The sequence below is a fragment of the Carassius gibelio genome, chromosome B1, assembly GCF_023724105.1.
Source record: "Carassius gibelio isolate Cgi1373 ecotype wild population from Czech Republic chromosome B1, carGib1.2-hapl.c, whole genome shotgun sequence".
Taxonomy (NCBI): Eukaryota; Metazoa; Chordata; class Actinopteri; order Cypriniformes; family Cyprinidae; genus Carassius; species Carassius gibelio.
This window is the reverse complement of record NC_068396.1, coordinates 12,701,252-12,845,430: the sequence shown is the minus strand read 5'-3', so window position 1 is coordinate 12,845,430 and position 144,179 is coordinate 12,701,252. Positions and strand designations below refer to the sequence as shown.

Sequence of the window (144,179 nt, the reverse complement as noted above, 5' to 3'; positions counted from 1 at the left end):
TATATATATATATATATATATGTTAATCATATTTCTGATAATAAGAATAAGATTTTTTTTTTGTTTGTTACATTTTGTAAATAAAGATTTCCTTGACAAGAATGAGATGCCTTTGAAAAAAAAAAAAAAAAAAAAAAAAAAAAAAATATATATATATATATATATATATATATATATATATATATATATATATATATATATATATATATATATATATATATATAATCATTTTGAAGGCTGAAATGTAAAAAAACTTGTAAGATTATCTTGTAAGAAATGTATTCCAGTCATTGCATGCATGAATTGCTTGGAATTTGAATAAATTAATAGATAGGATTAAATGTCATTGACCCAAGTGCAAAAAAGGATAATCTTTTGAATAATTGGTTTTCAGATGCCAACTTGGTTGAATATTTTATCTATCTACAGAAATTCATATGTTGTATCCAAAAGTGTCCAAATGTATTTTGGGACATCTATATACAGGCTAAAGAACAAACATCTAGAATATATAGTATACACATCTGCATGCATAATTATGTTTGCTTGTCTGTATGTATGCATAAATGCATGAGGTGCATGTGTGTGGGAGTAGAGAAGTGTTCAGAGTTCACTCTATTAAACAGCTGAACCGACATGCAATGAGTTTATTTTAACTTATCTCTAAGTGTGTGAGGAAGAGATTTGGCAAGGCCTGTCACATAGATCATGTCAGTTTGACTGAATGGTGAGTGACTGCTGCTTTGAACTTTCTCTTCATCCCAGACCAGCCAAAACCCTAAATTATTATTAATATTACTCTCTCTCTCTCTCTCTCTCTCTCTCGTCGTTCCCTCTCTCACCCTCTCATCGACGGAAACATTAAATAAGCCTGACGCTTATTTAGTTGCATGTAGTAGTTTTGCGCACTATGAAGCTAAAGAGCTTGTTTTGAACTCCCACAGAAATTTCACCCACACTCCAACTCTGACCAAAGCAAAAGTCATTCAGTGTTTACTTTCATTTTTGTACATTAATAATGTAGCAGTTCTTGTATCTTGTTTTGCTATGTTGTTGGATAATTTTGATGAAGGGAAGTAGTTTGACTAGATATCTAAATGGGGACACACATCTATTGTTTTAAGATCATCTTTAAATAATGATAAGCTGGTACAAATATATGGAAGCTTTTTCGGACGTTCCCTGCAAAGTTTTATCTCAGTTCTGAATGTATATTTCTCAATTCTGAGATTAAATCTTACAATTCTGAGAAAAAAAAGTCTGATTTATGAAATATAATAAACTCTTAACTCTTATAAAAGTGTTGACTTTTGAACTTTTTGTCACAGAATTGCATGTTTATATCTTACAAAGTGTAATTTTTATCTGAGCTTACATATAAACAATTTTGAGGAAGAAAAAAGTCAGAAGTAAATAGGAAAGTCAGAATTTTTCATATGTCTGATTTGTGAGATAAAAAAAAATCACAACTACCATTTTTATTTTTTAGCTTCTATATTACTATTATTATTATTATTAATAATAATTTTATTTCCATAATATTATTATTAACATGAATTTTATTTTTATTTTTATTTTTTATTTTCTGAAATGAAGCCTTTTCAGGATTTCCCTAAATTAAGGTTTTGTCAGTTTTAGCTAACTTCTGGGGATAAATTTGTCCCTGAAGTAAAGCTAAGTATGTACACCCACACACACATCAATGTATTTAATTTCTAGATAAGGTGAACATATTCTCTAGCCTTGGGGTTTGTGGAAGAGATTTGTCATGTTCTTTGCAAGCGAATATGTTTTTAGAATGCAATTCAAAGCACCCATTCGCTCGTCTGGTTTAGAGGGGGCGACTTTCACACACATACATATGCACCTCTGTTGTCTCTGATCTTCTGATGTGGAGGAACAGGAAAGGAAGTGCAGTGCGTTATCTGAGAAGACGCTATCGAGTTTAACACATGAACACTGCCGTCACATCTCTTCGCTCCCTGTCTCTATTTACACTTCAGCCTCATCAGTGACACAATGAGCGACAGCGAGGCGAGAGGCCAAGCACAGAGAGAGAAAAAGAGCGAGAGATTTACCTGAGAAGCTTTATCTGAGATGATTTGAACTGTGACATAATTCTTTATTTATTCTGCTGTGAAGAAGGCAGAGAATAGAGTTTACCTGAGGACCCCAATCAGTTTAAACACTGAAATTTAAATGCCAGCATGAGGAAAGAAAAGAACACGCACACACAAGTACAGACCTACAAAATTAATTTTAATAATTATTTTGACATGCTTTCCAGAAGAAATGTCCCTTTTTTATTTGCAAGCATAAATATAAGATAATAAAAAAAGATTAATTTTATTGAAAATAATAATTGTAGTAAAAAAGTGTTAAAAATTTTATTAAAAGACTATAATCTGAGATTAATTTAAATGTTTCATATAATGTCTGTTAAAATGGTTTATTTAAAATAACATGTTGCTATTTAAAATGTTTTATCTAGTATCAGTTGTCAAGTAATTTTACTTAATTTTAATAAATATTTCGATATTATTACTTGAAAATATGCTTTTACACATTAACCACATCTAAACATGAAACTTACCTAAAGTAACATGATAAAAAGAGCAATGTAAATTCCATGATGCTGAAAACGCAAATGAAAATGCAATTGCCAGGAATTCATCACAATCACAGCCACCTCCATCATCACAGTCACCATTCCCACTCACACCAGATCCCTGTCACCTGACTACTGATCACCCGCACCTGCACTGACCAATCAAGTCAGCTACATAACCACTCTCACCACAGTTTGTCAGCATCCGGTCTACTGTTCACCATCCCGAACTGTTCCCAGACTCTGTGTGGATTTACCTGTATAAACTAACCTATTGGAATCTCGACAATCCTCCTTTTATTCTCCTATGTTGTGCTCCTTAGTTCCTGGTTCCTGGTTCTTAATCTCAGATGATCCTGCAATGAAAACCATCATCAACCTTCAACTAAGACCCATTGAACTCTTTTGAGTCCTAGATACTCATCTGCCATTTTCTCCTAACAATCTGCCTCCCATCCTGTCAATAATTCACTCTGTCATTTTATTTACTTGTTTTTGGCTCGATTTGTGACAGCAATGAACATGTGAAAATGTTATTATTAAAAACATGAAATTGTTAAATTGCATAAATTTCATGATTTAAATTAATTAGACATGCTTTTCAATGATTAAAACAGATTAAAGAAAATGCTAACAAAATAGACATAATTTAGGGTAAAATATATTTGTTAATTAGTTCACATTTTATTAGGAATAGGATTGGTATTAAGGACCAATTCTCGCTATTAACAAACCATTAACTATGAATTTTGCATGAATAAACTAGTTTGCTGCTTATTAATAGTTAATAAGGTAGTTGTTCAGTTTAAGTATTAGCTTAGGGGTGTAGAATGTGGTCATGCAGAATGTGCTTTATAAGTACTTATTAACAACCAATATGTTAATAATAGGGATGCTAATAAGCAACTAGTTATTAATGAGAATTGGTCCCTTTACTAAAGTTACCTTTAATTATATTTAAATAATGACATGTTTGTGTATGCATTAATGTCTGTTTACATGCACACAATTCCCACTGAATTCTTTTTATACAGAGCTTATGCTATTTTCTATCCCCAAACCTTTGTTTTTACATTTTTAGTAAGACATTATTTAGTATGTTTATTAAGCCTTGTGGGAATCGCTGGCTGATCCACACAATGAATGTAATTTTCAGGTCACACACAACCATGCCTGATTAGCTGGCACAGGTGACCTTGACGTGATGTCTCTATACTGAGGTGTTTATATGAGACACACATCAGCTGCCAGGTGTGTGTGTGTGTGTGGGACAGGCATCCCTCCTTCTTAGCAGTGCAATTTATCACTCACCTGGTGGCCAGACACTCCGTCTGGACAGAGGTATCGTTGACATTGGGCATGCAAACACATGGCATCTTTTTCAGTTTCTGATTTTTGAGTAAAGGGTTAGTTCTGGATTAGTCTGTTCAACATGTTCAGAGGTATATTCATCTATGTTCGGGTGCAGCCTCCTGCTTATTTCATTTTCTTTACAAGTTATTTTTACTTGTGTATTACTCTATATGGATCCATTTATAAATGCTGACAAATCTACAATCCACTTAAATGTATAAAATTAATAAATGAATTGAGTCTTTTTCCATGTACCCAGAGGAATTTTTATAAATGTTTTCATATACAATATGTCTCTGGGTATTGACAAAAATTTGGATCACATAAACTGTAGGGGAAAACTGTAATTATATTGAAATTAATTTAAATGCGTTTGTTTAAAAAACATTTTATATTTCTGTTTTTGTACATTTAATCTAGATGAAATATTCAGCCTAAGGGTGTTGATTTATTACTGGTGAGTCATATCATAATTTTGATCAAATTAGGTGAAAATAAAATAAAATTGTAAATTGTATTAGATTTTAAAGTGAAAGTTTTGCCATTTAAAAAACTAACAACATCACTGATAAATATTGTATTTTTGTGGCTATACTGTATACGACAAAACAGAAGTGTACATCTCTGTATATATGCGTTTTCCTTTTGGATATCATTTCAAAGAAATAAGATAAAAATCATGATTTGTCTACTTCACGGTTCAGCCATCAATACTGTTTATCCCTCTCTCCCCATTCTCTCTCCTTTATGAACCCTGGTCTGTAGCAGTCTCTCTCTCCTCATTGAGTGAGTGAGGGGTAATTACTGTTAGATAAATGCCTGTGACCTGTTTTAATTAGATGCCCATGGGAGTTCTGGATCTACACCGAGTCCAGACAGTCACTGCAGCTAAAATGAACAGACAAATAGGACACGTGTACCAATGAACTCCTCGACAGAGACCTTTAGCACTACGGTGTTAAAATAGACCTTTTCTACTGCTTCCTGGTAGCCATGTTTGATTTGTTGTATTTATGAGATTACACACATTTACAGCAATACAAATGCCTACCTCATGATTTGAGGCCACGGGAGCAGGAAGTGGGTCTGCTGCAGTACCCGTTTTTTTTTTTTTTTTTTTTTTTTTTGTGGGAAACCGTTTAACTGTTGGGAATAATAATAAAAAACTGAGTAAACACAAAGTGCAAAGAGGTCGCCTTGTTGGGAGAGATACCAATGTGTGTGATTGGACTAGTCAACATTACAAAAGACTGTCATCTGTCAGCCACCTCCATTATCACAGTCACCATTCCCACTTACACCAGATCCCTGTCACCTGATTACTGATCACCCGCACCTGCACTCACCAATCAAGTCAGCTACATAACCACACTCACCACAGTTTGTCAGCATCCGGTCTACTGTTCACCACCCCGAAACTGGTCCCAGACCCTGTGTGGATTTACCTGTGTAAACTAACCTATTGGACTCCTGACAATCCTCCTGCGATTCTCCTATGTTGTGCTCCTTAGTTCCTAGTTCCTAATCTCAGACGATCTTGCAACAAATACCATTATCAAACTTCAACTAAGACCCATTGAACTGTTTCTAAGTCCTAGATACTCACCTGCCATTTGCTCCTAACAATCTGCCTCCAATACTGTCAATAATTTACAGTTATTTCATTTACTTGTTTCTGGCTCGATTTGTGAAAGCAATGAACATGTGAAAAATAAGAAAATACATGTAGGTATTTACTGAAAAACAAGACAAATTCTTCCATCCATCCATCCATCCATCTTCTTCCACTTATTTGGGGCCGGGTCGTGGGTGCAGCAGTCTAAGCAGAGACTCCCATACTTCCCTCTCCCTAGACAGTTCCTCCAGCTCTTCCAGGGGGATACCGAGACGTTCCCAGGCCAGCCGAGAGACATAGTCCCACCAGGGTGGGACGTGCCCGGAACACCTCCCAAGGAAGGTGACCAGGAGGCATCCGAAAGAGATGCCTTAGCCACCTCAGCTGACTCCTCTCGATGTGGTGGTGCAGCGGCTCTACTCTGAGCTCTTCCCGAGTGGCCACCTCCTCACCTTATCTCTAGGGGGGGGGTTGGGTCCGGCCACCCTACGGAGAAAGCTCATTTAGACCACCTGTACCCAGGATCTTGTCTTTTTGGTCATGACCCTCAGCTCATAGCCATAGGTGAGAGTAGGAACATAGATTGACTGGTAAATTGAGAGCTTCACCTTGCAGCTCAGCTCCTTCTTTACCACGACAGATAGGTACATCACATCACTGCAGAAGCTGGTTTAGTTTGCAGTCACGTTACTTTGTATATAGCATCAATATATTAATCTCAGTAGCATGTTTTTAAATGAGATTTTTGATTCAAAATACAGCAGAGTTAAATTACTAAGTGTGCTTTGAGTCAGAATTTTACATGAATTCATGAAATTCATGAAACATGAATTTACACAAAATATAAATGAAATATCAATTTTGTAAAATTGATGTATATCAATGTTAAAACAATTGTAAAAAATGAAGAACCTAAAAAGTCTTGAATTGTCTCTTGAAAAGTCTCTTGAATTATACAGTATATTGATTCACTTCCTTAAGGTGAATTAGCTCATTATCAGGTAAGTTAAAGTTGGAATCAGCGTATGGAGTCACTAAATTACTGCCAATATTTTAAAAGTTGTTGAGAGGCAAGACACAAGAATGATTCAAGAATGTTTATTTATATAGATATATACATACATACATATATATATATATATATATATATATATATATATATATATATTATAGTTCAGACCAAAAGTTTGGACACACCTTCTCATTCAAAGAGTTTTCTTTATGTTCATGACTATGAAAATTGGTCTGTACAGTATACACATCACTGCAGAAGCTGCACCTATCCATCTATCAATCTCTCGCTCCATCCTTCCCTCACTTGTGAACAAGACCCCAAGACACTTGAACTCCTCCACTTGAGGCAGGAGTTCTCCACCAACCTGAAGGGGACAAGTCGCCCTTATCCGGCTGAGAACCATGGCCTCGGACTTGGAGGTGCTGATTCTCATCCCAGCTGCTTCGAACTCTGCTGCAAACCATCCCAGTACATGCTAAAGGTCCTGGCCTGATGAAGCCAACATGACAACATCATCTGCAAAAAGCAGAGACGAAATCATGTATTCCCCAAACCAGGCACCCTCCAGCCCCTGGCTGCGCCTAGAAATCTTGTCCATAAAAATAATGAACAGGACTGGTGATAAAGGGCAGCCCTGCCAGAGTCATACATTTACCGGGAACAAGTCGGACTTACTGCCTGCAAAGAAAAACCAAGCTCCTGCTCCATTCATACAGGTATCAAACAGCCCTTAACAGTGGGCTCCGGACCCCATACTCCCACAGCACCCCTCACAGGATGCCATGAGGGACATGGTCAAATGCCTTCTCCAAATCCACAAAACACATGTAAATTGGTTGGGCAAACTCCCATGAACCCTCCAGCACCCCAGTGAGGGTATAAAGCTGGTCCAGTGTACCACAACCGGTACACATTTTTCCTCCTGAACCCATGGTTCGACTATCGACCAAATTCTCCTCTCCAGTACCCTGACATAGACTCTTCAAGGAATGCTGAGGAGTGTGATCCCCCTGTAGTTGGAACACACCCTCCGGTCCCCATTCTTCAAAAGAGGGACTACCACCCTGTTCTGCCATTCCAAAGGTACTGTCCCCAACCACCACATGATGCTGCAGAGGTGTGTCAGCCAAGATAGCCCCACAAAATCCAGGGACTTGAGGTATTCAGGCAGATCTCATCCACTGCTGGTGCCTTGCCACTGAGAAGCTTCTTAACTACCTCAGTGACTTCAGCTTGGGTGATGGATGATTCCACCTTTGAGCCCTCTGTCTCTGCTTCCTCAAAGGATGACATGTCGGTGGGGTTGAGGAGATCCTCTAAGTATTCTTTCCAACGTCCATTGATATCCCCAGTTGAGGTCAACAGCTGCCCACCTCCACTGTAAACAGCTCCAAGTGGTCACATTGACAATGGATGCAGATAGCATTGTCCACCCGGGCTCAATGTCTCCAGCCTCCTTTGGAATCTGGTTGAAGCTCTTTTGGAGGTGGGAGTTAAAAATCTCTCTGACAGGGGGCTCAGCCAAACGTTCCCAACAGACCCTCACAATACGATTGGGTCCGCCGAGTCTGTCCAGCTTCCTCCCCCACCATTGGATTCAACTCACCACCAGGTGGTGATTAGTTGACAGCTCCAACACTCTCTTTACCAGAGTGTCCAAGACATACGGCCGAAGTTCAGACGGAAAAAACACAAATTCGATCATCAACCTCCGGCCTAGGGTGTCCTGGTGCCACGTGTATTGATGGACACCCTTATGCAGTCCCCGGTCTGAGCACTTTCCAGCACCCCTCCCAGAGACCCTAAGAAGGCCGGGTACTCCAAAAGTATGTTCCTGCACAACCGGAGGCTGCAGATTCAGGACCGCAGATCTGGGCCGCAGTTCTAGGATCCTAGTTCCTCTTCAGGAACTCGAGCTGCGTCAAAAGCGCTTTGGGGAACGCGCCCAGCGTGCGCGACTCTGAATATCGTGTGAAATCAGACCAATGGAAGAGCGTGACGTCACCGGCGGAGTGACGTAAGCGACCAGGAAGCTATAAAAGCACGTGCCACGCAGCTGGCGTCAGCTTCGCGTCTCTCAGCAAGCGCTCTGTGTGTGATTGTCAAACTGTTTGTCTGTGAGTCTTATTTACTGTTGTCTGTCCAGTTTAAGAGCTCCTAGACAATGCCCAAAAGCAAGGCGAAAGTTAAGCATTCTGGCGATTCCAAATCGCGTTTTAGGCTGTGTGTTCCTCCCTGCCCGAGATATATAACGGGTGGGGATACACACAACCTTTGCGTGGTTTGCCTGGGTTCGAAGCACGCCGAGTCGGCTCTCGAGGGGGCCGACTGCCCGCACTGTTTGCGGATGTCGGTGCGTATGCTTCGTTCCCGGAGGGCCCTCTTCGAGGAGGGGGCCTTCGCCAGCGTTCCCCGCGGTGCTGGTCCCGCTTCTGCTGAGGCAGAACGGCGGCTGCACTCGTGGGGTTCGCAAGTGGATCTGGTGGAGGGAATGGAGACGGGCCAGTCCCTATCTCCTTCCACTTCTGCCAGATCCGGCACCCAATCCCTAGAGTCGGAAGCACGCTCAGCGGTTCCTTCCACTCAGGGAGAGGGGTCGACGCTTCGCCTCTCTTCCTCCGAGGAGGAAGTTGATGTGGAGTCGCTCGACAGGGATTCGCCACCCCACTCGCCGCAGTATGAGGAGCTCTTGGAGGTGGTTACTCGCGCGGTGGCCAAGCTAAACATCGATTGGCCCACCGAGAAAGCAGCTGAACCGCAGAGAAGCAAGCTTGATGAACGCTTCCTGCGCGCGAGTCAGCCACCTCCCAGCCGGGGCCTGCCATTCTTTCCCGACCTGCACGATGAGATCTCCAGGTCGTGGAAACGCCCATTCTCGGCCCGCCTCTACATCCCCTCGTCAGACTACTATGGGAACGTAGTGGGGATGGGAGAGCGCGGTTATAGAGCGATGCCCCGGGTGGAACAGACGCTCGCGAGCTATCTGTCCCCCGGTGCGGCGTCGTCTCTAAAGGCCCCGGCATTGCCCTCAAAGCCACTAAGAACAACTTCGGCTTTGGTGGGCAAAGGGTATGCGGCAGCAGGTCAGGCTGGTGCGTGTCTGCACACCATGGCGGTGTTACAGGCGTACCAAGCCGATCTGCTCAAGGAGCTAGATGAGGGAGAGGAGATCAAGTCCCATGATATCTCTGAGCTAAGAAGGACCGCTGATCTCTCCCTCCGCGCCACCAAGGAGACCGCTCGAGCGATTGGGCGGTCCATGGCAGCTATGGTGGCCGCGGAGAGGCACTTATGGTTGACCCTGTCTGATATGAAAGAGCGGGACAGGGTCTGCCTCATGGACGCCCCGATCCAGCCGACTGGCCTGTTCGGCGACGCAGTCAATTCTGTCGTCGACAGGTTTCAGGAGGCCCGCAAACAAGCGGCGGCGTTCCATAAGTTCCTCCCTCGTCGCTCCCTCGGGGCATCTGGGCGGGAGATGCCCCAGCCGCTCCCTAGCTCCTCGTACCGCGAGGCTCAGAAGCAGAGCGTCGCCTCTCGTGCTCCTCCGCGTCGGGAACGAGAGTCTCGACGACGCTCTCGGCCGAGGACTTCCCAGCCCAAACCAGATCTCAGGGCGGTTATTGAAGCTAAGAAGTCCTCGGCCAAGAAACCCTGACGCCAACAACCCAGGGTTTCAGAGGGCAGCCTCTGCTGGGGTAGAGCGGTACACACCGCAGTACACGGTGCCCGTCTCCCCTCAGCGCCCTCTGGGGGCCGGTCTGCTAACCCTGCCAGTGATCCAGGGCGCAGCAGGTCCCAGCGAGTATCGCTCTCAGTATCTTCCGCCCGTGCGCGTAGCGGGGCTGAGACGCTCGCCGCCCCTGCGGGGGCCTCTTACACCAGAGATCAGTCTCGAGAGACTGATTCCCTTAGTAGATTATTTAGCAGCGTGGAAACTACTGCCAAATGTATCTCGATGGGTCCTGCACACAGTAGAAAAAGGCTACCGCATTCAGTTCGGCTCCGCGCCGCCAGTATTCAACGGGGTCGTTCAGACAGTAGTCGGCCTCAGGCAGGGTCTGGTTATGGAACAGGAGGTGAAAACCCTATTAGAGAAGGAGGCCATCGAGGTGGTCCCTCCTCAAGACAGGGAGTCCGGATTTTACAGCCGGTATTTCATAGTTCCCAAGAAGGATGGGGGGCTGCGTCCGATTATAGACTTGAGGGTCTTAAATCGTTCAGTTATGAGACTAAAATTCAGAATGCTTACAATCAAGCAAGTTGTAGCACAGATCAGGTCCCAGGACTGGTTTGTCACGATAGATCTCAAAGACGCATATTTCCATATATCCATCCTTCCGCATCACAGGAAGTTTCTGAGGTTCGCTTTCGGGGGCGAAGCTTACCAATATCGAGTACTTCCCTTCGGCCTTGCACTCTCACCCCGCACGTTCACAAAATGTGTAGACGCGGCTCTGGTCCCCCTGCGCATGCAGGGCATCCGCATTCTCAACTATATCGACGATTGGTTGATCTTAGCTCAGTCAGAGCAGGCTGCGGTTCGGCATCGAGATGTCGTCCTCGCACATATGGGGGAGCTGGGTTTGAGACTGAACGCCAAGAAGAGTGTACTTTCTCCGGTTCAGAGAACCACCTATCTAGGCGTAGTATGGGATTCGACCACGATGCAGGCACGATTGTCCCCTGCTCGTATCGAGTCGATCCGCATCTCAGTCGAGAGAGTCAAACAAGGCCAGTCACTCACTGTCAAACAATTTCAGAGATTGTTGGGTCTGATGGCAGCTGCGTCCAACGTGATACCTCTTGGCCTGCTGTACATGAGGCCCCTGCAGTGGTGGCTCAAGACCAAGGGTTTTTCCCCGAGGGGCAATCTACTCCGCACTATCAAGGTCACGCGGCGCTGCCTACGTGCCTTAGATGTATGGAAGAAACCTTGGTTCTTGAAACAGGGCCCGGTGCTGGGAGCTCTTTGTCGCCGTGTAACGCTAGCGACAGATGCATCCCTCACTGGTTGGGGTGCAGTCATGAGTGGCCACCCTGCCCGTGGTCTGTGGAGCGATCGCCATCGAACATGGCATATCAATTGTCTAGAAATGCTAGCAGTTTTTCGTGCACTGAAGCACTTCCTCCCAGACCTAAGGGGTCACCATGTGTTGGTGCGCACCGACAACACATCGGTGGTCTCCTATATCAACCACCAGGGAGGTCTGCGTTCGCGCCCTTTGTACAAGCTGGCGCACCAGATCCTGGTGTGGTCCCAGAGCAAACTCCTCTCACTAAGAGCAGTATATATTCCTGGGAAACAAAATGTGGGAGCAGACATACTGTCGAGGCAGGGGCCGAGGCCCGGGGAGTGGAAACTTCACCCACAAGTAGTGAAGCAGATATGGAGAATATTTGGCAGGGCTCAAGTAGACCTATTTGCGTCTCAAGAGACGTCTCAATGCCCCCTTTGGTTCTCTCTAGTTCATCCAGCTCCTCTGGGACTGGACGCTATGGTACAGACCTGGCCGAGGCTTCATCTGTACGCATTTCCCCCTATTGCTCTGCTCCCGGGAGTTCTGGCGAGAGTACGCCGGGACGGGGTCCGTCTGTTGTTAGTAGCCCCGTTCTGGCCGGGCCGAGTATGGTTCTCAGATCTAGTCTCGCTCCTCGACGGCTCTCCGTGGGAGATACCGATCAGGACAGACCTCCTCTCGCAGGCGCAGGGTACGATAATTCACCCTCGCCCGGAGTTGTGGAAGCTGTGGGTGTGGCCCCTGAGGGGGCACAACTGTTAGCAGCCGGTCTCTCAACCGAGGTTGTTGAGACCCTTCTCCAATCCAGAGCTCCCTCAACGAGGAAACTGTACGCCCTGAGGTGGAAACTCTTCACCTCATGGTGCAGAGACCGCCAGCTAGACCCAGCAAACTGCCCGATTGGTACAGTTCTGGAGTTTCTACAGGCTAGGCTCTCTGCAGGGTTGACCCACTCCACGCTGAAGGTTTACGTGGCGGCTATTGCGGCCTACCACGCCCTTCTCGATGGCCAGTCTTTGGGAAGACACCCCTTAGTTACACGTTTCCTCCGCGGTGCGCTGAGGCTGAAACCTCCAGTACGGTCCCGTATTCCCCCGTGGGACCTGGTGGTGGTGTTAGAGGCAATGTGCAGACCCCCATTTGAACCTATTCAAGATATCTCAGACAGACACCTTACACTTAAAACCTCCTTTCTGTTGGCTATCACCTCTCTGCGGAGAGTAGGAGACCTTCAGGCCCTCTCTGTGGCCCCTACTTATCTTGAATTTGCACCAGGCATGACTAAAGCGTTCATATACCCTCGAGCGGGATATGTTCCTAAGGTTCCCTCTGTTACACCACAACCTGTCGTACTGCAGGCCTTCTGTCCTCCTCCCTTTCGGGAGCCCGACCAGGCGAAGCTAAATTGTATGTGTCCAGTTAGAGCGCTGGACGCATACGTCCACAGAGCTGCCCTGTGGAGAAAGACCGATCAATTGCTTGTATGCTACGGTCCCCCCAAGAGGGGTTTTCCTGCTTCTAAGCAGACTATCAGTCGTTGGATAGTCGAGGCTATCAACGCTTCCTATGAGTCCTCTGGTCGTCCCCCGCTGTCGGGAGCCAAGGCTCACTCTACCCGGGGTATGGCGGCCTCCAAGGCCTTCTTAGCAGGTGTATCCATGCTGGACATCTGCAACGCTGCGGGATGGTCCACGCCCTCCACGTTTGTCAGATTCTATGGCCTAGACATGCCAGTCACTCCAGGCGCTTCAGTCCTCCTGACCTAAGCTGTGCTCTTCGGATACACACTAGGCAGGGGTTTGGTAGTCTGGCGGCGTTGGTACTCGTTCCCCAAAGCGCTTTTGACGCAGCTCGAGTTCCTGAAGAGGAACGTCTCTAGGTTACGTATGTAACCCTAGTTCCTCGAGGGAACGAGACGCTGCGTCTCGGAGCCATACCCCCCGGCACCCCTGCCGGCGCTTGCTGGTACTCGAAGCTGACGCCAGCTGCGTGGCACGTGCTTTTATAGCTTCCTGGTCGCTTACGTCACTCCGCCGGTGACGTCACGCTCTTCCATTGGTCTGATTTCACACGATATTCAGAGTCGCGCACGCTGGGCGCGTTCCCCAAAGCGCTTTTGACGCAGCGTCTCGTTCCCTCGAGGAACTAGGGTTACATACGTAACCTAGAGACGTTTTTCCTGACAGTGCCACCTACCGTACTGGCCAATATAGCAATGGCTGCAGTTTCAGGAACGCAGTTCTAGTATCCTGTTGGTTTAGTTTGCAGTCACGTTACTTTGTATATAGCATCAATATATTAATCTCAGTAGCATGTTTTTAAATGTGATTTTTGATTCAAAATGCAGCAGAGTTAAATTACTAAGAGTGCTTTGAGTCACAATTTTACATGAATTCATGAAATCCATGAAACATGAATTTACACAAAATATAAATGAAATATCAATTTTGTAAAATTGATGTATATCAATGTTAAAACAATTGTAAAAAATGAAGAACCTTAAAAGTCTTGAATTGTCTCTTGAAATGTCTCAGTATATTGATTCACTTCCTTTAGGTGAATTAGCTCATTATCAGGTAAGTTAAAGTTGGAATCAGCGTATGGAGTCACTAAATTACTGCCAATATTTTAAAAGTTGTTGAGAGGCAAGACACAAGAATGATTCAAGAATGTTTATTTATATACATATATACATACATACATATATATATATATATATATATATATATATATATATATATATATATATATATATATATATATATACATATTATAGTTCAGACAAAAAGTTTGGACACACCTTCTCATTCAGAGAGTTTTCTTTATGTTCATGACTATGAAAATTGTAGAGTCACACTGAAGGCATCAAGAGCTATTTGACCAAGAAGGAGAGTGATGGGGTGCTGCACCAGATGACCTGGCCTCCACAGTCACCAGACCTGAACCCAATCAAGATGGTTTAGGGGTGACCTGGACCGCAGACAGAAGGCAAAAGGGCCAACAAGTGCTAAGCATCTCTCGGGGAACTCCTTCAAGACTGCTGGAAGACCATTTCAGGTGACTACCTCTTGAAGCTCATCAAGAGAATGCCAAGAGTGTGCAAAGCAGTCATCAAAGCAAAAGGTGGCTACCTTGAAGAACCTAGAATATGACATATTTTCAGTTGTTTCACACTTTTTTATGTTTATAATTCCATATATAATACCACATTTGTTAATTCATAGCCTTCGGTGTGAATCTACAATTTTCATAGTCATGAAAATAAAGAAAACTCTTTGAATGAGAAGGTGTGTCCAAACTCTTGGTCTGTACAGTATATACATGTCATTTTTGTGACAACATCACAACAGCACCAAAGTGAACCCCTTTTCCATCAGTTGCTGCATGGATAGAATGGCTGTAGGCTTCAACTTTAGAGAAAGAGAGAGCGAGAGACAGAGACAGAGAGAGATAAATAAGAAACATTTGTTTAACATATTCAACTGGAATATATATATATATATATATATATATAAAGTGAAAGTCCTTGCAGCATGTGGTGCATCTCTTCAATTCGGGCAGGGATCTCCCTTTTTGGATTGTTATATGTATCTTGGAAAAGAGAGAGTGAGAGATCATGAAAATATCCCTAGTGCCTTTTTTAATCATCTGTCCTACAATGAGCCTAATCGAATCCATAAAATCACTTCATATTGGCCATGCAGAACATGACAGAAACTAACACATGATAGCAATGTATAACTGTATGTGGAGTAGACCTGCAGATTAGGCCAAATTGTAACAAACTATTAAAATTGCCAAATGCCTCATTTATCATTGCAAAACAATGCCAAAACAACAGGCTAACACATACTGCAACTAGGCAGTCAGTTCAGTTTAATTATGAAATATATTTTATACATAAATATGGTAAAACAACGACTATTAAGCCAGTATTCACACTAATACATTAAGCTGCAGGTAAATCTTACAAACCTTACATCAACCATGCTCTTGTCATCTGATAAGTTTAATTAATGTGCAGGCTAGATTCACTTATAATACTTTGTCATTAAAACACAATTAAGATTTATGAAATAATAGCCACGAATTAACGTTGTAGTAATTAATAAAACTAGCTCACAAATTCTTAATTTGGTGGGAATTAATTATTAATTCATAGGTAGCAGTTCTCACTATGTAAATTTTGCACTGTTTAAACGTTATAAAATAAAACTTAATTAAATATCGATACTCACCGTCTGGTTGCTGTCCACGTCGTCCATCTTTAATTAGTGTTGATTCAGTACAGTAGGTGGCGCTGTCACCAAAATACTAGGGTCCTAAAGCTGCGGTCACAGAATTGTGGTCCTGTAACTGCAGCCTCCGGTTGTGCAGGAATACCCTTCTCGGGTACTCTAAGCATAAATGACAGTGAGAGACCATTTAAGAATAGCATTTTATAGAAAAGCTGTACTGTTGAGTGAGTTTTATGAAGCAAAATCTAAATGTTGACATTTACAGCAGGAAAGAAATTATAAAAATAGAGAAAGTCTCTGTTTTAATGCTGATATGGTAAACTCATGGTCTTGTGTACAGAGTCAAAGTGAGAGAGACTGCAGTATAATGTTTCTGTTGTTTTATTTAGGAGATCACTAATGGGCTTTAATGATTAGCAGTCAAGAGTAATGCTTTCATAGCCTCATTAACATGTCAGTTAGCCTAGCAATAGCTAACTGCTGTCCTGAGGCTGGTCACTTCTGGAATCAAATTCTTAGTTCCCATTATGAATGGGAATCATTTCCACTCACACAGACAGACATTTCACAGCGGGGTCAAAAGCTAACCTTTCTAAAATAGTGTTTTCCTCTCAAAGTATTAGTCTAAATGATGTGAAATGATATGTTGCTTATTTTGCAGTCAGCACATGAAACATATTGTTCAAACCAAATTCATCATGTATGTACACACACACTGGCTCTGGAATGAACTTTAATTTATTTCTGTGTCAATTGTTCCCTACAGCTTAGAACATCTCTAGTGTTTTATAAGATGGTGGTGACTTACTACTGACATCTTTTGTTATTAGGGTCAGTGACAAATAAAAGAGTCCCTGATAAAGTAAAAGGAAATATTCAAAAGTTTTAGAACTATAAATATTTTAAAACATCCAACAAGTTCTTAGCGAAATGTACTCTTTGTATCAATGTTGGTTTTATATGTGGTTATACACATTGGGTGTGCACATTTTAATCAAATTATGATTATCAAATTATCCGATCTTATTAAGAGACTTAATGACCTTTGACCTCTCTATATGATATTTTATGTTTTAATTTTATCTTTTGTTTCTACCTGTTGGTTGCACCACATGACTTTTGGTGCACAAATATTTTCAAATATATTTATAATATTTGAACAAAACTTCCCTGCTTTGTAAAAGATTATGCCAGACTACCTGAGATTTTAATTTTTTATTTTAATTTTTTATTAAAATATTTATTTTATTTAGTTATTGCTGTTTTTGGAGGCGAGATGACACACAATGATTTAACAAAGTGTGCTTTCCACTGAGAATTTTTTTTTTTAATGGGCTGTCACTGGTGGCAGCCGCATTTAAAAAGTCTAAAGGTTAAAGTGACAATTAAGTACTGGATGTTTCATCCCATTAAGATGGAGAGTTGTTTGGGTTGCTTGCACAAGAGGAATCACGCATGCACACACACTCACCTGACTTCACTCAAATATCACCATCTCATCATACACCAAGCCCATGTACAAGCAACCGGCCTCCACACAGCAGGTTACATACTGTAACCCATCCCCTTGCATATTGAAACTTTGCAACCCTGGCATTCAGCGAAACCCATTACAGTCATTAGTTTTCTGTTTGTCTCTGTGCATTACACACAACAGTGACGTGCCATTTATTGAATGGCTTTTGCTGCTGGGTGAAAAAAGAGCACCAGGGAAAGAAAGCCATTACAAACAAGCGCGTGATTTATGAAATCAATCTCCCACGTGGCGCAGTCAGTGCCCCTCATTGTGTATGCGTGCTGTGAGACAGACACAAACTAAACACCTTATGCAAAAGAAAAATAGCCTTCAAGTTAAACAATGAGTAAGAAATAAGGAAAAGAGCTGTGCTAGATCAGCTTCTAAAATTAAACATCAAAAGTACCCAAATTATTGTGTGTGGCAAAGCGATTTGTCTGCAATTAGGTGACTTGCACATCAGTCAGAGTGCAGAGAAGGGGAACAGAACGTTAATGGAATGGCAGAGGCCATTAAGACGTTTTAAAATACGGCCCCGACCCGATGTTTTTAAAAAAACACGCAGAATTAATAAGCAGGACAGAGTTAACAAGAGCCGCGGTAATTTGTCCCCTGCGACTTCATTTGCTAGTGAGCCATATTGAGGGTTTTTAAAGAGGTCGTTGTTTTTGTTTATTGTCTCTACGGAGGCATTTATTGAGGCGAGAGGGAAATAGAGAGAGCGGGAAGGGAAAGATAATGAAACGCCGAGAGAAAGGGGTGATCAAAGTGCCAAATTGAAAGACGCAGAGTGATTGAGGGTGGATAAAGGGATGCATGAGAAAAAGCTGCTTCTCAATTCGGCCAGTAAAGGTGCGATGCAAGCATGTGACGTGACATTTATAAACAGAGAAGTAATGAGTCGGCTAAACATCACGCTCTCTTTTAGGAGGTGATAGCATTTTGTATGTATGTGTGTGTGAGGAAGGCTGGCCCTTTGCTTTGGCCTACAGGTCTTATTGGCACTGTAATTTAGTGTGACGGACCTCAGCTCGGGTGATAAAGTGTGACACACAAAGTGTGTGCGCACACCCGTATGTGCTCTGGATTGCCAACGCTGCATAATTGCACAGCAGTGTGGATAATGAATTAGGCAGTGCTGTGAATGATATGTGCTGTATATTATAAAGATGGACTCAAATGTCTCTATCTATCTGCAACGTCTCAACTCTCTGCCAAACTTCCATTCTCACCTTTTTCAACCTCTCTCTCTTTTTTCTTCTCTCCCCGGTTTTTGTCTCCTCAAAAATCCCAAGAAAAGTTCATTTAAAATGTCAGAATAAAAAGTCCCTTGGGTTCCATTAATTTATTGTCATGAAAGAATACCACTGCCATTACTCTTGTATTTATAGGCATAGGTCTCCTCAAACACATCACAGGTTTGCTGGACTTATCACATCCCTGAACTTTTGAAAGTTAATTTAACATGCCCTTTAATGTCTTCTTGTAGACTGTTGTACCTCTATATACTTTGCATGTTACCGTGATGCATTTGTTGCCAAGTCTCTACTCCTCTTCATTTACTGCAGTACTGTTCGAATGTCTTCCATGTAGTTCCAGAAAAGAGAGGGCAGCACTGAAGAATATAACAGGAAGTTAAAGGAATGCTCTAAAGCCTGATCTGCTATGTTGCTGTAATATAATATATAATAATTTAAATTGAGACTAAAGAGACTTAAAGTAGTTAGCTTAGTAGTTATACTTTTAAACTGTCTATTAATTAAAGAATCCTATATATATATATATATATATATATATATATATATATATATATATATATATATATATATATATATATATATATATATATATATATATATATATATATATCAAAATTTCCATAAACAATTAAACAAATGATGCAGTGCAACTGTTTTCAACACTGATAATAATAATTTTTTTATTGACCACTAAATAAGCATATTAGATTAATTTATGAAGGATTGCATGCATGGAAGACTAGAAAATTGTATACATGTAAATAATTAAAAAAATATAACTTCTATTATATTACATTACATTTAATTATTTAGTTATTATTTTAGTTCATCCACAAACTAACTGACCAGCATTCACATGCATTAAATATTCTTTCAAATAAAAAAAGTATTATGGACTCTTAACAATAAATATTCTGTACTGGCATTGGTACCATGAAGAACATCTAACATCCTTGAGCCTTTCTATTACCCTTATTTTTTATTTGTTTTTTTATAGAGGAAAAATGTTCTTAAAATTTTTTAAATGCTCTGTTACACAAAGAAAATAAAATTGTTCTCCGAAATAATTTTATTAGTAAAAGACACAATTGGAAGGTTTTTTTTTTTCTTTTTTTTTTCTTTTTTTGTAGGTAAAGCAGTCTCCTAGCAGTGATGCAAGTATTGCTAGGAAATAATGATATACTCTCCATTTAAACAGTATAATATGAAAGAAAATTTTTTCTTGTAATATGTAGATATTCATAAAAGAAACAGCCTGCAGGGTGCTCAGGCTGAAGCCAAGATCCATCTGTATTTTTAAACTTTGTTCAATATGATGTGCTGATAAATTTTTCATGTAGCAATGTATTTTGAGTCAATTTTATGAGCTCTGAGGATATTTTTAAAATTGCCAGATAGCTACATTTCAGCATCAAGTACAGCAGGATGGAATCAAATTCCGGCACACCTTTTTTTTTCTTTTTTTTTTCTATGAGGAGAGAGAAGTGCAAAACTGCAAAATCAGCTCCAAGTCATACCAAGTAAAGAGTAAACTGAGCTTACTGGTTTATTGAAAGAGTGACTAAAACCTTCCCCTGACTCAGTGTGTTATTCAGCTTTAGTTTGATTCGGGGTCCACCATCTTCTTCTTTTTTTTTTTTTTTTTTTTTGTAATTTTAAAAACTATTAACAATATACATCATTGCAACAGATATTGTGTAAAACACACCAATATTTCTGAAAACTACCCCATGCAGAGATCATATCATGCGTCTTCTTAATATATCATCTTAATGTGTGAGTGTGTGTGCATGTATGTGTGTATTTGTGTTTTTGTTCATCTATCAGTTATTTTCCCTAAACCCTTAAATGCTTAACATCATCCACTACCTTTCCCCTTTGCCCTTTGATTTTTTTTTTAATATAAAAGTATTTATTTATTTTGATCTGATGACACCACTGCTAGCAAATTATATTTTTAAAATATATTTAAAAATGTGAATTTGCAAATGATCAATCTCTCAATGGCCATTTACTTTACATAAACTTAGCTCTTTATTTCGATCCTGTTCAACAGTTAATAATCAAGTTAATTATGCTGTTTTAATTAAGTAAATTACTAATCAACTAAATCATCAAGTTAATTACAAACATTTAGGTGTCTAAACCAGAGCATATTTCTATGAATATTTCATAAGTCTAGTGCACCCTTTTATAGAAATGATGATGTCATCGCAACTACCCTCCACTCAGAACTCACATCTAGAGAAAAAAAGATTAATACGTCAGAATGTTGTTCATAGATTTCAGTTCAGCATTCAACACAATCATCCCTCAACAGTTCATTAACAAACTGGACCAGGATGTGTGCTGAGCCCCCATGTCTTCACTCTGCTGACCCATGACTGCACACCGTCATACAACTGCAACCTCTTTATTAAGTTTGCAGATGACTTGTGGAACTGTAGTGAGTCTCATTAGCAACAAAGATGAGACAAATTACAGGAGCGAGGTAAGCCGCTTTGGTCGGGTGGTGCAGTGACAACAATCTCTGAACGTGGAGAAGATGAAGGAGATAGTTTTTGACTTCAGGAGAGTGTACACTCATGCTCACGCATGCTCCTCTGACCATCAACGGTGCGATTTTGGAGAGGGTGAGCAGCACCAAGTTCCTGGGTGTGCACATCACAGAGGAACTCTCCTGGACTCGACAACACAGCAGCACTGGCCAAGAAATCACAACAGCGTCTCTACTTCCTCCACAAACTAATGAGAGCCAGAGCCCCGGCCCCCATTATGTGCACCTTCTACAGAGGCACCATCGATAGCATCTTGACTAGCTGCATCACTGTGTTATTGTGCCTGCAACATGTCCTGAAGGCTCTACAACGCATAGTGAGAGCAGCTGAGAAGATTGTAGGTGTCTCTCTTTCCCTCCAGGACACTTATGGACACGTCTCACCTGTAAAGCCCTGTGCGTCACAGAGCTTTTTCAGTCTGCTGCCATCAGGGCAGGACCAGTAGACTGAAGGACAGCTTCATTTATCAGGTTGTGAGGAAGCTGAACTCCCTCCAGATCTTGCACCCCCCCCCCCCCCTCTTTTTTCCTCATGCACCACTGAACACTGAACCTCAGCCCCACCCCCCACCCCCCCTCCAGCACCCACTAACACACTGGGACCTGCACCAGACACTTTGTGCAGCATTGGTGTGCTCACTACCTCATTCAACTACCTGCACTGTTTACTTGATTAGTTTGCACTCTATCTGCCAAGTGCCTTTACTTGGGGGGGAAGTCGTGGCCTAAAGGTTAGAGGGTTGGACTACCAATCGAAGGGTTGTGAGTTCTAGTCTCGGGCCGGATGGAATTGTGGGTGGGGGTAGTGCATGAACAGCTTTCTCTCCACCTTCAATACCATGACTTAGGTGCCCTTGAGCAAGGCATCGAACCCCCAACTGCTCCCCGGGCGCCGCAGCATAAATGGCTGCCCACTGCTCCGGGTGTGTGCATCTCAAAGTGTGTGTGTGTGTGTGTGTTCACTGCTCTGTGTGTGTGCATTTCGGATGGGTTAAATGCAGAGCACAAATTCTGAGTATGGGTCACCATACTTGGCTGAATGTCACTTCACTTCACTTCACTTATATCTGCCAAGTGCTGCTTTATTTATATTTATTTTTATATGACCTATTTGTGTATTTGTATAGTAATTTAAATTCTCTGTATGTATGTACGGTACATGTGAAGGTAAAATGACAATAAAGCAGACTTGACTTGACTTGAAATGCATACTAAATTAAAACACATTTTTAAATGTTGGAGTTCAAAACATACTGCATAACAAGTTTGGGACATCTTCATATGGATTTTTTTAATGTATGTATATATTGTTAAATATTTTATTTACATTTAATTTTTGTTTACCAAAAAATTTAAACAGATCGACCTTAATTGAAAATGTAAAGTTCTGGACGACTGGTCTTGACACTTTTAACACACATTCTGTCTCCTCCCAACAATCCTTACAGCGGGATGTTCGACCTATTTATTATATACATTTATGGTAAAAAAAAAAATAATAATAATAATAATTAAACATACTGGCAGCTGCGATTACAGATTTTTACTGAAAAAATATGGTAGCAACATTTTAGGTTTTACGGATTCAACTTCTATATTTAAAAACTGTATTTTATTAACTGATATAATGTTAATATTTAAATATTTAAATCAGTTTAGTACCTTTCTAATATATAACCACTAAAGATGGTGATGAGAAAGTCACACAGTGAACCAAAGCTCATCACAAACAGCTTGTCCACAAGTTGAAAAGGAAAATATTAGCATATCTAGAAGGTGCACACTGTCATTGACACAAACACTAAACAGCATGAAAATTAACTAATGCATGACATCTCTCAAAACTCTTTAAAGGAGGTGACTATGAGATTTTACCCATCATACCATGGGGTGGGAGGCAGTGTTGTGATTGGTCTCTAAATGGAAGTTGTTTCAAGGCCAATTAAGCAGCTACTGAAATTAATCTTTCTACAGCTGTTATAAATTAAAGTCCTTCATTGCTGGCCAAACACTGCTGCAGGGAATGAAAAAGAACTGGTGAAATGAGGGGTCTGGAAATGGAGGAAATAAAGGCAAACTTATTATAAAGATGGGTTTGATGGAAGAAGTAAGGCAGAACATGCAAACTGAAATATGGAGAAAGTGTATGATCATTTTCACAGAGATTCAAAAGGTTTTAGTGTGATGGTGAGACAACTGTGTACCTACTTCACCGTTTTATTTTAGGGACAAATTTGTACCCAAAAGTAAGGTACAAAACTTGACAAAACCTCCTTTTTTGGAAGCCCTATACAGTATAAAAATTTAATAAATAATCTCAAAAATTATAATAATAAAATTATATTAGGGTTGGGCTGTAGTATGCATAACTATAACTGTAATAAACAATAGTAAGTGGAATCTTACCATTTATATATTTTAGATTTATAGACCTGAATTGCAACTTTATGTGGTGCCACACACCATCAACTGAGAAGTTTGACACCAACACCTTTGGTTTTCACATGTCCCTTAACTGATTGCAACATCCAAATTTCAAAATGCAAATGAGGCTTAAGAGCTACTGTGCAGGGCAAAAATATCAAAAATCTTAGAGGGTTTAATTGGGATATTATGGAAGTCATTTCCCATGTTTAATTTTGAGATGAAGTAAATGCAGAAATGTTTCTCTTTTTCAGCTCTACACTCATAAGCTGTAGACAGTGGTCAAACCTTTTTTACAATATGTCCTTTCTCTCATGTTGAGAAGTTCAAATCGTTATAGTGAATCAATTCAGACAGGTTATTTATGTGGTTCAAACATATGATTCAGTGTTTTACTTTAGTCTTGGCAGATACGTTGCCACTGAAAAATTTGGTGTTGGTAAAAAAATAAAATAAAATAAAAATAATTATGGAATAGTTCACTTAAAATTGAATATTTTCTGAAAATGTTCTCACATTCAGGCTATCCAAGATGCAGGTCCGTTTGTTTCTTCATTGGAATAGATTTTAAGAAATTTAGCATTTCAGCACTTGCTCACTAACTGATCCTCTGCATTAAATGGGTGCCATCAGAATGAGAGTTCAAAGAGCTTTTTTATTTTATTTTTTTTATTTTTTATTTTTTATAATTCACTATGCATTCATTATAATGCCTTCATAATACCCTTATAATGTATTATAAATACGGGCATCTTAGAATGTGTTACCGTGTTTTTTTTTTTTTTTTTTTTTTTTTTTTTTTTTTTTTCTCCTTAGTATTTTATCTCACCTAGAAAGCCACTAAAGCCCTTAAAATTGAAAAAAGAAAATATGCAGAATTAGCCAATCCAATCAGCCACAGTACTACTCCAGCATGTGTGTGTTTCCTTGTGCTTCACATCTGACTTTTTCCACTTAAAATGAGTGTGGTAGTTTTATGTGTGTGGGCTTTGTTATAGCGGCAGGTGCTATGGGAAAGTTTTGGCCTCTGAGGAAAATAAAAAACTCTGCAGGGATCCTAGTGAGAGCCGTGTGTGTGTGCGTCTATCAGGAGAGTGTGAAGGAGACTATTGTCTATTAATTTTCAGCGGAGTGAATCTAATCTATGTGGCTGATTTTCTTTAAGATCCAGACACACTCCCGCAGTCACACAGCATGAGACAGGAGTGTAAACAACGCACATATGCTAATGTATGATAGTTAGTCGAAAAAGTGCGGATGTCTTCCTGTGCATGACTTCAACATGTATGTGTGTGAGTGTTGTGTAGCCATTTTTTCCTGAAAGGCTTTGCAAGCCTCTGAGCTGAATGCTAACTGCCTTGCCTGGGGCACTACAGGCTACTACAACCTACACACACAGACACACTCTTGCAGGGTTAAGCACTGGTGAAGCTCTAGAGCCCCACTTTCATATGTTTTTCCGAGGTTAGCTTCGGAGACACTGTGTGTGCGTGTGTATTTTTGTCTGTTGGAAAGAGATTTGTTTCTGTGATCACTTTGTACACATTTGTTTAATAATGGAAAACATAGTAATAAGGGATTATTTGAAAATATTGTTTACAACTGCAAAGTTCTATTTAACCTGAAACCATGCTGTACCAGATTTGAAACCAACTGTTCTGATTTGTCCTGAAACAGATAAGAACCAACCAGGTTTGAATAAGTGAAGTTGAGTGCAAATAAGACTTGAGAGCTATGTGAAAGGAAGGCAATAATTATTCATTTCTTCATTTAGAATATTATGGAAGTCTTATTCCATCTTTAATTGTGAGATGAAGTTAAGGCAGAAACAGGCCTTTTTAGAATATAATGGATCACATGGGTGGTGTACAATTTTAGTGAATCTGTTTGATCATGATAAAATGGTTCATTTGTTCAGTTGAGTTTCAGCAGATACATTACCATTCAAAAGTTTGGGAACAGTAAAATTTTATAATGTTTTTTTCACATTGCACTCATGTTGGTACACCTGTCATTACAATGAGTTTAATAGTTTTTATACTGAGATAATGCTATTTTCTATACACATGCACAAGCACACACACAAACACACACAAACACACACACACACATAAAATAATAAAATAAGAAAAATAATAAAATTAAATGAAATAAAAAAATACATAAAGAAAGAAAACCAAGGGAAACACAGATTATATTAAACTTTATTTTTTAAACAAAAATACAGTTTGTGTGTGTGCTTGTGTGCGTGCTTGTGCATGTCGTAGAAAATAGCATTATCTCAGTATAAAAACTATTAAACTCCTTGTAATGACAGGTGTACCAACATGAGTGCATTTGTGTGTAAATTAATGTTTAATTTAATTATTTAATTACATTTAAATTTAACTAAATGTATTAAATAACAACTTCCCTGATGCTGCTGTAAGTTTTCATAATATGAAAAAAGCAGCCTGGACTTTCTGCTTAATTTCACCTTAAGAAAGAGAATCACATGGGTTTAGGGCATTATAGGGGTAAGTAAATTCTGGGGAAAATTTCTTTCATTTATGACTGATACAAAAGAGAAAGCAAAAGTGGGAGAGTGGGTGAAGAAGGGATTCTCAAGACTTACAAGAAAAAGCTGTGTGTGTTGAACAGGTTGTGTGTGTTGGCAGTTATACGCCTACGTCCTTCTCACAAACATGGAGGAGGGGAGAGAGGGATGTGGTTCACCAGAACAGCAACCGAGGTGACGATCTACCTAACACATAGAAATACTCACATGTACGCATACACGTACACACACACACACCATGTCAAACTCCCACACAACTCCACAACACCCACAGACCCACGTGCTTTCTTAAACATGTTTACAGTTTAGGCCACAAGAACACTTGTGACTGACACACACTTTAACCATACACTAATAACACAATAACCCCCTACACACACTGGTACACAGCCACAAGGCAATTTATAAAGTGGTATGTCTGTGTTATATCAGTGTTACTCCTCAGAGTTTTCAAACAGCAGTTCATGATTAGATAAAAAAAAAAAAAAATTGAGCACATCTCCCACACATAAGTTTAAATTCTCTGCTATTTTTGCCCAGATTTCGTAATTTCTTTTGACTTGATATAATAACATTCTGCACTCTCAATGGAAAGCATTTAAAAAAGATACAGCTCATCAAACTGTCTTAGCAGTCATGCCAGATTATTGTTCTCAGTACAGTATAAGGTGAATATTATGTCCACTGTCTCAGATAATGATTACATTATGGATTTTAATGTCTAAATGTCTCTTTAAAAGATGTAACTTCAATGAAGTGCTTGACAGTTTTGGAACTTTGGTGTTGTTTATGTATGACATCAATTATTAGCATCATTGTGAGTGATTATTTCAGTTTGGGAAAAGCTGTTTGGGTTTTTGAAAGGTTGTTACTTGGGAGATGAGGCCCTTTGGTACAGCACTAGTGATAACAAAACACTCTCACGAGACCAGTGTTAATGTCATTGACGTAATTACTGACAAAAATTCTTGTTTTTAGATTTCAATAACAAAGAGAAAGTTTAAAAAAGTGTCATTGTGATAAAGCAATTTAATAATCTTGACCAAAATATGACAGTAAAAAAACTATGTGTGTGTGTGTGTGTGAGAGAGAGAGAGAGAGAGAGAGGGAGGGAAGTAGTAATGTTTATATATATATATATATATATATATATATATATATATATATATATATATATATATATATATATATATATATATATATATATATATATATATATATAAAAATTAATACTTGTATTCTGACAGAATTGCTGTTCTTCTATTCAATTTGCTGTTTTCTAGAATAATAAAAAGAAATGTTTCTTGAGCGCCAAATCAGCAAATTAAAATGATTTCTGAAGAATCGTGTGACACTGAAGTATGAAGTAATGGCTGCTGAAATGTAAAATATATTAAAATAGAAATCAGTTAATTTAAATAGTAATAATATTTCACAGTATTAAACAGTTTAATATAATTTGGTTAAATAAATGTGCAATGGAGAACATAAGATAATTATTTTGAATAATTATATTTGTGACCCTGGACCACAAAACCAGTCATAAGTAGCACGGATATATTTGTAGCAAAGGCCAAAGATACATTGTATGGGACTATGGGTCAAAATTATTGATTTTTCTTATACGTCAAAAATCATTAGGATAATAAGTAAAGATCACATTCCATGAAGATATTTTGTACATGTCCTACCGTACATATATCAAAATGTAATTTTTGTTTAGTAATATGCAAACTACAATGTTTACAAATTCATTTGAACAACTTTAAAGACGGTTTTAATTTATTTATTTTTATTTTTTTATTTATTTATTTTTTTGCACCCTCAGATTACAGATGTTTAAATAGTCATATATCTCACCCAAATAGTGTCCTATCCTAGCAAACCATACATCAATAGAAAGCATATTTTCTGTATGTGGAAAATGAAAGCATAAAAAATGATTTAGATTTAAACATCATCTGAATATAAAATGTAAGGTTCTAATATAAAATATTTTCCTCACATATATATATGTGTGTGTGTGTGTGTGTGTATTTTATATTAGAACATTACATTTTATATTAAGCATTATTTTTATAATAAAGATCCAGTCATTTGTCAAGATCAAATAATTTGAATTTTGAGTAAAAACATATATAAACTGCATAAACAACTGTAACAAATTTACCACTAAACAATCATGGATTAAAAATACAAGCTCCAGAAACTATAACATCACTGGTCGATTCTGATTTAACTGCTGTGAGATGAAACGTTTACTTTATGCTGAGAAAACATTTCGCTGTCACGGGCGCTTAATAAATCAGTTATCAGATCCCAAATATGCGATTACTGCCTGAGCCCTCCGTGTCATCATATTCATATTACTGCACTCAGCAAAAGAGCAGTTGCCAAAAGTAAAGTGGTTTGGCCAGAGTGATGGAGAGAGAGAGAGACAAGGAGGGAGTTGGAAGGTAGAAAGATGGAGGGGGAAAAAAAGAAGTAAAACAAGAGAGACAATGTGAGGTGGGAGAGACGGAGAGGGAGAGAGGAAGGAAGAGAGAGAAAGAGAGATGACTTGTATTGGCAGTGAAAAACGTGTCCAGAATGATCATATCTCAGTGACAGGGAAGCTACTCAGCAGAAGTGGGGAGTGTGTAAATGATCTGCCCCTGGACACACACACATACACATGCACACACACTGACCTTGCTCAGTCATGGGGAAAAAATGAAAAAAAAAATAAAAAAAACTTGAGTTACGGTGTGAAATTAAAGGCGATCTACTGCACCTCTCAGTCATAAATCACCATGTAATTACTAGAGTCCATCGATCCCTATCTCTCTCTCTCCTCTCTCTGCCTCCTCTCTACGTCTCTCTCACCCTCATTCCTTCCATCATTCTCTCATTTTTCCCTCCCCTTTGTCTCATCTCTTTCATTTAACCTTTTACAGTCAGCCCATCTCTCTCTCTAGATGTATCTATCAGTGGGGCAGAAGTGAAGAGGTGGGTGTAGGCTGAGGGAAGATGAGCACTTCTCCTCCTTAAGCGGTGAAGCTCTGCTTTGGTTGTCGAATAATGAATAAGGCCCTGAAGTTGCCGGAGGAAACCACTCTGTTATTATCGACAGCCTAGGCCACCACCTTTAACTTTGTTAACGTGACTCTATCAAAAGCAAAGGCAGCAAGTTACATTCAACACTTCAAACACAAAATAATCATTAGAGTTTCTAATAATCACACATAAAGATAGCACAAGGATCATACTTAAAAGTGATAGTAAAAAAAATGAGTCTGTGTTTACTTACTGTCAAGATGTTCTTTCTATATGGCATTCCCTATATGGTCTACACTGTATAACCTATATGACATTCATTCTTCTGTTGAACACAAGACATTTTTGTGAAAACAACTTTTACTCCTCTTCACAGATATAAATATTACAATGGCAGATTATTGATTCAAAAGGCAGATTTTTGCACAGTTCCATGAACATTATGACCTCAAAATGAGGTATTTTTTGATGTGGTAAACTTGCTCTGCAGGTCACCCAGTACAATACTGCACTTGCGATACAAAGTATTCAAGTACATGTCATAATAAAAGAAAAATGGCATGGTTGCTTCAGCAAATATGTTTTTATCTCACATTTGTTTCATTTAATACTGTCTATAGGCTTATGGTAGTGTTTGATGTAGGTGGTATGTAATTTTCAAATACAATACAGCATTAACCTTTTAGCTCCACTCAACTGCTGCTATACAACAACCAACATAATACAAAGGATGCCAGATTCATAATTTTATTTATTTTTTCAGATAAAACTTAATTTAGCTGAAATGTCACCATAGGAAAATTCATTCAACTTTATACACAAACCTGGGTGGGTAGGCTACATAAAGTACAGTAGTAGCATCATATTTTACATCTATAAGATGATCTGGACAATGTTCAAGAGCAACAAAGATTTCTCCTCCATTCTGATGTAAAACATCTGTACAGCTCAGTCATGTAAGTAAAGCTCCTGTAACTGAATAGAAAATTCACATTTCAACATATTTCAACTCAGCAAAACATTTTTGCCCATAAAAAGACACTAAAAACCTGTTTATGTTTCATGATTTCAACCACCATCAAACAGCAAGAACTAAATGTTTGATTTTTTCATTTGGTAACTGGCTCTTTTATTTGGAAAGCAGGGCTTCCTTTTCTAGAGCCACCATATTAGCATTCTCCCATTTATTCTAAGTGACTTGTCTCAGATATATATTGTCTCTGTAGGAACACTGTCTCTAAGCAATCCTGAAACGAGAGAAAACAGTCGCTTCCACACACACACACACACACACACACACACACACACACACACACAAAAACCCCACACCATTTACATACTTTTGCATGGTACGCATCAACAAAGACCAAAAGGAGCGATACAATCAGTGAAACTTACCAGTGCTGTTGGACTAAATATCTTAGAATACCGCTTGTCCAAACAGACTAACAAAAAAAGTAATGCTGTGAATTGAGGTTTCTGTTGCACAATGACAGCAACATTTATCGTACACAAAAACTTTGCTCAAAAACAAAAATGTAAAACTGGATGAATGAGTCAGTGAGTGAGAACAAATCTGTGTGAGTGTGTTTGTGTGTGTGTGTGTGTAGCTGTCTGTGTGCAAGGCTCCTGACACAATGACAAGTGCAACTACTAAAAACATGCACACGTTCAGACCAACTGAAAAGAAGTATGACAAATATGGAAAGAATCTGCATTGTTTTCGTAATACTGAAACTCATGGTGCAGCATTGAAATGTAAGACTTAATTCATTGATAAATACTTTAATATTTTTTCAGGATAGATAAAACTCTGCAGTTCCAATCAAATCTTCCTGACACAAAAGCATTTCTTTCAGGTGTCAATAGGTCAACCTAATGTGCTTAGCTCATTCTCATCTGTTACTGGGTGGATATACGCAGTTGTGGTTACTTTGATTCAGTTAGACTGAAACTGATCAACAAAGAAAGTCATTTCAGGAGTCATTTAGGCATTGATCAACTGAAAATATGTGTGTGCCCATTGCTCTGGCCTTAGAATGGATTGCAAGTGTTCTATAAGAAGGATACACCATTTTCTGTATTGCTGTTCAGCATAATTTGTGTACTGTAGATGAAAGCACTATTGTTTCCTTGGAATTTATTTGTCTTGTAATATTTATGCTATTTTACCTGACCAAACTGCTGAAAAATAATGATTTTAATATAAGAACATTGCATATATTATCAGTTTAGTCAACACTAAACTCCATCAGAATTATTTAGAAATGGAGGCAGCATAAATTTGTAACGATACAAAGTATATTGTTTTTTAAGAAAAAAAAGTGACTTCCTGTGTGACTCAGGCAGAAAGGGGAAAAAATGCACCCTCTTGTTTGTCACAACTGAAATGGAAATGCACTTTCTCTTGATTGTTTCAAACTGTTTATATATATATATATATATATATATATGTTTTCAAAAACTCTATTTGTGTAGTCTTGCCTAACTTTGGATGCTGCCATTTTTGTGTATTATTTATTATTTTATTTTGCTTTATAATATAAAGCAAATTATATATTTTTTTATATTATTGCTTTAAGGCTAACTTATTACTAAATATTTACTTATTACTAAATTATTACTAAACAGTAAAAATAAACAAGCATATTTACAAAAATATTTACAAATAAAAATGTTCAATGGACAACCATTTTTTTATTCATTTAGGTCATTATTTTATTTTATTTTATTTTAATCTATGCTACATCTAAATGCTACTTATGTGTAAGTGTAACAGAAATAAAAAAAAATAATAATAATGTTTTGAAAATGCAACTACAAATGACTTATTCGTCTCTGCACATTAAACAGGGATTAGATATAGATAAGTACTTTTTATAATACTTAGATAAGTATTTTTATAATTAAAAAGATTTCAGTTTTATTGTAAACTTTCCACCAACAAAAAAGACCATCTGATGTTTTCATTTTTTATTATTTTTTTCCTAGGTTAATCTACATCTATTATAGACCCATTTAATGTGCTTGTCAGGGATGCCTGAAGAACACTCAAAAATGTTAAGAGAACGTTTACCAGATAAGCCTGGCTGATTTGCTGATGGAAAATGATGTGTGTCTGCTGACAGGCTGCTTGAAGTATAGTTGTTGGCTGTCATAGTGATGCTATCTCTTCACCTATCAAAGCGCAGGTAGGGGATGACAGGGAATTTATCTCTGTGTTAGAGAGCTCTATATCTCATGGCCTCAATTACAGCATAGAGTGTTAAGCCTTCATTCAGAGGAGTGTGTATGTATGTGCGTGTGTTTTTGATGGTGTAAAAGAGGAAGAAAGACATGAATCAACAGCAATACCCTGACAGCAAGCAGGGGGTTTTGAAGCCTTGATAGCGAGATCACACAGTAGCGACGTGCTTGAGTGTGTATGTTTGTGTGTGGCAGTGAAACAGAGACTGGGAAAGAATGCTATAACATGCTGAAAATGTGAGACAAAAATTTGGCACTTTAAATGTATTGTTAGTATGAATAAATATATGCTGTATCTAATATGCACCATTTCAAATGGAGATTGCCAAGTGGGGGAAAAATATTTTCTTAACAGAATTATTTTTATTTAAATTTTTTACATAATTAAGGGATAATAATAAAGGGGTCATATGATGCGATTTCAAGTTTTCCTTTCTCTTTGGAGTGTTACAAGCTCTTGGTGCATGAAGAAAATCTGTACAGTTTCAAAGACTAAAGTCTCAAATCCAAAGAGATATTATTTATCAAAGTTAAGACTTGTCTACGCCCCCTAAAACGTTTAAATAACCCCCCACATGTCTACGTCACGATGTGGGAAGATTTGCATAATGCCACCCAAATGTTCACACAAAGAAAGAAGGCATAACCTTTGAATCTTGCTGTTGCCGCCGGCAAAATGTTGTGGAGATTCTGATGTTTTGATGGCTTCAGATGTTTGTTCTATTATTTATTTACAGAGGTATGTGATGTCACACTTGTCCAAGTTGCGCAGCACTATTCATGAATGATTGTTCCGAGGTGAAGTAACTTCAACAGATTTCCCCTGCTCAGGGAGTAGGGAGCAATGAACACTTTGTAGGGACCTTGTCAATGGGAACACAGTTCATGCATGGAACTCACTTCTAACAAGCTGATTATCTGAATCAGGTGTGTTAACAAAGAGAGACATGAAAAATATGCTGAGCTGGGTGGCACGAAGACTAGAATTAAGAACGGCTGGTGTGGAGTAGAGCTTGTTGTTTGACTTTGTTTGACATCATATGACCAGATACATTTACATAAAATACTAAATTGTGAAATAATTTTAGAAAATATAATGTCAGTAAATAATCATGTTTTGTACCAACTTGGAAAATAGTTTTTAAATAGGTTTTTAAATAGGTTTTAAGAATAACCTAACTAAATTTTCTTTAAAAAATGCCAATGTGGTCAAAAATGTATTCAATATATATCTATCTAAAAGCAAGTCTTAATATTTACACATTCTTTCTTAAGTGAGACATTTTTATTAATGGGTCACCTCTGCATAGGGCTTAATTAGTATAGAGCCCATCTCACATGAGTCAACAAAACGTTCATGGTTTTTCCCTGACTTTGATGCCAGCTCACAAGTGAAATATTACAGAGACATTTTGCTGTTGAAAAACAGCTGACGACAGTATGAATTTCCATGCTGGTTTATGCTGTTTAATTCTGGTTTAGTGCTGGTCAAGCTGGTTCACCAGCACAGCCTGTCTGCTTTTCTTTCTTTTTTTGCTGATTTAGCCATTGAGGCAGCCTTTTATGGGACAAACATCATATCATCATTCAGGGCTTGAGGACAAGAATTCACAACTGGTGGCCAGCTATGCTATCTTTTTAGTATTATTATTAAAATCCCTTCATTTCAAACAACGTTTTTTAAATAAATAATACATATAATTTGTATACATTTCTTTTTCAAATAGAATCAACCACCTTTTATTTATTTATTTTTTGATGCTTAAAAAGTACTTTTAGATATTTTGTTTTACAAATGTGTTAGAACTTTTGTGCATGAAGTTTTTCTATATCTGCTTTGAATATTTGTGATTTTAAATTATTTTAGCACACTATATAGAACCATTCAAAATATTGAAATATTTGATAAAATGTTAAATTCAATTACATTCTATATTTTAGAATTGCAATGCATTAATCACATATTTATTGCCAGTGTGTGAAGAGCTTGCAACAAAACTAAAAAGTCTACATGAATTCTAATCTCCAATATTTATTTTGTTAGTGCACATTGCTAATCTTGAGGTGAACAATTAATCTGTGCAAGTGAACCCACGGTAAAAAAAAAAAAAAAAAAATAGTTTTCTTGGTGATCTTTAATCAAAATCTGAAAATTTGCTTCCACTCTGGAATGGCATTTCTTCTCTGATGACATCAGTTTGATGGCTTTGGGCGAACTACCTTAACCAGTCCCTTCTAACCCATTAGTTTAGCTATTTAGTTTTGCACCATGTCGTAATTACCGTATTTTGAGATTTTTTGGCTGGTAGGGACACATCTATGACCAGAAGTGACACAAACTCTTGCCACAAAATAACAATAAATTAAATTTGCTATATCACATTGTATTTTATAACGTCTACACCTACCCCAACCCTAAACGTACCCTTACAATAATGCAAATACAGTAATTGTTCTTCAGCATGACAAAAATGTCTGCACAGGCACACTGGCCAGTCTAGCCTGAAAAATAGTTTTTTTAAACGCTATTTTAGCAAAAACAGCATTCATGGGGCAGCCCATTTCAGATTTTGTTGCTGATTTTGAAATAGGACTTGTTTGAGCTGCCTGGAGGCGTTGCAAATATGGCAACTAAGTAAAATGACTTTCCATGAAATTTTGGTAATTACGACATGGTGCAAATGCAGCCATTGCTGTGAAAAAGAAAGGGTGAAGAGGAGTACTAAAATAAAACTTTGCAATCTATTCATTATTCTGTTTCTGTTGGAAATACATAAATAAATAAAAAACTTTTTAAATGTAATACAAAAATATGTTTGAAAAGACTTCAACCTTCTAATTTGTTAACTTATCATATGTATAGGCTTTCAGAATCAGAATCAGAATCAGAAAGAGCTTTATTGCCAAGTATGCTTACGCATACAAGGAATTTGTTTTAGTGACATAAGCTTCCAGTACACAGAGACAACAACACACAGAAAAAAAAAAAAAAAAAAAAGAGATTTACAAATTGACAAATAAATAAGTGTATAAACAATTGTGCTATAAATGATAATGGAATAGGATTGAGTGAGATGCAGGAATGTTCTAGGATGGAGGGTTAACAAATAAATATAAGGATATTGCACGTTTATAAGCATAAGTAGGGAACATTTAACTGTTCATGAGGTAGATTGCCTGGGGGAAGAAACTGTTCTTGTGCCTTGCTGTTCTGGTGTTTGCGGCTCTGAGACGCCGGCCAGATGGCAAAAGTTCAAAGATGGGGTGACTTGGATGTGAGGGATCCAGAGTGATTTTCTGAGCCCTTTTCCTCACTCTGGATGTATACAGTTCTTGAAGGGTGGGCAGGGGAGCACCAATAATCCTTTCAGCAGTCCGAACAGTTCTCTGTAGTCTTCTGATGTCTGATTTTGTTGCTGAACCAAACCAGACAGTTATTGAAGTACAGAGGACAGACTCAATGACGGCCGAGTAGAACTGTTTCAGCAGCTCCTGTGACAGGTTAAACTTCCTCAGCTGGCGAAGGAAATACAACCTTTGCTGGGCCTTTTTAACAATGGAGTCAATGTGATTGTCCCACTTCAGGTCCTGAGAGATGGTGGTTCCCAGGAATCTGAATGACTCCACTGCAGTCACAGGGCTGTTCATGATGGTGAGTGGGGGGAGTGCAGGGGGGTTTCTCCTAAAGTCCACGATCATCTCCACTGTTTTGAGCGTGTTCAGCTCCAGGTTGTTAAGACTGCACCAGACAGCCAGCTGCTCAACCTCTTGTCTGTAAGCAGACTCATCACCATCCTGGATGAGGCCGAGGACTGTAGTGTCGTCTGCAAACTTTAGGAGCTTGACAGAGGGGTCTTTAGAGGTGCAGTCGTTGGTGTACAGGGAGAAGAGCAGAGGGGAGAGAACACATCCCTGAGGGGCACCAGTGTTGGTGGAGCAGCTGTTTGATGTGAATTTCCCCAGTCTCACTAACTGTTGCCTATCTGTCAGAAAGCTGGTGATCCACTGACAGATAGAGCTAGGAACAAAGTTATAGTTCACCGAACCAAAAATGACAATTCTGTCATTATTTACTCACATGGTCCAAAAGAGTAAATGTCATAAATTTTATCAAACAATGTGCGATTAATTAGAATAATTAATCACCTCATCATGTAATTAATTATATTAAAATATATATATATATTAGGGGTGTAACGATACGCGTATTCGTATTGAACCGTTCGGTACGACGCTTTCGGTTCGGTACGCGGTACGCATTATGTATACCGAACGGTTCGTTGGAGTAATTAATTATATTTGAAAAAAAAAAAAAAGAGAGAGAAAGAAATATAATGATATGCGTTCAACAAGGTAGCCCAATAACCCAAACAACGTAACAGGCAACGCCCCTGACACTCCCGAAGAAGAAAAAAACACCATCTTATATGTTTATGTTAGGCTACTCAGCAGGCGCTCGCTCACTCAGTACGCGCTGAAGGCTCGTTGCAAAATAGCCAATGCGTTTAACAGACTAGAAATGAGAAGATCCTCCAATAACCAACAGGTCTGGTGTTTGGGTGCACTTTGGATTCCCTTTAAGCTATAATGGTGATGGCAAGAGAGTGGTGGATAAAAAAACAACGGTATGTCGCATCTGCAACATGACAGGGTACACCAGCGGGATTACAAAAAAACAAACAAAAAAAAAACAGCGGGAATATCTGGGATATATGCGTCAGTACTATCTGGGAAAAGACGAAAAAAAGGAGAAACATGCACGCAGCAAACTATCCCTGCAGCATTTAGACACTATAGCTTACAGGGAATCCAACCCAAACACCAGACCTGTTGGTTATTTTAGGATCTTATATTTCTGGTCTGTTAAATGCATTAGACATTTTGCAACGAGCCTTCAGCACGTGCTGAGTGAGCGAGCGCCTTAGGGGCCGTTCACATATCGTGCCTAAAAACGCATGGAAAACGCTAAGCGCGTCTTTCTCCTGAGGCGTCTGTCTTTGCTAAGCAACAATGACGTGCTCTCTCCATGAGACGCGGAAATTTCAGCGAAGGATAAATGGATTTGCAGCTCTAAAAATCGCTTGCAGTAGCTCTGCTACTGAATTTATTTCAAAATTGCAATCCATATACAACTATGATCAGCTGTTCCTTCATCTTGGCTGAGCTCTCAACGTTGTTACGGGAAAGGATGAAGCTGATTGGTTGGTTCTTGTCACATGACCCGCGGTGCGCTTGCGGCATTCTGAAAAGTTGAGATGTTTTTACATTTTGCTGTATCTAAAACGTATCGAACCGAACCGAACCGAACCGTGACATCAGTGTATCGTATCGAACCGAACCGTGAATTTTGTGAACCGTTACACCCCTAATATATATATTTTTTTTTTTTCCCTAATTATATTTTAACACTTAAAATGGTAACAACTTTATAGTTAACTGGTTTTTTCCAAGTTGAAAACCTTATTTAATATCACTGATTCAACCTTAATGCATGAATTTACAAAACTTGTGCACTTGCTTATGTAAAGCTGTTTATAAAGACTTACAACGTATAATGTATGCAATTCATAATGAAACAGCAAATAACATGATAAATACATACTAGAAAAATTCTGCTTGAGATGTGAAAATTTCTTAGTTTAGAGTTTAACAGGAAGTATATGTTAATGTTTGAGGAGGGAGTCTGGCAGTTCATAATTTGCTATAATTTTCTTTTCTTCATGTGGGGGATGGTTTTGAAAAGTTAAAGTGTTGGTCCTGGGTTTAAATCTGAACGGTTGACTTGAGTGTAGCACAATGGATCCATAGACAACTAAGGAGCCTCAATTAGAATAACAAATACTAGCTGGGCTTCCCCTGTCACACACACACAATTACCCTCTTACACACTACACACACACATAGACATTCAGAGTTTTCTCTCCGTCTCGCTCACTTGCGATTTTCACACACATATTCCCCTCAGTCTTTCTCTCACAAACATACACCTTCTCTCTCTTTTTCACTTTCTTCAGACTCTATAGGGCAGAAAACAATAGGTAGTAAATAATCAAATTAAACGCATGTTTTAGCAGAGAACTGCTGGAGGCTTTCAGCCCCATTAGCTCCAGAAAGGAAGGAGGGAGAGGCGAGAAAGGGGAGGAATGGACAGGGAGGAAAACAGGGATGGAGAGGAGTGGTTGGAGAGCAAGAGGAAGGAACGCTTGCCAGACCATCACATTTGGCCCAAATGAGGCGTACACTAATGCTGCCTCTTCAGAGTATCTAAGAACTGTGTATGTGTGTGTGTGTTAGAGAGAGAGATTCTTTGGCTCCTGTCTGTATCAACTCATCAGACTTGCAGGCCACCCAACAGAAGCTCTCATCCTGCTTTAAATAGCTGTTTAACTTTGAACGTGTGTATGTGTTTGCATGCCCATAGTGAGTGCTGGTTTGTTCTAATCAAATCACACAGGGTCTTAAATTGTGGAGTGCACTCATGTTTGTTGTACTGCATTGTTAACATGTCTCTAATGACCTCCTAGGTTGTGTATGAGTACAATAGTTTTTGCTTCCTCCTATATTATCAGTTTAAATAATCTCTAATCATCAACCAAAACTGCACCTCCCTTCATCCTGTATAAAATCACATCAATCTCTTTATCCCAGTTGTTGTTAATTCTGCAGAACAGTTTGGTCCATGCTGCCTTTAGCATTTCCACAGTAGTCAGCACAGTCCTGATTCATTTTGATTTAAATCCTCAAACCGTTTTGATTTACGAAAAACGAAGAACAGAAGTGAGTGCTTCTAAAGGCCATTGGAATTAAATGCTAAGATAGGTTTTAAGAATCTCATTCTGGAGTTTTTTTTTTTCCTTCTTAAAAAACTAAAATAAAATCACATGTGTCTGTTTAACAAATACATTCTAGTTTTTTAGTCTCGTCTGTCCCATAGTCCTCCTTGCTGTGGCAATTTTTAATCTTGGAATTTTATTATGTGTAATGTTCTTAGAGTCTGAAATAACAGGAATTTAAAACAAGCATGCTTGTTGAGGAAAATATAATTGTCTAATTATACACCACCACACTGCCCAGCAGGGGCAATGTGTTTGTCTAAGAAATATTATGGATCATACACATTTTTGGTTTAAAAAAAAAAGAAAAGAAAAAGAAAACTGGCAGCTGTTTATAAGCATTGCAGGATTGCTTTTTCTTCTTTTTCTTCTTCTTCTTCTTCTTCTTCTTTTTTTTTTTTTTTTTTTTTTTTTTTGTTATTGTCATTAAATTATATGATGTCAATAAATCAACATATTTGAGATATTAAAAAATACATGTAGGTTATAACAGATCAATTATATTTAAGATTAAAGATATCAAAATAAAATAATGACTGATCACATGATGATAAACATAAACAATAGGCAAAATGCATGCATTCAACATTAAAAAAAATATATATATATTTTAAAAAATCCAAACAAATGTGATATTCATGCAGGGAAATCTGGGAATTTGACCATTAATGTATTTCCTGAAATATAAGAAATTACACACCCTTCATATATTCTTAATTTTTAAATAATATATAAATTATAAATAAATATAAGACATTTGAACAATCTTTGAAGAAAAAATACACGTGTTGTCTTTTAAAATGCAGTATGATTTATGGTATAAGGTGACAGTTTTAAGTCTGACAAAATAATTAATATAGCCCTTTTTTTTTTTTTTTACGTTAGTAAAGCTAATTTTATGAATTAGTATACAAAGGCTTAATGTGGTATTATTTTGCTGCTTGCTCATTATAATTTTAACAATACTACCTTATTGTTATAATTATCATTATTAAACTAAAATTTTGTAACTAGGAATTCTGTATTTAAAAAAAAAAGTATTAGCATTTGTCACACCTTCCATATTATACCATACAGCTTACATTACATTACATGTCATAACATAAAGTGCCAAACTCTCAGCATCTATCTCTCTCTCTCTCCTCCACTCTCTTTCTCTCTCTGTTTGTAGGTGAGCTAAAGCGCAGAGAGCGGCAGCGGCACTGTTCAGTCACTGGTGACAGTGGAAGGGAGTACTATGTCTCAGCGCTCCTCTCGGGATATTCTCTTTAGTTCGTCTTTTGAGCGCTCCTCCTGTCTCCAGTCCTGTCTCTCCTCCCGTCTCCAGTCCTGTCTCCCCCTCGCGCTCCTTTAATCCGTGTCGCAGTGAGAGAAAGGGGAAGAGGGCGCGGAGAGAATAGCGAACCGGTCCCCGCATCATTCCAGATGGCTGCCTCTGAATCAGCGGATGAGATTGGGCTCTTGGGTTCAGAGCTTTAAGGAGCTGGTGTTCCGGAGAGAGAGGCGGCTCTGGTGTGACAGCTTCCCGTTCAGCAGTGCTTCGGGTTCGGTTTAAGGTAAGGTCTCGTCGGCTGGGGATAGCGAAAGTGCGGATTAATGTGAGTTACGTTTAGTGTTGTAACTTTGTGCTGAATGGGGTGCTGATTGCTGAACGTCTTTGTGTGAGAGATTTAGAGATGCGCTGTGTTGGAATGTCACGTTACCGGTATCTTACCGGACCTGTGCGTTTGACTCGCGTTGTTTTTAACCGCTTCATTGGTCTTTACTAAATTATAATTTATTTTACGCGAAATCAGATCTTTAAGCGCGACTGATAACGGTCTCGGGTTTAGTTTTGGAAGAGCAACCGTTAATGCACAAGCACATGTGTAGCTATGTTTATCGCCATCAGGTTCTTGGACTCAATTAAAGTAGGCTTTTGAAAAGAAAAATAATAGGCTATTATTTTGGATAACAGAAAATTGTAAACATTTCAAGATATACTGGTCTTTTTAGAAACCTTGTTTTAGACTGGCTAATCCGCTTTTGTTTTCTTTTTTATTTTCTTTTTTTTATTTTATTTTATTTTTTTAGATATCACCTCAGGTTATTATTTGCGTAAAAAAATTATATGTTAAAATGTTTTTAATACAAACGTATTGATGCATTAAGTCTGTAGAAGATGAGAAGACCGAGCCAAGAAATGTATAAGACGTTACAATATTATTAGTATTAATGAAAGTTAAAGCAGGCAAAAAGATATCTCATCTTTGCAATGTTTCCCAGTTCAAAGAATGCGCCGCCTCGCGGGGAAACACGCGTGCACGTTGCAGGTTATATATATATATATATATATATATATATATATATATATATATATATATATATATATAGTGGTGCTGCTATTTATTAAACCTAACCCTTACACAAACTTGATGACGTTAGTTCTAAAACTAAATATGACTTGGCTGATTGTTGAGCTTTATAAATTTTGAAGGCCACTTCAAATATTTAAATATGTTAAATATGTAAATATGTATTTTCAAAAGTATTAGCAAGTTATAGCCATATCAGAACAACCTGCAGAGTGCATTAAACTCGATGATTATTCTGTTATTAATAAACATGGTTGAAGAGTAAAGTAATAATACGCACATCCAAAAATCACTTGTGATTTGATAGCGTTATGTAAATGAACATTTACTATAATGTCACAATCTCTAAAATTCCACTCTTTAAGTAAAGCCTGTGTCTCAGTTATAAAGTGTTACATTTTTCTTTTGGTAATCTCAGTTTTTCTCCCGCTATGAAATTAATCCTGTGCCTCGATCTCACATTCCCACCTTCTTGAATTCCCCTGTGAAGTTCTTGCACAACGCTGTAATCTGTTATATCAATCTTGTGTAATTCATGTCCCTTTAATTACGTACTCCGATATCACACAGACCGTGACGTGCACATTGTCGCACACACACACACATATAAACAGAGAGTGAACAAGATGGTATACTTGTTGGATGTTCTAGATTTAATGTGCTAATGCATTTAATGCATGTACTAGTCAATGCATTGAATGAGTAATCAGCCTTATTGTATTTGCCCCTGCCTGTTTTAGTGTGTCTACAAGGGGAAAACGAAAGTGTACACTTTAGCCTCCATCTCTTTTTTTATGCGGAAGCAACTTTAAAGATAAAATGCAGCCGTGTGGATTACCTGATGTACACAAAGTATATGTGTGACACAGTTGATTCCCATTAGACAAATGATGAATTTCTCCCTCAGAGCCACCCTGAGGCTCCCATTGGCTCATCCTCCAACTTCCTATTTATATACAGCCAATCACACACTCCTCCCGGGAAGTGTTGGCCACAGCTGGTGAAGTGCTGATTGAAAACAACCTGAAGGCTGACGGCTGTATTGCCCCTCAAGAGCATCCATACACACCCTTGATGAACACTTCTGTGACAGAAAAACACACACATCTCAGGGAGGCTTAAAGTTAGGCCTAAACTTAAATATGAATTTGCTTGTCTTTTGTCATCTGTATTCTCTGCAGGTTTGTTGGGGGTCAGGAGAAATCTCAGGACATGGAGGGTTGATAGTTGGATGAGGATTCATTTCGGGAGTAGCTGAAAGTTTTGTGTCACATTTTCAACCAAAATCTCTTTCAGTGGCTTGGAAGCAAATTTGCCAGTTTTGTGAGATGGTCACATGACTGCAGCATGCTTACCAAAAAAGCCAATTTGCAGCTTTAGTACGCCTCAGCGAGCAATCAGAGACTCCCACCCACACACACTCCCACACATGTGTGCCGTTTGCCATGAATCTGGCCACCAAGCTGCGGAGGAATCTGAGGAGGCTGGTCATCCTCCTCGCCACCTTCTGTGTGGTCAGCATTCTAGTCTCCGCCTACTACCTTTACACAGGCTCCACCCAAGAACTGGACCTCGCGGACCGTGCCGCAGGTCCAGACTGTGCAGACCTCCGGGCGCTCCCTTTCCGACAGTCAGAGCCTCGGACACCTAAACCGATCGATCCTTCACGTAAGGATCCGGTGGTGTTGGTATTTGTAGAGAGTCAGTATTCTCAACTCGGACAGGACATCATCGCCATTCTAGAATCCAACCAATTCCGTTACCATGCCGAAATTGCGCCAGGAAAGGGTGACATCCCACCTCTAACGCACAAAGACCGTGGACGCTATGCACTGGTCATCTATGAGAACCTTCTCAAGTATGTCGGGATGGACGCGTGGAACCGTGACCTTTTGGATAAATACTGTGCCGAATACAGCGTTGGAGTCATCGCATTTCATCGTGCAAGTGAAAACTCCCAGCCTGCACTGCAGCTTAGGGGTTTCCCTCTGACATTGCGAACAAATGTTGCTCTTCGAGACTGCTGTGTAAACCCCCGCTCACCTCTGCTATACATAACCCGGGCGGAAGTGGATCGTGGCCACTTACCCGAAGAGAACTGGACTGTGTTTCAGTTCAACCATTCCACGTATGAACCAGTCCTATTAGCTAAAACTCGTCACATTGAGGGTGGAGGGTCCCAGATCATACCAAGTCCCCAGGGTCTCCATGCTACCGTCGTGCAGGACTTGGGCCTGTACGATGGGGTGCAGCGTGTGCTGTTTGGACATGGGCTGAGCTACTGGTTACACAGACTTATACTGGTGGATGCCATCTCTTATCTCACAGGCAGGAAGCTGTCACGATCTCTGGAACGCTACATCCTGGTTGACATTGATGATATTTTCGTTGGGAAGAAAGGGACAAGAATGAATGTGAATGACGTAAAGGTAAGAGAAAACTATTCAAAAAAATAGTCTTTTAATTATTATTTTATATATATATATATATATATATATATATATATATATATATATATATATATATATATATATATATATATATATATATATATGATTTTTTTTTTTTTAAATCAAAATAAGATGTTCAGTCACACTTCATTTAAAGGTCCGGTTCTCACTATTAACTATTAGTTACTAAATATGACTTCTACCTCAATAAACTCCTAATTACTGTTTATTAAAAGTTAATAAGGTTGTTTAGCTTAGGTATTGGGTAGCATTAAGGGTGTACTGTAGAATATGGTCAAGCAGAATATGTGCTTTTTAGGTACTAATAAATAGTCAATATGCTAGTAATATACATATTTATATGCAACTAGTGAGAATTGGTCCCCTACAATTTTCTTAATAAACAAATTATTAATTAGCACATTTAAATGGTGTCATGATGGAATGCGTCAACAGAGATGTTCTGCATTAAACACACACACACTAGCATAAAATTATTTCCAGTCTGTTTCAACTAAATCACCAAAGACAAAACAAAGATTAGTACCCAAGCTCTAATTAGCTGTGTGGGATTTTGGAAGAAGAATTTGGTTGATATATAGTTCCCTTTCACAGGTGTTCGCGTCTGAATTACTGAATGTGAATGTTTTTGTGGACAAGAAGAGGATGTTGTGTGTTGTGTGTGTGTGTGGGCCAGTGATGTGCGGGTCAATGTATTAATAACCCGCACCCGACCGACATTTTCAACTAACCCGCCCGCAACTCGGACAGCAAAAAAAGGAAAAGAAAATATTGTACCCGACCCGCTTCCTGACCCGCATTTTTAATATGTAGTAAATGCTCATCCTATCGTCATTGGGCCATAGACGTAGGAACTAGGCAAAAAAAAAAAAACTAAAACAAAATCCTTAATATATTCTAATTTTGTCAAGAATTATTTAAAAAAATCTTCAATAAGGTCATAATTTGTTCTAAAATAGTCTAGTCTGGCTATGTCTATTTTTATGTTTCTGTTCAGCAGACATGAGCTTCGGGTTTGCGCATTTCTCCATATATTACGCTCCGTTCGCTCATTCCGTGGGGTCTCGCTCAACCCAGAATGGCCTGCTGGTTCCAAAATATTCAAGGAGACATTTAATTGTTTAGTAATAATAAACTGGTGTTTTCTGTGTCGCTGCAAAGATTAAGTTTACAACACCAGAAAGAAATGCACATTATGGATTAGCCTACACAATCAGAGAGTAGCCTATTTATTTTGGTTTTAATATTTTCGTTTAAAAGTAGACATTTCAAGCTTTCTGTAATAGATAGCCTTATATTTCTCAAATCTGTGAGGCACACGCTGAGTTTCGGCGCCCTCCAGGTCACATGCAAGTGATCCTGCCGGCGCCTCATTACATTGTCTGTAATATATTTGCTTCTTATTTATACAATTACGGGCAACTGATTGATAAAACATTGATCAAAATTAAGATACAATTTATAGAAAACGAAAATCTTTATCTTAAAAATCAGATTTTCTACAAAAAAAATAAATAAAAAAACATTTATTGTTGTTATTATCATCATTATCATTATTATTATTATAATTAATGTTGAAAAGAGCTGAAAATATTTTTTTCAGGTTTATTAGGGGGGATAAATTGAAAGAACAGCATTATTAAATTTGTTACAGTCACATTTATTTGTTACATTTATATTATTTACATCAAGCTTTTGAATGGTATAGTATTATATATTGTTACTGAAACTTCATAATGTTTCACTTGATTATACATTTAGTCAGGAATTATATTTTGGAAAAAGTCTAACTAGTAAAATGTTTACAGGTTATGTGAAAACTGGTACTACAAGTATATACATAAATAAAAAGAGACTTACTCATGTTTATGATCTCTGCTGAATAAAGCACTTCATCCTTTTTTTCTGAGGAAATCCATTTCTCAAATCCTCAACCACATCACATCTTTTCGGGGTTCATTATGTCTTATTGCTCTCATCGCGAAGCAAACAGTAAAATAAAAAAACTTGAACAGTCTCGCAGGCACCCGCTTATTTTGGATCAACCCGCGCATCACTGGTGTGGGCATGTTTTTGTGACATAACAGGACACAACTTTGTATAAAGACATGGGTATGACACAGGTTACAAGGAGAGGGTGACTTATGAGGACATAACCCATGTCCCCATTTTTCTTAACACTTATAAACCATAGAAGAATTAGGGTTTTTTTGAGAAAGTAAAAATGCGATAGAATATACAGTTTGTAAAGTATAAAAACCATTACACCTATGGGATGTCCCCACTTTTCACAAAAAAAGTGTGTGTGTGTGTGTGTGTGTGTCATGGAATTGAAGTGGGTGTTTGAGTTGGCGTCAGTCACTATAAAGAGGCTATTTAGAGGGACAAGAGCATTAAAATTGTGTTCATTCTCTCTTTCACACACTCATTCATAATCTCGTTCCCACGTCTGGCCCCTCTCTGAGGCTGTTCAACAGATTGAAGGGCTGCTCACACTCCATTGTGAGATGACTTCATGACTTCCAGAGCTTTCAGATTCAAGTGCATGCACATGAGTGTATATAAATTAATGCCGGCATTATGCAACAATTAGAAATGGATACACTGATTGGAGAGAGTCAAATATTTAAAATAGCAGTTCTGTCAAATTCTGTCAAAATTGACTGATTTTGTTCCAAACCTGTTTTCTTATTTCTTTTCTTTTTTTTAAGGAATGGCTACACAGCTCTTTCCAAAGTTTGTAGTGGGCTGTTAAAAGGACAGAAAACCCCTTAAATGTAATCCATACAACTTCTTAAAGTCTTCTCAAGCTTTTGTGAGGAACAGATTAAAATAAAATAAAATGAATGCAATTTTAATGAATATCCACTTGGGGAAATTCAGTACAATGGCAGTACATTGTGACTCACTTTAATGATTAACAGAGCATTTAAAGACCGTCACCAAAAAAAGGTTCCAGATCTGAAAATGGCAAAGCTCAGAGCCCTAAACGCACACTAAATCTAAGTCTAAATGGATTCCATAATTTTTGGGTTAAACTCTGTTAACGCATTTGTTAAGCAGTTTTACAACATTTAAATAGACATGTTGGTAAGTACAAATTGAGTATACGCATGTCTCTCTTCATATGTCTGTGACGCTCCCATAAATATTTAATAAGGGCAATTATAAATGAGGTACCTAACATTCACACATCTTTGTCACATTTTAAAATATTAAACCCACTCGACACAGGAATTGCACATTCTTTATACTTTCTCCTTATGGGTCATTTCCATGTTAACTATCCCTCTGATTTCAAACAAAAAGACTCTATAAACAGTGTGATACCTTTATACCTAGCATGGGTACACATTTAATTTCTGAATCTTAAATTCTCTGAGAAAGGTTGGTGTCTAAACACGTGACACTTTCCCAGATGTTGCTAGCTAAGAATGTGCACTGTCAAATTCTTCCCGATTGGTCAGAGCTAATTTAGACCTGGCAAATAAGCCAGTGGTAATCTGGAGGTTCTGGAGGGGGTGCTCAGGGAGAGAATTAGAGCTAGTCGCTCTGGTGCACGACTGGAAATGTCAGCGGAAAATTCCCAGAGGATACTGGGGAAAAACAAGGCGTGTAGTGATGGGGGAGAGAAGTGGGAAGGTTTTGATCCACCAGCCATTGTTTTTAGCCACTGTTAGCCTCTAACTGTCTATTGTGGGCTGTTCCAGAAATCTAGAACAGGTGCATGTGTTTGTGCATGTGTGTGGAAAGGCCGATACTAAGCCTGGTGAATGAAATCGCAGATAACAGATAATCAATGGAAACCCATGGTTCTTAACTGGTGGGTCGTAAACCAACATTGGGATATGAGGGTGTTCTGATAGATTCAGGATGGAATAAACAATGCTAAATACCAAAAATACTGTATAATGCAACTAATCATATAATCACACACTAGTAGAGTAATGACCTTTTAAGGGGGAAGAAAACATTGCCTATTTTGCTGTGTATTAGTAGAAGCTGCTTTGTGGAAGAAAACAACTTAATTCTCTAAAACTAAGTAAAACAGCTTAAAACAAAACACACCCAAACCATGTCAAATATGAGTTCACTTAAATTAAATCTATTTTGGGTTCTAAAGCAAAACCAGTTGAGAACCACTGGTTTGTGAAATATCACAAAATACTTTTACTTTTCTCTGTTAGACTAGTGTAACAATCATACAACAGATACTTCTTGACTTTTGTTGGAATAGGCTCATCTCATGTATTTGTAGAGGGTGTAACGATGAGAGAGAAAAAACAAGAGCCAGAGTGAAAGAGAAAGGAACCATGTGAGCTCTAGATGTAGGTGTTGTAGATTAGAATGTCACTCTCAGTGACTGCTTGCCATATCTCCCATCAGCCCATGGGGCAGGCTGAAAAAACAGGGGACACCAGTGATAAATGACTTGATGCACATTTGCACACACTCACAAACACAAAAGGGATTTACCCTCACTTTATGTGTGTGTGTGTGTGAGTGTGTGGATTCCCCAAGCAGAGATTCTGCTGAAATTGCAGTTAAAGTGACCTTGTGTTTGATGATTGTATAACATGGCATTTCAGTTGTGTGTGTAAGGCAGTTGTGTAAGTGACAGCATGTGTACTGAACTTAAACTATATGAGTATTTATGAATTGTATTACGTTATTACAGTTTATTGCTATGCTTACAGTTGTGGAAAACCATGGAATGAATTCATTGTTGTTTAACTAGATTTTGATTGTATTTGACATCTTGCATGAATTCTAATTGGCAATGGCTAATTGGTATAGTTGGTCAAAATAATGGTTTCTCTTAATCAAATCGCTCTTTTAATTTCAAAGCAAATGCATAAATATCGAGACTGCTAGCTACACTGTATCTTGTGGTCCTAGCTCACTTAAAGCAGGTCATTGTGTGTGTATGTGTGTGTGTGTGTGTGTGTGTGTGTGTGTGCCTGCATGGTGAGTCTGATTCTTGGCTTTGAAGCAGCATATACTGTAGCTGAGGATTAAAGTCAAAGCTGCCACTTCTTCAACTCCACACTGACTTCAGCATGTACAGTAAGACAGAATCACAGTGAACAGAATCACAATATCAAAGCTATACCTGCACACATTCAGACAGAGACAGAGAGCAGAATCAAAGTGTCTCCTGAAGCCTTCCTTTCACACACCAGCTCAAACATACACACAAATGGGTTAGAAAACAAGGGAAATGAGAGAGAAGAACAGAACAGCCACTCATTTCCGTTACAGAAACTTCTGAAGAGAGAAAAAGTGATTTAAAGGGAGTTAAAGAAATAGTTCACCAAAAAAAAAAAAATCCTGAAAATGTAATCAATCTCAGACCATTCAAGACATAGATGAATTTGTTTCTTCATGGGAGCAGATTTGGAGAAATTTAGAAACACATAATTTGCTCAACAATGGATCCTCTTCGGTGAATGGGTACCATCAGAATGGCAGAACAAAAGACTTAGAAAAACATCAAAATACTCCGCATGCAATTCACACCACTCCAGTCCATCTGTTAAGGTAAAGTGTGTGTGAAGTGAATAATAGTGTTTGTATAAGAAACAAATCCATCACAAAGGCATTTTAACTTTAAACCATTTAAAGTTTTCAAATTCCATAATCCATAATGATGCATCCTTCAGAAAAAAGTAAATCCCCTGTTGTCCTCATATTGAAGTCTACAGTTTTGGACTGTGTTCACTTCTAAACAGTGTAAATGTCTCTCCTTATTTAGATTAGATATCCTTTTCACTGGAGAATGCAATAAAACAGATAACTTTATTGTTTTGAGTATCGAGGAATAGTCTAGCCTGAAGCAATGGTGTGAAGTTACAACAGTTTATTGATGAATGTTTATTACAAACAGCTTTTTGCTTCACAAGATGTTAACTGATGGACTGAATGGAGTTGTGTGGATTTCTCGTGTACTTGGATTATTGTGATGTTTGCCAGATTGAGCAAGTGCTTTTCCAGTTTTCTTTCCACTGTGGGTGGTTCATGCCATCTGTGAATGTAGAACTAACAGTTTTTAGTAATAGTTATGCTACAAATTTATTTGCATTTGTTCAGTGATTAATTCTGGTATTTTTGACACATATCAAAATCCTAATGTTTAGTATTATTGGTGCATAAACTTGTAGTGAGAAAACAAATTACAGAAATGTACTGTAGCAACAATGACTACAGCCAATGATGAAGCGGAAAATGAGGAATTGCTTTCTTTTTTTCTCACAGAGCGTGTGAGAAATGTACTTTAAGTGACCTGGTTCGAGTACCAGATTATGTTTTCTTCCAGTCCCATCCCCCATTTTCCACTTTGCTTCCTGTCCAATCCAATCTAAGTCTAAATAAAGGCAAAAAAAAAAGTAAAAAATGAGTGCACACACGAACTTGGACAGCCACCTGTTTCTTAGACTACATTTGTGGCAAAGTCCCAATTTCAGTGGCAATTCCTTTTTTCTTGTGTATAAACAGACTCTGCTGAACAGAGATTTCGTAAATTGTGCTTGATTGTGTAGTTTGTGCTGCATTATGCTAACAAGTCGACAGACTTAAAGAATGTTGTAAAATGGTAGTTTGAAACTCATGTGAACCTGACACTTTTAAAGCAGATTGAAACTGAAGCATCAGTCTGATGTTAAATCTGAGCTTCAGGAGGTCAAATACAGACCAACCAGAGAAAAACTCAAACACCAGACCTATTTTCAGAAAGTATTGATCCAATGATATTTCTGCTTTGAGTAAGATGGAGCTGGTGTATGTGTGTTTCCGTTAAAGGGCTACGGAGGTTGCTAAGCAGCTGTCTTCATTTTCAGCCGCACACTTACGTCAGCAACACACTCACACATGTGTGTCCTCTCACACTTGACACATTATGAGCCGTGTTCGGGAAGCTATTTGCCAAGCTACATAAAACTTAAAATACAGACAAGCTACCCTTAAGAAATGTTTTTGCAAATAACAAAAAGTAGCTTCTTTTTTCAAAGCAACTACATTGAAGATAAGGGGGTTATCTGTAAATGTAAAAAAAAAAAAAAAACAAGATCAATTAGGGCACCAACCTCAGTATATTGATACTCATCGATTTACACTAAACCTATAAAACTGAAAATTATGCAATATTGGAGTTGAAAACATAATGAGAAATAGCAGTGTTTAACAAAATGTATTTTTTCATTTCACTATATAAAAGAAGGCATACATTCCAATTGAATAAATGAATGTATTTCTGTACCAGTTCTTCAGAATGAACTGTCTGAAAGAAACTGTCTCACTAAAATGAATCATTTACATTTAGTCATTTGGCAGATGCTTTCATCCAAAGTGACTCAGAATCAGACTTACAATTTGTTTGATAAACCGATATTTTAGTAGAGGGCATTGTGGGCTTTATATTCCAAGACTATAAAAATCTTTCTTGCAGTTTCAGCCGGTTGACATATTTAAAAATGTTAAATTTATTGCAAAAAAAAAAGTAAAAGAAAATATTTGAAGGCTCTGGCCCAGTAGAGTAGGTTATATTTGTTTTTTTTTTTGTTTTTTAATAAAGTTTTGCTAAGATAAGATGCCAGTATAAATATTCATGGATAGATAAACAGAGATAAACAGAAAAAGGGTGGTAAGAGGGAGGGGAAACAGAAAGCTGTGTTGCTGAGAAAAGAGTGTTGCTGTGACAACAATATGTTTGGCATTTGTGTGGGATTATTTCTTTTTGCCAGCATTACTTCTCTTCCACCTTTATTTTTGTCTTCTTATTCTTCATATCCCCCCTTTTTTATACTAATATAAATGTACAAGCTTTAGCAATTGCCTGCTAAAAAATGCATTATCTCGTTGACACTCGTCCTCTCTGCATCTGTGTCAGGGTTCATGCCCCTTCTAATCCAGATCTTACCCCAAAAAGAGCCTGCAGTGCTTTGTGCATTTAGGGCAGATGTGTTAAAGTCCTGTTGTAGAGATGCCCCTGTGTAAGCAAGAAAGATACACATTATTCAAAGCTGTCGTTTCCACTGCATCACAGGTCAGATGGAGTGTTTTCTGTTGCAGCTATAACTCTCTGAAGGAAAGTTCTGTTAAAAACATTCAACCACCTACAGTACATCTGTGAACACAATATAATCGTAACAGCGTCAGAAGAATCATGTCCATTCAAACTGAGTGGGCACGTGCCTCCTCAGATTTCTAAGCCAAGTGAATTTTGAATGCAACTTCAGAGGCAAAAAAAACAATGTTTGCATCTTTGATAAGTAATTTGATTGTTTATTGGAGTTTGATTTTTTTTTTGTCTAAAGCACTGTAGTCAGTCCAGTTGAGTCCTTCTGCAGAGTAGTTGATTTATCACCTATCCACCCAATACGGTATGTACCTAGTAACACATTATTAAATTTATTTCATACTAAGTTCAAATCTATTAATATATTTACTGACATATAGCTTGAGACTTACTTACTTTGATATAAAAAATATACTGCACATTTCTTAATATTAAGCATACAATGTGATTTAATGTCAATACTGATGAGGATTGTGTGATATTTGAATAATCTCAGTATTTAAAGTTTACCTGGAGAATACTTGATATAGTTCCACTTTAGCACATTCAAATATACTTCTAGCACTAGCACTACATCTGCACAATTAGAGTGCATTAAGTACAAAATTAGTTGTTTCAATTTAGCAGGCTTTAAGTATACCAGTTTAGTTTACAAAAAAGTAACATTGCATGGTATTTTTATTAAGTACATACATATGTAAATGTATTTGTAGGATAATTAGCATGAAATAAATGTATTTCAAATACATATTTATTTTTCACTAGGGGCTGCATGAATATCACATGTCAGGTCTGCTGTTTTCCATAAGAACATGTAATCACTGGCTGTAATAGTACACAAAAATTATGGTTCAGTGTATGCTTTGGTTTTGATGTCACAGTCCAGTATGCTTTAACAGAAGAAAGAAAATATATATATATATATATATATATATATATATATATATATATATATATATATATATATATATATACATATAAAATATATAATAAAAAAAAGAAAGAAAAGAAGAAGAATTACTTTTTAGTAAGGTACCTTTAAGTAAGGTAATTCTTTAGTAAGATGAGACTCCATAGCTCAGTGTTTAGAGTACTGGTCTTGTAAATCAGGGATCGTGAGTTTGATCTTGGATGGGGCCTGTGAATTATTTGGGGTATTGATGGCACAGTGGATAAGACACATGCCTTTGGTGTGAAAGACTTGGGTTTGAATCCACTGTGAGACACCAATGTGTCCCTGAGCAAGACACTTAACCCCTTAGTTGCTCCAGAGGCGTGCAAACTCTGACATATAGCAATTGTAAGTTAGCTAAATGAATAATGTAATGTTTTGTGACATGATCATGAAATGGTTATCTTATGGACGTGTTTTATATATATATTAGGGCTGTCAAAAATAGCGCGTTAACGACGTTAATTAGTTGTTTGTCGTTAATTACGTCAAATTTTTTAACGCATTTCACGCATGCGCAGTGTGACACATTATTTAGGTCAGGAAAGTCTCGTCGATCTCTGAATTCTCAAGATAGTAAAAAACAGCGGCGAGCGCTGTGACGAAAACACAGATGAAGCTTAAGGTTTTACCCCAGTTACTCTCAAATACATTCGTGCCAAGCTGATACGCTGGAGCTTCTTCCTGTTATAGCGTCCTGTGTTTCACACTGCCCATGCGCAGAACACCTACATGCAATGCAGCGAAAATTACAGCTGTTTGAAAAAGCATTTGCATTTTTACTTGGTTTTACTGGCACTTGAAGCCTTCAGAACGTGAAAATATCGATCCTAAAGTATTGTGGCAGAGCAAATTAACATATCCCAAAAACAAGAGTGCCCAGAGTGCAGAGGGCGCATGTTTGTGTTTCTGAGTTCATTCTTTCGAGTTTCTCTATGCATAATTTCATAGATATGTGGCTATATTTAACCACTGGTTCACCTAAAACTCTTACACTATCTGTAGTTAAATGGCATGGTTTGATATAGTGCTCAGGTAAATTTGATCTAAGTAAATGTTAAACTTTTGAAATTCAGAAAAAAAAAGAACCACATATTGATGAATCAATACATGAAAATTCTGTATCTGTGTCCTGTTATTTATCTTTTGGTATTCATTTCAGAAAAAAAAAATGGTTTGGATTCAGGTGTAATTGCAAATAGTGATTAATCATGATTAATCCACTGAAAATTCTGATTAATTTGATTAAAAAATTTAATCATTTGACAGCCCTAATATATATATATATATATATTAGAACCAGTCACTGCAATTTAAATACTTATACCTTTTAGTTGCAGGGAAAATATGCAACTTACAAAACTATTCAGCTTTCTTGAGGAAGACCACTTTTGGTTCTACAGGAAGCAGTCCAATATCACACACAATCCTACATCAATGGCTTCATCTTCCTGCTGTATTCTTCTGCTCCTCATGACATCAATAGGATTTAACATGCTTTGTATACTGTATATGCATAACGAATGAACCGTGTTGCCAAAAATAAAGGGCCCTATGATACACCTGGTGTTTTTGCTAGTTTCAGCCCAACACAATTCCCATTTTCCCGCCCTGCGCTGCGTTGTTTAAATAGCAAATGCATTTGCGTCCATTTGTGGGCTCATGGGAATTCTGGTCTGAAAACGAGGTGTGTTCAGGTGCATTGCTGGTGCGTTGCTATTTTGAGTAACTGAAAGTAGACTGTGCCATGGACCAACTCAAACCTGGTCTAAAGTCTGTCTTTTTCTTTGTTATTTAAAGAGCTTGTTAGTATATGAAGGTCCACAATGTGCATACATGCTGCTTATTAAAGCAGGGATGCACAGCAGCACACAAATATGCCAAATATTACAAATCAAAGAATTACAATGCAAAAGAATATTATTGTGTAGGCTACATAAATATAAAAATGCCTACATGTCATAATGGATAGACATCGCATGTATCTGAATCAAGCCCAATGTATACTTCTGCATCGAACCTACACCATACGCTATGTGTAGTATGCCGTAGCCTGACGTGCACCTCTCAAAAAAAGTAACAGTGCGTCAATTCTATGCGGATTGCAAGCACTGTGATTGGTCTCCGTATGTACTTGAGTTTTGTGCGTGTTTATGTCTACTTTAATATATTTTAGCATTTGTTTAATGTAAAATAAAACAAAGCAAAGAAAAAACATATCAATTCTTATCATTTATTATACTACATAGCATTATACATCAATAGTTGTCCGCGACCAACAATGTTGATCTGCCATGATACAAGTCCTCGTGGAGACTGAAAGAATGCCATCTTCTCTTGTTTCGTTGTTGTCTCCTTTTAGTATTTTTAAATAATGATTTAATGATTTGATATTCATTTGCTACCGTCACGGCTATAATGCTTCTCCGACGAGCCGCTTCTTCTTCGGCTTTTGTTGTGATCTGCGAGTTACACCAGCAACATGCCCATGGACACTACAGACTAGCGGTTTGTATGTGTACTGCATGTCAACCAGGACAACGATGCAGAAGTATAAATGAAAACTGATGCATAGCCTATGGCGTAAAGGCTACATCGTAGGACTGACGCAGAAGTATAAATCAGCCTTTAGGCTTCCTATTTCCTTGTGCACGAGCACCTCCATTTCCTCTCTGGAGACGCGCTCTGTACTTACCAGTTCTGCCATGTAAATAGCAAATCCGTCATGGCATGAGCGCAACTGTCTCTTAAAGGGAATGGAAGATGAGACTCTGACTGGTTTATTGCACGTTACGCCCAAAAAACACACATTACTCATTAAGAGAATATTGACAACCCGTTCAGACAATTTCCCGTCATTAAACTAGCAAAAGTGGATTCGAACACACCCTGAGTGCACCTGCCATGTGCACTTTAGACCATGCACTTAGATCTTTATAGTTTTTCTCAGTTGCTTTGGCACATTTCTCGAATCATCCTTGAGATTTGCAAAACAGTAAGTGCATTTCTCAAAACAACTCGTACAAATAGCAAAACACAATGGATTACCTGCAAAAGCGAGTCTCTTGCTCAAAAATCCTTAGTTCATCTCTTAAAAATAAATATCTGTGGCAATGAACATGTCATTGCCATCAGAATGACAAGTCCTTGTGTCATAGTTTACGGATAAGACCGTCAAATTGCTTAGCCTTGTTGTCAATATAACAGTGTACTCTAAAGGTATGTTCTGATAAAGGTAAAATACTGTATTGAACAATGTGCCATATGCTTATGTATGCCATATATCCATTTCAAAAGTACAAATTTAAACATTACGGTATGTGGGCTATTGATTGAAAGAGACTGGATAGGATTCCCAGTTACACTTTTACTAGTGGTCTGACCAAAAAAAAATAATACAAAAAAACCTTTACAATGTCATTTTGTTATAGAAAAGGAAAAAGAAATATGGGCACAAAGATGAATGTAAGTCCATTTTCAGAATTTGTAACTCTTGTGTTGTCCTCTGTCTTTACAGTATAAGCTTTCCAACTGAAGATCCATGAGATGAACCTTTGAGCTATTTCAGAGAAATGGTTTATCATCTACATTCTCTTCATTAGTCGAGATTCACTTGCACAATTCATGCCAAATTGACAAAAAAGTCTAATAATAATGTGTAAAAAAAAAAAAATGCAGTTTATGACAACTAGATTAACCATTTTGCATTTAATGACTTATACGATGAACTAGCGACTAGATATTTTGAGGGGTAAGACTATTGCACAGAAAACTGTATAATACATTTTGAGCGACATGACATTAGCAACTAATAATGTAGGAAACCACAGATAAATGTGCGTAATCAATTGCATGAATGTACAAAAGCAATCGCAACTTGTTCAAAAGAATGAGAGACTGGTTTTATGATGTGTATAAATGACTAGATGATGTAGAGGTTGTACAAGTAGTTTTGTGACTGAAAAAACTGTAAAATAGGACACAAAGAATGCACACATAAACACACAGTCAAACATAAAAAAATGAAATAATAATTGACAGATATAAAAGTACCATTTTTCCTCCAGTAATCTGAGAATGTGACTTCACTGAGGTAGATTAATAGGCATGTACTATATATGCGCATGCTCCTTTTTCTCATGGTCTCAGGAATAAGCAATGATTTCATGTCCAAAAATATTACATGTGGAGTCTTTCCCAGATCCTCTGGTGTATGCACACTTATGTATACGTATGCACATAGTCTGCCTTTGAAAAGCATATTTGATCCACAACAGACCATGTTGAGCTTTATGGATTTAGAAAGTCACTAAACACAGACCTAACATAAACTGGCTGAGGTAAACTAGATATAATGTTGGATGGATGGACGGACAGACGGACAGATAGATAGATAGATAGATAGATAGATAGATAGATAGATAGATAGATAGATAGATAGATAGATAGATAGATAGATAGATAGATAGATAGATAGATAGATAGATAGATAGATAGATAGATAGATAGATAGATTGGTTTGTCAGTTTAATATTTAAGAAACATGTTGCTAGCAGAAATCTAGAAATGGTTGTCTCTCTCTTTCTTTTTCACTCTCTCTCTCTTTCATTCTCTTGGGGCATGTTCATCTTCTTGCCTGCCCAGATGTCTCCAGCTATTTGTCAGCATTTCAACAGGTCCCCTCCTCCTTCCTTCCACCACTTTCACTCTTTTCTCCCTCCTTCCCTCTCTCTATCTCTCCCCTGTGAGGAATCGATCAGTGCTTTCAGGTCATTAACATGCATCTCTGTCACTCTATCTTCTCCCTGATCAGGCCTCAATGTCAGCAGAGAGACGCGAGAAGAGAGGAGAGAAAAATAAGTGTTCGGATGAAAGAGTGAAGGATGAGACGAGACATTTGTGTGTCTCTACATGTGTGTGAGAAATTAAATGGAGCACAGGTGTTTTGACAATCTTTAAATGTAATTTGCTTACGCCTCAGTCTAATAAAATCCAGTCAATCTGATTAAATCTGGTTAGCAGTCCCTTTCTCCCCCTCACTGTTGTTTTATGAGGATCTAAACACTATGAACTCACTGTTAGACTTACAGTTTGACACATTGACTGTCTCTTTTAACCTTCTGTTTAACAATATCTAATAAACTTTGCCTCAAATATTTTTTTGCTTTGTAAACACGACGTATATACAATAACAAATAATATTTTCAGTAAAGAAAGTGTGACATATCCACATTTGTTAATGAGTAAACTTCAGTTTCAAACATTTTATATAAATTAATTGTATGCTATTTGCTATTATATTTTTTGCCTAGAAGCAATTTGTGCAACAGTCTAATGGATATGAACATAACGAAGGCCAGCATGATTAGTATACTATTCAGATGGGTTTTTTTTTATTTTTCATCGTCCATTATTAAATAAGTTTAAGTATTTACTTAACATTTGATAAAATGAAAAAGACAATTTTCATTAGTTTCTGTCATGTAGCAGTGTTTGATATGAAGCAAATGGCAAAGAATTTGATTAATTAACAGTGTTGCTCCAGGAAAAGAAGCCCCTAAATATTACTTTTCAAAAATTGTTTTTATGAAACTCTCCAGCATTATATTAATGAAGTCTATTTTATGCAAGAATATTGGACTTTTATTTCAACATTGCCTTCAGTTAAAGACAATTCAGCAAAAAAGTCTTATGAAACTGTCCCTTTGTATTGCACACCTGCATTGAGCAAGTGAATTATACATCTCTCCATTACGTCTTAAGGGCACTGATTAAATTTCTGTGGAGAAAAAGTCAGTAGAATGCACTTTCCTTAAAGAAAACGTATCATTGTATGCTCTGATTACTTTGTCTGATTACTAGCTCAGTGGATGAGAGTGTGTGTGGTTAGTTATTAGGCTGATTAATGAATTCAAACAAGTGATTCCACCACTTCAGTTCATCCAAGGCATTTTAGGTCAACCAAAGACAATAAGTTTAAAAATGAGCTCAATTGGGTGTGATCTCAAATTGAAGCTGGCAAAGACAGCTTATAAGTGTGGAAATGAGGCTTTTGTGTATGTGTGTTTCTTTCTGAAAGCCAATGGCAATTTTTCAATGCCACAAGCATCCAGACACAGCATCTGGATTAGTGCAGGCCATAGAAGTGATACCAGTCTTAATCTTGGAAGAAACACCCATTCCTAGTGGCTGATATTGGTATTTACAAGTTACAAATATTTGTTGATGTATATTTTCGATATTTTTCCCCTCATACACTTGAGTTATTCAAGAAAACTGCAAAAAAAAAATTTTTTTTTTTTGGCTAGTTAGAAACATTAGAGACAGTATATGTTTTTCTGATGTTTATAGATTATAAAGATTAAGAGTGGTGTTGAATAACAAACTATAAATATGTTAACCCTTTTGTTTATTAAAGCAGCATATTTTAACATAATAATGCTAAAAACGTAAGTTAGATTACATAAAATCAAATAATAAATATGAGGTTGCAGATATTTACTGTTTATTTGTAGTTTAAATAAAATCCATTTTCAGGACACAGCCTTTGAAGGTTAGTCATGTTCTTCTGAAGGTTTAAAACGTTTGTGGTTACTTTTTTAGTGGTTTCTTATCTAGATTTTTTTCATGACATTTTGTTCTATGCATTTATATATTAGACAGCTCAGGCAATGTCAATAGTATGACTCTTAGGAGTGGATGAAATTATATTGTATTGTTATAATATGATATATATTAATTATATAAAGCTTTACAAGCTATTTAAACTTAAAATGTCAAATTCAGGCTGCTAAGCATATATGTTTTTTTAATCATTCATTTTGAAATCAGTTTTATCAGGTTTCCTCTTTAATTAGATGAACCAGATCCCTCTAGTCCTTCCTAAACCTCCTTGTAATTCACACCCAGTGCAAAACTGTTGTTATAAATCCAGTACATGTGAATGCTTTGCACAATGTGTTAAGTAGGTTCACAGACTTAACATTGTTTGTTTGTCCTGGAAGAACCTTCTCAACAAAAAATCATATGCTGTACCCCATAAACACCCTTAACCATAAACTATGCCTGGAGTGAGACCCAAAAGACTGGTTTATAAAAATGTAGTCCTAGCCAAAGGCTCAACATTTACAGTTACCCTAAAACCTCAAAACCCGAAATAATATCTGGGGTAAAGAATGTGGAGGTTTTGGTTATTATAAATTACAATAAAACACATATTATTAAAAATTTAAACATTTTAGCTCTTTGTGACAGTGTGCACTGCATCTCCAAACTGACGGGAAGCATCAGAACTATGCCATTATGAAGCTGCTTCTTTGGCTTATTAATGCATTAATGATTCATGTGCACTCTTTTGAAGTGTGCGCAGTAAATGTAAGGAATCGATTTAAGACTGAGCTGTTTAAAACCTAACCATTAAATAATTCATTTAGCTCAGTTTGTTGCATTTTAATCAAGAGGACCCTGACAGTGGATGCAAATGCAGACTGTAGAAATAAGCTGAGGAAGTTTCGGTAACTTTTCAGATATGTTTGTTGTTTGTGTTGCTATTTTAGAGGCACATTTTAGAAGAGTTTTGCCATTTATGCATGTGTGTGCATGTCACAGCTTGCTTAGAGAACAGGAAACTTTGTGTCTAAAAAATCTCCTAGAATAGCTCTATCTCTTTTTTCCTTCTGTCATCCATTTCAGGTTCACTCTCTTCTCTCATCCTGTCATTCCCCTCCCATCTCTCCTGCACTTGGCATTCTTATCTTATGATGTCAGATTCCCAACATCCCAGATTCCCACATCAATATTAAATGTGTTCTCTCTCTTTCTTTTATTTGAGCTCTTCCCTCTCACTCCTGCAACACAATACACCCCATCTACATTTTGCAGGGTAAGATGAGGTCCCGTTTGTTGTCACTTTTTAAGGCGTCTATTATCATTGGTTAAAACAAGACTCTCATTGGATAAATTCAAAATTAAGTGTATGAAAGAATGCCACAAAAATATGGCTTTTTTGATGAACTGATCAATTGAAATTTTCAAGTAAAGTCAAATTCCACATACATTATGTCTTATCTTTCATATTCAGCTGTAATCTATTTATTAATTATAAAATATTTATTGTCTTCCTTTCTTTTATGATTTAATTTTTTACATTTTTATTTTACATGCATATTAATATAAAATAAACCACACAGAGTTTGACTCTGATGCTTTTTACTACTTATATACATTTTTATTATATTTGTATTATGTAAATATTCTTACAATATTTACATTGTAAATATTTATATTGTACATTTTGATTGAAAAATTGGGTCAGCCACAAACAGCAAATATCAAAAGATTTTCACAAAAAAAAAGTTTTTAAAATTTTAAGCATTGTAAAAAAAAAAAAAAAAAAAATCTTAAAACATATACTGTAGGTAGACTAAAAAAAATTATAATATATATAATACCGTAGTTTAATATTTAAGAAACAGGTTGCTGGCAGAACTCTCTGGGGGCATGTTCATCATGTTCTTGCCTGCCCAGATGTAAAAAAAAAACCACTCCTTTAGGTCATCTTATTAATTCCAAATATTATAAACCATTTTAAAGGGCGTTATGGCAATAAATTAATTTGAATTCATATATGTTGCTGAAACCAATCAAATGTTTTAGCAAAGAAGTCATTAAAACTTCAGATGTAAAAAAAAGAAAATGTATATTAACATAAAAATGTTATGTTTAATCCAGTGTGTTACTTGATGTTTCTTGGTAATTATTTGCAAAATGTATTAGCAATTTCTGAGTGAAAATTTTTCTACATCAAATTTCTTTTGCCATGTGCTTGAATACTGATTAATACTTCCTGTTTATATGATCACATAAAAAAAAACAGATACCTTGATGCAAGAGTTGGTGTAACTTACTCACAGTTTTTATCGTACCCACTCCCCTTTACCTTGCTTCCTGAGCCATGAAGCATCAAACATCAGGCTGAACCTCCCGAAAGACACATAACACACTCGGATCAATATTCAAAAAGGCATCTCACCAAAAGCCTCAGTTTTAGTAATATCACATTACGGCATGAACATTGAATTAGATGAGGCCAGATCATTTTAAATTAATGAGCACTAGATCAAAATGCCACTCTATTAGGTTAGGATGCAAAGCGCACACACACTGGCGCACTGTCACGTGGGCGAGCTGATTCGATTACCAGGATGCGAGTACCTGTGCTGATTTTGTTGCTGATGTGTAGTTGAATGTAAATGGAATTAATTACCAAAATGTCATCAGAGATAACTGCCACACTGTCACTGGAGGATAAAATCAAATATATTACACCTGTCTCCTGGGTCCCGTCCGTGTGTGTCTGCCTGTGCGCCAGAGTGTGTGTCAGCATATCTTCCCGAGCTCTGTGAGTAATGATTTGATGACACCGTCTAAGTCAGTCAACACGCCCCTTCCTTCCTTCTGCGATATTGCCATATATCGTACAAAACAGTGACATACACGCTCACACTCACTGTCAGTTGTCAGACAGATATTGATTGTATTTGCATGGTGTCTTAGGCTAGAAATATATGAGACTGTTTTATTGGAACTGCTGCAATGAGGCACCTGCCAAACCCAAATGCCATTACTCATCCGGGAAAGATCGATCACATCCTTATACGCATATACTCAGACTGTGAGCACATAGACTACCGCATGATGTTAATTCAAAAAGTTCAATATTGTGGTGTATATTATATTTGATTGATATATAATAGATAAATGGACATGTACTGAGCAGTGGACAGGCAGTCAACAGTGCAATCTTCAGCTTCTAATGTTTGATGTTTTTATCTTCCAGGCTCTTCTGGAAACACAGAACATGCTGAGGTCGTACATTTCTAACTTCACCTTTAACCTGGGATTTTCTGGGAAATTCTTCCATACAGGTAACTGTGTGTGTTAAAAGATAAACTGTGTTAAAAGATAAAATGTAAATCCTAATTGGTTAAAGCATACATAATCACACTGCTATAAAAAGGTGTTTTGTAATATTCTGACTGGCATGGTAACAGAACTCTGCCATAGCAACTCTGAAGTTTCTCTGGTTAATCATGTTCTATTTTTGAAGTGTGTGTGTGTGTGTGTGTGTGTTTGTGTGTGTGATAATATTAAATTGAGTTAATATTAGAGTCACTGATTACTTTTGCAAATTGTACCTTATTTCTGGACAAGAGCCACGTACATAGGAAGAGACCAGTGTTATTATTTTAAATCAGCTTTATTTTTAAGTGTTGCTTGTTAACCTATTAAATTTAATAAAATTAAATAAGTATATAAATATTCAATAAGTTTAAGTTTAAGTATTTCTATTTCATTGGTCACACTTTATTTTAAGGTCCAATTTCCTCTATTAAAATAGTATTAACTGCAACTTTTGCCTCAGTGAACTCCTAATTTGCTGCTTATTAATAGTAAGGTAGTTGTTAAGTTTGTTTAGGTATAGGGTAGGATTACGGATGTAGAATATAGCCATCCAGAATATGTACTTTATAAGTATTAATAAACAGCCAATATGTTAATAATAGGCATGATAATAACCAACTAGTTAATAGTGAGAAATATGAATTGGTCCCTATACTTAAGTATGGGTTAAGTTTTGTTAATTTAGTTAAAGTAATGAAATATGTAAAAAAGTCCCCGCAATTCACAGAAACAAATGTGTGTGTGTGTGTGTAGCATAATATCCAATCAAATCTTATTTCGTCAAATTATATAAAAAGTAAAAATATTTAATTGTATAAGAATACATAAAATGCTATGCATAGATAAATACTATGAAACTATTCAGTTAGCTTTAGCAGTACAAATTAGTATAAAATTATATTTCCCTCATGATCATTTCCACCACAGAATCCTATTAAACTAAATAAATGTTTGAGCAGTGGTGGAAGTGATACTGCAATAGAAGTGACATTTGTTCTTCCATGATGCCGTTAGAAACTGACTAAGAGTTTTAGGAATTCAAGATTTTGGCATTTAGGAATTCCACAGGCCCAAAGGAAATCCACAGTATGCTAATGAGCTGATGTTTGTTTGTGTAGGTACACAGGAGGAAGATGATGGAGATGATCTGTTGTTGAAATATGTTGATGAGTTCTGGTGGTTTCCTCATATGTGGAGTCATATGCAGCCTCACCTCTTCCACAATGAATCCTCTCTGATGGAACAAATGATCCTGAACAAAGACTTCGCTTTGGTGAGTAAATCTACACCTCTTACTTGCCCATTCACAATCAGTGAACAACCATCATCCAGGTATTATCACATCCGGCGAAATACCCATTCACCTAAGGTACCATTACCCCGCCAGCGAGTCGTGTCATTTACTGGGAGAAAATGAACACTAATTATGCATGTTTTACATGTGCTTTGAGACTTCAGTTGTTCCTCAAATAGAGAAGTGCCTCTTATGATTTTGACAGAATCATTGAAACCTAAACAAGAACGGTGGAAGTGTGAGTGTAAGCGTGTGTGCTCTCTTTTAGTTATCTCTCGGTAACACTCCTGCATTTATTTGTCCCCCTTTTTCTGTGAAGCAGCACTCTCATGCCACATTCAAAGACACTTTGCTAGCAGAATGTAAACTCTGACACATATATTTACCCTTCATGTATTTCAGAGTGATACACATTGTCTAAATTGATGCAAGTGACCCGAGTGCAAATCCGGCTCATTCTGTTACCTGATCCCTTACACTCGTCTGCTCCTTTTTGTTCCCTGTCTATAAAATGGACAAGATACATCATGTATAAAAAATTAGGATTGCCCTATTAAGACATGACAAAAACATTCAGATTTCCAAGAGATTTTCAAAGGAAAATAATCTAGCTGTCTGCTGGCACACAGTTGGGTGATCATTGGCATTCTTCATTGTCACACAGCCTGTTTTATTTAGTTATGAGTTGTTTGGAAGCCAAACACTATGGCTAAACCGTTATAGAGAGGATATCTACATGACCCACTGAACAAGTAAATTGTCACGCAAGTAAACTATCTATCCATTGTGTTGTGCAATGCCACTTGTGCACTTGTGGTGTAGTTTGGCCTTCTGTTTCTTTTTGTAACACTTTGTAATAAAGGAATAGTTCACCCAAAAATAAGAATTTTCCTAAAAATGTATTTACCCTCAGGCCATCCGAGATGTAGATGAGTTTGTTTCTTCATCAGAACAGTTTTGGTGAAATGTACCATTACATCACTTGCTCACCAACGGATCCTCTGCAGTCAGAAAGAGTCCAAACAGCTGATAATCTACAGTTGACAATACTCCAGTCCATCAATTAATGTCTCGTGAAGCAAAAAGCCAAGTGTTTTGAGTATGTAATGTAATGCTACATTTCTCCAAACCTGTTCTGAAAAAGAAACTTAACTCAGTTTTCATGTGGGGGTTGAACTACTTTTTTAATGGAGAGTTCCAGAAAGAAAAATAAAGATTCAAAATTCTGTTTATATATTGTTTATATATGTTTACAACAACGTATTGTAGATGGTTGTGTACTCACTAGTTGCCTATGTCTAGACTTCATCTTTACTGTTAGGTTGCATATTAGCATCACTGTCACTTGGCTTTTTAGAAATATAATAAGAATATAAAAAATATATATATTAGAAATACAGCCGTGTGATGTGAACGGCAGAGTGAGTGATAAACTACAGAGCATAAAGTGCCCCTGCTGAAAGTCACAAATAAGCACAGCCTCTGTCTGAAAACATAACCGCCAGCTAAATTATAATTTGAGTCATGCGCTACGGCTTGAGCAGTTTAGCTAATAGTTTTTTATGCAAATGCAGTTTGCATTAAAATGTGACTAAAATTAAGATTTAACAAAGTTCTTATGAAAACAATAATCTGTTTCATAAAGCTACTCATTGATTTAGCCATATAATTATTATCTTTGTTGTTTATTTCCAATTTATATATTTATCCATAAAGAGGCCTTCATGTTACAGTACAGCCTTAAATGGCTTTTAGTGTGTTTAGCCATCTGAGAAATAGAATTAGAATTAGAAAGAGAAATTAGAAATTAAATTAGCTTAAAAGGTTAACTGTTTTGCACAAAAACTATCTTAACTTAATTTTTCAGCAGCAACAAGCTACTTTTTTTCTGTCAAGTACAGTAGTAATGTTGTATACCAAAACAATGCATTTCTGTAAATCACTTGTTTGCTTTAGAGCTGAGACAATAATCATACACATTATGAAAAAGCTTATGAAAGCTGTCCCACAATGTCCTCTCTTTTTAATTTGTAGCTTTGGAGCCAGATTAACTTTAGTAATTCACTTTGTTCAAATGATTCATGAAATGAACTGAATAAAAAAAGATGTTTCACAGATGCAAACCTCTGCTTGTGGTATCAAGTCTTTTGTGGTATTTTCTGTTTTTATAGCAAAATATTGCATTTAACAGTGCTGTTCATTACAATTTTTTTGACTCTGGTATTCTGTTTTTTTCTGTAAATTTAACTGTTTAAGTTAAATGAAGTTTTAATCACTTTAAACATGAAAAGTCTACTAAAAAAACAGTTTTAGTCGCAGACCCAGACTTTCTATCTTAAGATATACATCATAAAAATTATAATTAGTTTATAATAAATAAAGTAGAATAATTATCAATCATTTAACTGTTTATTGTGTGAAAATGAACAAAAAATAGAAATACCTTTGAGATTAACCATACTCTTTCAAAGTAGCGCCCCCAAAACTGGTGTTTATTGCCCTGTGTATGAGGGTCAGATTTTGCCTAAATAATGCAATCCAAATGTCCCCACAAGGATAGTAAATTCGGAAATCAACTACATTTTGGAGAGCAGCCAACAGTGCCGGTATGGAAAAGCACAATAAATATACTAAATAATATCTTAATTAAGATTCATGTGATGGTTATGTCATTTGCAGGTTTCAGCAAGGGTTTGGGAAGTAGAAAATATAATTAGCACAGTATACAAAAAATAGATGCCAGTGGAAAGTCTACACCATTATAGAAAAAACAAACATGTGTATGTGTATGAGTTGTGTATTTCTCTAGAAGTCTAAATGTAATATAAGTAGTAATGTATCCTTTTTTCAATATTGTGACACACATCTGAGTAAACCAGATTATTTAAAAGAAAAATGTAGATTGGGGTCTTGGTTCAGTTCATTGGTTGTTGATTGGATGTAGGCAGGCTTAATGTGATCTTAAAAAAATCAAACATATGGATGGATGAATAATTCACAATGAGATTAACATGAATTTAGAAAATAGATTCCATGTCATGCTGACTTACATACATTTTCCTTTCTCAGAGCTTTATAAGGTTCTTTTCACAGTCAATGACAATCAACAAACTGCACACTTCAAAAATTTCCCAGTAAAAATCTCCTACATGAGTAACCAAGGTCAAGCAGTTAGCATGCGCTTGACTCTGGGCACAGAGTTAAACAGACTAGTGTCTGTCTGCTCAGAGGGCAGAGACTGTGAGAGTAAGGCTGACAGAGAATTTTAATGGGACATGAGCAGAAGTTTGATAATCTAGAGAAGAGGGCTTTGATTTGCCTTTATTGGTTTGGGGGTTTGATTAAATCAGAGAGCTGTGCAGCTAAGCTAACAGATGAGTTTACATGAGAGGATGGAGAATGTGGGCGGCTGTGTGTGTGTGTGTGTGTGTGTGTGTGTGTGTTCTCACATTCCCACATTCTCTTGAGGGAAATTCTGTGGATTACTGGATCCTCATGATGTGGAAGTTACATCTGAGAATTCACCTCAAAATACAGTTATCGACTTAGCTGTTCTTTAGATGTCTTTTATCTCACCTATCTGATTTTAATTAGTTAGTCCAGAGAAATGTAAAAATGAAAATGGATTTTTCATAAAAATCATAAAGTCTCGAATCAATAGCTCAGAGGTAGGTCTGTGTAACTCTGAAGATAAGTGTGAATGAGCGCACCAGCTATAAAAATGTGTGTGTGTCTCTGTCAGGGAAATAGGATTTTTGGTAATTTTGTCTACTCAAGCACTCAGCAGATGAATTAATGCAGTATTAGAAGTACTAAATATGTGTCTATATACATATATGTATCACAGTATGTTCTAACCATTTATGAGCTTTCTCTTCAGTGTAATTCTGGGGGGGGGGGGGGGTGATTGGTTGTCATGTCCAGCCACAATCATGACAAGCAACAATGAATAGGATGTATTACAGTGATTTCTGATGTATCTTGTGGCATGGAAGACTGGAGTAAAAATGCAGCTTTTCCACCACAACTGTGAAGACGACGAGTATGTAGAGCTGTAGTCAAGTCCGGCTTTGTCGAGTCCAAGTCAAGTCCAAGTCCAGGACTAGTCGAGACCGAGTCAAGACCGAGTCCAAAGAGGTTCGAGTCCAAGTCAAGTCCAAGTCCAAAAGTTTCGAGTCCAAGTCCAAGACCGAGTCCAAATGAAAGAAAAAAGGGTCCTCTTCAAGACCACATACTTAACTACTGATAATGTTTGTGATGCGAGAGAAAGTATATCTCCTATTCTAAGAAAATCATTTTACATTATTATTTGTAATGATCAAAAAGCATGTGCAAAGTAACAACTCTGTAGGACAGGGGTCTCCAAACTACATCCTGGATGGCCAATGTCCTGAAAAGTTTAGCTCCAACTGGCCTTAAAACACCTGGAAGATTAGTGTGTCTAGTAAGAGCTTGATTAGGTTCAAGTGTGTATAATTAGGGTTAAAGCTAACAGGGGCGTTAAACAAGATCCTGGGCCCTATGCATAGGCGATCCTGATGGGCCCCCATGCCCCCCACCCATGAAAATATCCAGGTAAAAAATATATATTTCAGATTCATACTTTTCAAGGGCCCTCTCTTCCTTTGGGGCCTTGCTAATGAGTGGTTTTACCCCCAGTCCGACCCTGGGAGCTAAACTTGGATAAACAAACAAAGTTTGGAACTGTAAGGTCAAATAATTTTTATGTACTTTATTTTTTGTTGACATTATATCTGTGGTCAAAAATGTATATGACTATGCCTAACTGGCACAGTGCACAGACACACGCAAAGCTCGGGATATGACAAATGCGCGCAGCAAGGCTAGAATGGATACATTTGGCTCTACTGGACATGCGCACATAAATACAGCGACATTTTTGTCATACTGTGCTAGTGCTTGCATAGACTAGTCGAGCTCTGTCGGAAACAATCGACTACTCCAGCATGCATTAACCATAATGCATACAAAGTGTTTGCAAGTACGACGTGAATTTTAGAATTACAATATTGCGTGGAGCTGTTACTATATGACCTTATCTATGTTGCATGTAAAAATAAAATATGTAATGTAATAATTAGGGTTGTGCCTGAAGCCGAATACCTTATTCGGAAAGGCACGGATAATGGCTTAAAAAACGAATAACGCTCAAGGAATAATTCTGCCTGAATACTCGGCTAAAGCTGACAGAGTCTGGTGTTTGCTAGATAACAGGTGAGCCAGGGGATCAGTGCCAGAAGTGAATGAATGTAAACTTTATGAGTGAAAAGAGAGCAAATCAAACACCGCATTGTTGTCGCCTCTCTGTTAATCTCTCAGAAATCAGAGCGTTGCAAGAGTAATTTTACCTATAATAATACATCATAGCTACACGTTATATTATTTGTATATATTTAAAAGGCAAATATTGAAAGCTTAGGCTACCATGATACAAATGAATGGAATAAGCACAGCGCTCACCAATCAAACAGCAGCATTGCGCATCTCAGTCTCTCAAAAACCAAATCAGTTCTCTCTCAAGAGTAGGCTAATAATGAGCTTCGATACGGATACATTGTCTACTTGTCCTACATGTTTGCATATTTACATTTTGCTGGTTTGCGCGGAACACACACATCTGTTTAGTGAAGTTCATTAACATTAAGACTCGCTCAAAGTGTTCTGCGTAATGAGAATGTGTGCATTGAATGGATTCAGTCGTGTTCAAATGATCACTATGACACGTTTGTCATGAAATCTCTCTGCTTGCATGATAAATATTATTTTAGAAATTAGAAATAATAGAAATAATAATTATTTCAGTTTAACACGACATACTTGTTCAGTGATAACTACGAAAAAATATATAAAAAGTCATAACAGTCTTATCAAGTAACTGTACGATGTTGTATCCGAATGCAGATAGGAAAAATTTTGTGATTGTTACAGATACAAATACTGGCTGTTACATGAAAATGTAAATATGTAATGTCATATATAAAGTTTTTAAAATTTACATATGTAATTGTTGCATAAGGCTATACATTAATACGCGTTTATTGATAAAAAAAAAAGGCTATCTAGGTGTAGACGTAAATAAAACACAATCTAACAGGTAGAAAATTAAATTAGAAACATCTAAACTTTTCAGGTCGCAGTAAGTGCACCACTGGTCATGCACATCCTTTCCCGGAACAATACTGAAAACTAAGGCAAGATGGAGAAACAGACGATCATAGTTGTACAAGGATAGCCATTTTTTAAATGAATCTATTAGCAGAGCTACTGCAAGTGATTTTAAGTGCTGGAATTCCATTTATTCTTTGCTGAAACTTCTGCGTCATCATGGAGAGCGGGTCATGGTTGCCCAGCAACAGCAGACGCCACTGGAGCGCAAGCGCAGGCTACAGAGTGCTTTGGAAATAAGGAGAGTGGCGCGCCTAGCGTTTTCCACACGTTTTCAGTCGCAACATCATGCAAATGTGGTTTTGTTTTGAAGGAGAATTTTTTTTTTTTTTTTTGGAAAAGCACTCTCTGTATTAGCTTAAAGCCCTCAAGTTAACATTGTTTACTGTATTCTTTCAATTGCTCTAAACACATATTTTGGGTGACCTTTTTTATTGAATGCTAGACATCAAGTTGTTGTTATTTTCATCTGAAAGAAGAACTTTTTTCAGTAAGCTAGGCCCTATGTGTTCAGTAAGCTTGTTTCAGTAAGCTATGTGTTTTCAAGGCTTCAAGGTTTTATTGAATGCTATCTCTATACAAGTGCAAAGTAATGCATTCTTAGTCAGTCTTTTATTTTGTAATTTTAAGAGCCATAAACATATATTGCAATGTTAAGGAATTCACGTTTTTTTCATTCAGATATGTAAATCAACATGTATAAATTGTTAGTAGTCAATTAATGGGGAGATAATCTAAATCGAATCGGTCTGAAAAAATTAATCATTAGATTAATCGATGCATCGAAAAAATAATCGCTAGATTAATAGTTTAAAAAATAATCGATTATCCCAGCCATAATTTCTGTGTATTTCTCCTTACAGGAGCATGGTATTCCAGTAGATCTGGGATATGCCGTGGCCCCTCATCATTCTGGTGTATATCCAGTCCATATTCAGCTGTATGAGGCTTGGAAGAAAGCATGGGGGATAAGAGTGACCAGTACTGAGGAATACCCACACCTCAAACCTGCGCGCCACCGCAAGGGATTCATTCATAATGACATCATGGTACGGCGCAACATACAGAGGACACATCATTGCACAACACAGAAATGTTGCGTATGCATATGACAAAAAAAGTTAATCATTGTTGTTTTTTTTTTTATGTTGAATAAAATACAATTTCTCTGGGACCAAAATTGCAGGAAACAATCACACACTCGAAAGTTCAATATCACAGAATATTAATATTGGAAAGTGTAATAGTTTAATATTTGATTTCATCCACAGGCAATGTCGTTCATGATCCTTCCTCAAATCCTGATTAAAAATGTAGCGGGTCTCATTTGGGAAGCCAATCATCTCTGAGTTAAAGAGAAAACGCCAATGAGTGCATCCACTCATTCATCTTCAGTGAAAGATTGCTTCAAACCTTCCCTATTTGTTCTTTCAGACTGGTAGAACAATGGGTAAGCAAGCCTTAAAGTCTCTACCGAGACCACATCCCCACCATATGGAGGTGAAATGTGGATATACTTATATGGACTGACTCCGGGGGCAGTACTACATTTGGAACGGGTCTCTGAGGCAGGTCCTACATTAGAGTAGTGATGGAACGTCTGCTAGAAGAGACTGACGAGAGTAGGTTTGTCAAGTGAAGACATGAGTTTACAGATAGGGAAACCTTACCATGGAAGAATATAAATATGGGATACCCGTAGGGAATCAAATCATATGTACATCTATTCCAGTACAGGGGCTGACCGGAATTCAGCATGCTGACACCAGTACTGGGCCAGGCGTCAGACTACTCCACCAAGTCTGACTGCCGATGGTGATAGAGGATGCTCGACCAAGGTTCGACAACCGGGGAACTCTACTGGGAGAAGAAAGGTCCTCGCATCCCCGTGTGGGAATGGTGCAGCAAACGTGACACTAAGGAAGAACCAGCTCTGCAAGAAGGTTGTAAAATCTTGCGAAGGTGTTAGGTGTCATCCAGCCCACAGCTAGACAGATGTCTGCCAGAGAGGCACCATGCGCCAGCGCCCAGGTGGAGGCAACACTCCAAATGGAGTGGACTCTTACCCCCAGGGGGTCGCCTAGGGACTGGTATGCCAAGGAGATGGAATCCACTATCCAGTGGGACAACCTCTGCTTGGAGACAGCCTTCCCTTTCTGCTGAACTCCAAAGCAGACAAGGAGCAGCTCAGAGCTTCTGAAGCGCTGGGTGCAGTCCAAATATATGCATAGCACTCTTACGGGACAAAGCAATGCCAAGGCTGAATGTGCCTTCTCCGGGGGCAGCACTTGCAGGTTCACCAACTGATCATGGAAGGGAGTGGTGGGAACCTTGGGCACGCATCCAGGCTGGGGTCTCAGGACAATGTGAGAGCCGAACACAAGGAACTCGTCACTTACCAAAAATACATGGAGGTCCCTGACCCTCTTGATAGAAGTGAGCACGATCAGAAGCGCTGCCTAAAGAGACAGGAACTTCAGCTCAACTGAATCAGGCAGCTCAAATGGACCCCTTTTGAGTCCAGCCAGGACAACAGAGAGATCCCAGGAAGGTATTAGGGGTGTTCTAGGAGGATTCAACCCTCTGGCCTCCTTCAGGAACCTATCGATCATGTCATCCCTTTCCAGGGACCAGCCGTGCACTGTATTGTGATGTCCTTTGATAGCAGCAACATACACTTTCAAGGTGGAGGGTGACAGTCTACACTCCAACCTTTTTTGTAGGAAAGAAAGCATGACTCTTACCGAGCATCTCCGGCGATCTTCTCGGCCAGAACACCACCAATTTGTGAACAGACTCCACTTCAAAGCATAACCCTGTCTCAAGTGGCCTCGTATGAAGCAATCTGAGTGGCTTTACTGTGGCTGCGGATGCCATATGCCCTAGGTTGTTTCAGTGGAACCACTTGCTCTTCTCTCACTTGACCTGAAGCCCAACTCTGATAATACGTTTCTGCTTCAACATCTTTAACATGAGCTTGTGAAAGGCCCAATTCAAGACTTGCAGATTCAAGATAGATCGATGGCAACAGCTTTTCTTGGGTACGATGAAGTAAGGGCTGTAAAACCCAATCCCCATCTCAGCTGGAAGGACTGGCTTGATTGCATCCTTTGCCAATATGACAGCAATCTTCTTGCACGAGACAGAGGCATCTTGGACTGCCACCGAAGACTCAAGAACACCATTGAACTTAGGTCACGTAGGTCACCTTGCAAACTGAATTGCGTAGCCGAGTCAAACCGTACAAATGAGCAGCAATGGGGTATTGTGCTGGGTGAACAAGAAGGCATCATGTTCAGAGTCATCACAGCAAAACTCCCTGTGTCCCTAGAGGGACTGGCCAGAGGCGTGTGGAGAGGCATTGCATCTCCAAACCGCGACCTCTCAGCCACTGGCGATAGAGGGCATCATGGTTGAGAGTGAGGAAGCAGTGCGTCACTCACTGTCGACCCAAAAGCCTTGCAACCCAGAGGAAAGGGACCGTGCCATGACTTTCGTTGCCCAGAATGTGAAGTCAGTCGCCCTGTATGTAGCTCTTGCATCAACCCTGGGTTGGTACTACCCTCCTTTATTTGTTTTAGCGCCTTGGCTTGGTGTACCTGCAGGATAACCATAGCATGCAGAGCAAAGGCAGCTTGGCCCGCGGCACTGTAAGCTTTGGCAGTGAGAGCTACCGACAGCTTACATGCTTTGGACAGGAGATGTGGACGATTCCTCCAAGTGGCTGTGTTTTGCAGGCACAAGTGCAAATGTCAACATACACCCTGGCTGCTCCGCCATCGAGGGTAGTGAGGACAGAAGAAGGAGACGAGCATTTTCTGCCAGTAAAATTGGCCATCCATGATTTTGTCACCTCTTCATGCACCTCCGGGAAGAAAGGAACTGGAGCAGAACATGGTTGTGAGCCACGCTCTGTGCTGAGAAACCAATCATCAAAACTTGAGCACTCAGGGCTGAGCGTTGTATTCACCTCCAGCCCGATGCTCATGGCTGCTCGAGCAAGCATGTCTGACAACTCTGGGTCCAGTTTGGCAGTGGCAACAACACCCGAGGGGGGCAGTCCTGCCAAATCTTAATCCTTAGAGGCCGATAGCCCATCCCCGAATTCTGCATTCAACATCAGATCCTCGGTCCGCTCACCAAATGACACACTGGGACCGCCCATGCACTGCAGAAAGAGTGAGAGATCCGTGGGGTGTGGCCCAGTGGAGAAGCTCTCACAGTCACCCTCAGATCTCCCAGAGCACTAACCAGCGGTACTGTGCTCATGGCAGAGAATCTGGGATGGGTAGTGACAGAGGGGTCTGCTGCACTCCCCTTTAGGAAAGAGAGATGCGATTGCAGCCCTGCCATGGTCATACACCCACAAAAGATGTATAACTCATCCATAAGCACCGCTTCAGCATGCTAGAGGCCCAGACACTGGAGACAGTGATAGTGGCCGTCGACAGAGGAAAGGAAACAACCACATCCAGAAGGACACCAAATGCAAAATCCACTAACAAATTTTCATTAGCATTTTCTCTTTAACTCAGAGATGATTGGCCTCCCAAGCCCAGACAGCAAGCAGTTTGAGCCCAGATCCGGCCAAAATTGCTTGCTGTCTGGGAGTAAGACCCCTTATGTCATTCCACATGACTCGTAGTGACCGACAGATAGGGAAATTTTCTTAACCCGTTAGTGCTATGCTTGCAAGCTAAGCTGTCAATAACAAACTTACTTAACATACATAACGTCAGTGATTATGGACAAGACCCATCTCATGCTTTGCAGGAGGCTGTATAGATTTGCAAACTGCCACTGGTTGCTACAAAGGTAGTGTTGTGAAAAAGCAATGAGAATTTCCTGCAAGAGACTGATACAAGATACAAAATACAAGCAACATTTAGCATATCGAATCAATGAAACACAAATACAATCCAAAAGAATTAATGATGATGCACTGGGACTCCAAGTGAAATACCCCACAGTACATTCACCACAGCCAAATCTATTAGTGGTATACACACACACAGAGATCTAGACTAGATGTCCCCAACCGCAGCTTTGAATAAATTTTTATAAATAACTTTTGCTTTCTCTGTCCCTCATTTCTGGTTAAAGGATCTATAGTTATCTGAAGATTTCATTTAAAGTGATAGCTCACCCTGAAATGAAAGTTCTGACATAATTTACTCAACTTCATGTAACGTTCAAACTCAGATGACTTCTTCTGTGGAATACAAATGGAAATGTTAAGTAGAATGTTGGATACCATTTTTTCTTTTCTTTTCTTTTTTTGCCATTCTGAGTGATATCTGTTTTGTGTACCACTAAATAAAGGTCATAAAGGTTGTTTTTTTTATGTAATTTCCATTTGCTTGAATCAAGATAAATGTAGAAGTAGGGCCTTTAATTTTGTTATAGTACTTAAATTTATATAACAATATCTTTAAGTAAGTCATTTTATTTCTTACCCAATGGACCTTTATCACAGCGGAATTGATTACCGGAAGTGCCAATCAAAGCAGTGTATCGATTCTTGCTGTGTCCTGTATGCTTTAATCACCTAGTTGAAAAAAAACCTGTTAAAATAAGCATCTGCAGGATAATTTCAAAATTACATTAAAAAAAATGAAATTTTAGTGAATTCGATTATTTTAAGATGTTCAGATATTTTAATGAAAAAAAAAAACTATTACTGATTAAGAAAACAAGTTTTTGAAACACAGTGCAATCAATTTCATAACTCTTATGAAACAGCAGGAATTAATGCACCTTTTATTTGGTTCTTATTAGGGATTTATGGGCCCGATACTGCATTTCTGTACACATTTAAATATATAAACAACATTTATTTTAAATGTCAAGCATACACGATTAAAGTAAAAGTGAAACTAGCATGTTTAGCTTGCTTTAAAATTATGGTTTTTATTTTTATGCGAGGGTCCGCGTACAGTGAGTGTGACGCAAATTCCCTGCATTATTTTAGGAAAATGTTTTGTGATTACAGTATTATTGAGCTTCTGCAATGGAGCAGCTCTAATGCACCATTAAAATGAACATTGAAAGTAACAAAAGTTTGTACAATACAATATTATATTGTATTTCTGTAGCCAACATTTGTAAAAAAAAATGACAAATGCTGTGAAAATACAGGTATTAGTATCCGTATCGACAAGTACCAAATTGAAAGTATCGGTATTGGAATCGTTTCTCAAAAAAAAAGTGGTATTGGTGCATTCCTAGTTCTTATGAATACTTGTGTCTTGTTTTTGTTAGAGCACCAGCCCACTATAAAATGTCTTTCTTTCTTCTTTCTAGTGAATTAGAAAGTGTCACTTTTTCCTCATTCACAATACAAAAGAACAAACGCTGGCAGACCTAGCTCAGATAAGATTTTTTTGCATGCAATTTAGCTGTCATCATCATCTCTTTTTATGAGCATTCCGAATTTAGCCAAAGGCAGATGTTTTGCAGCAGGTGTTTGTAAGCCCAAATCTCTGGCTTTTTTTATTTAACAGATGCACCAAAACAGGTTTTAGGTCAATTGTTCGGACACCTGTGGCCTAACTACTGGCCTCCTCGGTGCAAGCATGACAGTTCTCAGACCAGAGAACCAGAGCACTGTATACTGATGAGTGTGGATCCATGGGGCTATGAAGCATGTCAGAGTGTTACAGTCTGATCTGGCTCTGCAATACAGCAAGTCGACAGCGCGCCATAGAACGAACTGCTTCTTTCACAAACCACCACAATAATATACTGACAGGGCGAGTTACATTCAGTGAAAAGAAATGGCAGGGAAGGCGGTAGGCAGAAAAGCATACAGTAAGGACACGTGAATAGAGTTTAATAAATTCTTCAGCCATGCTGGTGGGACAGACAGTTTAGTGTGTTTGCACTGGAATTTAATTTTAGAAGATGGAGTATATTCAAATATTAAATCAAGAATACATGTTTGCAATACAATTGTTCTTTGCCCATCAAGTGTGTGCACATAGTTTCAGCAACAGCACACATATAGTGGAACATGCGTGCCGCACAATAATACACAGAGAGAGATGTTAAAGTGAGAAAAGCAATTAAGTTTAAATTAAATGGAACAATTGGAGAGAGTCCCAAAGATCTGTTCCAGGTCAATAAAACAGTCCGAAAACAAGCATATGGGCGATGAAAGCTCTTATCAGTGCATTAGAGCCCAATGTGTTTGTGGCTGTGTTAATGTAATAGATTTAGCTTTTTTAGCAGTTTGTTGTAGGAGTCTAGCTGCCTCTCTGATATTTACACACTGTTATGGTGTCTTGAGAAATTGACTCTGGTTGGTTCTTATAAATGTACCAGCATCTCTCAACTTTCTTGTCAGAGGAAGTACAAGTACAATTTGTCAGATATACACTATACTGTTCGAAAGCCGAGAGTTTGTAGGATAAAAAAAAATACAAAAATGTTTTTGAAAGTCTCTTATCTAATGTAATTTCAATTAAAAATATACATTATATATATAAATAAATATATATATATATATATATATATATATATATATATATATATATATATATATATATATGTGTGTGTATGAGATGGCAAAGCTGGATTTTAAGCAGCTTATTAATTCCAGTCTTCTGTGTCACATAATCAGTCTAATTTTCTGGTTCTCAAGAAAAAAATCGTATTATTTTCAATGTTCAAAAATGTTGTGCTGCTTTAAATGAGCTGATATAAGATAATGAGTTCTTGGAAGAATCTGATAAGAAATGTTAAAGAAATGTGAAAATGCAAAGAAAAATCTCCTTTCCATTTAATCTCATTGCTTTAAGGGGAAAAGTTATAATAGTAAAATTTTTCAAAAATGAAAACCTTTATATTTAGTGACCTTCATGCTGTTCCGAACCATATTATTTTTCTTACTTCAATACTGTATTACAACTTAGCAAATTTCAAGCAAAAAAGCAGTCTAGATTTCTAGTGAATTTTTCCAGTGAATGATGAATTACATTTCAAATTGTTCCTCACATAAAGCTATTTCAGAACATTTCAAATATACTGAACAATGAATTTCATAGACTACTTTTATGATACGTTTGTGTATTGAAACCTGAAAGCCTCAGTCACATTCTTTTTGTAATTACATCACAAAGAGCAGTTGTTTTGTCAAAATACACATATGTAAAGTGCTTTACTGTACCTGGGCGTGAACTAGAAAAGGAGACAGCAGTTTTTCTGTAGTTGCCAAGCAGTCATTTTGTCAAATTGAGTCAGTGTATATTTTTATTCTCTTTCTCTTTTCTTCTTGTCAGTCTTTGCCTGTATGCCACATATTTTAATGAAGGATTCAGCTTTTTCCCACTGAGAAATGATTCTGTTTTCTTTGAGTGATTTAGACAGAAAGTGAATGGATGAATATATATGAAATTGTTTCCTCGCAACACTTGAATACATATACATAGACATGAGCCTTAATGAAATGTCACGTGTAGAACTCAAATTGGCAATATTAGATGATAAAAAAACCAGAGGTTAATTAATACACCATTTAAAGATTCACAATTTGGTTTGCACTGTATTGACTGCTAATCTTCATAACCTTAAACTCTGTGTGTGTGTGTGTGTGTGTGCGTGTGAGAGCAGGTGCTGCCCCGTCAGACATGTGGTTTATTCACACACACCATCTTCTATAAAGAGTATCCGGGAAGCCCTAAAGAACTGGACAAAAGCATACGAGGAGGAGAGCTGTTTCTGACCGTCCTTCTCAACCCTGTGAGTGCAAAACACACAGACATACACACACACCGCTACTCCCTGACATCTCTGCTCATTTCATTCTATCAGCCTGTTCTATTGTTTTTCTCTGTCTTATTCTGTCCTCATGCCCCCTCCTCTCTCTCACTCTCTGGGTTTCCATGTTAGTGTTTCTTATAGATTTGTTCTCCCAGCATGAATCACTGTTCTTATGTTGAAACTCTGCTCTGCTTGAATCAGCACCGCAATGAAAAACAAGAGCGTGGGTGTACATGTGTGTGTCGTGTATGTGCGCTGTATTTCTACATTAATTCAGTTCTTCTGAACTAGTAGGTTGCGACCCAGAATTGAGTCACAGGTCTATTCTGATAGGGTCATGAACTGCAGCAAAGAAATTATAATGCATCTAACCATTTAACAATACATAGTTTACATAGAAATAAAGAGGATATTACATTTTGAAAGAGAAAGAATGCTTCCCATGTATTTTGTTGTGCATGTCAAAGGTCATGTTTGGCGCAAATCTGTGCTGTTTGTTTTGTTGCTGGGCTGTTCTATTACAAATCATTATTGGTAAGTGAAATTAAAAATAAATGACAAATGTAAATAATTGGAAAAGCTCTATATATATAAAGTACTTATAGATAAAGTACTGTATGTACTGTGAACTTCTTGTACTAACATCCTGTGCCGTCTTTATGTGTATAAGGTATAAAAATTTAATGTTTAAGAGTGTGTTTGTTTGTGTGAAGAAAGCATCAGTGAATCTTCTCCTTTGGCTCCTCTGGCCATTAGTAAGGGTTGACTCATTCCCATGGTACAGCACTGACCTGAAAAACCAGCTGAATGTAGTCAGAGATTGTGTGTGTTCTCATGTTCGCACAGATCCTGATCATCTGCTTTATACCAGCAATAATAAACAACCCACAGAGAGAGCGGGTGAAATGAACATAAGGAGATATGGAGGTGTGAGGATGTAGTATATTGTTGTCAGTGTGTGTGGAATGAGATTGTTCACTTCACACTTACCTTGCCAAATCCAACAGTGTGTGATAGTGTGTTAATAGTGTGTTAAGTGATTGTGGTTGTCGGAAATAAAAGAGGAATCGATGAGAAACAGATATTGAGAATATTTTTTTTCTTCATAGTGTGGAACAGTATATGCGTTTAATTGTATTTTTAACTATTTATTATTAGTATTAATTCATGATTATTCATGTTGTGTTATTGTGGGTGTGGCTTTAGAGTCTGGACTCCACCCCTAGTGAATTAAACATGAGTCTTCAATCTCTAAGCAGCAGTAATTCAATTTTCGAATTCAATCAGAACATCACACCGAATGAAAGATAAAGCAGACTATTAGATTCCTTTGTGGATTTTATTTGAATACCAATTCTACAATAGGCACCCAAACCAAACTATTATTGAGCTTAAAAGTGCTGTGAGAGCTCTGTAGAAGCGCATTACCAGTAACATGATCACACATCTGTCTTTCTACGTTAAACTCAAACCCATCACATACATTCATTAATCTGACCGTAGGCTCCCTGATTTATTCATCCCAGCCACATTCTTGTGTGTTAAAATGAATCACTGTTAACATGAAGACAGAGTTCTACTTATTAATGACATACGTCATTCTCTTCTCTTCTCTTCTCTTCTCTTCTCTTCTCTTCTCTTCTCTTCTCTTCTCTTCTCTTCTCTTCTCTTCTCTTCTCTTCTGTATCAGCATTGATTAAACATTTCATGGCAGTGATAAAAATGTTATTACGTTGAAAAAACATTGGTACAACATTGATTGAAAAAGGAAAAAATGTCCACCATGCCTTGAGCTCTCTTTGTCTTTCTGTCCAGAGGGCTTTAAGGGAAACTCATTTATCTGCCCATTCATTATTGAGGTCCTCTCCCTGAAACTAGGTGTGTGTGTGTGTGGAATGAGTTTGAGAGCATGAGGTTAACAGAGCATAAGATCAGTTACAGAGGGGAGAACATTGTGTTTTTGACACTCCATTTTACCCTCATTTATGCCCTTCCCAGAAAACAGGACAGTATGCATGGGGCGTTTGTTACAGGAATATTTTACACTAAAATGAGCATTCTGCAATTACTTGCTCACCATTATGTTGTAACAAACTCGTATCCTGTTTTTTTTTCTGTAGAATCAAATGAGAAAAGAACAGACCCAAATGTATTTAATTATACTCTTGTATCATATTATATTCCCCTTAGCCATAACTCTCAGATCAAATATACATATGGTCCATTGCGTTAGGCTATATATATAATAATGGACCATATGACGGACCAAAATAATCATGATGGACCATATGACTTTTATGTTTCTGTGACAACAGGTTTACAAACACTTTTCATTTGAAATCTACTGTAGTAAAATTTTGTAATCAACAGTTCACAAAAATCTTGAAATCTGTGTGAATGTGAAAATAAACCATATTGGTGCACACAATGCACATTAAACTCAAAGGGTATGCGGAGATGGAGTAATTAGCAGTTCATGAGCTGTTCACGTGTAAATGAACACAATGCCTTGCATCACGCTGGAATACAGTGCAACAGTCTATATACTTAATTAAATTGCAGCCTTTTGTTTTTGATCTGCACACTATGCCATATCACAGGTTTGATTTTAGTTTGATTGAAAGGCTTTGCCAAAGCTATGATGCAAAATGCAGTGTTATCTTTTATGTTATTATGAGAAGCTTAAATGTATTTTGGGTTCATCGTGAAACTGTAGCAGGGCCAATTAGACTGTGGCAGATCATTTGTCTAGGTAAATTTATTAGAAAATAATTCTTAAGATATATTATATTTTCCCAGGAAAAATATTAGAGTTTTGAACAAGATGGGGGTGATTTATTTTTATTTTTATTTTTATTTATAGCAATCATTATGTATGTTGATGTCAACTTTAAATTATCCTGATAATGGATGGTCATAGAACATCAGCACCGAGAGAGTGACTGTAAGTGGAACTAAGCAGTTTGTACAGGAAATGAAAGGGTGTCAAATCAGAGAAAAAGATAGAGGGAATATGTGTTTGTGTCTAAGCAAGAGAGTGACAGCATGAAGGACAGAAAGAGAGGAATGACGCTTGGGGACAACATTTTCCAGCTGGACTCTCCTGTTAAATGAGCTGATGGTGTGTGTATGTGTGTGTGATTCTGAGTGTTAAGTAATGCTATCTTAGGGAAAGTTAGAGAATGATACAAACAACAGAATCACTATTTTTTTATCTATATTTAAATGTCAAAACATTAAGCTGTGAATGGAACAGCTGTAGAATAGCATCAGAATATATAAACATGAAAATTCTACCCCTCTTGCATTGCTGAACTTTCCAACCTTTATGCATGAAATGCTAAATCACAATTTTTGAAGAATTGTACTGGACTGCGGAGATTTTCTCCTGTTCAGCTTACTGACTCAACGATCTGGTTGCAGCAGTTAACAGTTTTGGGTGAACTGTTCCTTTAGTATTATATGCTAGCAGAAGAAGTGTGTGTGTGTGTGTGTGTGTGTGTGTATGCGTGCATGTGTGCGTGTGTGTGTGCGTGTGTGTGTAAATGCCATGGTCAAGCAAAGTCATTATAAGTACATGTGATAATCATGTAGCACCAATCTAAACATGTAGGTCAAGATTAATACTACACAGAACAGAAAATCAAGTTGGAGTTTGCAGGTGTACTACATGGAGAATAGAGTAGAATGATTAATGTAGAGATGGACTACAACCAGCAACTTTTCTAGTTTTTCTAGTCAAATTGATTGTTGCCTAAATAGAAAAGTTTGACTGTGTCTGGGTTTTTGTTTGTTTGTTAGTTTGATCTTCCAAGGGCACAAGCTACTGTCTATGTTACAACTTAGCCTGGTTACTGAGTATTTGTGTGTTCTACCATTAAACTTATATTTAGTGCAGGGAATGAACCAGCAGTTGGTGGATGAAAATTTGTCTCAAACAGATATATGGCCAGAATTGTATAGCATGAATATGGCTTTAACTGAAACATAATACCAAATAGTAAATATCCCAGAAGTAATGGTAAGAATAAAATGATCAATATAATAAGAGTTATTTTAAAAGATTATAATTTTATAACTATATAAGATAATAATATAATTATTAATAATTTATATATTTATAAATATGTTATAACTTATTGCCACTTAGTATTTTTAGTAATATACATATTTTATAAACATAAATAAAAATTATATTTTTGCTTTTTTTATTAGTTTTTTTTTAATTAGTTTTTATTGACCGTACATTATTGTAGTTCCTCTATGCCCTGTCTCTCTCAAACCTGTAATACAAAGTCCCTTCTTCTGACATGCGCAATCTGTTCTGATTGGCCAACTGACCTTGTGCATTGTGATTCGCCGAACACCACAAGCATTCGTCGGAAATGTAACGCCCCTTTCCATAATCGAGAGCTTCATCTTTCAGAATAAATGTAAAGACAGTTAATCATTTCCTTTGTTTTACCATCAGTTCAAGCCCAAAAGCGGAACAGAGTGGCGTGACAGACAGTGATGAAGCTTGTATGTGTTTGCAGTACACAAGCTACGGACACTATGGATGATTAAGACAGCTGACTCCACTATGTGACCCTGTCTCTCTCTCTCTCACATACATGTGCACACACACACACACACACACACGAGATGCTCAAAGCTCAGCTTTTGAACAGTCAATAGCAAATACTTAGACTAATAACAAAACATACTTACAGTAGCTTATTCAGAAGCACCAGATTGTAGTTGCAAAGTCAGAATGACCTCCTCTCCTAGGTTCACGAAACAGTCTTTCATAAAATGCGTTGCTGTTCTGTTGTAGGTAATCTTAAAGATTCCTAAATGCATCTACTTTCAGAAGGCCAAATAAAGTGCTTTTGATTTCACCAAACACTGCGTCTCTCTGACACGGCTGCTTCAACACTATCTGCGGTTACTGAAACCACACCTTCTTTCTTTGCGTGAACATTTGGGTGGCATTATGCAAATACTTCCACATAGTGATGTAGACATGTGGGGGCGTGTCTGAATGAGCCGTTTAGGGGGGGCATGGCAGAGGCTTAACTTTGATAAAGAGTATCTCTTTTTACAGATCTTTTTCATGTTCCAAGAGCTTGTAACACTCCAAATAGAAAGGAAAAATTTAAATCGCATCATATGACCTCTTTAAATTCTATGGAAATTTAATTTTGCTGCCACTGAGTGTCAGCATGAGACAAACGATGTTTGAAACATCAGTTACATCAAGATGTTTGTTGGATTAATGAATGTTAACTTCCAGTTAACTTCTCATTACAGAAAGCTTAAGTATTGCTTTAAGAACAAATGATGCAAGCAAATTGTAGTTCCAGTAACTATTTTTATTATGCCCCTTGTGTGAACTTCATATTCCAGTTTAAGTAACCTTTCTGAAACACTAGCCTGTAATGCTCATCGTCACAGTGAAAGGTGAGCAGTGGTAATTGGAGGCTCTCATTCTTGTTTGTGTGTGTGTGTGTGTGTTTGCTGGTTAAATTTTCATGTCTTTTCCAGGCTAGTGATTTATAATTCTGTCAGGTCCTGAACCGCTTCCAGAAGGAACATCTGTTTGGAACCCTTTAGATCCTCTCGCTGTTTGTGTGTGTTTGTGTGTGTGTGCATGCTCAATAGGTAGTCCAAATTTAGCTGTTAAAATGGTGGCTTGTGCTGGCATTCTCAAGTGTGTGTTGGACAAGCAGGATAGATGCCTTTGGACCTGAGATCCTTTAAGGATGCTTTTTTGTTGTTGTTTTTTTGTTGTTGCTCACTCACTCTCTTTCCCTCTGATTGCTTGCTCTCTTTCTTTGCCCTGGCTGCTAGCACAAGGTAAAATGAATCATACGACCTATTGCTGTGTGTATGTGTAGGGGTTGTTGGTTTCTGGTGTCTATTTTACAAAGCTTATGTGTGTGTTTGTTATTGATTGCTGAAAGCGCAGCATAAATCATATCTTGATCAGTCTGTTTGTGCTACAGCAGAACTTGTTCAGAGGTCAGATTGATGTTGTACATATGGGAAAAGCCTGTGTTCTTATGTGTGTGGAGTGAAGGCGAACATTCACCACAATCCCACCAAAATACTTTATAATGGTTGACATCTTTTTAATATCACGGGTCCCATTCGTTTTCCCGTGAGGGTTAAATTGAATTCAGCGACTGCGAGTGTGTACGTTAGAGTGTGTGTGTTACACCGGCCCGGCATAAAGCATGCCAGTGTGACAGAAGCTGCTAAACTTGTCTCATTATCCCATAAATATTCCCCACCCTGCTCACGGTCACCTAGCATCCCATCCATCAATCAAAGCCTCCTGCCATTGCCGTGCCTCCAACACATCCACGGCAGACTCCTGAGGGAGCAGCACTTAGGTCCTGATACAGAGTCCATAACACGCACCAACCAGATCCTGATTAGAATTAGACTTTTATTCTACAGGAGACAGTGTGCTCTAATCTCTTTTACCTTCAATTAATTAACAGTTATATAATATAGCTGATCTTACTTCTAGATACATTTAAGAGTTATATGGAAAATGAATTTATGTAAGTTCTGCTAAAACATGTGAACGCTTAGTTGGCTGTACAGCTTGTACAGCTTCTGACTGACTTCTGCTGCCTTTTGCTTATTAAATATTATTTTTTGTTTAAAAAACATTACTAAAATGTATTCTCTGCTTGTAATAAAAATACAGAACCATTTTTTAATTTCGCCTTTTTGACAAAATACACATGAAAATGAAATGATCATTGCAAAGATAAAAACATAATATATTTTATTATATTTGATTTATATACAGTATATATATATATAGGTATATAGGTGATAATAATTGTTTACATTATTTTATTTCATATTGCACATTACTGTTGTTGTTGTAGTTGTTGTTGTTGTTATTATTATTATTATGTACTGTACTTATTACCAGTGAAAAGTTTGGGGATGATAAGATTTTCTCTTATGCTCAGCAAGGTTGCATTGGTTTTTTTTTTAATCAAAAATACAGTAAAACACTAATATTCTGAAATATTACAATTTACAATAATTGTCTATTTCAATATATTTTAAAATGTCATTTATTTCTGTGGTGGTCCTGTCTTCAGTGCCATTTGATCCTTTAGAAATCTTTTTAATATGATGAAAGCTGATGTGATGTGCTTAATAAACATTCCTTATTGTTTTCCATTATTAACTTTATTTTTCTCTTATCTTATTGTCTTGGTAACACTTTAGAATAAGGTTCCATTAATTAATGTTAGTTAATGTATTAATTAACATGAACAAACAATGAATAATACATTTATTACTGTATTTATTCATCTTCGTTAATGTTAGTTAATGAAAATACAGTTATTCATTGTTAGTTCATGGTAATTCACAGTGCATTAACTAATGTTAACAAGCACAACTTTTGATTTAAATAATGCATTAGTAAATGTTGAAATTAACATGAACTAAGACTTATAAATGCTGTAGAAGGATTGTTCTTGCTTAGTTCATGTTAACGAAAGTAGTTAACTAACATTAACTAATGGAACCTTATTCTAAAGTGTTACCATTGTCTTATTTAGTGCTGAAAGCAGTTGTGCTGAATATTTTTGTGTAAACTGTGATAAAGAATTAAGGATTCCATGTTGAATAGAAATATCTTTATTGTTCCTTTTGATCAGTTTAACGCATAATTTCTTAGTAAAAATAATTCATTTCTTTTAAAAAAAAATCGTACTAACCCCAGACTTTTAAACGATAGTGTATACATTGTTATAGTGTATACACTATTTTTTTCTTGTTTAATTCACAATGTTTTATAGCATTATCAGGTATGATACTTTATAGACAGATATTGGAGAGTCTGATATAAAAGAATAGATATAGAAGTAAAAATATATAAATAAATTATTAATCTATCTTTAAGGTTTAGATGAGATTTTATTGTAGAAGTGAAGGATGCCTAGCTTCAAGGCCGTCATTGAGAAGGGACATCTGGGAATGCTGTCCCAGACCCTGTAACAAGGGGAGGCCCCTAAGGGCCCCTGTCTCATAGAACTACTCATTGCACCTGGACGAGTGTGGGCTCACCCATAAAAACTTTGTCCCGGGTCAGGTGAATTTTAGCGTCAGCCCTGCCTGGCATTACCAGGAGTGTCTGTTTTAAACTAGGCCACATATTCCCTCTCCTCTCCTCTCCTCTCTTCTCCTCTCTTCTCCTCTCTTCCTCTCATCTCCTCTCCTCTCCTCTTGCAATGCAACCTACTAAACCAGTCAAGCATAGAGACCCAATAAAACTTTGCCACTCTTCTTTTTTCTCCTGTCTTTCCCTCCTCTCATCTTTTCTCTTCTCTCCGCAGACCCTTGTTAATTGTATTGATCCTAATCTCCACAGACACTGTCCGCGAGTGACCTTACTCTAGTGGATTACATCAGAATTACAGCTCCACTCCACATGAAGTGGACGCATCCACTGAGCTTACCTCACATGAAAGACCGCTGATCAGCCTGCTGTAATTGAATGTGCCCCAGGGGAGCTCTGAACCGCCCCATAAAGGGCCAGATGCATGAAAAATGCGATTGCCAAGCGACATTTAGCCTTTATCAAAAGACTGCCACCAAACCAAATGATCAACATAACTTTAACTTCTGCATATTTCATTGCATTAGCAGTAATGTTATAATAACAGAAGCTGCTGTTTACTGATGATGAATGAATGAAACCTCAATTTCTCTTTTTCTTCCTCTCTGTAGATCAGTATATTCATGACTCATCTTTCCAACTATGGGAACGACCGCTTGGGCTTGTACACGTTCACTAACCTGGCTGACTTCCTGAAATGCTGGACCAACTTGAGGCTGCACACACTTCCTCCCCTGCAGCTCGCACACAAGTACTTCACACTCTTCCCAGAACAGAGGCACCCGCTATGGCAGGTCAGTCATTTGAACCATATCCTCAAACTATTTTCATTAACATTTAATCAGTATGAATTAAATGCATTCAGGGTGAGCATAAGTCACCTCTTTTCAAAACAGTTAAAAACAGTTCCCAACCTTATGTGATTTCTATGGATACCAGTCAATAATTTTAGGCTTATTTTATGATTACTTTTAAGATTACAGCCTTTTTTCACCTGACATAAAATGTCCTCAAGAAATTATCACAGGTAAAAGCAATTCTGTGCAAACTGACATAAAAAGCCCACACTCTGTGACCTGTAGGCCTTGTAACTGTTGTACATCAAGCACTCCATGTGTCTCAAGTGAATGCAGACCAATGAAAATCCACTAAAAAATGAAAAGATGCACTTTACAACTTCTCACAGGGACAAGGCTTGAATTTATGGGGGTTTTGCACAATTTTAGCTTATTTTTGCTTGGTTGCTCCAATTATGTTTTATATTGAAAAGATGCAGCATATAGGTGTTAAAGCATTGCTAGTACAGTTAACATAATAGTTACTGAACTAAACAAGATTTTAGGTGATTTTTGTATTGTTTAGTCCCTCCAGAAAAAAATATTTTTTTGTGATTGTTGCGGGCAAAAATCCTTGATTTTGCAGCCTGTTTTCTTAAAAAATGCGATGGAATATGTGGGATATTTTTGCAATTTTATGCGATGAAATTGCGTGAACTTGCAAAAACTGGGGTTTGATGAAAAAGAGAAAAAAAGGCAAAGTTGCATCAACTTCTGAATGAAACTACAACAGTGTTAGTAGCCTAGTGAGTAGGGGGTGTTGGGGGAATCCCCTTTTTTCTCTATTTCATCAAACCGCAGTTTTCGCAAGTTCTCGCAATATAATTTGGCTGCACTGTCATGTAACAAATCGGGAAACTGCTTCGCGCATTCTTTTGCGCTTATTTTTGTTGGCAAATAAGAATGATTTGCGTGCTTCAAGTTTCACCCTGGTTTCACTGCGGGGTTTGCAGATGATGTTCACGTCACGTATTTACGTCACTTCATAAGGTTCCCATGGCAATATGGGGAAAAAGGCGTTTTACTTGTGTGAAGTAAACGCAACATTTTTCAACTTTCTGCTAATATATATGTGAGTTTTTGCAACGAAAATACAGGGATTATGAAATAATGCTAGCCCCGCATATTTTGTTTTCTGAAATCGGCAATTTATGCGGCAAAAGAGTGGCGTATTTGAAAAAATTTAACCCCGCATAAATATGAGGCCTTTGGCTGATTATGCATTAAATCAGGCGATCGCATAATCGCGTTTTTCTGGAGAGACTGAAATTGTTCTGTTTTCAACATAAATTTCTAGTCATGTGCAAATTGATGACACATGCAAACGTCTGCAGTAAAAATTACTTTAAACACATACAGCATTTCTGAATAGGCCTATTACATATCTATTAATATCTGTCATATGAGATCTGAAGATGATCTCCATATATTGTAGTCATCAAGCTGCAGACCTTGTCTCGCCTACTGTCTCTGTGCTTCTGTTAAAAGATCCTGTATTAATTTAGTATTAACTTTACGCATCTCATTTACGATGTTGTTCTTCAGAACCCATGTGATGATAAACGGCATAAGGACATCTGGTCCAAAGAGAAGACCTGCGACAGGCTGCCCAAGTTCATGGTGGTCGGGCCTCAGAAAACAGGTAATTCTGTCCTTCCGTTACGAGAGCATGATTCCTCCGTCTTTCCTTTTGCAAGGCTTCAAAGTCGTGTGTGTGTGCGTGTGTATCTTCTCGCTTCGCTGTTCCCCTTGATCCCGCTTCATATCTCACCTTGTGCTGCTGGAAATGATGAAAGTGCAACCACGGGTGTTCAGCTCTAGAGGAGAACAATACTGACACATCCCCAGAGGGCTTGGGAGGTATAACAAGGGAAAAGACAGAGCGCTGTTTTGGGGCTGTAAGATTTTGATTGGTGTCAAGACACTGTCTTGTTAAACACTTCTCCTCTCTGCACTCATCTTCTTTCCTGCTGTATCACAAACTCGCAACTCACACAGAAAAAAAAAAATCCATAAGGTAAATGGTGTATTGATCCCATGTCTCTTAGTTTCTCGGTCTGTGGGCTGAATCTCCAGGCCTAAAATGTTTCTCTCCTGCGCTATCAGCTGCACATATAATTTCATCATTTGCAGGGGAAGGACTCGTTGATTTACTTCTCCTCCTTCTTCCTTTCTCTCCTGCCCACCTCCTTTCTCTCTCTCTCTCTCTCTCTCTCTCACCAGGCACGACAGCGCTCTACCTCTTCCTGATCATGCATCCCTTCATCTCCAGCAACTTTCCCAGTGTGAAAACATTCGAGGAAGTGCAGTTTTTCAACACCAACAACTACCACAAAGGCATCGACTGGTGGGTGTGAAGTGTGCTCCTGTGCACCAGACACATTTGTGTGTGGGTTTCACTTGTTAAAATGTTTTTGGAGGAATGTACAAGGGTTATGACATCACAAAAATGTTTAAGACGTGGCTCATTAATATTAAGTAGGTCAAGCCCAAATAATTAAACACGATCTTCCACTGTTTTGGTAAATACTCTGTGTAATTTATTGATCTGGAAGACAGATCTGGAGTATTGTTTCTTTTCCAAGTCAAACGTTTAATGTAAACAATATTATTATAAATTGAAGTGTTTATACATCTATAAATAGTCATTTGTTTAACCAGTTTTTCTCAGATTTAAGTGCTTAAGTTTGTAGCGTTTTTTTACTGTCAATTATAGGATTTTATAGGTCAGGTGATAAATTATTATTATATTATAAATTGTTTGACTAGTCTTAATGTGTTGTGGCAACCTGATAATTACAAGAAGTTTATTAATTATTAATATTTTCAATTTTTAATGGACCAAATTAAATCATATACAGTAGCGGTACCTACACATGCAAAAAATGATAGAATATAGAGAATGAGAGGGAATTTAAGAGAATCTCTTAAAATAATTTGATATATATATATATATATATATATATATATATATATATATATATATATATATATATATATATATATATATATATAATATTATTATTATTATTATTATTATTACTATTTACTTGTTTATATTTTTTTTACTTTGTAAAAATATGTTTTATAATAAAAGTGTACACTACAGAGGCACACACATGGCATGCATTAATTCATGGACACATTTAATTAATGTGTTCCTTCATTTTAGATGAAATGTGGCCACACTTTATTAATTTGTTCCCTTGAGGAACAAATTAGTATAACATGGCCATGATTTATGTAAAACTAGGGAACAAATTAAGTTGTAGGAACAAATTCTTAATTTGTGGAAACAAAATGTTGTGCAGGGCTCCACACACAAGCTGCAAGGGAAATGTTTCACTTGATGGTTAAACTAGATTTTTTAAAGATTTTCTTTTTTTTTATCTTGGATAGGTTTATTTGTCATTGACCTAGATATATTCCTGCCGCAAGCACTTTTTATAAAGTGGTGAGAACAGAATCTTCTGTGGCAAAATGTCCCACTGTACATGATATGTTTGTGTGTGCATTTGTCTTTGTATGTGTTTTCTCTAACTCAATACACCTCTCTTTTCAAAGGTACATGGAGTTCTTTCCTGTCCCCTCTAATGTCAGCACAGATTTCCTGTTTGAGAAGAGCGCAAATTACTTTCCTTCTGAGGAGACGCCCAAACGAGCCGCTACTCTCTTGCCTAAAGCCAAAATCCTTACTCTGCTGATCAACCCTTCAGACAGGGCATACAGCTGGTACCAGGTATGACACTGACCAATCACAAAGCAGAGAGTAGTAGAATTGACCAATCAGAGTTGTGTGGATGGCTGAAAGAGACTGCTGTACAACAACAACAACAACAACAACAACAACAAAAACTTAATGCCTTTGACCATGTTGACATGTACAAGAGTTTTCTTTCATATTTTATGTACACTACTCTTCAATTGTATTTTTCTTTTTTACAAAAAAAAAGTATACTAAGATAAAATATATACTTGCAAATTTTACTTGTGCATAAAATCAGCTTGCCAGTATATAAACAAAAGTTTAAAATAGAAAATAGCTATTTTGAGTGGAGTAGTCATTTATATCATACATATCCAGACAAAGATCATTCTGATTGCTTTGCAAAGCTGCTGCATTGGCAGATGTGAAAAGTCAAGCTATAAGACAAATACAGATTAGAATTAATATGCTGTGCAGAAATACTCAAATACAGCTTAATAAATGACTCGAAATAAACAAGAGGCATTTATTATTCTATAAAGCAACAAAAAAACACTTGTGTCTTTCATTCATATTGTTATGTTTGTGTTATTATAAATATATTATTTTCATAATAATATTCAAAAATGTGAAGCTAAATCAGAAAGTAATGTGCATGTTTACTTTAGGAGACTTGACTTTAGGAGAGCAGGCTGCTTTGAATTTTATATAAAAAAGCGATACAAATTCATCCATAGAGCCAAAAAAAGAAAAGAAAAAAAAATCAATTTAGCATCTGAGGGTAGCTCAGAAAATAACTGTACAGATACAAATGACTCTGTTTGACCTATAGAGGGCAGTGTGTTTGATATTTTCTTAGTCCTTTACTACACGTTTTCACTGTTTTAGTGCAAGGTAGTATATACACAGCTTAAATACATGAAATCATGTATTTTGTGTATGCGTGTCATGTGCTAGGTGGATTTCCGTTGGAAACAAGCGTGCACATGTTCATGTGTGATACTGTGGAGAGATTGAATATGTGTAAGTGGGAGTGAGAACATCACTGGGTGTAAACGCAAGTTAGTGTGAGGCAGAAATCTCATCAACAGCATGCACAGGAGGGAACAGCATGAAGCTGCTACCGCATACCACGAGAACTTGAAAAGAAAGATTTTTTGATCACATCTAATGGATAACAAAAAAGATTAAATCCAGATTAAATACAACTGAAGCCCTTTACATTATCTTGCTTATTACATGGCTACTTAACAAAAAAATACATGCAGAGTTGTGATTGTTTTATAATAATTTATAATAATGTTGAAATCAATGTGCAGTGTTTTGGTTGGTAAAACAGTTTTAATTTCACTGGCAGCATCAGAGGGCTCATGAGGACCCAGCAGCATTGCAGTTCAGTTTCTACGAGGTTATTTCAGCAGACCAGCTCGCTCCACCAGAGCTGCGCTCTCTCCAGAACCGCTGTCTCATACCTGGACTCTATGCCACACACCTGGAAAGATGGCTTACATATTACCCTCCAAACCAGGTAACCAATCTGGACCAACTCTTGCTGATTTCAGAATTTTTTCTGTACATTTTCTGAATCGTGTACTTCCTGTTTTTCTTTTCTTTAGCTGATGATTATTGATGGACAGCAGCTGAGGAATGACCCAGCTAAAGTGATGGACGAGCTTCAGAAATTTCTGGGTGTCACTCCCTATTACAACTACTCCCAGGCACTCACGTAAGGTCACACACACATTAACATTTTATATCAAGTGGGGACCTCCCAGATGTGCATAATTGCAATTATTCTATAATATCCCAAAATATGAATTTCTTTGCTTTTTTCATAAGTAAAATAAGTACACTACCATTCAAAATATTGTTTCTATACCATATTGTTTCTTGTGCCCACCCTGACTGTGTTTATTTCATCAAAAATGCATCAAAAACTGCTTAGTCCACTAATGAAATATTATTACAATATCAAATAATTTTACATTTTCCTTTATTTAAACATTTATTTTATTGTTTTCAGCAACCATTCCATTACTACAGTTTTCAGCGTCACAGAAATCATTCCAATCATTCTGATTTGGTGCTAAAGGAACATACATTATTATTATTATTATTATTATTATTATTATTATTATTATTATTATTATTATTATTATTATTATTATTATTATTATTATTTATTTTTATTTTTATTTATTTTTATTTATTATGTTTTCTTGCTTAATATTTTTGTGGAAAATATGTGTCATTATATGAAGAACTTATGGAATCTTTAAAGAGTAGAAAGTTCTAAATAATAGAAAGTACTAAAATGTGTAACATTATTGTTAAATGTAACACATTTTATATCTTTATAAGTAAGCCTTGCTGAATAAAACTATTAATTAATTTTAAAAAGTACAGATTGAAAATTCCCTTAAATTGAAGAAAATTTAAAATTCCTTTAAACTATATCAAAATGCACAGGAATGACAAACCACAAAAAAAATAAACACTTTTTCCCCACACTTTATGGATGTAATCTTAATTATGGAAAGAAATTTCAGACACTAGTCTGCAATCCTTCTCTGATGTTTGCATTAACATTTCAGTAAATGATGTTGTTTCACTACTTGGTGATATTTTGCTGGTCAATTTGTTGAAAATTAATGAAACAGTTATAATATCAAATTCAATAAATGTTAATAAGCACAAAGCATATTTAATAAACTTCATGCATTAACTCTGACAGCTAATAATATGTTTCCCGAATGCAGCTGTGTGATGTACAGTCGAACCAAATTTTAATCCGACCCCACTTTAACAATTCTCACATTATATCACAGTTTATTCGCAATAGTTCAGAAAATGGTAATAAAATATGACAAGAACTCATCAATATCTTGATAATGTCAGATAGCTCTTATGGAAAGGTGTGTAATGGATTATTCAGCTGTTAAATTTAAGTACACAATTAGATCGAACCAATTTAGGTCAACGGATTTCCAAGCAATGTTTAATTTTGTTCAGTCTGTGATGTAAAAAATTTGCATTAGCAATTAGAGAAAAATAATAAAGCTAAACATGGTCAGGTCCAAGTGTCTGATTAATTTTTGAACCCAAATTTTACTGGCAGTCCACTGTATGAATAATTTTTGAGTATGATATGTCACACTTCACTTTATTTTGCTATCCTCTTTTACATTTATGAACTATAGTGTCCAGCACCCACTAGTAAAAAATGATGTCTGTGTCTGAATAATTTTTGCTTTGACTGTAGGTCCAGAGATTGTAGTTTTTTAGATTTCACCATCACTGAGGAAACATTTGGTCCTTACTTGGATATACAAACGAGACTATACACACACACACACAGATGGACACAGGCTCATCCAGAGATGTGAAACAGGAGCGAGCCTGTCATCCATGCTGTCTCTGGTCCCATGTGTTTGAGAATCAGCTGATTAAATGAGTTGATAGATCCATGTTCCCAGCAGTAGATGCCTGTATAATCTGTACAGAGCCTGAATGAGATTAATTGTGATAATCTGGCTGTAGCTATTAACACAGCATGAGAGCAAGAAGATTAACTTCATCTGGCCTCTCCAATTAAAAACAGCTCGTTAGGCATCTGACACTTTCTCTTTGTGTTAGATTGCTCTTAAAGTGTCATGTGTGCAAGACAACAATTTGCTGTGGTTCTTTGTTAAACAATGTTTCTTAATGGCTGAAAAACCACCTGTCAGAGGATGAGGCCACACCTTCTGCTAATTAAGATTTCAAAATGAACACACAGCATGTTCAATCATGTTTGAACTGACTCGTGCTGTTACACTTGTGAATCAAATCAGTTTCATACAGATTGCCAAAAACAAAACAGAACTCATGACTTACAACAGGTACTGACAACTGACAGGTAAACAGAGAAGTTTATCTGATACCAGGTTTCTCTCTCTTTCTCTCTCTCTCTCTCTCTCCAGAACACCATGTGGCAACACATGTTGAATATTCCTCACATGAAACCAAAAAAATTTAAATATTAAAATGTGAAATTCATGATTATAAAAATGATTGAACATACCAAATAAAATAATACATGGCCAGTGTGAAATGTTTTGTGGACCAGATGTTGTTTTGGACCAAATGTATTAATAATATTGTACTGTAATACATTTCATATATTTCATGAAATTCAATCAAGTAAAAATGAAATTCGTTCATCTCAACTTTTGGACAGAAAATTATCAAAATTAAGACAAATTAGAAAATTATTATATATTTTTCATTCTAAAAAAAATTATTTTCGTTGAAATAATGCACACTGTGATTAATAAAAAATGAATAAATATCAAATATTTGTAGTGGGTCCTAAACGACCTAAACTGCATTGTGGCAAAAAAGAAGAAACCGTGGTATTTTAAAATGAATCAATGGTTGTCTCAAATTTTTCATTCTGCAGCCATTGATATAAGAGGCCAAAACATTGAACTCAGTATTACCTGTGTCAGATGTAGTCTATTTCATTGTCTCTCTCTCTCTCTCTCTCTCTCTCTCTCTCTCTCTCTCGTTTGAACATTCTGTGAGTCTCTGCATGTGTTCTCTACAGCAGACAGCTCCATCAATCTTTGGCTTTTATTAATAACCTCCCTCTGTTTGAGTCTTTCTCACTTCATCTCTCCAAATATCTCTTCTCTTTCTCGCTCTCTCAGTCTCTCATCATGCCTGTTTCTACTTTTTCTTGTTTTCTGTCAGTTTCAGTTACTTCACTTCTTTTTGTGGCTTCACTTGCAATCAAGAAAATACAGATTTGCAGTAATTCAGTAGTAAAACAATGTAAACCACTGGCCTGCAGTCCTCAGCTGGTGCTTGTTGATTATATCACACAAATAATCCAAATGATGTTTGTTAAACATTCTGTCTGGCTTTGATTTGTAAATAAAGAATCTACATTTACTGAGCAGTGTGTGATCTGAATGCTCCCAAATCAGTTTTGAATGCATAATGTGACAAAATTCCAGATGATTAAATATTATTTTTTGATAAGACTTTATAAAACTTTTAAATTAATATAAATTATTGTACACTAACCTATTGGTTTTTTTATTAGATTATCACTTATGAAATAATATTTTAAAAGTGCAACCAAGGCATTTAAATAAAATGTTTTTACCTTGCTAAAAAAAAATAAGTAGTAAAAAGTTAAGGCAATTTTAATATGATACTCATAAAGTAAAAAAAAAAAAATGTGGTTTTAAAATAAATCACCCTGGGGATATAAAAATGCCCAGAGTTAGAAAAAAAGGCTCTCATGTTCTTTATTCTCTCTGTATTTTCTGGGACTGAGACTAAACACAGAATATCTTAAGAAAACTGTAGAGCAGGGAGAAGAAAGAGGATTGAGTGAGAGCAAAAAATAGAAGACAGTGAGAGAGTAAAACAAAACAGAAAAATATGTTGTGTCACAAATGTGTCGTAGTTCATGTTTCAAAGTACCCCCTGCTTACTGCTTTGCCAAAGAACTAACTAACACACACACACACACACACATACCGTACACACTCTCTTTATATCACATTTTGCTGAGAGCTGATAGAGATTGCTGATGTGTTTCTGAATGCTTATCAAACCATGCAGGCCATTTCTCATCTGACAGACAGACAAGGTTACAGCAGACATCTGTCAGTCAGATCTGTGTATATGTGTGTGTGTGTGTGTGTGTGTGTGTCCGTATGTGTGGAAAAACATTCTGGACTTTTCCCGATTTCCTCCATTGCTGAGTGTAGAAATCAAAAAGGTATTGAGAGACTTAAAATAGATTGATGGACACAATATATAAAGTAGGCTATATATTACAGTGAATATGCAAATTGTAAAGACGTTTTTGAGGTCTTTTAGATTGTAAATAGTTCTCTCTTTGTTCACAGGTTTGATCCTCAGAAGGGCTTTTGGTGTCAGCTGTTGGAAGGGGGCAGGACTAAATGTTTGGGGAAGAGCAAGGGCCGCAAATACCCACCCATGGACTCTGAGGTACCACCTAACAACAGTAAACTTTGAGCAAAATAGAGCCTTTAATCTTTAATGATTACAGCTGCATTATAGAGGCCTGCCTTCATTGAGTAATATGGGTCACAGAGAGAGAGAGAACTCATTCTGACCCCAGACTGTTCAATTTTGCAACAGCTAACATGTCTGTAGCTCATGTACTGAATAACTGATACCTACAGAACATCTCTGACTCTCACCTCTTATTTCTCTATTTTTACTTCACCAAAAAAAAAAACTTACATTTACTCACTCTTGTGTCTTTCCAAACCTACATTCTCACAAAAAAAGGTACAAAAGCTGGGGAGGTACTTTTTCAAAAGGTACACCTTTATATTTTGAACTGTTTTTGTCCAAACTGTAATAGTCAGTGGAGTTCGACTGTGTGGCCAAAAAAACACTGACATTTCCCGAAATATATTTTGTGTTCCACGGAGGAAGACATTCATACAGGTTTGGAATGGGATGAGGTGAATAAATGATGACAGAATGTTGTTGTTTTTTATGTTGTGTTATTTTGGTGACCTATCCCTTTAAAAACATTGTACATATACTAGTAGGGTTGTAATGGTACACAAAAATTATGGTTTAGTATGTACTAAGTCATAGTTTGGTAAGTTTTTGGTACAGCGAAAAACATCAAAATTCCTTTGTTTTTCCTGTTTTATTTAAAACAGTGGTTTACTAAAAAGATGTCTGAAGTTCTTCGATTTTAGGATGCAAAATATTTTATCAAAATGATTTTTAGCCTGAATTAACAGTTTTTTTGACAACTTTAACAGACACAGGCCAATCTTTATGCAAAATGGAAATACTCACGTTACTTCCTAACATTTACACATAAGAATACAACCATAAGATGCAAGCCATGTACTGAGGAAAACACCTTTAGAAAAGCATTACATATCATGCATCTGACATGAGGTCAAGAAGATTTAAACTTATGCTTTTGAGTTAGTTTGAGGCACTTGGATTTAAGCACATCTTGTTTGCTTTTCCTGAAGCAGTTCAGTCTGTGTCCTCTATTATTTTCCACTCGCAACATCAAAGTATATTGATATAAATTCTATTGTCCCATATTTCTTGAAAATAAATTATACCTTACAAAATCTACTATATATACACCGTCTAGCCCTTGCAAGCTGAACCAACAATATCCAATCCTTTGTGAAAGTTGCTAGGGGGAAAAGGAGTTTTAAATTAAGTTAGTCAAAACATTTGTTCGGTACAGGTGCATGCCAAACCATAAGACCTATACCGAAATTGAAAATGTGTTCCATTTCACCCCTATATTCTACACAAAAGTCTGTAGCTGTTCTGCACAGTAAAAAATGTGTTCTTTTTACTCTTTTCTTTTTCTAGTCACGAGCATTTCTCTCCAGATTCTACAGGGATCAGAACATTGAATTATCTAAGCTGCTGCACAGACTGGGTCAGCCGTTACCGGCCTGGCTCAGAGAGGAACTACAGAAGGTCAGGTAGCCCTAACCAAACCACCGCTCCCCTGGGTCAAAGATCCAGATTCAGCCCTCAATGGAAACTAGACACTTGAACAGTACTCAATGCCACCTACCTGAAAGCTTGCAGAGCAAAGGTCAGAAATTCAACTCACCAGTCATTGGTGCCTCTGGAAATCCAAACCAAACAGTATTGTGTCCATGGCAACATGACATTTTTGTTGCAAAAGGTCAGGTTTTTTTTTTTTCAAGTGAGGTACGGTGAGGTAACTGTGACTCTTGAACTTCAGATGCAGCTAAACAAAGACTGCATAAAAGACTGTACCTGAAAAATGAAAATGTCCTCAGACTTCTTCCTATATAAACTTTCCCCCGTCAGTCACTGGATATAAAGGTTCGGATTTAGATTTTATAAGTCTTCATCGGGAGAGATTTAGAACTGCACAACCACTGTTCATAACCTCACTCTTGCAAATATATCAGTCAATCAATCTATCAGCCAATCAGAGTGAAGGTGCAGAATGTTAAGAATCATTATGGAGAAATAAAGAGCACAGTCAAGATTTCTGCATCAGCTTTAAACCGATTAATGGAGTGATGTCATTGTGATGTCAATGTCTCAGTCCACGTCCCAGTTACTGTTCTAGACACAATGGCCTGAAGAGCGGAAATTATTTCAGTGTGTGTGTGTGTGTGTGTGTGCGTGTGTGCGTGTGTGTGAGGGTAAATACATAATGTGTGTGCGTGTGTCTAGGCATATGTCTGTAGCCAGGTAGCCTTAGCCCCGCCCACTGGACTGCAACTGGTTGGCTGATGAATTTGAAATGTGACTTTTATTTTTGAAAACAATTTGCCTCAATAAGGTGAGAAAGTGCTTTGAGAAATATGTAAATAACTATATATATTCAATAAACACTGGAGAGATTCATGTTTCCGTAAAACATTTCTTGCAAAAGTTCTGTCTCTGTTTGATATACCTAATGAACAGACAGAGAGGAAATGGACGTTACAACACTCGGATATTATCTTATATTTACTTTATTATGCACAGTATGAAGAAATGGATCACATGCTATTAAGGTAGGTGCATGGTTTATATAAAACCTTAATGCTAGGCTGTGTTAGGGATTCGTTTTAATGATTATGTTTTTAATGAAACACCTCTCTCTAGTGGTCCCAGGCCGCAATGACATTAAAATTGTTTTTTTTTTTTTTCAAGAAATGTATCTGTAATGAAGCGTTGTGTTAAGATCTAAATCTTATTCTACAAATTATTCTCAGTGTCATATAAAAATAATCGGACTGTTCTTTATACAGGCAGATAGGTTTATGAGTCTCTCTCTCAGATGGATCATGTGTGCGCTGTACAAATGAACACAAAGGTTGTTGTGTCTGTGGGCAGAGGACGATATAAACGAAGCAGGCCACAAATATTTATTTGCTGACCTTAAGTACAGTTTTTAAAAAATTAACTTTTACTCAGAGAAAATTGTTTTACGGAAGTACGCATGGAACAGGGTGCCAGGCATCAAATTCTTAAAATGAATGTTTTAATCAACTACAAAATGCTGGTACTCAGCAACATTTAGCTCACAGGAACCAGAGAGGAGGATAACATACCTTTTACCAACAGAAGATTCAAATTTAATACATTAATGTATAAAGTAGCCTACACAAAATGGGGATTTTAGGCTATGTAAATACATTTACAAATGACTAGGCCTACTAAAAACACCCATAAAACAGCTCCCAAAAACTTGGACAGACCTACTTCATTAATTATTCAAATACAACAACCATTGGCAATCATCCAGCAACAGACCCTTTCAGAAAGCTATTTATATTTTTGTGTTAAAAGAAGGCTAGTGTTGTTTAATAAGATTTCCACATGAATTTGGGTGTAGCATGATGTATAAAAATCATATAAGATAGGTTTATGTCATACATGATTACTCTGAAGAAGAAAAAAACTTATCTCCTATATATTATGCAAATAGCCTACTTTTTTTTTTTTTTTAGCAAAATGCTATCATTTGAAAGGCTCAGGATTTTTTATCAAGAGACCCGCTGCCCTCAGGTTTTTAACCGACCGACCGGCATAAAACCAACACTTTTATTCAAATTCTAAACGGAGTGCGCTCCCTTTATAAACCCTAAATGCCTTTATAATCAATGAAGTTGTCTACACTCAGAGCTGGTTATATTACTTCCAAATTGTAGTCCATTAGGGCTAGTGATTCCAAATTACATAACACATCTTATATAATATAATCAGATAACTTTAAGATTACTTTTCAATATTTTTTTTACCTAACTTCATCACATTAAATTAAAAAAGAGAATCGTGTACCATATTGATATGTAACAGTAAGAAAATATATTACGTTTGTTGGAAATGAAGTGCATAAACATTACATTACAATGGTTTCCTAAATTGAAGTTTGTAGATTAATTGCAGGGGGTTTGTGAGTTTAATTAAAATGTAAGATAATTTAATAAATAAGTACTTTTAAAATAAATTAAAATTAACTACGCACAAACCCATTTGCATTGTACATACATAATTTTAATTCATCCAAATTGTTGTACATCGAATCTTTTGTTGTTCTGTCTAAATATGTAACTTGGTCTGTTTCTATTATATACTGTCATCGTTTGGTTGAATGTCTGTTTCTCAGATCCTGCTTTGGTATTGATACGACATCACTACTTTTTAGTTTCATCTTACATTAGATACATTATCATAAAGTACCTGACGTAAATGATCACTGTTTTCTGTCATAGTCTATGATCCTAATAATAAGCATAAGTTAAAGTTATATAGTTCCACAGTTCTTCCATAAATAAGCGATTGAATTCAACAGTATCCTCTAGATGGCGCTGTAACACTGCGCTCAATCTCAATCCCTGTAACACATCTCCCCCTCTCTCGGTGAGCCTTCAGGATTGACTTTTCACTAAATAAAAGAGTCATTGAGAAACGTCTCCCCCTCCTGCCTGTATAACTGGATCCAATATTATATTTACTTAAGCTACTGTATTTGTGCTTGTGGCAAAACTAAGGCATTTTCGTTCAGATTTACTTTAATTAGATCATATCATGTTTTCTGCTTCAGGAAGTAGTGAATGAATACAAAAACATCTTGCATGCATGCACAATCTTGCATGCATTTCTGAAAACTGATTTAGGTCTTTGCCATGATACAGTTAGCTTGTCTCCATAGAGATGAGCTCAAAGGAGGGGTGTATTTAAAATGCAGTGTCAACACACATATACACACAATGGACCTATGTAAACAAAGGGCTCTCTGAAAAGACAGCACTAACATTGCACTGTCAGATCTGTACACAATGACCATTGTGTGAACAAAACAAAGCCAGTCTGACTTGCCTGTGTACTCGGAAAATCTCAAGCTAACCATTTTGTCAGAAACTTCCTTAAATAAAAATATAAAGCATACTGTTTGTCCTCTCAAATTGTCTCTAATCAAATCTTCCAATTTAAGAAACGGTACTTTATTCCACAAAACTTTTACAAATTTTATACCAACTGTGAAATGTTTAATGCTCCAAACTGAAGTTGTAAGAAAGATGTATATAGCTTTTTGTGATTGTTTTTCGGTTAATGACATTGCAGACCTTACATGACTTGACATACAATTTTTAGGCAATAATAAAAGCATCATGCCAAGTATTTAAACATATATAAAGGCGATACAAAACAAAATTATTGGCCATGTGTGAACAAATTAACACTTTTTTACAGTTTTCATAGTATAATTAATTAACAGAAGATTACAATATGACTGAATGATGCATTAGAAAAACAAATTTACAAAAGTCTAAACTGCAACACCTTAGTTGTGCAAAATAAGAGTTTGTGGTTGGTCAGTTTTTTTATACACAGACCAGTTTTTTTTTTTTTTTTTTTTTTAAGGGGTGTAGTTTGTATAAAGGCTACTCTCATAAATCATACTCACAAATACGTAATATATACGTAAATCACAGAAAACAAACACAAGTTAAGCATGCTGAAATGAAATGCATTATCACAACACTAAAACAAGGAGGTATAAACAGTTTTCCATTGCACATAAATCCCATATAAGCAGATATATGATGTGCTTTTTTGTCCTGATGTTGAGATATAGAAAACCTCAGTCCAGTTATCATCACGAACATCTGTGCTATAATAAATGATGTCATGGTTCCTGTGGAGCATTATGATGTCATTTAATGTGTCGATGAGGTGATGTGGTCAGTTACTTAGCAATGGCATGGTAACCATACCCCAGGAGTTTAGAAACCATACATTTTCTTAGCAGGAAATCCAGAATCTTCTCATTTCAGCATTAAATCTTGATGTGATTTCAAGCCATTGGAACGTTCTTCAGTATCAAACTGGAACATTACTCGTCCCATTTTACAAGCTCACATAGTTTCTGTCTCTTAATGGCATAAAGTACATAGTCACACTGATATGCTTTCATTATTGTATTCGTAATTCATTATTTAAAAAAATACAAATTAATAATAACTCCACACTCAGCATTGTGGTCTCTTCAACCTAGAAGTGCTTTCATTATAATAAAAAAAAAGAAAAAAAAAGAAAATCTGCAATAATTTAACCTGCCAATTTAAGACCAATCCAAGCATCACTTTTATAGGCCTGTGTGTGTGTGTGTGTGTGTTTTTCAGTAAAAATACCTAACCATTGTTAAAACTAGATAAAGTTACTGAAGCAACTTTTATTGTTTCAAGCATAAACCTCACAAATTTTAAAGCTTTATGCCTAAGTGTTCAACATATATTCTAAGAAAACAAGTCCTAATAAGCCTAATTTTACACTTTAAATTCATTTATTTTAAGAATGTTTAGATATTTTGACTGTTTTACTCTTTTTCACTGTAATTTTATACTGTCTGCTAATTCAAATATTCAGAATCTACTAATTCTCTCTGACCATTAAGACTTATTTGTAGTTGATTTTAGCTAGTGTTATGAAACTATCTATTTTATAACATATTTAGCTCTGAAGCTTTTACCCTAAAAGTGTGCTTAATTTTTCTGCCCTCACAGACAGGCTGTGACTGTCTGTTACTGGTTGATTTTTCTGGGCCCTACTTGCCAATGACCTTCTTAATCCAGGGCACGAAGGCAGAGACTTTGGTGTAGACGCCGGGTGCATCTTGCAGTCGACACGCGTGACCCCAAGACGTGACCCCATATACAACCCAACTTCCACCCGGCTTCTCACACACCAGCGGACCGCCGCTATCTCCACGGCAACTGTCCACGCGGTGGTTGTCATGGGAGGAGCCGGCACAGAGCATGCGACTGGTGAACTGGTCAGAATAGCGCTGCTCGCATTGACGCTTGCTCAACACCGAAATGGAGGCCTGCTGGAGAGTTTTTGAATATGCACGACCTGAGAAAAAGAAAAAAATTCAACGGGTTTTACTTGAAGTCTGGAAGTGTTTACTGAACTTTACATGTATTCAATGGAGCATGTAGTCGCTTTTCTTTCAATGTCATCAAACGCTTCATTCAATACATTTCAGAAGACTACTGAAATAATACTGAAGTCCACTGATTGAGACAAGACACAGGTGATTTACAGCACAACGTAACCATTAGAATGAAACCCCGCTATCAGCATGTCACATGATAATGTGTAGCTGCTTAAAACTGACATCATAATTACACCCTGTGTAGTTCCTTGATGATTTCCTCATGTTCTCTGATTACAGCTCTGTATGGATGTTACTACTGTCATGTATGTCCTTTCTGATGAGACCAGACAGCTGGACAGATGTGGCTGTAGGTATCGTGTATATCCTTGTGATAAAGAAATATGTTAGCTAAAAGAATTTTAGCCAATAAAAAGGTGTTGTTAAAGATATAAGTTACACTTTATTTTAAGGTGTCCTTGTTACAGTGTAATTATCCATTTAAGTACTGAGTAATATTAATTAGCTATATGTGCTTACTATAAGGTTAGAGTTAGGATTAGGGTTACTTGCATGTAATTGTGCATGATTAAGTGTTATCATAATATAATAAATTACAATATTAGGTGTTAATGAATATGTATAACTGATGCAAGCTGCTAGTATTTTTTTTTTATTATCTCTCTCTCACCGGACATTTAGTTGGAAAAATGTACAAATGACATCACAGCCCCATAATTCCACAGAAGACTAATAAACACTCTTTTGTGATTGTGAACATTTTCAAATGGCACTCACGCCATGTGCTCGTACATAAACCAACGTTTACAAATATCCTTAAGCAAATACATAACCTTGTTTGCAAATACGACCAACGGCACAAATAATTACTACATTTCTGAGATAGATGATGCCTAACTGTTGCGGAAAAACAGATGTTTTACTGATAAAATTAACTACTTTCAGCAAACAAAAACTGTTTTGTGTATTAAGCAGTTTGCTACACATGCTGACAAATGTTTAATTGTTTAAATATTTCTATACTTCTTGCCTAAATACAGATGTGTATTGTTCACATTTAAGTGCAGCAAGTGGTTTTCCATTCAAAACACTGAACTTTGCCCTCTAAACAACTTTATAAGAACATCCGCTATAGCTGTCCTTAATTACATAATGTTTTGGCAGAGAGAAAAAAAACTAAAAATCTAAATTTTGAATGGATGAGCTGTGTATAAGATATTTTATTTTACCATAAATGCTTGTCAGTATATTTGCCAGTCGCTTTAACCACTGAACGAGAAGCAATTAAAACATTGTATATCATTTTAAAGATGTACATGAGTTGATAAAAAACTCTCTAAAGTTCAGCTAACTGCACTGAATATAAATTAAAATTATAATGCATTTACATAAATTAACATGCAAGTAAGTTTCCAAAAGCAAGGGCATGCAGTTTGCAGTAACTTTAAGTATTTTAAAGGATATTATTTCAGTAATAAGTGCCCTATTTAATAGTATGCTAGTTTTAGTAATGCATATTAGTAATCAAAAAATAAGTTTTGATATATTTACAGTAGAAAAATTTACAAAATATCTTAAGATCTTTTCTTAGTATCCTAATGATTTTTGGCATAAAAGAAAAAATATAATTTTGACCCATACAATGTTTTTTTGGCTGTTGTTACAAATATACCCGTGCTACAAATGATAAAAGGGCACTCCCCATTGATTTGTTTTGCTTTACACTTCCACTTTTGTACTTTATTTTGTTTACTTTTCAAATTCGGTTCTGCTGAATTTGCTTGTGCTTTTCCTCATTTGTACATCTTTTGGGGAAAAGCATCTGTTAAATAATTCAATTGAAAATGTCATCACACCATTTTACCAAAACTTGAACTGGTTTCCTGTTTGCCTGTCTGTGAATGAGAGAGGCACAGTGAGAGAGTGATTGTTTCAGACAGAACACAGAACAAAGATTCTGATATCTCATAGTGTGTGATTATCTCTGTCAGTTCTGCTTTCACACTGTCTGATCACATCTTATGCCTGTCAGCCTGTGCTATTCAATAGAGTCAAAAGCACCTCCATTTTACACCCGCAGCCTCAGTTCTTGCTCTGATTGTGCTCATAGCACCCTTCATTTCAAGAATGACAGCTTGAGGCTGTACGACAGTCTTTTATATTTGCTTCTGAATCAGATCTGCATTTCTTTCATTTCAAAGAAGTATGTATGGAGAGTTTGTGCATGCATGAATGATTATGTGTGTGTTTCATGGCTTTTCTAACCTGTGTCTCCCCAGCCTGTGATGTAACAGTTGGCAATGCCCTTTGTCACTTTCTCTCTGCGCATTGGCAGGCAGGCAGGCAGCACCAAGCGGCTCAGTGTGACGCAGACGCCTGTGACACCCCTTTGAGCTCTGTGACCAGACACACGCACCAGTGCCAGGTCGTAGTCATTGCTGTCAGCGCGGTAGCGCGGGTGAAGGACGATCTTCTCCACGGCGTACTCTTCCTCATACTCCTCAGGAACCAGAGAGTGATAATCACCCACACGAACTTTATACAGTCCAGTGCTGTTACCGTACCTAGAAAAGAGCACATAACAGACCTGTAACTAAACCTAAGACTAGTGATTCTCAGATATATTTGGTTAGACTGGTTGTTGGTGATTAACAAAACTGTTTCTATGCGTAATATGTGACCAAGGACCAAAAAACTAAAACTAGTCATGAGATTTATACATCTGGAAATTGAATAAATAAGCTTTCCATTGATGTATGGTTTGTAAGGATAAGACAATATTTGGCTGAGATCGAGCTATTTGAAAATCTGGAATCTGAGGGTGAAAAAAATCTAATTACTGAGAAAATCGCCTTTAAAGTTGTCCAAATGTTCAAGTAAAAGTTCTTGATGCATATTAGTAATCAAAAATTATGTTTTGATATATTTACAGAAGTAAATGTAAAAAATATATTAATGGAACATGATCTTTACTTAATATCCAGATTTTTGGCATAAAAAAAAAAATCTAGAATTTTGACCCATACAGTGTATTGCTACAAATATACCCGTGCTACTTATGATTGGTTTTGTGGTCCAGACTTACATATATTAGTTGCCATGTTAGTTAGTGGCTGATATTAGAGAGGTTGTTTTTTTGTTAAAGTTCATATACACACTAAAGAGATTGGGGCCTGCAAGATTATTTTTTTTTTTTTTTAAAGAAATGTATACTGTTATTAAGCAAGAATATTTAGTTACACTTTATTTTAAGGTGTCCTTGTTACAGTGTAATTATACATTTAAGTACCGAGTACTATTAATTAACTACATGTACTTACTATATGATTAGGGTTAGGGTTAGGGTTTGGTTTAGGGTTACTTGCATGTAAGAATGCAAAATTAATTGTTATTATAATATTAAGTACATGTAACGTGTTACAAGGACATTTTCAAATAAAGTGTTACCGAATATTCTTGATTTGTACATTTAGATTACCTCTGCCATAACCTAATGATCTGAATTAAAGTATATAAATTCTACCACTGTTTAAACGTCATTTATGTGATGCTTAAAATCACATGTAGCATTAAGAATGACTGAATTTGGGTGTCAGTGTTTTATTTCTCATTTATTTAGAAAAAAATAGTGTAGGCCATTAAAATTGCTATATGACTGTAATTAAGGCAAAACACCCAAGAAAAACAATAAAAAAGAAAGAGGCCATGCAAACAGGACTCGTTCAGAAAGGCTGAATGCAGTTGAATCAGCACAGCAGTGTAATACATTATCAGAGGATGATTTATGACTTCTCTATGTGCCACTCACAAACTCCCTCACATGACAAATCAGGTCCCTTCCTCAGGAAGTTCTTGTCAACCGATCTTACGGACCCAAAGCCAAACCATGTGAACTAACACACACAAACACACACTTACAAAACCACACTCGCGGTCAGTTGGTGAAAACAGAGATATACAGGAAGTTTTCTTTTTCCATAAACCCAACACCATGACATCACACTCACAAAGGTCTTCGCATGAAACGGAAAGTCTCCTGTGCTTGCCAGGCTTTAATATAGACTACTATAAGGTTTCTTTACTGTGGTGAGACTGACATATCTCTTCAAAGAAAGTTTTCAAAGTGGGGTCTGAGGAACCCAAAGGGGTCACAAGGGGACCTACAGGAACGTAAAAAAAACAAAGGGGAAAAATGATCAAATAAAATCAATTATACATGTAATACATAATAATAATACTAAATAAAATGTAAAAATATTTTAGATTAATTACAATTATTTTATTAAATTGACAGCTATTTACAGTATTTTTCTCCTCAGGTTTATACATATAATAGTGCTCTAATGGTGGATAGAAAAACATAAAATGGGCCAGATTTACTAAACAGGGCAAATTATCACGCAAGCTAAATTCCAACACAGCGCCGATGGGTGTGGAAATTCTGCGGGTGATTTACTGACAATGTGCAAAACATAGACACAACATCTCATTTATATATATATATATATATATATATATATATATATATAGTATAACATTACATTAACAAATAAAACCTTAAAGATCAACTGTGTGTGTGTGTGTGTGTGTGTGTGTGTGTGTGTGTGTGTGTGTGTGTGTGCCCTCCTTTCAGCTTGTTAGTGATTGAAACCATTGCTGTGTAACGGAAATATGTAAGTGCTGCCAGAGAGAGAGACAGCAGTGTCCCGTTACACGGTCAGGTCTTTTCTGGAAAAAGGATCTGCCCTGTCCGGAATGACACTCTTAGTAGTCAAGCAGCAGGATCAGCACCACATTCCCAAAGTCTCGTTCTGGAAAGGGCAGTTCTGAGCTTGACACTGTATATATTAAGCTTCTAAGACTCACAATCAACTTTAATCCTTACTGTAGTACTGATCTGAATGAGGTTATTAAAAGATTATTACTGCTGAGACATGGCCGAGTGGGCAGTGCTCTGGCATGCTGCACTTGAACCTAACTTCGAATCTGGATCATTTTCCAGTAACATCCACCACCCATTCTCACTATAGTTTACGCTTGCCTCTCCACTGTCCTACTCTATCAACCAGTAGTCTATTATAAAATCCATTTTATTTTAATAATACTAAATATTCGGGTATTAATTACTTACAGTTACTGGTTTATTTGATAAATATACATTAAAATCTGTAATATTTTCGAATATTGTTACAATTTCAAATAATTTTATCCTCAAAAGTTATTTTCCTGTAATGGCAAAGCTGAATTTTCAGCAGCCATTACTCCACTCTTCAGTGTCACATGATCCTTCAGAAATTATTCCAATATTCTGATTTGCTGCTTAGGAAAGATTTATTTTCAGTTGTGTTGCCTAATATTTTTGTGGATATTGTGACACATTGTTTTTGTAACATAAAAATATCTTAACTTTTAATTTAATGAATGCTTGCTAAATAAAACATTAGTAAAAAAAAAAAAAAAAAAAAACGTACCGACCCAAAAGTCGGTACCTGCAATTAAAAGGTATTTCAATATAACAAAATTTAGTTTTATTAGTATACATTGTCATTTATGTATTTAGGTTTAATTATACAGTGTTAATAAATATTATTTTGACTTGAATAAAACCATTTAACTGATTGTACATATATATATGAGTTCTCCTTTAAGTTATTAATTTATTAAAGATAAACTTTAAATGAGTATTGTTACTGTGTTATCAAATGTAATTTAAATATAGAAATAGGGGAAATGAGCATTAACAAGTAAATATCTACTTTCATATGACGAAGAAAAATCTCCATAAAGAGTGTTAATAACTGATGTAGTTAGTAGTTCAGTACTCTATGGACTGGTAACTCACCACACATTTGCTCACTAGTCTAACCAAGTTCCAGAAGCTGGATCTGTTGACAGCTCTCAAACTCTTAGGTTGTACATTATGGCAGCAGTTCCGTCATTAGGGCTGACTTTAGCATATTGCTTTCTCAATCCTTTAATTCCACGCCGCTTGTAACCCCAGAGTTCAATTAACGTTGGCCATCAACTGGTCACGCAGCATAAAAATAGTTTAGCGCTAATGTGAGTGTGTTTGTACATGCTATTTTTGCACAAATGTCATGCTACCCTCGGTAAACTCGGAAGTGAGAGACTAACTTTAGTCCTCTCGAGCTAAATGATCTCAAACGATTTAAAACAACTGTTATGCTGTTCTGCACGCTGTTAATTGCATTCTTGAAAAAAGTAAGTGTACGTGTCTGAGGGAAAAGAGGGTGGGGGCCACAAAGATATCTAGATTTATAGCTCTATGTGTGTGTGTGTGTGTGTGTGTGTGTGTGTGTGCGTGTGTAACTTTAGCAGTAGCCTGATGTCATGGATCATATTTTGAAGGCTCAGTGCTTGGACTGGTTGATAAAAAACAGATCCAATATTACTTAAACCTCTCACGCTGCCATAGTATCTCTACCGAGGCTATTTAAAAAAAAAAAACTAAATGGCTCTGGAAACTACCACTAATGTACATTCTTCCCAGTAATGTGGAAATGCAGCAAAGGTCTGAACTGAAGGCAGATCATTTACAAGTCTGAGCCTTGAGGGAAGTGGGAAGTGTTTGTGTGAACATGTTTTTATTCATTTTCCTCCGGCATACTGTTACTATTTTTCTTTAATGTAAACTGCTATAACGTTTTATCCCTGTGGTGAAAACTCATCAAACGATGCATGAAGGGTCTGTGGCTAATTTTGGGATGGATGTATCATTGCCTAGCAACAAGCAGTCTAATTTTTCATTTTTAAAATATCAGCCCTGCAACCCTGTTTGTGCTAGATGCTTTTTCATATTTCCCATGAGAGTTTGTCCTTATGACGAACAAATTTGCCTTAAAGACATTGATTATTATTATTATTATTCATTTATTTTAAACTATTACTTTGGGCATTTAGTTTTTGTGGATCTACAAATGTAACATTTCAGTGAAACTCCACTGGCAGTCAAGTGTGGGTTCTTTTTTTCTACAAATACTGTAAGCAAATAACTTTGTTTGCCCGGAGTGCTTCAAAAACAAAGAGATGTATGCTGAAGAAAGGCACTCCACATGTGTGTAGTTTTTGACTCTGTTGGAATAAAGAAATATTTGGCACAGCAGTGGTAAAAGTGATGTTTTGTGTGAAGCCAACCACACAAATTACTAAATTTTTACTAAACTGCAATAAATATTAAGACATTGAGAGAAAATGAAATATCCAGCTGAACTTAGCTTCTCACTGTAATTAAGGCTTCTGTTGAAATTATTAATATTACATATTGTTATTCTTCTCACAAAAATAACCTTGAATAATTTGTGGAGTTAAAGAGGTAGCTGATAAATTGTTCAATAGAGAGTCATCAGAGGAAAGTGCATTGATTTACTCCTCGCTTGTATATCTTGCATTGTTGATTTTGACATTTTATTTGAAAAGAGGAACAGGGTATTATTGGTTGGAAATTAGCTTCCAGGAAAACATGTGATGTTTATGCTTTAAACAATTTACCAATGGTCATCTAATTACATAATTTGCATAATTATAATGAATTGCTTGATGGATGCTTAGACAGTTTTACTAGAAAAACAAGGCAAAAATGTAAGCGATTTTACAATGTAACACAATATGTAGAGGTGAATCAATCAGTGCTGGACAACTCTGACAATGTGTTTTATTACAACCTGATCTTTTGTATTTTAAAAGAAAGGTGATTTCTTATATAGATCTACTTTCATCATCTTTACTGATTAAAGAATACTTTGGTTTGATTGCTTTGCCTCGCTCACTGAATTTTAATTATAATTTAATTATGTTTGTTTTGCAGCTGGAATGACGTGTTTATTTGCAAGTCACAAATAATGGTCACATAATTAGACACAGGATACAGAGGAAGTGTGGGAAGAAGGTATATTGTCTAAAATGGGCAATTTGAAATGTTTTGTTTGTATTTCAGTCTATTTTGTGTTAGCTAAGTGAGTCACAAGTGGAAAATTGGAAACGCAACAAAGAAGCGTGTGTATTTATTTGTGTGTGAATGGGTGGACTTTATTTATGCCTTTCAGATGTGTGAGAGAATGAAGTTGTACCTGTCCTTTTTTATGTGTGAGTACCTCTTAAAGCAGTGAGCAGAGGTGAGGATCCAGCAGCTGCTGATCAAAGTGGCTCCACATACCAACCGTCCGTCTGCCTGAGACCCCCGTAAGCGCACAGCTGCCTGCCACGGCCAGCCCCCACTACACCACACACACAAACACTATCAGTTTGCATTTAAACCGCATTGCACATTCGTTTTCTCATTGCGACCACATAAACAATAATTCTAAAATGTGTCATTTGTTATGTCAAAGATGTTTGTATACATTTTGACCTTTTCTGCTTACCGTAGCGAGTTTTCTCCGCCTATTATTCTCTTCTGACGGATATGAGAGGGTCTTAGACCACACATGGAGCCCACTGCCTCTGCAATGTAACACAAACACAAATTTCTAGAAAGAATTTATGGGTGAATCTCACGAAATCTGTTAGGAACATCTGCCTTGGTCTTATTTCACAGCAAATGAGAAATCATATTTTTTGTTAGATGTATTAAAATGATGTACATAAAATAACAATATTATTTAGTATTACAGCATTACAAAAAAAAAAAAAATACGCTTAATTTTTTTATATGCAGTGCAAAACGTATATTTTAGATTTGTGAAATAAGGCATTCATCTGCACGGTTCTGTGAGAGTTCAGAGACCGTTCATCTGTGTTTGTGCGTATATACAGATGTGCTTGAAGGACCTGAAAATGTAGGCTGGTATTACATAAAATAATAACACAAAAAGATTGTGTTTGTATGTGTAGCTTATCTGTCCTTATGGTTTAATAGAGAAAGCAGGCCGGATTCCCTTGCATTAGAGTTATTAGATTGATAAGAATAACAAAACATAAGTAAAGCCTAAGTGTCGGTGATCATGAGATGGCGAGCCAAACCACATCCTCTAGAGCAGACGTAACACACACTCTATCTCAGCACAAAGTAGAGCACATCCTACTCAGGTGGTAGTTTCCATCTTTCACTCTTCTTTTAGGTGGTTTCAAGTATTTTTACAGGTGTGAGGATCCCTAAATCTATCCTTCCAAACCACCATCCAAGGGCCTCATCTATAAAACACGCATACACACGTTTGATCTAACAGTGTGCATATGCTAAAACCACGCCAGTGTTCAGATTTATAAAAATGATCTTTGACATGGAAAAGTGCTTTTCCAGGTTCTAAGCAGAGATTCACAAGTTTCCTCGGGGAAGAGCCGAAGTAATGCTTGGATTTGGAAATCTAATTCTTGCCACTTGCCACATTCTCAAGTAAATTATTTGATGTTGACTGGTGCCCTTTCATATGCTCATGACATTAATTAGGGGGCGTTTTCTAAGCGGAGATCTGAAACCATTTAGCTGGGCACAGTTTCAAGACCATTTGTGATTTCACATCTGGAAGAAAGGTGTATGCATGGTTTTTGGTGTTTCTCTGAATCACACGTAAGAATATTTTATAAATAATCTTAGATCAAATGTACAATGGGTTCCACACAACATGTTATAAATGAGGCGCCAGGACTATTTATATTTATATATTTAAATGTTGCTGCAAAATACAAATTTCCCTGCATCTTAAAGAACATCAATCGCAATGAAGTCAGTGATTTATATACAAGTCTTGTAAAGTCCAACAATGGTCATTTAATTGCAGTTCTTTTAATGTGCCTTAAATTGGTCATATGACGCAATTTCAAGTTTTCCTTTCTCCTTGGAGTGTTACAAGCTGTTCATGCATGGATGAGGTCACCGTTGTGAAAGCGAAACTTTGATTGGCCTTCCAAAAGAGGACACAACTAGAAATCAGTGGTTAAGTTGTATCTACAACACTGCTCCAGAACAGTTCAACCCAAAAATGCAGTGCATTTTACAGATGACTGTTTCCTGAACCTGGGAAGGCTATGCATGAAGGTTGTTTCTATTAAGGGGGGCAACTTTGCAAGGACAGTCTGGCACTTCTGACTCACAGCCTGTAAGTATGTTTTCATATTTAAAAGATTTGCCACTGATGATTCAAACATGAGTTTTGAGCAGTGTAGCACTGCACAAAATGCAGGCATGATTTTGTTTACGTGGCGCAATATGCAACGTAACATTTAAAAAGACAGAATAAGTCTTTATAATCAGTAATTATGTCCCCACTGGATGAAACAAATGCCTCGTTTATAATGGGTTTTATTGTTTTTGTCTTATCACCCAGGTGTTCTGAACGGGAAACGGCATCACAGTATGGTGAGGGGCGTAACATTTCCGTCACACATTTGAGGCATTCGTCAAAACGCACTGGATACTTGCCCAGTCAGATCACATGCTTTTCAGAATGGTGAGCTTTGTAAAAATCAAAGTGTTTCAGAAAGGCGGGGCATAGAGGAGAAACAATAATGTACATTGTGAGGAAAATAATGTTTTTTTTATCTAATATGTTTTACATAAACATATTGAATTACACTAAATACACCAAATAATGTTCTTTTTAGCAACATCATATGACCCCTCTAAAGAAACAGATCATCCTAACATGAAAATTCTGTCAGAATTTCCTCCCCATGTCCATTCAAAACCATATGAATTTATTTATTGTAAAAGCACAAAATGAGTTGTTAAACAGAGTATTATGCAGCATGACTCCTACTTTTCTGAAACTAATAAACAACTCCAATTTTCCAATTATGTTCCATCAAAGAAACAAATTCATACAGGTTTGGTTAAATATCCCTTTAAACCTTGCCAGTATCAAATATGGGAATGCTGTAGGTATGAGAAGATGAAGGACCTCACCTTTGACCTCAGGAGAATCCTTCTGTAACCCATAGTTACAAATAACACCGGCATCTTCACTATGGCGGCAGTTGTGTGTCCCAAATGGTTGTTTGATGCAGTCAATCAGCGAATGTTCCCCACCTGTGCACTTTACATTGTCAGAGTGAATTGGCCCCTCACCTTCTCCAAAATACGCCATTACACGAGCTTTAGCCAGCCCACTGCAAAAAAAAAAATACAGTTAAAGATACATTTTAATAATTTTTGTACCTTTCAAAAGAGGTTGTTATTGTTTACTTAAAAAAAAGGTAAAATAGTATAAAAAGTAATACAAAAATTTAACTAAATAGAAATATATATATAGAAATTATATATATATATATATATAGAGAGAGAGAGAGAGAGAGAGAGAGAGAGAAATATATATATATATATATATATATATATATATACACACAGAAGCACATAACAAATTCACTACAACCTAAAATAAAATAAAAATAAGAACTGAAAATAGAAATAAAAGTTAAATCAAAATACAAAGAAATATTATAATTTTACACAAATAATACTAAAGTAACACTGCTGTTGTATAAAATTCAATTAACCAAAACCAATTAATTATTGATTGGTTCACCAGTCAGAATCACATTCATAAACTAGGTTAAGTTCCTTTCTCAATCTAACCTACAAACACTAAACAATAAGAGATCTGTGTAGGCTCTGGGTGTATTCACTCAAGAGGAACATACAGTATATTGTGACACACACACACATACACATACGCAGGCAAGCATAACAAGAGCAAACTCCAGCAGAGAAAAGTGAGCTCATCAGATATGAGCATCAGTTACAGTGTCATAACCTGACCTCTGACCCACCCCCAGGAGGGAAGGTGTTGATCACATTAGTGTGTGTAAATCTGACGGTCTTCTCAGTTTTGTAACCCGAACTCAACAATAACATATATGCATGATTCACAACTGAACTTATAAGATCACTTCCAAACAAAAAACTGAACTGTTCATGAAATAGACCAGAACCTATTGCTAAATAAATCTATTGTGAAATGAATTGTCTATTGTGAAGGAGTTGAATTCTTTCTCTCCCTCTCTCTCTGTTCTCCTGGGAATATTCTCCTCAAACACAATAAAGCACAAGGTTTTAAATTCTCTATCAAAATGCTTTAGTAATTTTTTCATGAAAAATAGTCATATTTTAGGACATTGCTAAAACATGTTCGCTAAATGCTACATCATGCTAACACCACTTAAAGGGTTGGATCACCCAAAAACGAAAATTATGTCATTAGTAACTCACCCTCATGTCGTTCCAAACCCGTAAGACCTCTGTTCATCTTCGGAACACAGTTTAAGATATTTTAGATTTAGTCAGAGAGCTCTCGGTCCCTCCATTGAAACTGTGTGTACAGTCTACTGTCCATCTCCAGAAAGATAAGAAAAACATCATTTAACATCGTTTAACTATCTTAAACTGTGTTCCGAAGATAAATGAAGGTCTTACTGGTTTGGAACGACATGAGGGTGAGTTATTAATGACATAATTTTCATTTTTGGGTGAACTAATGCTTTAACATGATAGCAATGCCTAAGAACACTTGTTAAGAAACACTAAAGTATCTAGATCATGCTAGCAGTGCAATTGTGGTCTGATGTTAGGTTTACTGGGGACCGAGCTGATTTGATATGTTTTAATGGGGTTAAATGGGACCTGAAATGGTCTAATATGACCTTTGTGAAATTTGAATTGTTTTCATCTGACTTTCTCTCTGACAATAAAACCTTCAAACCTAAACTTTTACAACTATTTCATACTTTCAAACCAGGCTTTGTCAAGCCAATATCAAAGTTTGTCATCAAACCTCATTTATTTTGTTTACTGCTTTAATATATGTAAAGTGTGCATACATACAATTTTACATTTCAGACATTGCCAACATTACATTATTCTACCTTCATTTTACAGGCATTATATGACATGACAACATGACTCAACACAGACGACTACTCAGCTGACCCTGAAATGTTGATGTCACCTGTAACCCAGCTGTCTGCACACCACCTCTGCATCCCGATCCGTCCATCCGTCATCACAAACCGTCCCCCATTGGCCAGCCACCAGGATCTCCACACGCCCCTCTCTCTCATTCTCTCCGCCCACCAGTCTCACAGGCATACCTGATAGAAAGGTGTCCATACAATGAAAATCACTTAAACTGAAATTAATTTAAACAATAGAGGAAATGAGGGAGGCTATGGAAGAACAACTTGCGTCCATATATATATTTGTGTTTGTGTGTGTGTGTGTGTGTGTGTGTGTGTGTGTGTGTGCACGTAACACAGTAAGAGGCATAAAAAACACTTGGTGCTGGAGGGACAGTTTTAGGTTTCCACTCATGGAACACCTGCCTCCACTTACACATAACACAGAGACGCACAGACACACACAAACGCAATCAATCAGCAGCTACAGACCCGTCAGCAATATCAGCGACACTCTCTGTGCAAGAAAAAGAAAACATGACTTACTAACCACCCATTCATACACATTTGCAGCCAAAATTAATATTTATCAAAATGTGTTTATAAGACTGATAGTTCTGATTCTAAATTCTGATTGGACAAGTAATGTATGCATAGGCATGACTGCACAATATAGCTGAAACAAATGAATGTACCAATGTGTTACAACCATGAAGAGCCTTATTTTAGATTTACAAGTTTGATTATTATTACTACCACCTGAGTGGAGTACTTAGAGCACAGCTTCTCATGGCTTACTGCTTTGCTACATATTCTATGTTAACAAAACATACACATTTATGAACATCTGCAATACTAATCATTCCTAAAGCTTGAAGTTCATTTCTCACAGTCATGTCTCACTTGTCAGCGGTTGCTCAAGGACTTTTTTATTAAATCAAATTTACTTCATAAAGCCTTCAGCACCAGCAGCACACACACACACACACACACACACACACACTCACATGTGATAACCATCCGTGCTGAAATGTTTTATTCAGATGTTCTCTACTCTTCATCAGCTCTGTTGAAGAGACATCATGAAAAACACTCCAAAAGGCACTCTTAGAAAGCTTTTATTTATTTGGACATCATTCTGCTGAGCGAGAACGTGAGTGTTTGTATATATACATTGGCCATCTTTCATTCTTATATATTGCCATTCAAAGGTCTCAGGTCGGTACACTCTTAAAAATAAATGTGCTTCAAAAGGTTCTTTAAGCGATGCCATAGAAGAACCATTTTTGGTTCCACAAAGAACTATTCAGTCAAAGTTTCTTTATAATCTAAAGAACCTTCTTTCACCACAAATAACCTTTTGTCAAACAAAAAGGTTCTTCAGATGTTAAAGGTTCTTTATAGAACCATTTAGAATAAAAGGTTCTTCTATGACATCGTGAAGCACATTTATTTTTAAGAGTGTAAGGTTTTTTAATGAAATAAAGTCTGTTATGCTCACTGAGGCTGCACTTATTGGATCCAAAATATGGTAAAAGTTATATTATAAAATAAAATAACTGCATTCTTTTTTTTTATATTTACACCCATTACTTTAGTGTTACACGATCCTTCAGAAATCATTCTAATATACTTATATTGCCCTCAAGAAACATTTCTTATTATTATCAATATTGATATTTTTGTGGAAAATGTGATATATTCAGAATTCTTTGATAAATAGAAAGTACAACAGGAATCCTTTATATTCCTTACTCATCATATTTGAACAGTTGAAATTGTCCTTGCTTTTTTAATATCTTACGGATCCTAACTTTTTAATGGTAGTGTATAGTATATGGTGAGAGAGAGATAAAGAGACCCAGATATAGATATTGAGTAATCATCCATTAAAAATTAAGTCAATGGAGCATAACTGACAGAATATTTCCTGTTAATCACATCAGACATCACTTTGCTGATTTAGTAGAGAAATCTGTTGATTTCTGCAGAAAGCTTTTAAGCATGATCAAATAAGTTAAATGGAGCTGAGAGTACTACTAACTGAAATGAATGACTTTGTGAAGGACGGGTGTTCCGGTCTAGTGGAGATCTGAGTTTTGTGAGCACAGACCACAGATGGATTCCATGTGGCTCACAGGCAAGTAGGAACTACGTTTAAGCTCAATCGGTAGAAAGGAACCATTATTAAAGCTCTGAGAGTTTCCCATAGAGCTACATGCACCACATTTTCATAAAGCCATCAACTTGACAGGGGAAGTCCAGTATGTTTGTGTGTGTGCATGCAAGATGAATTTAAGAAGCAAATCAGGAGGAAACATTTAGGGTAGTAACAAACTGTAATACAAAAAAGATTAGATTTGTGTGTGTGTGTGTCCATTAAAAAGAATACTGAAATGTGTTTGATGAGAATACTAAGAACTGGAGACTTAAGTTTATACACAAAAACACACTCATCTAAATCCCTTTGAGTAAGATGAATTAAAGAGGGAGATCTGCTCTATACTGAAGGCTCTTGAAAGCACCGGCTACTCTGTCCAAAGTCAATAAAGTTAAATCAGCCAGAGAGTGCAGGAAAAAGAACTGCAGCAGGGCATTTAAACACAAACCATAGTATCTAATGTGTGAGTATGCAACTGACAAACTCCTCACCGGTTCCCAGTTCCAGTGTTGTCACTCATTCTGTTACTCACACTCTGACTGGCCTGCTGCCCATAAAGATCTATTACACACACACACACATATTCTTTTCTCTATATACCTCATTTAACAAAAGGGTTCTAGGATTGTGGGGAAAAGTGGAAAACTTGAAAAAGAGAAAAGCAGCAAAATAATGTGAAAGTACTGGTATACTTAACAAATATGTACCAAGTCGCACTTAGGACATTTGGTTACACTTTATTTTAAGGTGTCCTTGTTACAGTGTAGTTATAAATTTAAGTACTGAATAATATTAATTAAATACTTGTACTTACTGTATGGTTAGGGTTAGGGGTTGGCTTAGGGTTATTTGCATGTAATTATAAATACTTTATTGTTATTATAATAGTAAGTACATGTAACATGCAACAAGGACATCTAAAAATAAAGTGTTACCAGATATTTAATTCGTAGTTAAGCATGTGAAGGGTAAACTTCTCTACAAAATTAGAACCTGTGTCAAAAATAAAAGAACATTAAGGCAGGAAAACTGTGATCTTGCAGTATAGAAGCATCCATACAAATATTTAGCAGTCCATTATTTCGTAAATATTATAATAAAACTGACGCTTGATGCTCATAAAAATGGTCTTTGCTGAACTGATTTATGTTCTTGGGTTTGAAATTTCTTAATTTCTTTTTTTTACTTAATTTAAAATTAAATTTATTTTAAATAATAAATAAATACTAAATAAAAAAATATATGCAATTGCTGTATTATACTAATTACCATTGTTTTCATTTAGGTTAATTTAATTTATGTCCATGAATTCTGTGTATTCTCTCATCTGGATGTGTAGGAGTGTTTTCCATATGTACATTTAACTGTGTGTCTGTCTGAATCCGGTAAAATCATCAGCTCTTTATGAAGCTCAGCAGAAGTCAGCCATGATAAGTCTGGTAGCAGCTGTACTTGTTAAACGTCTGACTTCATGCCCTCGGACCATTAGCAGAACTCGTTCTGTCTGTCTTGAGGTGATTTTTACACAATGCTAAATCAAAGCTGAGCCCAAATAAGAAATCAGAGATACATTTTTACTAAAGATCTGTTAGATCATAATTCTCCATTTGGATTTTGCATACATGTATATGTAGAAGTGTGTGTAATATAACGTTCAACCTTCTGACAGAGGGAATTCAGGTTTTATATTTGCGTAAATGGGTGCTACATGAGCTACAGGTGTAGAGGCATCACCACAACATCCCCATTATAGTCAGCATAACTCTTAAGTGCTCATATTAAAGTATATCACCTCACATATTGTATAAGAACCATATGGAGTGCACATAAAAGTATTTTAAGGGCCATTCTACAAAATGGATCTCATTTCTGAGTCTAATTTGTGTAAACAACTCATCAGTTAAAATGACTTACATTAAAGGGTGTATTTTGTCATCAACAGTGGTTTAATAATAAGTAAAAACAAATCATATATATTTAAATATTCTTAAATCTAACATTAATAGCAGTTTAATAGTGTGTGTACATGAGTGTGTCAGAACTCTTACTGTTGGGCACTCCGTGTCTGGAGCGTTGGGGGTTGCACACAACGGCTATGTCTTGGTTGTGAGTGCAGTCATGTTTGAACCAGCCTCTCCGGCTGCAGTGTGTTACTGTGGGCTCTTTTCCCGTACACCTAACATCATCCAGGAGAATGGGACCCGCCGCCACCCCAAACCGCCCTGCCGACACACTCTCCCCTGACCTGCATAAGCACAACACGATAAGCAGAGCCAAGGAGTCAATAATAAACACGCTGACAATCAAATCAAAAATACATATTAAAAAAGAATACCTGAAGCCCAGCTGCCTGCAGACGACCTGTGTGTTGGTTTGTGTCCAGCCATCATCACACACGGTCCCCCACTGACCTCTGTAATGAACCTCCAGTCTCCCCTCATAACCCTTCACACCCCCAACCAGACGCACTGCACCGTCTGACAGAGACAGAGAGGCTCTCTTTACACCTGCTTTTATCATCAATCTCGGGTGAGACAATAAATGTAAGACCAAAAAAAGGCTCATAAAATTTACATGTACTGTAAGAGGTCTTTGTGGCATTAAAATATCCTGCAAGTTAATATAATATATATATATATATATTAACATTATAAGTCTGTTTCTCACACAGGTGTTGTCCATACTATATATATATATATATGTACACATGTACCTGTAAGTGGGATGCAAGACACTCCAGCATCCTCTGTGTGGTCACAGTTGTGCTCCCCCCAGGCAGTTTTTGGACACTGCTCTATGGAAAGCTCATTTCCTGTGCAGCTCACTTCATCCAACAATATTCGCCCTGAGCCTGCGCCGAAATATGCTCCTACCCAAGCCTTAGCAATGCCCCTGTACACATACATCAGGAAAACACTAAACAAAACAATACTTATATAGAAATAAATACTAATATAACATTCTGAAGATCTCAAAAGCTCAAACAAAGTGAAACAATCACTGTGTGGATAAAGATTAGAGCTGAAATCCCACAAGCTGATTTTCTAGCTGATTTGCAGTCATTCATTTACATAGTCAAGCAGAGGGAGTTGTTTGTGTTAGGCATCTCACAGCAGGTGGCCGCAGCTCTTCAGGATCCTGCTACGTTCCTCCAGAAGACAGAAGAATATCAAGTATGTTTGACATTATGATTCAGATTCTTTGTGAAAAATAAGTGCAATAAGATATTGCGCTGAATGTGTTGTGTACTTTAAATGATAAAAGTAGTAAGCAAAAACTGTAGTTGTAGAAATAATATTAATGAGAAAAAAAACCATTTAAAAGTATCTTAACACATTAAGTACACATTTAAAAATTGCACTTTCTAATAATGTCTAATTATGTTCTTAATAATCTTTTGTTTTCCTCTAAATAAGTAGATGTATTTTGATTTGTAGAAATAAAAACATAGTAAAGCACATGTAAAGTATTTGATCTTTTTTTTTTACTGCAGTCTACATTTAAATTACATTTTTTATTATAGTTCATGTATTTTAAATGTTCTCAATTGCAAGTTATAGGTGTACGAATGTGTAATTTCAAATATATTTAAAAACATAACATTTTTAAATATATTTAAAAACAGTTTTAACAGTGTTTCAATATTCATGCATAATATAAACATATTTCAAAGACAACTGATGTTAATATGAATATATATCAAATATAGTTCAGCTAATTGCATTTAATTACATTTAATTGCATTTATTTTCATAATTAACACTCATATGTACTTCATCACAACAGCCTGCTCAGACAATACATTTTCACTCTGCAAATGCAAAGCTACAGACCCTGTCGCAAACATGGTAATTGTGTAATTTGGTGCTTTTTTGTTTGTTTTCTTACATTTATGCAGTAAATGACATAAAAAGTTTGGAAAGTGACATCATAACAGTCTATTGTTTAATGAACGGGAATTTCTTTCTTACTGAAATTGCACATGAATATATATTACAGCCCTAAAGGATAAAATTACTCCTTGATTCAGTCTACAAATTTGTAATGTTAATATGATACCTCCTTTTTGATTCACATTGATTTTCAGTAAAAATGGGCCTCTACATAACAGCAAATGAAAGAGAAAACTAAAAACATACTGTAAATGCAACACTCATGTCCAAAACGATATAAATTCAAGTACACTAGTGGGCCGCATTAAGATTCTATATTTTTTTCTTCTTTCTGTGATTAACAGGCGATCAAGCACAAAGTTCAGCAGTCAATAATCAGTGAAAGTTGAGAGGCAAACGAAGTGGAACTGCAGTCTCCAACATGTGCATGAACCCACGTGTTTTATTTCACAGCAGTTTTTCCATCCAACAGAGAGCCCTTCACATGAGTGATTATTATACAAACTCACACACACCTGCAAAGCTCACTTTTGGGCACCATTTGTTACGCCCCTCAGTATAATATAGTTGAAATGCTTGAAACAATCAACCTGATTCACATCTTGATCTTTCCATTCTCTCTTTCCGTTCCTCTGTAATTCCTTCCCTCCCTCTAAATCACCCTTTACGCCTCTTTGCCCTCTCATTCTGTGCTCCTCTGGCTCTCATCCTCTCATTATCTTCATTTTCTGTCTGTCTCTCACACTCTCACTTTCTTACTGAGAACACTTTGGCTTTGTGTGTCAGGAACCTCCCAAGAAAATACTTCACATTTTTATGCAGAGAAGACACTCTACTCCTCTCTTCCCCTCTCTCCATTTAACACTCCTACCTCCTCTCGATCTTCCTTCTATTTTCACACATCTTGGTTGTAAGAACGCCCTGGTGTTCCTCTAAATAGACAGCTTGTTCCCAAGAAACCGGGTCAAGCCTCTATGGCTTTGCTCAGACAGGCAGAATTTGTTTTGTAATTTTTTTTTGTAGGGCTGTCAATTAATGGATTAATAATGAATTAAAAATAATGAATTAATTTAGAATAAAAATTTATAATATTAATAAAAAAAAATAAAATAAAAAAAATAATATTGGTTTAGAATTATGATTCAGCTGTGATCAGTTAATCAGCACATCGTGAAATTAATGTAATTATTTAGATTAAAAAAACAGCCCAAACCAAAATATATAGTTTGAAATGTGATTCAGCACATTCCAGTCCAAGTTTTTTTTCTTGTCATATAAGACACAACATGAATGTAATGGCCTTCACAAAGCTCAGTAATATTAATAATAATAATTCCTTACATTTATATAGCGCTTTTCTAAGCACTCAAAGCACTTTACATTGTCAGGGGGTATCTCCTCATCCACCACCATTAGTGTCTAATGAATTAATTCATTCTTTCTCATAAGTGGCATTCACATGCATGTAATAATTTCAGTACCATGGCAAGATAGAAAGAAATTAAATTTCCTCTCTTTTTATATCTCTTTTTGTCTTTACTATCGCAACCGATGTAGATTTACCAGACTCAACTAAATTATTTACTGAGATATTTATATCTGAATGGATCTGATTCAATTATAAAACAACTGAATCAGATCTGAAAATCAAAATAGATACGTTAACAAAATATCTTAATATATAAAAATATAATTTAGTACAAATACAATTATTTGTTTATAATTGTGATTTTTCTGATCAAAAGATCATACCATGTGATTCATTTGATTAAAAAACAAACCCAATCCAAATCACATGCATATGAGATTTGAAATACGATTCAGAGCATTCCAGTCCAAGTCAGATCAGATTTTTCGTCATATGGGACATAACATGAATGTAATGTAATAAGCTCCGTGGTGTCTACAGCTGTGTCTGGATTCATTCATTCTCATGAGACATTCACTATGCATTGAATGACAAGTAAGCATATACATGAATGCTGTGTTGTCTGATGCGTCACTTGAATTCAGTACTACAATAAGATTAAATTATTATATTTCATATATATTTCAGATCCATTCATCTTAATGGATCTGATTTCATTACAGCCAAACAACTAAATGGGATTTGGACACGACAAGTGAACAAATTTGTCAAATTTAGCTCATTTACATTTGTGTGCGTGTGTCTTACCCCAACCCCAGCTGCCTGCAGACCACCTCAGCATCATTATCATCCCATTGGTCATCACACACTGTGCCCCACTGTCCTGCATGATACACCTCTACTCTGCCTTCATACGCTGATGGCCCACCAGAGAGACGTACTGGGACAAACACTGAAGCTGAACACACACACACTTTCCAAGTTATTTTCTCTTAGATTGAGAGTGTTATTTGTCATTATGGCCGTGTTTATGTTAAAAAGTGAGTGAGCGTGTACTTACCCTCCACTGGTGTACAAGAGACGGCAGCCGCGTGACGGTTAACACACTCTCCCCCGTTCCAGACGGTGCGATTGCACTGCAGTAAGTCCTCTTCCTGTCCATCACAGCCCACAGTCTGCCAGTGAACTACAGACACCACCAGACGTGACAGAGGACTCACACGTGCACGCGCTCTATAACTGAGACAGAAAAGCACAGTAGGATGTTTATTGTTTCATTTGCTTTCTTTACCTGAGTCTTTTCTCAGCTATGCATTTAATTATTGTTGGTGTTTCAACTATTCATCTACCTTTGTTAAAGTCAGTAAATGGTAGATCAAATGTTCTGAACCCTGGGGCCACAACCCCACTTGGGTTGCAAGAGATGCTGATGGCATCACATTTCTGTAAAGTTAAGAATTTATTTAAATTGCACATCATATCTGATCCCATAATCAGAACATATATTTAGCAGCTGTTAGCCAATACTACTTGGTGAAAAAAACAACTAAATCACCAGCATACATTAAGCAAACCATACAAACTATATATGGGGGGGGGGGCTAAACTTGATATTGCTTTTTTATTAGAAGGTGGTTTAGTGAAAAAAAATAGTTATTTCTTTAAGTATAAGTATAAAATAGTACAATCTCTCCCTTTTACATTACTATATAAGGTAATGACAAAAGAGCCCAAACTTAATATAATTATATAATATAAATATAATAATCAACACTCAACTTAAAAAATTGCATGCAAACTGCACGAAATGAAGTTTTTAAATTAACTTATGAATTCTAACTTTTTTTATTTGTTGTTTAAATATATTCATTTGCAGAGTGGCTATCATAACTTGTTTCATAACAGATTTACTTACACATATAAAAAAGAATTAGAACATCACTAAAATATCATGAGTCTAATATATTGGTCTCTATACGTCATTTCTCCAGCAAACTAATGAACTGTGGACACTGATGACATGGCCAGTTAAATGAACGTGACATTTTGTTTAAAAGCTGTTTTACTGATGTCTTAATGTGCCTGAAACAATGATTGAGTGATTATACGAGACATGAAATGTTCATTCATGTTTATTTTCTCATTAAAACTGGTAAAAAGGAAGGGATGAAAGGCAGTCAGATCTTACAAAGACAGACAAAGATATGAATATGTGTACCGTTAAACACCTAATATATATATATATATATATATATATATATATATATATATATATATATATATATATATATATATATATATATATATATATATATATATATATATATATATATTATAATATGCATAAAAACATATATAAATTTGCTGCCTATAAGATCTTAATCTGTATGGCTTCTGCTACATGGGTGGAGTGCAGATGAAAAAAAGCTTGAGAACCCCTGTGGTAGACAGACAGATAGAAGACATAAATCAAAGTCTGTGAAGTCTATCTGTCTCCCTAGTCTTTAAATAATTCATGTCTATTCATCTATCAAAGTTGAGAGACCCAATGAATTATTCATAAATGACAAATAGGTTCTAAGCTCCCCAGGTCAAATGATGACAGCTCCACACATGTGTATGTGTCCGTTTGTGTTTGAATGGTAAAATAATACTTTTTGTCAGACTTATAACTGTCACTGTTGTGTCATGTGATCTACGAGACCCTGCGGTCACCTCTCTCTGAGCACGCTCAGTGATGATCTCAGACGAACGCTCTCAGATAGGCATGCGTGTGAGCGTGATAGACACAAACCTCATGGGTGTGTTCGTGACAAAGATTAGAACTCTCCGGAGAAATCAGCAATCTTTTAAAACACCCGCACACACATTTACTAAGCATATGCCGTATTTTAAAGGGGGAAAATTGGTAATAAAAGAAATGGGCAGCATATGGTCATCAGAACACAGAAACTATCCCAGTAGTGACGGCAATGAGCTTCAAAAACTGAATACAAGTGATGTATTTTGAATGTCTCTCTGCACATCCCTTACTACTGTACAGTTCTCAGAGGACAGACATAATGAATGCTGAATATTTCAGCAGTGCATGATCTGTCCAGTTTGTATTTAGGTGCTGGGGAAAAAAATTACTAACACTGTATACTGCCTACTATTTTTAATGTAAAACCGTATGCATTATACTAGTAACACCATATATCAGACATTGTTGTCATATGAATTCTGCACACTGCATGTTTAAATCAGAAACTGGCATCCTGTTAGTATCTCAAAGATGGTCCTTTGGAATTTATCATTTGTATTAAATTGCTTTTTTCCCAAAATAATTTGGAATGGCATTACAGAGAGTAAATTATGGTGGAATTTTTGTAATTTTAGTTGAACTATTCCTTCAACTCTTAATAGTCCTGGTAAATAAATCAAGAAGGAGATGTTTAAAGTGACTCTATTGACGATCATTTGCGACTAAAAAGAAATGTATGTTTTCTGTAAAATGTATTTAGAACCATGTGTGCAAACAAAAAAAGAACATTTATCCTCAGTTTTTTCAGTTATATGAAATTTTTATTTTTATTTCATAAAAATATATTTAAAAATATGAATTTATATTTTAAGACGTCTTAACTTTGGGGATAGAAAAACAGGAATGTGGTTGTTAAGCCAAAAAAATAAATACAAGAGCTGCATGTTTCTCAACTTTCTCAGCGTGTTCTACAGACTACAGTCAATGAGTGCCACACATTTTTGCAAATTGGATGCTTGTGATTTACTACTTTATTATGTTTATATGTTGTAGATGGTTTTAAGAGTGCATATTTTACCTCCCTCGTCTTTTTGAATCAGCAGTCGGAAATAGTGAGGAATATACATTTCAAAATAAGAGTCACAGTTAGTTTCGGTCTTGTTTATATTTAAAAGTCCTTTGTTGTGCATATACAGTACGCTTTTCAATAATTACATCATTATTAAGTACAATTTAAACAGAAAAGTTTAAAAACCTGGTGTAGTTTAGTTTTTGTATTCTTATAAATCAAATCTTTGTAACCCTTTATTGAGCGGGGGAAAAAAAATTCAACTTAGGGGCACATGTGTTCTTCCTTAAGGCCAAAGTATACTTCGGTTGTCCGCAGCCACAAACCATCTGCATTACGTCATTTTCATCATCAGGAGGGCTCCCGGACAGCCACTCACCCCGTAAGCATGCAGGTTATTTTTTGAGACCGCGCGGATGGCATGCGCAAGGTGAATGTTGAGACAAAGTGCAAGTCAAGTAGGTGGTACAGCGTATGTTATGAGCTGGTCCATCCGCACTTACCCTTGGTTTCGAAGGTTATACTTTGAAAGCTGTGCAGACGGCTGTGTGGAAGATGGAACGGAAAGCGGAAAGTGAAGTATACCCAGGCCTTTAGGTAAAGTAAGCATCAAGCCCTGCACTGTGGGTGATAATACTCTAAACTAGAAAGTCAAGTCCAAAGCACTGCATTATGAGACATTCTGCACGTATGATGTGGTATACTGGTATACTGCGAATATTAGCAAATGAAGTAAGTCAGCAAGATATTGCACACAGTATACATAACTACAGAAGTAGTACAAGTGCTATGACACTATGTTATACATACTGTATGTATATGTGTGTATGTGTATTACCCCTGTCCCAGCTGTCGACACACCACAGCGGCATCTCGGTCATCCCATCCATTACTGCAGATGGCTCCCCACACACCATTCAGATACACTTCTACTGTTCCATCCAGTTTGGATTTGCCTCCATGCAGTCGCAAAGAACCTGCAAATGCAAACAAAGTTGGCGTGATAAACTTGAGAGTGCTGTTGACCCTCCTCAGACAGGTGATAAAATTTAATGTTCTGCAAACATTTGGTTCCGCTGGTCTCCGTAATTTTGATAAATGTGAACGTTACAAAAATTTCCACAGTTACGCAGAAAGAAAACATAAATCCATGACTTGCTTTATGTGATGACAGAGGAATGCTTTAACCTCCACATGAGTTCTCGACAGTTCTATAATAAATGTGTGTGTTTGTGTGTGTGATACTGATACTATAATATGTCATGGAAACAATGTAAGCTATTGAGTACAAGCAGTACAATCAGGTCTATTATAAAGCCAGTGAGTAGAGATGAGAAATGCATTACTTTACTATTAAAATGCATATTTCCATTCTAACTGGACATAATAGTCACAGATTTACAGTATATTCATTTGCAGTTGTGGCTAAAAATATATTTTAGTTCTCTTATAGACTCTTATCAAATTACAATTAACTTGGGCAAACTTAGCAATAATTTATACTTCTAATTTAACATACTGTATGCCAAGTAAGTTGTATTAACCTTAGAGTTACACAAAATTCTACATAAAAGTAGACATAAAATAGAATAATGTAACCTTGCATTAAAAAGACTTTGAGATTGTGGTCAAACTTTTGCCACAACAGAATTAATTTATATCCACTTGCTACTGGAACAGATGTGTGTGTGTGAAAGCACTTTTCATGCATTAAGTGTTTACACATTCAGAGCAGTTATAAATCAGACACAGTACACACATGAAGGCAGCACATGTTCTTCAAACATTTCAGCGCTTCAAAACATTCGCAGAATGTTTGGACATTGATAGGCGGCTGATGTGCTGGAAACATATTTAAATAAACTCATCCGGTTCCCACATAATACACAGTAAAACATTGATCAAATGTACACATGCAAGGAGCTTTTTAACTAATATAATTGAAAAGGTTGTAAACAAATGTCAAAAATAATAAATACAGAAAGATTATGGAGGAGCTCAGCCCATAGTTTTAGGCATCTTCCCCATGTTTTCTTTCCATGGCCCATATTATAACCTGTATGTACATCAGCAGACTCTTCATATTTTCTAGGGATATTATAAGACAATAATTTGATGAAAATGTCATGATAAATCAGAGACTATGAGGATGCACATTCCTATCCTTAAAATGCACTTACTTGCCACAGCTTATGCCTACCACAAACAGTTCATCGTGTCTGGTGACACAGGGGAGACTAGGGCTATTTGTCATATTGACTTTCAGACTGAAACTGCCTTTTAAAACAAACTCACATTATTCATGGAGATAAAAGGTGTGACACATTGCCCCTGAATCCCGCAAAATACATACGTCTCAAAACTATTCTTTGTTTCTATTCTAAATTTCTCACGTTGTCACAAAGGTTATAATTTCAAATACTGAGTGATTGTCAAATTACATAATACTGGCTTCATCATCACCAGCGCATTAACTCTTTCTCTCGCGCTCCAGAAATAACCAAGCGATCCTACTGAGAGAGCGCTCGTGCACAATTAACAACTTCTAAAGAGCCAATGCTTCAGCCGAGATTGTATAAAATTACTAAAAATTCTGTTGGAGATTTACTGTCTTTTAATAATAAGATATAGGCCTATGCGTGGCTGCTTTGTTCTCAATAGTTAGGCTACCTGGGGCGCGCATACCTTTCCCACGCGTGGATGCATTCAAGTTAACATGTCTTATATTGCTTGCGTGCACTGCACTATTTTTGACCTGTCTATGGTTTAATCCTGAATCATAAATTTAGCAGAATATTTAAGAATAAACATTACACTAATCTTACACATCTTGAACAACAATAAGGAGCGTGGAGGTAACTCTTTCAAGAAAATGAAACCTGCTTGATGCTCAGTCTTCCCTCATATAAGTTTATATAAATTATTGATTTAGCAAATTAGATACTTTTATCTGGTATATATAGCCTACCTTGCTTGCAGTCGCAGTACCCCCAGTCTATGCGTCCTCGGCTGTTTTGGAAGAAACACCAGGGCCGAATTCTTCCGTCCGGATTCCGGCAGAAACTGTGATCCCCGAGACCTTTCCCCGAATACCGCTCTATGACACCCGGCACATCGCTCCAGTTCATGCACTTCACGCCTGATTCGGTCGAGTCTATGGGTCCCTTATAAAACCCCGCTTTCCCTTTGCTCTGAATGCAGTCGGTGAACGGAGACCCGTCACTGCACGCGACGAGCAGCGAGCAGACGAAGAGAACTCCACATCTCACATCCATCACGATCAACCTGTCTGTCAGTGTCACCACAACCTAAATAACAATAACAGTTCCTCTATGTGGAGACATGGTCCTTGAGTTGCCTCATATCTTGTCTTTGGCTGTTATCGGAGCAGCTCAGACGCGGATCAATAAAAGAGAAAGCTAAGAAGCCCGGGGCTTAATGACTCATGCATATTGATGACTGAGTCACCAGAGATTGGAAGTTTTGCAAAAGAAGGTAAAAAATGAGTATATGCGTTCTTAAGTCTAAGTTGTCAAGGTGCAGAATAACCAAAATATTGCAAATAAATTGTTCAAAAATACTTCCAAAATAGTCACGGCACCACATAAGATTCTAAGATTCCATGATCTAAGGAGCGCGCGGAAGCTCTCAGAGTCTGCACTTAAATGAGAGTGCAGAGCGCTGGCATTATTTCAGTGAGAATATATGTTGTCGGGTTTGCTCTCTCCGGGTCTCTTTGGTGTGAAATCTTCTGTTCACGGATTCAGAGATGATCGCAATCACCAACAGCCGAAACAAGGTTCATGTCTGCCCTCTTGTGTCGGTAAAACCGCGACACGTGTCTGTGTTTCATTTTGTAGCTATGCTAAATAATAGTGACACACTTCTTACTGTGAAGTTATTTCTAAATTCTGGTTTAATATTCATAGTTGGTTATCAGTAAACATTGAAACACTTCCTCTATTTGTTTTGCAAGATATCTTTTTCTTTAAGTGTGATTTAAATTCTCTTTTTTTTCGGATGTTGTCACTTGTTTTATTGTTGGGTAAATATCATAGGCTATTCATACATGCAAATGGAAAAAAGTAAGCCACCCTTATATTTTTTGTGAGTTTGTGAAAATGTTTCGGGGCTTTAAATAGCATACTTTAATAAAAAAACTAAAACTCTGTCTCTCGATCTTAAATAGCCTATTTATTATATATATATATATATATATATATATATATATATATATATATATATATATATATATATATATATATGTATATTTTATTTGTTACTCCTTGTTGTGTTTTTCACCTCATTGTTGCTTTTACTTTAGAATTTTTTTTTATATTATAGTGGATGCCTTATGTTGTTGGATGAACAAAAAGAGATCGAAAAGACCAGAGAGACGTGCAGGTAGAAAATAATAGAACGTTATGTATAAGTAGAATATGAATGAAATGGTAGGCACAGGTTAAATGTAATGCTTTTACTCTCAATACTCATACCAGTGACAATAAAGATGGACTCAATAAAGTTATACTCTGGTGTGTCTTAAGTTTACTGCAGGGCATCATTTGACATATCAGTTCCTGGTGTTTCTCATTGACGTCTCATTGACGGTGAAGACCCAGAGGAGGTTGTGGAGGAGCAGAGAGGGAGTGAGCACTGAGCAGCTTTAATTCAGATTTCTGTTTAGATTAGATCAGGTCAAGGCTGTAGATAACTGATCTTGGATCTGCTGTGTGGTATTACAGGAAGATGTCGAGCCCCAGCTGCAGGAGGAGAGCGGACCATATGAAGAGGTGTACAAAGACTCCAGCACTTTCCTAAAGGTAGAATTAAACGCAAAATTATACTGTATATTTACATAGCATTTACATGTAAAAACTTATTATTTTGATTGTTTTTTTGTTTAGGTCTTTGTGCAGTGTATGTCATTGTAAAGTCTGTAAATCAATCCCTCACAGCCTCGTTTCTTTCTGTTAAATTTAATATGGTGACTAAGGTCTGTTGTCTGTCTCAATTGCCTGTATTTATGAATTATACATTTTTGATTGTGTGTGTGTGTGTCAGGTATCTTCAGGCTGATCTAGACACATTTGATCTGAGAGATTTGAAGTGTAAGTTTGATGTGATTCTGATAGAGCCTCCTTTGGAGGAGTAATACAGAGAATATCCTTGCCAACAAGCGCTTCTGGACCTGGGACGATGTGAGTTATTGCAAATGTCTCTCAAAATGTGCATTGGAAAACAATTGAAGTTGATTTCATAAATGATATGGTTTTTTATCATTTGTATCTGTTTCTGGTATAGATCATGAAGTTGAACATAGAGGAAATCTCATCTATTCGCTCTTTTGTATTCCTGTGGTGTGGTTCAGGAGAACGCCTTGACCTCGGGAGAATGGTACAAATCTTATAATGTGGCATATTACTGTTTGTTGTACATATCACCCGCCCTAATCATAATCTTAGAGGGTAGTTCTTCCCAAATTTGGGAAGTCTTATGAAGCAAAGCAGTCCTTGGAGTCTTATAAAGCAAAATGATTGGACTATGCAAGAAACTGAGCATTAATTACAACATAATGACCTGTAATCCTCAAAACATATCTGTGATCTCAAGAAAGTGTTTAATATGAGTTCTGTTTTGATATGAAGTAATATTCTGCACATTTTCATTGATTGGAATGCAGCATGATAATGTAAATGAAATGCACATAAACAAAAATGCTGCTTACAGTCATTGCGTACGAGTCTTGGAAACAAATTGTCTTATCCTTCAATCTTCTCTCTCAGTGTCTGAGGAAATGGGGCTTCAGGTGGTGAGAAGACATTTGTTGGATCAAGACCAATAAAAACAATCCTGACAAGACCAAAACCCTAGACCCTAAGGTAGTGTTCCAGAGAACTGGGTAGTAAAGTATAATTCTATCATGTTATATAATTTTACACTATTGTTGTAAAATATTATTAGCACAAAAAAGTTTGTGCTCAGTAAGATTTATTTTTGAATGGCATGTATGGATACTCTGATTTAATGTTATGCATCTTTTCAGGTTGGCTGACTGTGGGCCCTATGCTGACCAATAGTAACTATAATGTTGAAGCTTATGCTGCCCACTTCAGTGAACCCAACTCTTACTTGTCTGGTTGTACTGAAGAAATCGAGAGACTCCGTCCCAAATCCCCACCTCCTAAATCGAAGGCAGAGAGAGGTGGGGGTGCACAGCGTGGAGGACGAGGTGGTCCTGCTGTGGGAAGATGCGATCGGGGTCAGGAGAGAAATCGTCCAAACTTCTGTGGAGAGCAAGATGGATTTAGAGGCCACGGAGGCCCACATCGCGGATTCCCTCCCCAATGACAGTGCACAACATGACAACATTGAGACTGAAAACAAAAATGTGTTGTCTAATATTTGTTTCTGTCAGTGTTTTGCTTGTTACGTTCTGTTTTGACCTCTAGGGGTCCTCATGATGCTCTCATGACCAGCTTACTCTGCTTGTAATAAGTGTTATTAGAGTCACCTGTGTCTCGTTCAGCTGTATGTATTTAAGTAACTTTGTCTCATAGCTTCTTTGCTTGGTGTTTAGTTGTTCTGAAGCCAGTTGCCTGAGTAAGTGTTCTCTGTATCTGGGTTGTTTTTTAGTTTTTCTCTTGCCTGTGGATTATTCCTTCTCTAGTATTTTTGTGGACCTTCTCTTGTGGCGTATTTCCTTCAAGATCTTTTTGAATTTTTGAGTTATTTCTTGTGGAATTCCCTTTTGGACAGTTTTTGTTTTTGAGAAATTCTTTTGCTGGTTTTTTGCTCCAACTGTGGATTTTTTGTTGCTTGAACTTTTATTAAAGATTTTTCTCTGCATCTCAACTTCTCCAAAGTGTGTCTTACTGTTGGGTTCACCATTCTCAAGTGGCTCAAGGACTGTGAGTCTGACTCTCGTGCCGAAGACCCGAGTTCTAGTCCTGGCTCTGACAGTTTCTCTAAATAGGAATCATATTGTTTTGTTAGTTTAAGAGCGGGAACATTTTTTAGTGACGTACAGACCAAATTCTGAATGACTTGTCACAATGCAAGTCACATGTGTAATATTTCAAAAATAATGTATTCAACCTCTATTAAACCTTGTTTTTATAAATATTTGTAAGGTATTTTTTTACTTTTTTTATTTGTGTGCTTTAACATTTGCAAATTCATTGAGGACTTCTCCTCCTGCCATATGCGTACTACTTCCTGTGTGTCCTGTGGAGGGCAGTAAGGCTAGGTTTGATGATCAGTGTCCAGATAGTTTATTGATCCTGTCAGTAGTGATGTAGAATTTACTGTTTTGCAGTTAATAAAGACAACCTAATTGATGTTCTCAGTTTAACAGGTGGTTAGTTTGTGGTGAAGAGCTTTAGACTGTAACTTTAGACCACTTTGCATCCATTTATCCTTAGTATTAAGGCTTGGATGTTGCAACCAAAACACAAGATCTGTGCTTTAATTGTGCAATGCTGGGTAATGGGCCAAAAATTCTTTAAAATGACAAGAACACAGCCAGGGTTTCCACTGGGTATTTGAAGACGACTAATTCTGTGTCACTTGTTTTTTTTTTTAAGAACTGGAAAATAAATCTGTATGGGCATTTTTAAAATGAATATACATTTTTCTTTATATGCCAAGCTTCAAAATATTTTGTCAAAGTTTGAGAATTATTGAGCTGGAATCTTCCATCAAAGATTTCTTAAAGTAATTTCAGTGTAATGAAGAGTATAATTACTTCGAAATCTCACTATAGTAAGACCATATCTTCACAAACAGTAGCAGACTATTGTTATGCTTTTATTCATGAACTGATCAATAACCAGTCATGCGATAACCAGTTCTCTCAGCTTTAGTTTTGTTTTCTGGTCTGATTTGGTTGCAACGTTACAAAAGGTGTGGGATTTTCCAGTTTGCATTAATGTAACAGCATCATCTAGGCCAAGAGAAATGTGGGTCAGTTGCATGTTCTGATGTTATTAGCTCATGAATATCCAGCACACATTTGCCAGAACCGTTGTTACAGTGTGCATTAGAAGTAGATTTAAACTGCTTTGGTATTCCACAGTCATATTGCAGATATTGCTTGATGTTTGTAATTAAAACCTTAAGTATTCAGTTTGTATTATACTGTTTCTGCCACCGAGTTGAGTGATACATTAAATCATGTTACTTATAAGAAAGAAATTTGATTTTTGACTTCGCTATCAGACGCAGCTAGCAATCACCCAGAAATCCCTAGTAATAACATTGCAACATGGTAAATGCCACTTAAAACACATAAAACCAATAGTAACATTTTGGCAACCATTCCAGCATCATTGGTTTAAAAGCTTTAACCTAGATATTTTCTGAATAAAAAAAATAATAATAATTCAAATTTTGTCTTCCTTTTGTGTTCTGCACAAAGTTTGTACCCGATATCATATGATGTGTCCCATGTGCTAAGCTTTTTGCAAGAGCTGTTAAGGGGCATGCCCCGCTATGCTCAAAGTGCATGTGGCGGCTATCGCAGTGAATCATTCTCTCGAAGCTGGCCAATCAATCGGCAGAAACAACCTGATGGTTAAGTTCTTGAAGGGTGCATGGAGGCTGAATCCTCCTCGCCCTCAGACTGTGCCATCTTGGGATTTGTCTATAGCCCTGCGGGCCCCTACGATGGGCCTCCCTTAGAGCTACTCGTTTGGGCCAACTTATGGGCCACCTTTATCTCTTAAAACGGCTTCCTCCATGCCTTGGCATCGGTTAAGTGATTGGGTGACTTGCAAGCGTTGTCAGTCAGTACCTCGTCTTGAGTTTGGGCCTAATTTTCATTCTGTATTAATGCATTAGAGCGAAATTGGAATCATAAAGGGACATTGATTTGTAAGGCAGAATCAGTAACTCATGTAATTTGTGCACAAGATTTTTATTAACACAAAATCTGAAATAGCACTGAAACTGGATGACCTGTACTGTCACTGAACACACTGATCTGCCCTGGCCCTGAGGCATTGACATGTGGGTTAATGAGAAATAAAGAAGCTGTGTATTTCTTCACATTACTTATTCAGCACACAGACACATGGAAGTGTATACACACCCCAAACTCACACATTATTAATTAGTTAGTCTCTCATGTTTCCTCTGTGTTTGTTCCACTAACCTGGAGTTAAAGCAACAAAAGATTACTTTCAAAGAGATTGGCAGATCTCAGCACTAATATAAGTCAACAGATAACAGCATAGACCAATCAGGTGATGTATGGGTGGGGCTTTAGAATTACCAGTTCTTTGAAGTGACTGGAAGCTTCTGGCAAAGAAGCCCTGTTGAGTTTGTTTCGTGCTAATGTGGGTGTTACAGAGAGATACTGTGCTTAGTTCAGATTTGAACCCAAATCAATGCATCATTTAGCATGATGAATGCAAACGTCAGGCTAATTGCGTCTCATTGGAGCCGACGTGCGCTAGGCATGAGAGGGTTTCAAATGAGCAGAAATGAAGCGATACTCTGGAGTCTGTTTACCCTTAAAGCCAGTAGCCTGTTCTTTAACTAAACTCCAGTGAATAACACCACCTCAGTTTTATAAAGAAGTGGGTAAAAATACAGCAAACACACTTACAAATGAACATATGATACTATATGTGCTATCTTCTTTAACATCTCTTCCTTAACTTAAATTTGTGTGTGTGAGAGAGAGAGAGAGAGAGAGAGAGAGAGAGAGAGAGAGAGAGAGAGAGAGAGAGAGAGAGAGAGAGAGAGAGAGAGAGAGAAGTGATGATGAGCTGGTGATAGCTGAGTGACTACATCTGTGAGAGAAGATTCACACTCTGTTGACAAGAACAAATGTGTTTGTTGTTGTAGTGACAGAAGATCTCCGAGCTAGAGAGAGACGAGAGACAGAGCGAGCTCCTAATTCTCACATTCTCTTCTTATATTCATACCTGTTGCGAGCTGACTGCACTTATATTAGGAGAGGTATGTATTCAATTTAGTTATGACTAATTCGATTTTGAATATGTGCATTTCAAATTCTAAACTGGAAATAATTAGGGAATTACAGGATTTTAAAAATTTAAAAAAATATAAAAATAAAAAGTTATAGTGAAAATGAAGATTAAATATTTAAGTTTCTGCACTCTTGCTATGTAACTGTCACGGTTTTACGCTGCCTGAAGGAATACGGAGTCGAGGATAAACGGAATAAGGCTTTTAATATATCCAACACCGGGGATATCCAACATGGAGCACAGAGGTAGACACACGTAAGTAGCAAGTGATCACAAGTGAGGACAAGTGAGCACAAGTGAGGACAAGTGAGCTGCAAGTGAGAAGACCCGACAAAACAGAACTGAAGGGACAAGGCTTATGTACAACAGATAATTGGGGAAACACAGGTGGATGGAATCATTAACTTAACAGGGACATGGAACACATGAGGAAGATAATGGACACACCTGGGAACTAATCAAACACGGAAAGACAGAAACTGGGTCACGGGCAAAAAACACATTAAATGAGTCCAGGTGTGTGACAGTACTCCCCCCTCCCGGTAGGTGCGTCCTCGCACCGTAGAAACAACAGAGGGAGGCGTGGGTGGGAACTTGGGAGGAGGTTCCGGTGGAGGACGGACTCCCAGGAGGGGGCCAGCAGACAGGGACCACAGAAGGAGGAGCCAGGGAGGAGACGACGGAGGGAGGAGCCAGGGAGGAGACAGGAGCAGGAGGAGCCAGATGGTCCACCAGAGACCAGCCAGGACGGAGATCCAAGGTGGAGTCGACGGCGGGAGGAGCCATGGTGAAGGAAGGGTCGACGACACCAGGGGGCCGACAGGCGGAGACTGCACCGGTGGGTGAGGAGCCCAAGATGGAGCAGCACAGCCGCAGAGCCAGGGGGACGTCGAGGTTCCGGAGGGCCTAGGTGGAGCAGAAGGCTCAGGCGACCAAGGCGGAGGCAGGGTCCTGGCAGACCGCTGTGGAGCCGGAGCGACCGAGGATGGAGGTGGAACCGGAGGGAAGGAGGAGCCTGACAAAGCCGGAGGGATGGAGTGACGAGGTGGAACCAGAGGAGAGGAGTCCCGAGGCGGCGGATGGTCGACGACTGACCAAGGTGGAGCCGGAGGGACGAGGGAGCCCGGTGGAGCAGGTGGGATGACAGGCCACGGTGGAGACGAGGGAGCTAAGAGCCAAGGCGGAGCCGCTGGGTCGAAGGACCGAGGAGGAGTCCAGGGCTCGGAGGCTGGAGGCGGAGACAGGGCCTTAACACGCCAAGGCGGAGCTGGAGACTGGCAGTCCAGCGGCGAACCACCGCGCCCCGATGGCGCGGACTGAGGGTGAGCTGCGGGACTGACTGGTACCAGCAGGGATGACGAGGAACTGGCTGGTCTAGGAGGAGGAGAGAGGAGAAGGGTGGGAGGAAGGACAGGAGGATCAGGACTGGACGGAACCAGCGAAAGAGGAGTAGAGGGACCAGCAGGTTTGGGAGGAGGCGGGAGAGGGAGGCTGGGAGGGAATACAGGAGACACAGAAGATTCAGGGCTGGGCGGAACCAGCGGTGAAACAGAAAAATCATGGCTGGGCGGAACCAGCGGAGACACAGAAAATTCAGAGCTGGGCGGAACCAGCGGAGACACAGAAGATTCAGAGCTGGGCAGAACCAGCGGAGACACAGAAGATTCAGAGCTGGGCGGAACCAGCGGAGACACAGAAGATTCAGAGCTGGGCGGAACCAGCGGAGACACAGAAGATTCAGAGCTGGGCGGAGCCAGCGGAGATACAGGAAACTCAGGGCTGGGCGGAACCAGCGAAGAAACAGAAAACTCAGGGCTGGGCGGAACCAGCGGAGAAACAGAAAACTCAGGGCTGGGCGTAACCAGCGGAGAAACAGAAAACTCAGGGCTGGGCGTAACCAGCGGAGAAACAGAAAACTCAGGGCTGGGCGGAACCAGCGGAGAAACAGAAAACTCAGGGCTGGGCGGAACCAGCGGAGAAACAGAAAACTCAGGGCTGGGCGGAACCAGCGGAGAAACAGAAAACTCAGGGCTGGGCGTAACCAGCGGAGAAACAGAAAACTCAGGGCTGGGCGGAACCAGCGGGGAAACAGGAAAATTAGGGATTACCTCCATAGACCAGTCCATCAGATCCTGAACTTGCTCCATATGATCTTCAGAGACTGCATATAGCTCACCCTCAGTCGCAGGAGTGTGGGCAGGGCTTTCCTCCACGCCCTCGATCTCCACGAGGACTCCCACGATGCACGGTGTTGCCGGCTCACACACCTGGTCAGTCGCGCTCTCGAGTTCCGGCTCCCTGTCAGTGGATGGCTCGGGCTCTGCGGCTGCGGTGGGCTCTGGCTCCGTGCGGCGTGATGGTGGCTGGCTGGTCTCTGGGTCGGGAGTGGGGCTGGCGAGGTCCTCTATGGGGCAGACGGTGAGAGGTGACCCATTTCTCGCCAGAGTCCACTCCACGTATGCGGCGAAATCCTCTCGAGGACCATCTTCGGACGACAACGCTCTGCATTTGGAGTTCAGGCTGGTGTTGTAGAAGGTGCAGAGCGCGCCGTCCGGGTAGCTGGGGGCATTAGCTAATAGGAAAAACTGTCTGGTATGGTCCTCGAGAGAACGCCCTTCCTGCTTCAGCAGGAGGATGAGGAATTCGGGACGATAGAGGGGATCCATAGACACTAAGAAAAGAAAAGTCTGTGAAAAAACAAAAGCAAAACGGAGGGAAGAACACGCAGTTTTCTATTTTCTCTTTCTGGTCGGGTCTTCTGTCACGGTTTTACGCTGCCTGAAGGAATACGGAGTCGAGGATAAACGGAATAAGGCTTTTAATATATCCAACACCGGGGATATCCAACATGGAGCACAGAGGTAGACACACGTAAGTAGCAAGTGATCACAAGTGAGCTGCAAGTGAGAAGACCCGACAAAACAGAACTGAAGGGACAAGGCTTATGTACAACAGATAATTGGGGAAACACAGGTGGATGGAATCATTAACTTAACAGGGACATGGAACACATGAGGAAGATAATGGACACACCTGGGAACTAATCAAACACGGAAAGACAGAAACTGGGTCACGGGCAAAAAACACATTAAATGAGTCCAGGTGTGTGACAGTAACAGGTTGTTCTGAGACTGTACACACTGTTCAAAAGTAAGATTTCTTGATGTTTTTGAAAGCAGTATAGTATGTTTACAAAATGCAACAAAAACAAAAATGTACTAAAAATAGTAATATTGTAAAAAAAAAAAACTAGTTTTCTATTTTATTTATTTTAATAAATGTCATTTATTCCTGTGATGGCAAAGCTGAATTTTCAGCAGCCATTAGTCCAGTCTTCAGTGTCCCATGATCCTTCATAAATCATTTTAATATGCCGATTTGTTGCTCAAGAAACATTTCATAATATCGTAATCATTTTGTCAGGATTCTTTGATGAAAAGAAATTTCATATGGACAGTCTGCACTGTCACTTCTGATTACTTTTCATCAAGTTACACGGAACCTAAACTTTTGGAAAGTCATTTATGTACAGTGGATTCAAAAAAAGTCTACAATCTTGGATTAAAATTCTGATCTAAACGGTTACAAGAATAAAAGTAAGGACAGAAATAAATAAAGAAATATTATGTAAAATAAATAAGAAATATTTAAGGTTCAAATTTGTTGATCCCTGTAGTTTGATTTATTTAAAGACTATATTATACTGTGTGAGAAAACATGTTGTTTACAAGTTAAATAACTGGCTTTAATATTGTCAATGTATTGATCCTATTTGAAAGCCTCTCTAAAATAATACTTCAAGCTGATCTATGATAACCACAAATGCAGTGTGTTTTTACAGAATGGTTAAACAGACTCTCAGCTCCACACTGGACTCAGATCTACCAGACGTCACATCACTGAACTTGCTGGACCAAGAATCAGCTCCTAAGAATAAAGCACACAGTCCAGTCTCTCCTAAGAGCCCAATGAGAAAAGTATGTATCCAGTCCCTTAAAAAGAGGGTCACTGCAGTGCCCACAGAAAGGAATAATCTGAAGAGAGAGGGGATGCCTGTGGGATTCCCAGACTCTGTGTACATTCATGCTGCAGCTATTTTCCAGAAATCTCATGTGGAGAAAGATCTGGCGCACCGACTCATTCGCTATAGGCGCACCAGTCCTAAAGGCGATGGTGGTGGTGATGATGATGGGGATGATGATGAAGATCCTGGGATTGTTAATGACGGTGATGTCGACACCAAGAAGAATGAGTATTGGGCATATGAGCTGGCGTTCAACACTCTGAAATGTGAGTGACAAAATCAAGCCAGGCCAAAATGGATTTTCAAGTATTACATTACATTTCCAATTCTAGCATTCTAGCAAAATAAGCCTTGGGTAAGAGTGTAAATATCATGAAGATAGTGATGATAAAGAAGTTTTTTAGAGGGCACAAGAATCGAATGTGTCCAATTCATCTTGATTGTTTTTGCCGATAACATCCCTGCGGTCAGTGATGTCATGCTTTTTATGGCCTACAAAACTTTTAACATCAATTATTCAGTCCCTCATGACTCAAAGGTGTAGTTGGAAACAGATGAAGAGTCATAAACGTATATTACTGTATCCCAAATTTTTCATCCTATCCTATCCTCTCCTTTAGTACAGCAGAGTTTTTTTTATATAATGTTGTAGAGACGACTGGGGTTTTATGTAACTCTTAATTTCTTTTTTTTTCTTTTTTTTTTTTTGGTGGTCTCTGATGTAACAGACATTAAGATAACCCTGCTTGGTACAAATTGAATCTTAAATTGAGTTGAAAACAATATTTTATGTCAATATATTTTTCAGCATATTGGTAATATTGAATATTAATATCCTTAGTAATCTATATTTAATGTTAATTTCAACGTTTACTTTTGTTAACGTATATTTAATGGACCTGAGCTAACATGAATATTGCTTATTGTTGGTTTTTCTCTTATGTATTAACTAATTTTAATTAATAATGTGATGCTACCATGTTTGGTTGTATTTTTATTTTATTTTTCAAAGCTTTGTATGAGAAAATGTAAAGATAATAGACAGATTTTGGGGTTGTGGTTCATGGAAAGCTGCATGCTCTCCATGTTTCCTGTCATTTCTTCTCCACTGAC

General features: G+C 37.3%; 4 protein-coding genes across 5 annotated transcripts in view; 3 read left to right on the top strand and 1 right to left on the bottom strand.

Moving 5' to 3' along the window:
• The first annotated feature begins 40,462 nt into the window (after window positions 1–40,462).
• Window positions 40,463–101,161, top strand: ndst3 (N-deacetylase/N-sulfotransferase (heparan glucosaminyl) 3). The gene is made up of 14 exons (XM_052546388.1): window positions 40,463–40,834; window positions 42,814–44,061; window positions 62,968–63,055; window positions 64,211–64,365; window positions 71,436–71,621; window positions 79,183–79,311; window positions 88,081–88,263; window positions 89,851–89,947; window positions 90,529–90,652; window positions 91,870–92,044; window positions 93,369–93,539; window positions 93,628–93,737; window positions 97,918–98,020; window positions 99,398–101,161. The coding sequence occupies exons 2-14, from the start codon at window positions 43,078–43,080 to the stop codon at window positions 99,515–99,517; spliced, it is 2,625 nt and encodes an 874-aa protein (XP_052402348.1). The 5' UTR covers window positions 40,463–40,834; window positions 42,814–43,077; the 3' UTR covers window positions 99,518–101,161.
• A 1,533-nt stretch (window positions 101,162–102,694) lies between these two features.
• prss12 (serine protease 12) lies at window positions 102,695–132,690 on the bottom strand. Its single transcript, XM_052546389.1, has 13 exons — window positions 132,013–132,690; window positions 129,883–130,021; window positions 126,293–126,471; window positions 126,040–126,190; window positions 122,684–122,862; window positions 122,306–122,447; window positions 122,019–122,215; window positions 117,863–118,004; window positions 115,825–116,027; window positions 113,345–113,423; window positions 113,075–113,197; window positions 107,229–107,527; window positions 102,695–104,920 (listed from the first exon to the last, which is right to left on the bottom strand). Exons 1-13 carry the CDS (start codon window positions 132,317–132,319, stop codon window positions 104,613–104,615), a joined length of 2,448 nt encoding a protein of 815 aa, XP_052402349.1. The 5' UTR covers window positions 132,320–132,690; the 3' UTR covers window positions 102,695–104,612.
• Window positions 132,691–133,483: 793 nt separating this feature from the next.
• Window positions 133,484–135,395, top strand: mettl14 (methyltransferase 14, N6-adenosine-methyltransferase subun). Its single transcript, XM_052545867.1, is given in 9 exon segments — window positions 133,484–133,495; window positions 133,592–133,693; window positions 133,790–133,867; window positions 133,952–133,974; window positions 134,109–134,207; window positions 134,209–134,245; window positions 134,349–134,441; window positions 134,831–135,087; window positions 135,089–135,395. Coding segments are annotated over 9 exon segments (1,008 nt in total).
• Window positions 135,396–138,895: 3,500 nt separating this feature from the next.
• Window positions 138,896–144,179, top strand: part of LOC127948669 (putative methyltransferase NSUN7) — a 16,220-nt gene continuing 10,936 nt past the window's right edge. Inside the window, exons 1-3 of one of the 2 annotated variants that reach the window (XM_052545277.1) lie at window positions 138,896–139,010; window positions 142,884–143,019; window positions 143,146–143,332. In XM_052545277.1, the coding sequence (XP_052401237.1) occupies window positions 142,885–143,019; window positions 143,146–143,332 (322 nt within the window). In that variant the 5' untranslated portion in view covers window positions 138,896–139,010; window position 142,884. Of the gene's footprint in view, window positions 139,011–142,883; window positions 143,333–144,179 lie in introns of both variants that reach the window. The other variant, XM_052545276.1, reaches the window with a different exon arrangement.

What these genes read in the sequence shown, in the direction of transcription:
- ndst3 (XM_052546388.1), top strand. Translation starts at nt 43,078, where the DNA reads ATGAATCTGGCCACCAAGCTGCGGAGGAATCTGAGGAGGCTGGTCATC. An exon ending in CATATTACCCTCCAAACCAG is followed by an intron (nt 93,540 to 93,627) that starts GTAACCAATCTG and finishes TCTTTTCTTTAG; the next exon opens with CTGATGATTATTGATGGACA. An exon ending in ACCCACCCATGGACTCTGAG is followed by an intron (nt 98,021 to 99,397) that starts GTACCACCTAAC and finishes TTCTTTTTCTAG; the next exon opens with TCACGAGCATTTCTCTCCAG.
- prss12 (XM_052546389.1), bottom strand. Translation starts at nt 132,319, where the DNA reads ATGGATGTGAGATGTGGAGTTCTCTTCGTCTGCTCGCTGCTCGTCGCG. An exon ending in CAGACACGGAGTGCCCAACA is followed by an intron (nt 118,005 to 122,018) that starts GTAAGAGTTCTG and finishes CCTTTCTATCAG; the next exon opens with GTATGCCTGTGAGACTGGTG. An exon ending in TCTGCTCACTGCTTTAAGAG is followed by an intron (nt 107,528 to 113,074) that starts GTACTCACACAT and finishes GCTCTTTTCTAG; the next exon opens with GTACGGTAACAGCACTGGAC.